The following is a 144,179-nucleotide window of genomic DNA, read 5'->3' on the forward strand; positions in this document are numbered from 1 at the left end:
ATCAAGGAGATGGAGGAGAGTTCAGTAAAGATGTGGCAGGAAATTCACAGGGCCAGGGGAACAGTTTTGGGGGAAGTGAAGCACAAAGAGGTTGGGTCTGGGCTGAGGAAACATGGAGTCATGTGGGAATAAGAGCATGGAAAATAATAAATGAAACATTTCAAACAATGATCAAGTGTGATAGGAATGAGATACACAGGGGGATTAGCAGGCCACAAGTTTTCTAGAAGAATTGGTTTTTGTACACCTTTGTAGTTGGGGAAGGAATCATGTCTTTCTAAAAGAAGACTTCAGACTCAATGCCAGCCCACCTAAGGAGGCAGACAACGGGGATTATTTTAGTTCTTAAACCTCTAACACATTGAATACTTTCCTTGTCCTGTGTCAATATTTTATAGTTAAAAAGATAAATTGTGAAATTTACTTGTAAATTTAATGTTTCTAAGTTTATATCTCTCTTCAGTAGTTCAAATGTGATGCTACAGTGGGAATAAAATTACATCCTAGATTTATTTGTCAACAAAACTAAACAAAAGAAGGACATTCAAAGAAGGCTAAGCAAACTTCTCCCACTAAATGTGTCCTGAGACAGCATTGAGGAATAGCAGGTGGTGTGCTCTTTGTGCCCATCAAGCACTCCATTAACTCTCCTCTCCCCTCCAGGTGCTGTGCTCCATCATCGCAAGGGTGTTGCACTAGCTCTACTTGGCCTCTTTTGCCTGGATGCTCCTTGAAGGACAGCAGCTCCTCCTCACCGTTAGGAACCTCAAAGTGGCCAACTACACCAGCACAAAAAGACTCAAGAAGAGGCTTCTGTATCCTTTTGGCTATGGGATCCCAGCTGTGATTGTGGCTGTGTCTGCAGGGCTCAACCCCCATGGATACGGCACACCTACACAGTGAGTGGGGTGCTGAACTCCTGCTGATGGGGAAATGTGTGTACACCTCTCTCCGCAGGAAACCAAGGGACAACAACAGGAAACTTTTTAAGACAATTATAATTATTAATATTGACATCCATAATATTAACAGCAGTGGTGCCAGCAGTTCTCACTTGCCGTTTCCTATGTCCAGGCTCCGTGGTAAACGCTTTGTATATAATATTCCATTTAATACTCAGTATCCGCATTTGAAGTAGGGCTTATTCCTGTGTCCCCACTTAACAGGGGAGGAAACAGAGACTCAGAGAGGTCGTGATTAGTTCTTGTTCTGTGAATTATGCCAGTATCAGATTTGCCTACTTCTGGAAGGTGTTCTCATTCAACTAAATTTTGCTGCATCCCTAAATCATTGTATTCACAACACGAAGCAAATTACTCATCTTCTTGGGCTTTTCCTCCTCTCATCAATATCAGAGAGTTAGGAGGAAATGGTTTATCATTTAAAGTGTAAGCAGGTGAGGTCCCTGAATTACCACTCAAGTGTAAACTATCATATAGATGGAATCATTAATTTCTGGGGTGTATAGAGTATTAGAGGTTATCTAAAATCTCAGTCAGCCCCACCTCCCACGTACATTTTATACACGAAAAAGCAGCCTGAGTAGTGGTTGAAAATGTAATCATATTGAAATTTGGAGAAAGAAAACTCCTGTCTCAATATAAACAGAAATTAAATAAATTTCTCTGGATTAGTTACAGTGTTAGGAGGCCAATTCACTGATATCAAGAAAGGTGCCTCTTCTTAAATCCTATCCACCCACGATAATGGCCTCAGCACTCTGAATACATGGTGCTTTCTAAATGTTTTAAAACTTAAAATTATTTTTTCTGATAAACGAGTATTTTTGTGTTGTTTTTAATCCCAAGTACGCTGTTAAATATATAGTGTTATGTGACAGTCTTTAGAAGCACTTGAAGTCCTCATCATTACTCTAAACATTCTTCGCACTCTGAGATTCTCCTCTGAATTAGCAAAAATCTGTGGATTCCTATTTCTATCTAACTATGTTGATAAACGTTCTATTCTATTCTATTCAGAGCCTTTAATTATATTTGGGATTTCTTGTCTCCATTCTTGTGCTCTCTAGGTAATCTCTACATTAGTTCTCGCTGCAATTCTAATATATTTTGCATTCAGAATTTTCTTAAAATTTCATTGTGCTGTTCAAATTCAAAAACCAGCAAATGGTCTAGACCAAATTTACATCAAGTCAAACTGCCTATTACAATCTTTCCAGGTCCTTCATAACCCAGCCTCACTCCACTTATTCCCAGAATTTTTCACTCTACCTTACTGAATCACCAGGCGACTACCTACCAGACATCATCCAACCACATTCCTGTCCCTCATGAACCTCGTGTGGCCGCTTTAGTTGAACACCTAATGCATCTCTAATTATGAATTATTTTGATGGGAAACATACTGCATACATTTTAGTATCCCTTAAGCATCTTACATTTATCCGAGGCAGTACTGAACAGTTCATATATATTTACTGATTCTTCTTTATTCAGTTGCTGGTTCAACCTAACAGGAGGGTTTATCTGGAGTTTCATAGGTCCAGTCTCTGTGATCATCTTGGTGAGTATATAGTATATTTCTTTTCTCCTTAGGGTAAGATCAAAATAGATACCATAGGAACATGGTAAACTAATACACTAGCATCCTTTAAAATTAAAGCATAGGGCCGGCCCGGTGGCTTGGCGGTTAAGTGCGTGTGCTACGCTACTGGTGGCCGGGGTTCGGATCCCGGGCACGCACCGAGGCACCGCTTCTCCGGCCACGCTGAGGCCGCGTCCCACATACAGCAACTAGAAGGATGTGCAACTACGACATACAACTATCTACTGGGGCTTTGGGGAAAAAAAAAAAGGAGGAGGATTGGCAATAGATGTTAGCTCAGAGCCGGTCTTCCTCAGCAAAAAGAGGAGGATTAGCACGGATGTTAGCTCAGGGCTGATCTCCCTCACAAAAAAAAAAAAATTAAAGCATATGTTTCAAGTGCCTGAATCTACAAGTCCACCTGAGCATTCAAATCTACTAAATATAAAACAGTGGATTAGGGGTTATTGAAAGATGTATATTAAAATTTCTTATTATGAATGTGAATGCACCAGTTTCTCCAGGAAATTCTGTTGATTTTGCTTTATATATTTTTGAAACTATGTTATTAGGTGCATTCAAGTTTAGAGTTTAACTTACAGATTGATGGTTGGTTTTATCAGTTTGGAACTTCTTGATCTCCAGTTTTCTCCCCAAAAGTATATTTTGTATGATATGAATACACCTGCTAATTTTGGTTTGGTATTGCCTCATAGAATTTTTGTCGATCCCTTAAACTTTTGTCCTGTGTGTTTGTTTTATGGGTATCTCTTTTGAACAGCAGAAGCTTGGACTCAATTTTCAGAAAAATTGTGAATCTCTATTAATTTAAATTTTAAGCTATTCTATTTCATCAAACTTTATTATTCTTTGACTTCGCTAAAGTTATTCCTTAAGTGATAATTCTTAATTTTTGAGCAAATACATTTGACTTTGAGAACCTTAATACTTTTGCTATCTCCAGAACAATAAAAGTTCTTAAAATGCTTCAATTTGAGTCTAGTGTCTTATATGATGTTACTGTTCAGTATTTTTTTTCTACCCTGGTTACTATTGTTGTTTGATTATACTTTCTACAGTCTATGCTATTTAGAAACTTACCCAAATCTATTTCATTGCTTACCATTGCTTCTTAAATCCATCTCCTTCCTACTTATATTGGTTCTGTTAGCAAAATTCAGTCAATGGTACTTTCTAATTAGCAATATGTCTTTATTTTACCCTCACTCTTCAAGAAAGTTCAGCTATACACAATTCGAGGTGGACCATTTGAAGATCGTCCTTTGTGTTTCTGGCTTCAGCTGTTTCTGTTGAGGAGTTGGTTATCAGTATTCTTGTTATTCCATTTTAGACAATCCAATTCTTTGTGGTTGCTTTTAAGATCTCTTTGTCTTTGGTATTCTTAAATATTATTATTGTGTTCTAGTAGTGGATTTATTTTTATTTTTCCTCCTTGGAATTCTGTACTACTTGCATCTGTGAATGCATTGATTATTAATTCTAGAAAATTCTATGACCATTATTTCCTTGAATATTGACTCTCGTCAATTATCTCTCTTCTCTCCCTTTGGAAATTCTATTATTTAATATATTAATGAGAATTGGCAATGCAGTGCTATTTTAACAGAAAAACCCAGAGGCACCTCACCAAAACAAAGATTATGACTTGTTCATGCAAAGTTGGATGCGCTTCGGTGTCTCTCCTTGATAGCTCTCCTCTAATGATGTCTCAAGTATCTGGGATGCTTCCATCTTGTAACTGTACCATTTGGGAGTTTTCTCTTCCAGAGGACTTTTAAAAAATATGCTTTGCTACAGCAAAATATCATCAAAGGACAGATCCATGTTTGGAACAAGGAAGTCACTGCCCGTGAATCCTGTTGGCCCCTCTCAAGAGTCAGGCTGTCCCCCAGGACACTAGCTGCTCATGGGAATCATCAAGGGGAGTTTACACATTTCCAGAAATGCACAGAGATAGCTTTGCTATCATTTGATAGAATCCACATCTTCGTGTGCCTCTATATAACTATTTTATTTTTTAGTAGGCATTAATCTTTGAATCAAGGCTTTGTATATATATTGCACCTTGGTAGGAGCCAGCCTCAAATTTACACACACACACCAATTTCTTTATAGGCACTACATAAGATTTTTATTAAGTCAGTGTAGCATACATTTAAAATTACATATTCACCAAAAGAAGTTAGAGAAAGCCAAATTAAAATTGCACTTAGGTATTTTTTCCTTGCAATGGTAGTTAAATTTGGGTCTCTTTTCTTTCAGAAACACAAAGAAAGACACCCAAGAGTCAACCCCACTGCAGTTAAGTGACAAATTGTTAGCTGTAGGAAACAGTTACCTCTGAAAGATAATGCACTTATATTTTCAATTGCAATTTTATTGTATGTCATGATTTCTTTTTTCTTATCATACATACACCAATTTTTAAAAGGAGAGAGAATTTATTTGAAAATGTCCCAAAGTCAAATCTATGGTTTATAGATCTATCTCAATATTTCTCACTATTTTTATCTAATTATAGAATCATAACCCATGATAACAATGTTGAGGCTTTAGGAAAAGATTTAAAATATGATTCATATGTGTTTATCGAGATAGGAAATATCCACCAATCCATCCAGAGAGACTTTGGCCCAACCACCCAAACAAAAACCTCCAAAGGCTGATCCCACTTCTCCTCTTACCACACCAGGATCAGGTCCTCAGATCCATTCAAACTACAGCTTGGTGGTGTCCAGGCCTCAAAGACCCCCTCCACCTCCTCCTTACATCCAGCCCACCACTCTAGTTTCCTGCCAACCACTGGCACCAGCACCTTCTCCCATTCAGACCGTGCTGCTCCCCCCACAACTCTCTCTGCTGGGAGCCACGTTCCACGTCCAGAGGCACAGTCCTGTGTCCAGCTTCTGGCGCTCATCTCAGTCCACTTCTGAGGCACCTCATTCACTTCTGCTGCAGCCCCATGTGCGCCATGGAGGTGCTGACTTTGAAGCCACAGGAAGTCCAGCATCTCATCCTTATTAAAGCTTCTGGGACAGCCTCTGCCTGAGAGAACATTCTGAGCTCCATCCTCCCATTTCCTCACCCCATTCCTCTGAATTATGGTGCCCCCCTTCCCACCAACATTTCCCCAGATTCAGCATGTTAAGTCAAGGGGCTTTGTGGAGCCTCTCCAGGTTGGGCAACAGCAGGTCCTGGGACTTGCTGGGTCACTGGAATGACCCAAAACTGTATCTCTTTTTGAGGTGAGGAGAGGTGAGAGTTTGGTGTCAGGGGAGCCCATCCATAATTGATGTCCCTGAACTAGTCTGGCCTAGTTCTGGGTACCCTGATTGAATAGATACTGAGTGTTTTTTCCTCAGCATGAGTAGAAGTGTTAGTTCTATATGTACTAGGTTGCTGGCTCCTTCCTCGTGGCAGCCATGTTAAGTTTTACCTAGACATTTATGTGTAAAGATACATTGCAACCATGTACCTTCTCTTTGTATTATTAAATATAAAATACCTCTATTCAGAATCTATTTTAGGGAGTGTGATGTACTTTGTAGATAAAATAAAAAGGCAAGGAATTGGAAATTAAACTAGTTGAAGTTAAACTGAGTGCTAAATTTTGGATTGAAAATAGATACCCAGATGTTACTTTTATATGATAAGCTAAATAAAAGAATAATCATTTTCTAACAGTTCCTTTAATTTAGATTAGACAAAAACAAAGTTTTATGCCCTTGAGTTTTGTCTTTACATAAAATAAGGTACTTGAGGACAATTCCCGGTCTGGTCAACCATCGTTTTTGCAATCAACACAGTGTTTACACATAAGGGCCCCTGAAGTTACTCTCCATTGCGGTCCATTAGACCCTATTTCAGGTTGACAATGTCAAGACTGCATTGCTCCTTCACAATTCAGTTCCTTTGGTAGTTAGGTAGTTAATGACTTCCCATAGATGTAGGTGAAGCTTATAGGTCTCTTTTCCCTCAACCTAGGTATGAGATGATATACATTACAATGTGAGAAATAAAGCAAGCCTCAGACTGAATTTTGAAACTCAGCAAGCATTTATTAGCATGCAAACACCAGCACAGTCATACCACCTGTCTGTATTCCCCGTAAAGTCCAGTTCCCTTTCTTTTTGGGTTCTCTGACAAGCAACTTGCATAGAAGGTTTACTCAAAGCAAAATGCAATAATATTATAGCAACAGAATTCAGGACCAGTGTGCCTGCAAAATATTTCTGGCCAATCCATGTACATTGTACAGCAGGCATTTCACCAATGCAAAATAATTAAAAAATAATAATTTCTAACATCCATTTTGTCAGTTAATAAATACTTTGGTGGCTGGAGATAGAGATCATTGAAACTAGAAGCAGCTACTTTTGAAGGGCTTTTGAATAGTCTTCCAGATGCTAACTCACTCTCCCTGGTGTATGTATTCTGCTTATAGTTTGCAGATTAAAGCTAATGTGTACATATGTATCACACTGCCTATGGTGATGTATTTTAAGTAAAATAAATATAACATTCCATCCTAATACTTCAATATGTTTCTTTAAAAATAAAAACATCTTACATAACCAAAATGACATTATCACACCTAACAATATTTAATAATTTATTAATATTATGTAATACTCAGGCCATATTTAAATTTCTTTTATTGTCCCTTTCCAAGTGGTCTATTTGATTCAAGATCCAATCCCAACATGCTGTGTTAAATCCCTTGAGTCTCTTTCAGAGTTGCAGTACCTTTTGTGATGACATTCTGACTTGCTGAAGTTCCCCTAGTGGTCCTTTAGAATGTCTTATGTTGCTTGGTCCCTTTCTTGTGGTGGTGTTTTCCTTGTTCCTTCACACCCAGTAATCTGTGTAATCTAGGAGTCAAATCTAAAAGCTTTGTAAAATTCAATTTAAACATTTTTGTCAAAGTTAAAATCACAGGTCATGTTTAATACTTTACATTGTCTCAGATTGGGGGTCACAAATGTCTGGTAGTCCCACCAGTGGTGATATTAAATTTGGCCATAGGATTAAGGGGTTTTAAAGTCTGATTCTTCCATTGTAAAGTTATGTTTCTCTGCTTGTGACCAAAATTATTTGGTTGGAACTATGTGAATTGCCAGGTTCCCAGCAGCCATTTGCCTAATGCTGTTAACATGAATTGATAAGACTTAGCAGAATCAATAATCTCCTTAGGGCTTGAAATGTAGTTATATTTATAATTCTATCCCTTATTTCACAGTTGTTAGCTGAATTTCTTCTGTCAAGTAGACTTTCTCTTTTCAACTAGGGCTATTTAATTACTCTAGGCCTCAGTTTCTTCTGGAAAGTGAAAAAAACGTTAGCTCTTTCCTTTGCCTCTAGAGTTTGGAGGTAATTTACTGAGCAGATATCTGTCTCCAGAATTCTAATTGATTCTGCACAATGTGGCTGCTTTCTAATGCATGTCCTATAATTTATTTTTTTTATAATTCCCATTGTGCTTGTGCCAAAATGGCTATCTGGGAACAATTATTACGGTGTATTGCATTTCCTATTTGTTTCTTGTTGTTATGTAAAGTTCCCTTAGTAATCACTGCTCTTACTCTATTCATTGTATTCCTTGTAAGGATGTACTTGATTCATTTATTGTAATCTTTTCCTGCCAGGGTATTCCCATGGTGTTCCACAAGTTCTGTTGTGTTCAGATTATTTCATTTATAATGTATATTTGGTGCTGAATTGATTCCCACAAATTGGTCATGTTCCAATGCTAATATCATGTTACTCACATTCTGCAATCACTAACACTCTCCTTGGGTATCTAAACAGAGAATGGAACTCTCTTGCATGTGATCTCGGAAACAATTCATATGGCCAAAATTTGTTTAAGGATAAATACCAAAGATGTAGTACATCAGGCAGGAAATCCTCTCTTGAAAATTTTAGTTGGTTGTAAGACTGGCTTAGATTTGACAATACCTGGATTTGTTATTATGGGATCCCACTAGTTCATCTTCTGGTGTTGTGCTGAACACTGAAATAATTTGATACAATAGTTAGGCCAGTGTAACACATGAAGTAGAGTGTGGTTTGAGAGATAAAGGCCCCTGTGAAAGAAAATTACTTAGCTCTCCATGTTGAAGAATTTTAAAATAAATTACAGACAATGGAACAAAACCTCAATGAGAGGAGGGACCAGTGCTGAATCCCCAGAGTGAAGCCTCACACGTAATGGAAACTGAACAAATGTTCCTCCACTTTATATGGGACACCGCCACAGCGTGGCCTGCCAAGCGGTGTGTTGGTGCGCGCCCGGGATCCGAACCGGCGAACCCAGGGCCGCCGCAGTGGAGCACGCGCACTTAACCGCTTGTGCCACTGGGCTCGCCCCACAAATGTTTTTTGAATGAATTAATTTCAACTCGCTCATTTCTGTGGAAATCAAAGATCCTCTAAAGCAGCACAGATGAGAGTTGGAAAAATCTTGTTGATCTCTCTCCATTGAGATTCTGTATTTTCTTCTATAGGAAAATGTGTCAAAGTTCTTTTGCCTTTCCTGTGGGTGTTTACAACACTAAAAGAAGATCTATTTCTTACCCTCCAATGTCAGTTTCTTACTGATATTATTACTAAATTTCAAGGTCACTTCAGAAATACTCGGCAGTAAAATAAAGGCACTACTTGAAGAAAACATCCTGATATCTGTCATTTCTCAGGTTCTGTTTCCCATATTTACATATCTAAAAACTCAGAAACTCAATTTTTCCTAATCACCTAGACATATTTAACCATGTATACTCACTAAAACTAGAGGAGACTGAAGTACCAATCACAATGTCAACAGAAATATATCTGCCAGTGGGACAGAGCATTATTGACTAGTCCACATGGTTCCTCTCCTCCCTTTCCCCTACCAAAATCTACAGAAGGAGCTTCATGAGCAGGAAATTAGATGATTTTAATGGCATGTGCCACCATACCTGGTACCTGATATATCCATTTCCATGATAGTGGTTTGACTGCCAAATTATCACAAAGCTTTATGCTTGTCAGACCCCTTTGTCCTCTACAGAGTGCTAGAAGCCCAGCACTAGTCAAATTAGGCTCTTCAAATTCCCCTTTCATACATAACAAGCAGACTATTCCATTCTTGTTTTGTTTTTGTTTTTTTTTTTTTTGTGAGGAAGATCAGCCCTGAGCTAACATCCATGCTAATACTTCTCTCTTTGCTGAGGAAGACTGGCTCTGAGCTAACATCTATTGCCAATCCTCCTCGTTTTTTTTTTCCCCAAAGCCCCAGTAGATAGTTGTATGTCGTAGTTGCACATCCTTCTAGTTGCTGTATGTGGGACACGGCCTCAGCATGGCCAGAGAAGCATTGCGTCGGTGTGCGCCCAGGATCCGAACCCAGGCCGCCAGTAGCGGAGCGCGCGCACTTAACCGCTAAGCCACGGGGCCGGCCCTCCATTCTTGTTTATATATTCCTTTTTTTAAAAATAGCTAATGTTGGGGCCAGCCCCGTGGCCTGGTGGTTGAGTTTGGTGTGCCGTGCTTTGGCAGCCTGGGTTTGGTTCCTGGGCACAGACCTACACCACTCATAGACGGACATGCTGTGGTTGTGACCCACATACAAAATAGAGGAAGACTGGCATGGATGTTAGCTCAGGGTGAATCTTCCTCAGCAAAAAAAAAAAAAAAAAAAGTTAATGTCCATAAAATTGATTGGTTTTAAGCTTCCCAGTTATGACCATAACTAATCACTTAATCCTATCACCTCTGAGCTCTTACCTAGGTCACTTTATTTGAATTTTAATTCTCTACCAAAAGATGTATAATCTTATCCTTTACTTTTTTCCCCCTGCTATATATATAGAGAGCAGGGAATGCTGTTTTCCTCAACATTTTATTTTGAAATATTTCAAAATTACAGTAAAGTTAAAAGAGTAGTACAATGAATTCTTGTGTATCTCTTACTTAGATTTGTAAGTTGTTAATAGTTTTCCAAACTAGCTTTATCTCCTTTCCCTCTCTCAATTTCTCTCTCTCCTCTTTAACACTACGAATTTTTTTCAATGCATAATAATTCAATAGCACTATTAATAGTTTGATGTCAAATTGCCCCAAATTTGAGCAGAGGGAGCCCCTTAAGACTATCTCCTTTATGCTTTTGACATGATCATATTCATCTGTTATATTTTAATTCCTCTTGATTTCATGTCTTAGAAGATTTCACCTTCAGGTTTGCTACTATTTTGCTTTCTCCCACATGCATCTCCTACACATATGAATGATTTAGTAATTTGAAATAATTACTTGGTTTGTTCAATGTCTTTAGGGCAAGATTTTAAAATACATATATATATAAAATTTGATATTCTTATATTCCATGGTAAATTATGTCTTTTTAAGAAAAATTCTTCCTGTTAAGTTCGAAGACTAATATTGGAGATGGGAATAACGGACCTTAAATTGATGTTTGCTTCTTGGTGTAACTTTACCTGCAACATTCTACTCAACACCTCTTTCTTAGTGTTGACTGTCTTATGATATTATTTCTTATGGATTTTTAAATTAGATGAGTTGGAATTTAACATACCTTCAGAATTCTGAATCTGGCTAGAGATTCAAAAAATCAAAATACCATAGGGACTTTCAGATGAACAATCCAGTATTGTTCAGAAATGTTAAATTACAGGACTTCCTTAAAGATTTTTTCTGGTGTAAGAATACTTTAAAGTGCATACAATGTTCAATGCTTGCCATTTTTAATAGAATGGCTGATATGTATCACTTCTTAAGGAAACTATCACTTATTTATAGTTCTTTCTAAATATTTTCTATATGGGTCATTAATGTTTCCACTTTGAAATGGACAAAAATATTTTCCAGAACTGGGTTATTCTCATGACATAGAGATTTTAAAATCATTCATCTCATAAAATATTGTTTATTTCATAAAGCAAGATGTAGCTAAAAGGTGCAATGTTACTCTGAAGCTTTAAGGATAATTTCCCAAGCAATCCAGGCAGTCGCTTGCTCCAAAATCACCCTAGGGGTAAAGAAGTTTTATTTCCATTACCAGCTCTTTTCTTAACCAACTTTATTGTGTTACCTTAGGCAAATTATTTGACCTCTTTGGGTTTACTTTCTGTATGTGAAAACCAAGAGAGTTTGGTTAGATGATTTCTAAAATCATCTTCAATTCTAAATTTCTGTGACTCTTTGGTAACAGATTTAAAATTTTATTATCTGAAGAGAGTAGTAAGAGAAGTACTTCCTTTTATTTGCAAATTCACCTGCAACAATCTTTTGCTAGATTGTATGGAGATAAGAGCCAGCAGCTGGGACCACAGAATGGCGGTAATTCACTTCTGCTAGCTCCTTCCTTATTTAGCCTTTTCTTACACATATTTTGCAAACACAAAGTGTTGCATATGCATAGCATTGCTGTGCTGAATAGTACAGACTCTGGTACAAATGTGGAGTAGAGGACAGATTGGAGATCAGGCGATAGTTCTTTTTTCCCTTCCAGAATTTTTAAATGCATTAAGGCTAGTTCACGCTACTGTCTCACATGGGAGCGACATTAGGACAAATGTGTTCCTTTGAGAGACATTGCTGGTTCTGTATTTCTGTGTTTCATCCTGCAATCCTATCTCTCTACCCCTCAAGTTTTACCATGTCCAATTATTTTCTAAGACATTGTAAAGGATTCAATACATTAATGACAATAGGCTTTCTCCTTGGAGCAGTGGCTCATCTGTTTTCAAATAAATTACTGGAGAAAATTTATTCAATTCAAAGGAGCAGTATTTCTTATGAACTTTCTGGAAAATATTCCTCAAAATGCTCCAACTTAGACATCCACTTACTGCTGGCTTAATGATCAAAAGGATTTGGAGAGCACAAAGCATTTTGAAGTTGAAGTGATTTAAATGCTTGTTCTGCCATAGCCCTTGTTCTTGAATGTGTTCACTCACTTGCTGAATTTATAGAACCAATTTGGGAAAAGAACAATCTTTGTGCCTCCCCTGAAAAATTCCTTAAATTCCTTACAGTGAGAGTCAAAAGAAAATCTGAGTTGCTCTTAGTGAGACATTTCTTACATACTCAGCAGCAGTAAAAGTTTTGATTGTTCAGGTTTCAGAAAGAAAAATCACAAAATTTCCTTATCTCTTCTACCTTTAAAAACATAGTTTAGAGTACTGCAGTAGATTAAAAAAAAAACAAAAAAATCCCACAATTAACTACAGGTTGAGTGCTGATTACATGAGCTCTATAATCAGACAGACCTGGATTCAAAGACTGGCTCAGATGTTTGCTAGCTCTAAGATTTTAGATATTACCTTTAAGGAATCTGAATCTCAGTTTTTCATCTGTAAAAAGGGACTCAATGTTTAGTATTATAAATTTTAAACAAGATAGTACACGTAATATATTTAGCACAGCCCTTGGAACATATAAATGCCCAGTAAAAATACCAACCATTATTAACTGGTTGGTAACCTTTTAATTTTATTTCTAAAAGTTGAGGGGTATTTTAAAAATGCAACTGGGGCCAGCCTGGTGGCTTAGTGGTTAATTTCTGCATGCTCTGCTTCAGCGTCCCAGGTTTGCTGGTTAGGATCCTGGGCATGGACCTACACCACTCATCAAGCCAAGCTGTGGCAGTGACCCACATACAAAATAGAGGAAGACTGGCACAGATGTTAGCTCAGGGCCAATGTTCCTCAACAACAACAAAAGCCACTAAAATACCGTTATAACTCCTCAAAGAAATGAAAGGTTCCTTGCTATCCTTAAATGCCCAGTCAGTGTTCGCATTTCCCCAATAGATTTATTCAAATTAGGATCAAAACAACACCCACACATTAAATTTGGTTGACATTTTTCTTTACAGTCTTCAATCTATTGGCTTCTCTCCTTGTTTTTTTTGTTTTTTCATTCTTTTCATTTGTTGAAGAAATCAGATCATTAGTTCTATAGTATTTCTCACATTCTTGTTTGTCTGGTTACAGCTGTCATAGTATTATTGAAAATGTAACTTAAAAAAATCTCAGGATTTAAAATTTAACACTAACTGAAATTAAATAGTTAATTAAGCTAGACTCAACCAGATTGTAAATTCCATGAGGTCATGCTTTATTACTCTTTTGCATCCTAATGGGGCCTGATGATACAGTGCTAGGCTAATAATAAATACTTGTTATTTGATCAATTACTGAGAGAGGTAATCCTGCATTTGACTCATATATGTTAACATTTATATTAGGGATGAAGCAAGAATTGGGAATTTAAGAATTAGGTCTTGCCATAATTTTGCTGTTTGTCGCAAAAAAAGATCATTAAATATTTCTGAGCCTCACCTTACCAGTCTATAAAAGAGGGATGTTCTGCCTCATAGATTTGCTATGGGAATGAGAAAATGCATGAGTGGTAATATAAATTCTGGTTAAATAATAAGTGTTTTTCTTCTTGAATAAAAAGCATCAACACTGATATTTAATTTTAACGTCAGCATTTGAATAAAAGGCTGAATGGACTTGCTGATTGAAAAACCACCTTTATATTTAGAAAATGGAAAATGATTTTTCATACTCAGTTTCCATTTCTCTCATGGCCATTATAGTGCAGTTTTATATGCCACACTATAATTGGAGAATAAACTTTCCCCTGATTCTCTCAGCAAGTGCAAATCCAGTTGAAATGATGATTGGCTTAGGTGACAAATGAGACAAAAGACTTTGGCTTATACACCCAGAGCTCCTGATTACACCAGGCTTGGAGCTCCTCCAAAAACAGTGAGGACTACTCTCCTGTCCAAATAAGGCAATCGAAGAATCATCAACTGATTCTTAATCAATGGCAAATTAAAATGAAACATCCATAGAAATAAATATGAATGCGTGTGAATACAAATGTCATTACAAAAAGTGTCATTCCAATGAATATTAGGTAAATTTGTAATGAGGGTCATTTGAAGTAAAAACAATGTCATAATTTCAGTTTTAACAAAGGCTCAACAAATGCCTGGTGTCTGGGCACCTAACATATTTAATGGTTTGAAAAACAGCTTTTAAATTCTACTTAGCATTTATTTTTGAAAATTTTGATTCACAATTAAGATATATATTGTGCTGGAAAAACCACAGTGAATGGCCAGGAGGCAACCTGGTTGCAGAATTGCAGGAATGTTGAACATACAAGGCCCCTCTGCTTGTGGATTTAACTAGAGCTTTACATCTAACTCCTCTCATTGGTTTGGAGGGAAGGCCTTTTTAGTAAAGGAATAATGAGCCACTCCTGCATGTACAAATAAGCCAGAGCAGTGGTTCTCATCCCAGGGAGACTATTTAAAAATACTAATATCTAGGGTTCACACAAGATCGATTACAAATCAGAATTTTTGGAGGGATGGTCCATGCATTTATTGCTGTTAGGTCAAAAAGCTAGAATTGGCTCCTTTTAATTTTGTCTTCAGTTAAAGATAGGAAGCTGGTGATAAAATTAATTTCGGGAAAACATATAACATTTGAAAATTACAATAGGTCAGGAAGGAAGCAAAATGAGGTGGCTGTTATATTTGTGCCCTCTGTGAGCACAATTACAGACCTCAGACTGAGCCACTGTGTAGGGTTTCAGCTCCTTGAAATTATTTCATGTGTTTATGCCTCTTTTTCTCATCTAGAGATTATTCTCTCCAAGATTAGTCAACTTTAAAGACTCTATAGACAATTTAGGTTTTCTAATGAGGTTTCTTTCTTGAGACAACTTTTATATGTGAAATATCTTAGGAAAATCATTTACTCAAAAAAATACTGATAAAAGATTTTTTTTTCCATGACTCACCATAATGAGTAGGCTTTCCGGTTAAAATAATCTGTTCCAAAATATCAATACGTTTTTGACAGATTTTTTCCCTCAATAACTACTGAAAGAGTTTTAATGTGTAATCTGCTAGAAAGGAAGTTTTGTTTGGAAAATCTGTTTAATTTTCAAGAATGATTTATATTTGGGGGAGTGGAAGAAAAGGAAACGTTCTTAGTCCAACTTATTTCAAACTTCTCTAAGTTGTAGTTTTCTGGAAGTTAGCATATTTTTCCATTTATCCTACAGCTTTCATTAGTTTGACTCTCTTAAGTCATTTATCTTACTGCCGGTATTAAAGTGAAAGGATGGGTCAATTGATAAGGAAACACAATTTTTGAAGTTGCGAATTTTTGAACTTGAGAATTTTTGAAAAGACATGCAAATAAATATTCTATTAGTTTATTCTTTTGTGTTATTAGGTAATGATTAAGCTTCAATTGCTCTTTAAAAAATTATATAGCAATTAGTCCTTTTTCTTTTCTATTTCATTTACATTGTGTGCCCAACCATTTTTCATTATTGGTTTGGACTTAAACACAGTCTGTTAAAGGGATAAGATAGATGACTTCCCAAGGTCCTTCTAGACTTATATTTTGATAAACCTATGACTAAAATTAATCTTGGCCCCATCTTGGTGAGTTTAATTATTAATCTGCATAGCAGAGCTATAAGCACAACTTTGTCAGATTCAAACTATTAACAATATTTATAAAAATGGAACATTTATTGACTGCATTGAACTCAGTGGCATCCGATCAGAAAATAGCTTCATCTATCACCAATGTCACACCTGATTTTTAGGCTTTCCCTTCTCTAGTATTTGATAGCATTTTTTTTTTTGGTGAGGAAGATGAGCCCTGAGCTAACATCTGTTGCCAATCCTTCTCTTTTTGCTGAGGAAGACTGGCCCTGGGCTAACATCCATGCCCATCTTCCTCTATTTTATATGTGGGACGCCTGCCACAGCATGGCTTGATAAGCGACGCATAGGTCTGTTCCCAGGATCCGAACCTGCGAACGCTGGGCCGCAAAGCAGAGTGCATGAATTTAACCACTATGCCACGAGGCTGGCCCCCAGTATTTGATAGCCTTTTATACAGATCTTGTAGCTTGTTAGTCATTAACAGATGTTAAAAAGTCCATTCTAAAGCAACAGTTTAATCTTGCTTCCAGTGTAAAGTTTTTTCCCTTTAGTTTCAGCCCTGACCCTGTTTTAAGATCAGTGATGTGGGCGGGGAGGGGAGGTGTTAACTGTTCTTTCAATATCCTTACTTCAAATCCCCTTCCACTTCTCCGCTCACTCTGCTGTGCCTGGCTCTTCCAGCTTTCAAGTGGGGGCTGTGATGAGCAGTAAAGGGGTAGAAAGGGAGGCAGTAAGCACAGTGGTTAAGAGCACGGACTCTGGAATTAGATACCTGAGGTTAGAGCCTCTGCCACTCACTGGCTTTGTGAGCTTGGTTATAATTCCGTAGTGTCTCAGGTTCCTCATCTATGAAGTGCCAATAATGATTTTTTAATGACTATTTCAATAATGAGTTACGGTTGTGAGGATTGTATGAGGTCATTTATGTAAAGCATTTACTCAACCATTGTTAGTTGTTCTGCATATTCCTACTGGGTTTGTTATTACTGGGTACTGGTCTTTCTCCTGGGGCTGTGTTTCGGATGCAATTGCTCTCTACCTTGGCAGGTGTCCGTAGTTAGTTTTCTTTTGTGGGATGATTTGGTGGGTTTTCTGCCCTCCTCTCCCTCCACAGGCATCTCTGCACTGTAGTTTCCTGATGCTTGCAATGCACTTGCTGGCTGACACTTGCCAATATCCCTGTTCCGGCTCCTGCCCTAGCGCTAGACTCAGGAGGTTTTCTTCCATGGGCAGGCAGCAAAGATTGAACATGGGAAACCTCATGCACCCAGGCCCAGCTGGTGCGGGCCATTCCTCTTGCTGGTCTCTCTCTTGGCCCTGCCTTGCGGGCTGCCCCAGCTGCCTCTCGCCTACAGATTCCTTGAGGGCCCTGAGTCTGGCCCCAGTCTGTATCTTCATGTATGCCTCCAAACACCTGGAGACAGATGTGAGAGCTTCGTAAAATACTCTCATAGAATGTGCCTACACATTTTTGCCATTCAGCAAACTTCCACCAGAGCAGTGAAATATCTCCTGCAGAAAACCATAATCTCTCTGGGTGATTCTCTTAGGGCTCCTGTTACTTGCGTCGCTTTTAGGGGCAGCACACCACTCCCCTTTCCCACAGGACACCATGGCACTCTCTTCCTTCAATTCATTTCAAAGTCTCCTCTTCAGTGAGTCTCTATCCTTCTCCCTAAGTGGGCCACTGGGTGTGATGGTGGCAAGATCTCTTTGGCTCTGCCCTGAGGACGTGTTCAGAATGTAGGACGTTCATCAGGTTTTATCAGCTGTAGCTAACAAAGAGCAACCTATTTCACATCCTGCTGTGATTCCGTCATACTTTCTGCTATTATTATTATTATTTTTTTTTTGTGAGGAAGATCAGCCCTGTGCTAACATCCATGCCAATCCTCCTCTTTTTGCTGAGGAAGACTGGCCCTGGGCTAACATCTGTGCTCATCTTCCTCCACTTTATATGGGACACCACCACAGCATGACTTGACAAGTGGTGCATCGGTTCGGGCCCGGGGTCCGAATCCAGGCCACCAGCAGCAGAGCGTGCGCACCTAACTGCTACGCCACAGGGCCAGCTCATCTTCTGTTATTATAAAGGCTGAATGATGTGGCAAATTAAATTCTAACATATCCGTGCTCCAACTGCCTGGAACCACATTTGTTTTTGCGTTGTTTATATTTACACAGATGTAAATAAGTGATTTCACTTGGCGAGATGTGATTCTTTTTATTATAGAACCTCTGCTATATGAGCAGAGGGAAATTATAAACTTTAAAAAGATCCCCTTAATCCCATGTACTTAAACATACATCATTCTTGTTAAATATAACTTAACAGTAGCTAATATAGTTAGGCTTGTCTTCGTTGTAAAAATCAAATATTTCATGCTGATAGCCATTATTTATAGTTTGAATCTAATGTTGTGATCATACCTCAGCCATGGTCAGAATAAACTAACCAGAGTGTGGTCATTTTTAATTTTAGTCATATGAGTTTCAAAATATAATTCTAGAGGAAAATTGAGAGGTCATCCGTCTAGGCTCAGTGCCGTCCAATAGAACTTTTTGTGAAAATGGAAATGTTCTGCACTGTCCAACACATGTGACTGTTGAGCACTTGAATTGTCACAATTGTGACCGAGGAACTGAATTTTTAATTATATTTAATTTTAATTCGTTAAAATTTAAATTTAAATAGACACATATGACTCATGGCTTCTGTATTGGACAACACGGTTCTATCTTTATACAGATTTGGTTAAGTCTAAACTAACAATTAAACAACTCATTTTTTTTTTTCTTTCGTAAGACTGATTTTTGCCCATGGAAAATAAAAATAGAATTATTGAGTAACATGGAAATACATGTAGATTCCTCTGCCTTACATTACCTACTTTATCAAGCAGAATAATTTAAAGGAGAAAATCTGCACTGTCTTTTCACTACTAAAATGTTCCTAGGGGATGACATTTTAGTGTAATAAGCATAGAGGCAGCATTCCTTTAGGGATCTCCCATGACTCGTATTTGTGTAGAGATGTACAGTTCACAGCACATTGTCTCCTTTTTTTCCCCAGAAAGAATCCCTCTTGTTATTATCATTCTTATGGTAGAGGTGGGAGGCTGGGTATCCAGGAGCTAGAGTGACCTGCCAGGTGTCACGGCATGAGTGTGGGGGGAGAGTAGGGGAGGCTGGGCTCAGTTCACACAAAACGTTTCCTAAGGACTCATTGTCTGTGGCAGGCACTGCTCTGTGTGAAGGATTCGGAGAGGAATAAAGTAAAGCTCTCCTGTCTTGGATGTTCTGGGTGCCCTCCTCTCTGTCTTCCGGTAGGAGGTTGGAGGGATGGGAGAGCGAGGCTGGCTCCTCTCTAGGGGGCTGTTAGCAGTGGTCTGCACCTGGGTGTCAGCAGCCCACCTCTCTTCCGAGCCTGTTGAGCCACTCTACCAGCACCAGCTCCTCTGACTTGCACTTTGTCTCAAGGCTTGTCTGCATCCCATCATATCTTGAAAACTCACCCCTTTTCAAATAAGTCCTCCTCCTTGAATTATCTGGTGAATGTAATCTGCTTTTGGTTGGGGCCCAGAGCGATATAGCCTCTCCTTCTCATTGAACTATTTCTCGTGGTGTATCTCCTCTCTCCTTGGCTTGGATGGAACATCACAAAAGGTATACTGAGACTAGCCTCACTGAGGCCTCTATTCCTGAATACCGGCTGATAAATGGAGTGCAACACTGTAGATTCCAGGGCTCCAAATGCCCAGGGTGCGGGGGGCCTCAACCCCACTGAAGATGATGCCTCTGTATCGAGCTGTGGTTTTAAATTGAGGCAGCATCCCTTGGTAAATCATTCCATTATGGTATACCTAACAGAAGAAATATTTAAATTCATCAGTGATCTGATAATGAATTCTGCTAACAGGTGTAACTTTGTGTATTGACTGGCCATAGAAGGATTTCATTTATAGAGTGGGTGCTCGGTAAATGACTTTGTGGATGACAAAGTTTAGATTTATTCTCAAGTTATGATGCATTACAAATACATATCAAGAAATGAACAGATATACTAATTAATTAAGAGGTCAATATATTAACATTATTTAATATATTATGTCCCAGATCGCATAATTATATTTTAACAGAGATTTATGAATCTTCACTTAGTATATCAAGAGGAGACAATTTTAGTCTCTCAAATAACGTCATTGAGGCGGCTGCCTATTTTATTCTAAATGATTCTTAGAGTATCTGCTATGTGCCAGACACTGTTGTGGGTACTAGGACTAAAGCAGTGACCAAGTAGATGCTGTCTGCATTTGGGGAGCTTATATTTTATTGGATAAGGTGTATACAAAAGGAATCATTTACAAATAATTGATGGATTGCAATTGTTGCATGGTAATATGGTTTTTGTTTCCTTTCCCTCTCCTCATCCCATACCCCCTCCTCCATGCTCCCTGGAGCCTGACTCATACTGAAACCAAGAAAACAGGGTTTTTGGAAATTTGAATCAAGAAGGAGACAAATATTCTTTGGCATAATAAAGTGCAGGAGACATACTAAAAGTGTGAATCTTGCTAGTGTGAAGAAGCTAATGGCTTTATATTGAGAATCTAAAAGACTGACCTCAGTGAAGATTTTTTTCCCTTCTCTTCTGCCTTCAGCAATGAAAATCTCTGGAACAATTTGGCAATGGAACATAAAGAAGCTGACAAAGAAGAGACCCAGTGAGAGACTATGAGGGTCTGGTTGAAGAGGGTGAGAGTGAGGAAAAAAGGCTATAAAGAGAATCATAGAGGCTGTGAGAGGAAGGAGGTAGAAAAGGGCCCTTGGCAGAAATATTGTTCTGCCTACATCTAGGTTGGCCATATGGGAATGCCATGAATATCTAGAACACTGGAGGAGCTGGGTATGGTAACCTGCTTTCAAGATAGTCCCCAGTGAGTCTAGCCCCCTGGTATTCATGTCCTTATGTGGTCTCCTCCCACACTGGAAAGGGCTGACCTGTGGAACTAAGAGAATATCGTGGAATGATTGAGTGTGTCTTGAGTCTGGGTCATGAGAGATGTGTGGCTTCTGCCTGGCTCTCTTGGCTCACTCTGTCGGGGAGAAGCCGGCTGCCATGTTGTGAAGACTCAAGCAGCTCTGTGGAGAGGCCCACAGGGGAGGAACTGAGGCCCCTCCAATAACCACGCAAATGAGCCATCTTGGAGGTGGAGCTTCCAGCCTCAGTCAAGCCTGCAAATGACTACAGCCTGGTCACGCTGATATCGTGACTGCTCAGGCTCTCATGAGACCCTGAGCAAGAAGCACCAGCTGGGCTTCTCTTGAATTCCTGACCCAATGACACTGTGAGTAATCAATCTATGTTGTTTTAAATCGCTGTGTATTAGGGTAATTAATTATGTGGCAAGAGATAACTAACATACTGAGAGATGAATGTGACAGAGTCCATTTCAAGTTTCCACTGCCCGATGGGTTCTGAGTGGAACTTGTTGCTCTAACCTGAGCTATTTGTTGGTTCTTTTGAATTCTGTGTGTCTGCTTGATTGGCTCAAAACAAGACGTGAGGACTATGAACTCTGCTACCCCACTCTTCCATAATAAAGGGTGTGGTGTTCAGGTTACTATTTTAAGTGCCGAAAGGAGAAACACAGGGTATGATGAAAGAATGTAACTCATTAACACAGTTTCTGTTTACGTGTAAGAGCACTACAGGTGTGAGAGGCTGAGTGATCTGAATAAAGCTGTGCTGTGTGCCTCTGTCAGAAGAGTCCTCAGCTTGACATTTTCCTGCTCTTAGTTCCTCAGGGCCATTGACCTTTTCTTTTCTCTGTTAAAAAACATTTATTTTTAAAATCTATTTCTATTGTAATTTGGATCATATTTTTGCCTTTCTCCCCCTTTTAAAAACAACTTGGCTGCTCTCTCTTTTGATACTTGACTATTCTAAAACCCTCTCTCTGTATCCTACATTACAGCTTCATTTCAAAACCCAAATCCTTAAAATTGGCCTTGCTTAGCAAATTAACAATGACTTATGCCACAGTAGATACCTCGTTATGCTTTCTATTGTTTTGTGTAACAATTTGGCCATTGCATAAAAGGATATGTACCAATGATTTTGATAATTGAAATACCACCCCAAGTTTTCTTTTACGTGGAGAAAAGCCTATTAAAATTAATTCATTAACAAAAACCCCATTGTATTCAGCAAGGCAATTTCAAGTAGAAAGATACCACTATCTCCCTTGCTCAGATATTGCTATTTACATATTTAACATCCTGAACCAACTATGGAGATTTCAGTACTATTTAATCATTAGCATAAAGCAAGCCTGTGAACCAGATACATCTGCCTATCGCTTTTATATATTTGACTCCTTTGCCCCTTTAACTTTGTCATCAGACTCTGAAATCTTCACTGGCTCTAGGCAGATTATATGAAGAATGTCAGCCTCTGGCGCCCTCTTGCTGAGAAATGCTCCTGGTGTTAGTCCTACTGGCAGCTCGGCTATAGTTTGTTTAGGGAAATCTGAAAGGATGAATCATTTTTCCGTTTATTTGTGCAACGTGATTTGAATTCCTGAAACAATGTGACTCACTTCTTGCTCAGTTATAGGACTGAGTAACTGAGATAAATTCCTATTAAAGCAAACGTAAAACATTAAAAAAAAAACCTCTCAATAAAGCAATTAAATTCCTATTAAACTTTCGATTTGTTGGATACCATCATATGTTGGTATGATCACTTGTGTTACATGTATACATGATCACTTGTATTGGTAATAATTAATTGCCAAAATACCATTGACTAAATTGACTAAAGGGGAGCCGTCCATTCCGCATTTGTTATAGGTCCAGGATCCGGATCCACCATTGCCAGGAAGTGTGTTCCTGTAGGATGGGTCATCAGACACCATCCAGTAATTCATCCTGGTGCCCATTCCTTCCCTGGCATCCCCCACACAGTGATCTCCCTTGCCTGTTCTCTGCTGACATGTTACATGTTATTTTCTTTCCTGAGGTCAGGAACAAATAATTGAGCGATCGTTGAACACTTACCATGAGCTGGAGTCTGAGAAATGGTAGCAGGACAGCACAGTGCATGTATAACCCGTGCCTACACTACACAAAGCTAGCAATAAAATTAGGCTAGCAACACATGGATTATTTCTCTGTGGAACCTCCAGCTGCCTCCAGGTATCCCCATCCCAACTATTTCTGGGAGTTCCCATAAATTCCCATAAGTGCTCCCATTCAGCTCACTCAGCCGCCGGGCAAACATTTTCCTTCCTTTATGCCAGACTCTGGGGGTATGTAGGCTGCCTGGTGCTGCTTGTCAGCGTGGGTGTAGGCTGCTGATGAACGTGTGGCTGTGAGGATGTTGCCCCTGCCACGTTGAGGCGAGCTGAGGTCACTGGGGCTTTGCTCTGTGGCTGGAAATGTCCCCAACACTGCTGGTGTGTTGGAGCTCAGGTTATGCCAAGGCTTCACTCTGTACTTTGATTTCTTAAGTCTGCACTGGCTTCTTCTCCAAGTGGGGAAAATTCCTACCTTTGTTTCATTGTCTCTCAAAGGTTCCAAAGCAGTGCTGATTTGGGCGCCCAATATTTCTCAGACCTCTGAGCTAGGCAGCTCTCCTCCATTTCTGTAAATGCTCCTCCCCTCAGGATCTGGCCCAGGTCCCTGGAGGGAGGGAAGGTGGGGCCCTAGGAGGAAGGGGAAGTCATAGAACAAGATGAGCCACACTGGCCTGATATTAGGCACTGATTGTGACGAGCCACACTCGCCTAATGTTACTCCTCTCACTCTTTACCCAGGACATTGTTAATAGAAGAAACAATGAGCTTCAGTTCTCTTTCTTTCTTTGCCTAAAGGCACCCGCCACCACCACCACCCCCGCCCCGCCCCTCGATTCCTTGTGGCTCTGATTTATCTGTTTGCCAGAAATGCTCAGACATGTCTGAGTCTAGGAAGAATGCAACTTAGGCTCAAGGGGGGTTCTCTCCATATTCATTAGTGGTGCCAAAGGTGATAATGGGTGGTGGTGCCAGGTTAAGGGAAAGGAACATCTTTAGGTGGAAAATGCTGGCAGTCCTCATGCTTCTAAACTATTCTAGCAGTTGGTCTTGAAGGGAGAATACATCTCATGGAAACTCTGAGTATAGTTTCAAACGTTCTTGAATGTACCACGAGAGCATAATACTAAAAATTAGGTGCTCTAACACTATTCTGTTTCATTAAGTATTTCTACTGTGTAATGTGCTCAGCAAACCTTATGCAGAATTATTATGGAAAGCTCATTGTTTACAAATATTAAGGTTGCAAAAGACTGAAGAGTCACATGCCTATAATAAGTAAATAGGTGTTATCTAAAGAGAGATTAGCTTGACTAGCCAGAAATCTGCATAAAGACTTTTTTGTTTCTTCTATGTCTCTTGGTAATTATATTAAAATGCTCCTAGCACCTCCTCACCTCTGCCTCTAGCATTTTATGGTGTGATAATACAAACCTACCTCCTTCTGATATTTACAGTTAGGTACCTTGAAGGCAGTATTGCTCAGTGGAGGCAGCCTGCCTGATTTTGAATTCAGGTGTCCACTCTTTCTAGCTGAATCACCTTGACAAGTGGCCTTAGTCCGCTAAGCCTCAATTTCCTTATATATGAAATGGGATAGATAATACTGGTAGTACCTACTCATAGGTTGCAAGATTTCACTTAGATTAATAAAAGCTAGGACAGTACAGGACAGGTAGTAAAAGCTTGATAAACTTTTGTTCTTACTAAAACGAAATAAATGTTTTCTCACTAAAGTAAGTTTTTGTATGCCAGTTATTCCTCAATAAGGCTGTTCATAAAAGTGAGAGAAGAAAAAGTTAAATGAAAATTGTGTTACTAAAAGAAAATGCTAGCTTGACGCCTGAGAATTTTGAGACTTTTTTCAAAGGAAGGTAAAGTTCTGGGACAGACAGACAGGAGGGCTGTGCTTCCCGCAGCTCTTTGTGGAGGAAGGAGCACCTGGGGACGCCATGAATTGGGGTCATAAAGTAATCCTTTGTGATGAATTGGAATCACCCCCTTACTCTGTTTTATCTGGGCCAGTACTGTCCAAAAGGTAGCCACTAGCCACATGTGGCCGTTTAGCACTTGAAATGTGGCTAATCTGAACTGAGATGTGGTGTCAGGATAAAATACACATGAGATACTATAGTCAATAACACTGTATTGCATATTTGAAGGTTGCTAAGAGAATAGATCTTAAAAGTCCTTATCACAAGGAAAAAAAATTATAACTGTGTGTAGTGACAGATGTTGACTTTTGTGGTGATCATTTTGCAATATATACAAATATCGAATCATTATGTTGTACACCTGAAACTAATATAATGTTATATGTCAATTATACCTCAATTAAAAAAATACATACCAGATTTTAGAGATTTAGTGTAAAAAAATGTAAAATAGTTTATTTGAAATTTTAAAATATTGATTACATGGTGAAATAATAATATTTTGGATATTTTTTAAAGGAAATATTTTATGAAAATTTATTTTTATCTGTTTCTTTTTACTTTTTAAACTGTGGCTGCTGGAAAATTTGAAATTATATATTTAGCTTGAATTATAGTTCTATAGGACAGTGCTACGATCCAGATACGTTTGTGCCTTTTCTTGGTGACCCAGGGATACACAGAAAGGACACAACTTCTGGAAGAAATGATACTGAGGCAGGTTACCTTTTTAATGTCACACCATTCCCATTATGTTTGTAAAATTTTTATATATCCAATACTCAAAAGACTGAACTCTGGATTCAGACATCATGGCTTCAAACCCAGACACCATCACTGAATATCTGTATGATCTTGGACAAATGTCTGAATCTCAGGGATTTTTTTCCCCGTGAACCGTAGGGTGATATTAATACCCAGGTCTACAAACTCAGATGTGCAAGAAATACACATTTATTTTTCCATAACTGAAATTAATATCTATTATGAATGCCCAATCCATCTATTGGTGGGAACAATCTCAGTCGTTTCAGGAGTCACTTTGATACTGAACCTCTCAATCTCCAATTCGTGTGCCCGATGCCCAGCAAGCCAAATACTGAGACATCAGTGCTTGGAGATGGAGAAAGATTTATTTGAATTGGCCGAAACGAGTAGGTGGGAGCCTGGGTTCACTCAAAGCCCCCTGCCCAAGAACAGAAAGCAGGGGGTTTATAGAGCTAAAGGGCTGGGCAGGAGGAGCTTCAGGGAAGAAGGGCTCACTCCCAATACGCCCGGGGCAATCTGACTTCTGGGCTCCACCAGCTGCTGAGGGCCAGCCATCTTGTGATCACAACCTCCCCAAAGACATTCTCTTTGTTCTGCAGAACAAGCTCATAAATCCTCTAGAAAACAAGCTCACAAATCCTCGAGACCCCTGAATCACCCCTCAAATTAAACAGGAAAAAATAGCAAATTGGTTTAACATGTACAGTATCCCTCAGGTACCTGGCTTCAACTTCCCCCCACATATAGAAATGTTCTTTTTCCTCTAAGTGGTGCTAAGGTAAGGCAGGAAGAGCACATGATCCTGGGTGTCGTCATCTATCCCTGCTGCATCAGCTGGGACATTCTCTCTCTGGGCTGGGGTTTAGTCACCAAGGCTGCTGTTTTTCCCTCATCCCAACTGCAAGGCCTTTTTGGCTACCCTATTTCTCTCTTCCACGTCACACCCATTTTAGGATTTATGGAAAATGGTTATCCAGTTACAAAATGCCTCTTAATGCAGGTAGGTGCATTAAGAGGAATTAACAAGATGATCCATGTAAAGTGCTTAGCATAATGCCTGAACAAATTAAGCACCTAATAAAGGTAATTATTATTGTTAATGTTGATGCTGCTGTTCTTGTTCTCAGCCAATGTATGTTGGGTTTCCGTAGATCTAGTTGCCAGAAAAGAGGTGGGTGAGGTTACCATTTTCTTTTGCTCCTTTTTCAGTCACTAAGAGTGAGGAGAGAAACTAGATACACGTGGGGGGGTGGGGTGGGGACCTGACAGGACGGGGGCGGGAAACAAGACAAAACAAAACATTGGTCTCCGGTTACTCTTTGATGCTGATCAAGAGATTCGCAGCTAGGATTGGTGTTGGGAAGATATGTGCGGGTAGTGGGTGAAGACTGGTAGATCTAACGTCGGAGGGTGCCATCTAATGGTAGAAATAACAATATCATAATTAAGCATCTCTGATATGCCAGTAACGTGATAGGTGGTGTGGAGCATTAGTCCATGCATTTGAAGTGAAATTTAGTCCATGCATTTGAAGAACTTACAACTGGATAAAAAAAAAATATGTGTTATGTTTCTAAAATGAGAGATGCTGGTGGGTTGGAAGGCTGACTGTTTCTGTGTGCTCTCATATGGTGGTGATACCTTGGTGGGGGTGTCCAAGCTCAGGGTTAATGCTACAACTTCAGATAAAGAAACTCAATTTGTCAGTGCACTTTGAGCTAACTGGGATATCAGCAACTTATTCTTTCAAAAGAAGCTAACAAGTAATCAGAATGTTGATGTATTAATGTATAGTGGGGATATTCCTTTCAAGCGAGGAGAATGTTCATGTAAAATTTAGCAACAGCTAATACCCAGTACAAGATAAAATGAATATTTTTTAAATTTTCATTAGTATTCATTTATTGATACATTCATTTTGTTGTCTGGTGGGTACTAGCTGACAATAAAATTTTACTTTAAAAGTATAAAAGAACTCTTTAGCATTGAAAATTTTATCTACTAATTACATTTTTTAATATGCAAATTGGGAAAAAACTTCCAATATTAAGATTTTAGTAGTTAAAATATCTCAGATCACCATGAGGGAAACCGTGGTTTTATAAGACGCTGGTTTGAAAACCACTGCTACAAATTTTGAATGCTTTATTATCTTGATGCTTCCCTTCTATGCACTTACATTTATTAAGGGGTTAAGACTTGGTCTGATCTTTGAATGAGGTATTAGATTTGGATTATAATAAAGAAGTAGAACATAAAAGCTGGAGAGTGAAGAAAGTATAGGAGAATGATGTCAGACAGACCTTTTACTAGAATGTAGAGGAGGATCAAATGAGAGACTAACAGGAGAAAATGTTTGGAGGCTACAACTGATAGGCTATATGGCCCTACTGTCTTGTATTAAATTGCACAGTGGCATGAGAGCATGATATTTGTTGGAAGAAACGTAAACTAAAAGGCTCATAAATCTCCTAATAAGAATATTGGCATTTGGAGTGAGAATTTCCACTTAACAATGGGATTTTGCTAAGATGTTAAATATGACATGTCATCTAATAAAATTTATTTAAAGATTTTTCCACCCCACAAATTCTATTTTCAAAATGTTAAAGTTATGGATGACAAAGGGGGCTTATTTTGTATTTAACTTCTGTCAGCACCTGTTACAAGTCACTTTACAAGCAGTTCTTCGAAACACTGTTTAGAGAATCAGCTATTCTGAACTATGATGTGAACTATAAATATGTTTGATTTTAAACCCCCTTTGCCTCTCAAAGCTGTCTTTTTTGATGATAATTTAAGATGATGATTTAATAGACTCTTTGAGGCAAAAGGTAGCATATGCCATTAACACATCTAGTGTAGAACTATTATCAAATCTTCTTGTTTCAATATTTTGTCCCCCATCTTCTATGAATCTCATTTTTTAACATCAAATTGAGTTACAGAATATTAGAACTGTAAGGGATCTTGGTTCACATAGTTGTGATCTCTTGGTTTTTCTGGAATTCTCTAAGGGATTGGAGGAATTATAATTCAAAGTAGTCTGTTTTTTCTAGCTGGTTTGTAGGGACTGGGCCAGTCTCATAACTTTGGCCAAAATCTCAACATTCTGCTATTTCTACAGTCAAGCCCTTTTGTGTTCTTCTAACATCTTGTTTGTTTCACATAGTGACGCAAAACGTGATTTCTTTATCTGGTCCTTTTTTATTAATTTGGATACTTAGTTTCGTAGAATCCATCATCCTACAAAAGAATAGAATATGGTATATATATTTTCATGTCATGACTTAAGTAAATGTAGCAATGCTGGTTCCTACCTTCGCTGTGTGTTCATCAGTGTGATGGTTAGTTGGATGTGTCGACTTGGCTAGGCCACAGTACCCAGATATTTGATCAAAAACTAGTCTAGATGTTGCTGTGAAGGCACTTTATGATGAGAGCAACATTTAAATCAGTAGACTTAGAGTAAAGCAGATTACCCTCTAAAAGGTGAGTGGCCTCACCCGTCACTATTGAAGGCCTTAAGGGAGAAAAGACCAACTTCCCAAGGAAGAGAGAATTCTGCGTGCAGTCTGCCTTCAGACTCCGGCTGCAACATCAACTCTTTCCTGGGCCTCCAGCCTGCAGGCCTAGACTGGCAGAAAAACAAATCTTGCAGATTTCATGCTTGCCAGCCTCTACAATTGGGTGAGCCAATTCCTTATAATAAATTTCTCTCTCTCACTCTCTCTATTCTGTTTCTCAGGAGAACCCTGGCCAATACATTCAGTCAATCAGGATTAATGATCTACTCTGGCCCAAATTCATCTATAATCCTACGTGTCAGAGTTTAAAGTGAAAGTAAGAGACTAGAGTCACATTTTATAGATGAATGAATCAGTCTTCATGAGTAAAGAGAAGAAAAATGGAAATCCAGAAACAAAAAGAATTTACTTAACATGGTTTTATTATTGTCCAATAGCTCAATCCCTCAAATAAAAGATTTTACTGTATTAGAGATTGGTTACCATTGGGAGCAGATCCAGGTTTTGCTTGCATAGTTTGGGGAGCATTCTTTAAGAAGAGAATACAAAAGTACTACTACCTAATCAAGTATGAAGGTGAATATTTATTTAGGTTGAGAAGAGGAATCCTAACAATTTACAAAAGTTTAAAAGCTGACCAATACCGTAAACAGAACAAATCCACAAAGAAAACATGTACTTGTTATTAATGAATTGCCCGATATACCTGTACATTACTTTTTTCCCCTTTATAGTTTTTTGGTGTGTATTTTTGGTTCCACTTCAGAATAAAAAGACAATTTAGTCCATAAATTTCAAACTGTGTTTCTCTTCTACTCCAACAAATTTCCATGCTAGACACTGTAAGATACATTCATGTGGCCTGCACCTTCACAATGTGTGAGTGTGCATAATCTTAATTGGAAAGAAGTATTTCTGAAGGTCTTTCCTATGCTGAGATCACGGGCAATAACAATTATACATCGATGTGACCATAAGCCATTTAAGTACGTCCCACAATACCCAAACTAAATGTATTCCTCACTTAACTTTTCCTTACCAGAGTCTAAAAATGTCACAGCCGTTCCAATGCTACCCTACATGAGAGGACGTGTGATGGAGGGGAATTCAAAGTGGAAAGAGACAAAGGTCCTAAGATAAGATAAAATATCCTCATTTTATAGATTTTACGCAAACATACGATTATGTGACCATGGCCTTGGAAAGGCCCTGGGTAAATAAGAGACCCCAAAGCTTAAGCCTCTGACTACCATAGTTATATGACATTCTTCTCTTTTCCCACTTCTAAATAATTTTTCAAAGAATCACTTATTAATGTAAATTTATTAATATATTTTCATGCTACTGGGATTAATGTGTGAAATTTTCTATAATTAACTGTAAATATTTATACTGTGAGTGTGGGAACTACACATGAATAGGAAATGAAATATCTTTAAATCATAAATTTGCAATGAATATTTTAGAGCAGTGTAATTGAATCTTGCTTATAATTACGGTAGACATATAATAATAGCTTTTTTCTTTGAAAAGAGCTATTATTTTTCACCCTCAGAAGAACAGAGGAAAGGAACAAGAAAAAAGTGAAACAGGCCAGCTTTTATCAGGGGAGGCTGACTTCAGAAACAAAATATGTATTGGAGCCATTCGTAGTCAGAATTGATTTCAAAATGAAATTACCATTGGCTTTCAAATGGAAATTTCAGGGAGAAAACGTTAATAAAAATGTAACGGGTATAATGACAACCCTAATGATGATGACGTTGTGTGTGTGTTGTTAGATGAATGATTAGCATAATCTGTGACACTTTTTTTAGTCCATAAAGAGGTAGATGGAAATTGGTACTTATAGGATCATAATTGATTCACTCTTCCCTAGCTCATTAAAATGACTTTGCCATTATTTCTCAGTTCTCATCGTGTGATAGGGCCATGCACATATGGCGCAGAGAATCAGACTGACAGGAACTTTGTCAGTTCCAATTCTGCTTTCATTATTCACAGGACTAAAGACTCTCTCTATAAAATCAGTTATTTGGCATCTTCTCATTGATTCTGAAAGAGGTTTGTACATGAATATGCATAGGAATCTGTGGCAGGCTGGTGCATTGGTGGCCCCCCAAAAACTATGCCTCTCAGTACTAATGCCCTTGTGTAGCTCCCTTCCACAAGGGCTCTGGGCCTGGCTGTGTAACTGGCTGTGGTCAACGGACATTAGCAAATGTGACACAGTAGGGTTTGTTGAGGGCTTGCTCATTCAAGTTGTCCTCTTAGAAAACTCCATTTTGGAACCTAGATATCATAGCGTAAGGAAGTCCAGACTATATTGCTAGAGAGAGACACCATGTGGAATGGCCCTGGAGGATGAGACACATGTGAAGAGAGAGGCCAGTTGGAAGAAGACCAGGGTTCCCCAGCCTAGTTTCCAGTTGAACATAGCCGTACGGAGACGTCAGCTGACACTACATGGAATAGAACCACCAGACAACCCACAGAAATGTGAAAAACAGTACATCATTGTGGTTTTAAACCAATGAGTTTTGGTTTGTAAAGCAGCAATAATTAATGGAAACAGGATTATAGAAAGATTTTTTAAACCATCTCACCTGTATAGGAAAATCTGAAAGTGATTTGAATGAGAATTATAGAGACTTATAAAGTTGAATGCCCATAAAAATGACATTTATTTTGCACTTTACATATATAGCATTGTAATTTTAATAGCTAACATTTATTAAGTACTGACTATGTGTTAGTCATTACGCTAAGCAGTTTATATTTATCAGTTTATATTTATTAATTTTTAAAATCTATACAACAACCCTATGGGATAAGCACTGTATTTGTCCCCATGTTACAGATGAGACCTCATTGATGATAAATATTTTACCTAAAGTTTCACAGCTACCATACAGTGTGTGGAAGATACACAAAAGTATTATAAAATGCAGCCTGTACAAGCAATGGAATGTGCAGTCTTTAAAAAGGTCTACACCTATGAAATTACTATGAGATGATACTATTATAATGTATTGAACACGGTGGTGTTAGTTAAAAGATCATAGTATTTTGAATCAGAATGACACAGATTTAAACGGTGGCTCTGCCACCAGCTTTGTGACCTTAAATAATTTATGTAAACTCTAAGCCTTCTTTTCCGGATCTATAAAATAGAGATTAAAAAATATCTCTTCCATGGCTGTTGAGAGTGTAACCTGGGCCGTGGAGCCAGCTTGTACCAACTTCTGCTGATCGTGCTCATGTTTTTCCAGATCATGTTCAGGGACATCATTTGGGCAGCTTAAAATCAGCGTTGGTGGGAGTATTAACACCATGAAAATGTTAAAATCTCATCAGCCAAAGACTTCCAGCCTGTAGTCTGGCAAAATCTGACTTATTGACTGACGCACAGCAAGGGAGTGCAGTCGGAGGAACTGTGCTGGGTCACCTGACCAAGGGGGAGGAGAGGACGGGTCTATAAATGTTGGGTTCCTGCTGGAGGATTCCAAGGAGGGCCTATGGGAGGGGAGATCCATTCTGGGTTGGTTGCTGTTTCTGAGACAGGATTAGAGAACTGGGGATTAACGAGGGGTTGTGTGCCTCCATGAGGGTAGGAAGGTTTAGCAATTGGGAATCCAATTGTGAATAGCAAAGGGCGTCTGGGAGCGTCATTGGTGAGAAACTAGTGATCACTCATAAAGGGGGCATTATGACATTTTACACCCACCGAACCTTGGGATAAGCCATTTGTCCTCTTAACTTTGCAGCTGACTTTGTATGTTTGTCCTTCCAGCCTGATTCACAGCAGGAATGACTTGTTTTTCAGTCCACGTTGATTTTTACTCTTACTGTCTCAGAAGGTCTTTCAAAAATCAGCAAACACTACAAATCAGGGCTTTTTATTTTTTCTGGAAACCCAGTTGTTAAACATTTACCAGCATATCACTACTTGCTTGTTCTCATATTTCTGTCCTTCATGGGAGATTCCTCTTTTTTTAAGATTCAGTGAACACAGTCAAGTCCCAAATGTATAACTAATGAAAGTCTAAAATCCTCCCTAGGTATTTCTTAGAATCTCCAAGGAATAATTATGTTGCACAAATCCAGCCTATGAATTACTTACCCATTTCAGGGTTTCTCTGAGAATGTGTGAAGATTCTTATCATAACTTCCTGACTAAAAAATGCTTAATAAAACATTTCTCCTCATAACATAGGAAGCCTTTCCTTCAAGAAAAAAATTCTATTTTTCACCTTAGTTTATAAGATTCTTAAAATCACTGAAAAATCCAGACTTTCTAGCTTCAACAAATTGGCACAGTGACTATATAGGTGAAAATGGGAATGGTTGAGTTATGCTCATTTGATTTTGTCCAGAACTTCTCTAACTGTACAAAGTGAATACAAGTTAGTCTACCTGTATAGGTGATATTGATGTGGAAATGACCATATCCAATGTATTTGTTCAAAGATGCAGATGCAATTGTTAGGCAAAATACAAACATCCACCAAAGAACTTTAGAGCACAATGTTTCAAAATGAAAAATTATTTCTCTTCTTTTCCCCTCCAACATTATACATTTTGGAAGGAAAACAAGTTGTCTCTATAATGGGTAGAAATTAAGGTAAAGAAGAACTATGACTCAGTGGAAGATGCACAGACTGTTGGAGTTGAAAGGGACCTTAAAGATCATCTTAAAATATTTGGATTACAAACTTGCTTCAGAATCTGAAGCCATGGATCTTCTTCCCAGAAAAAGGTATATGCCCTAGCATGTGCACACATATGTACCACCATCACAGAATTTCAGTGTTCTTTGATCCCTTCAAACCCATTAATATATTCCAATCTAAGGGAAAAATCTGGATCCGGTCTGTCCATTTTCCTTCATTTTATTCATCAAGTTATCCTGCCAAGGTGATGTATAGAAATAGTGGTAGATCTAGGATTACAAGTAATAACACTTGCCTTAATAGGCCGCCACCCATGTCTGCTCTCATCTTCTGCTTTCTCCCCTACCCCATCAGGAGACAGCTAACCTGCTTAGCTTCCAAGTCGAGTGACAGGAAATAGGGCTGAATAGGCCATACAGTAGGGTGGTTCAAAGCAGAGGTTTTGGAGTTGGGCAGTCTAGGCTCAAGGCCTGGCTTTGCTTCAGACTTTAGGTACAGTTCAACCTTTCTAACCTTCAATTTCATCATTGTAATGTGGAGAAAATAATTGAATCAAAGAATTATTGTCAAGATTGAGTGAGAATAATACATACAAACTACTTAGTGCTTGTGTCTTCAAAAACTGGAGAAACAGACAGGCAGACACAGAGAACCACAACGTACTGGAGCAGAAACCTCCTTGGGACTCAGTATGGGGTGAGAAAACCTAAATGGTAACTGACAAATTGCTGGAGGCTCAGACAAGTCTGAAATGTACCACCTCCCCGGGGCCAGTCTTAAGGGGCCACGCCCACCTTTTCATGAGATTTTCCTCCAGGAGCTCTACCAGGTTCTCACAGTGAAGATTGGAGAAAAATCCTATTTTGAAACATTTTGAAACACACCAGAGCATTCTGTTCTTCTTAACAATGCCTGCCCTGTGACCTCAATTCTCTGATGCGTCTAAGAAGAATTGCTGATGTTCAGTTTTTTCAGCTTCTTGCTTGTGATGCTGGAGTGATGACTTCCAAGCTCTTTACGTGCTGCACTGGAAAATGTAAGCCCTTTACAAGTGTTTTGATGGGCATGTTTTTAGTTCTCTTGGGTAAATACCTAGAAGTGGAATTGCTTAATGAAGATTTTTAGTGTTCCTTTTTTTGGCAATGCATAATTATGACTATACTTAAGTATTGTATTTCAACTTTTTCTTGAAATCCACCAAGTAAATATGAATGTATAATTGGGCAATGGTTCTTAAAAAAAACTACATATCATTGTTTTGTTGTCAGCTTTGAGATGTGCTGCTAGAAATTGAATATTGAAGAGAGAAGGTCTCACCAAGGAACTTTATTGATTGTTTTTCTTTTTTTATGCTTTATCAAGAAGCCTCTTGTCTGTCCTTGGGTGATAGGCTAGTCATCAGTGAAGGTTGGAATGTATTCCTTTTCCTACCTGCCCCTCCATGCCTATCCTTCTGACAAGGGCAGAGAAGTCTTAGCGTTCTAAGATCTGGGCATTGACTGTGGGAGTTTCAAGTGAGTTACCAGGAGCAGAGACTGGACCCACCTAGCAGCTCAGCCCAGGGCTGATGACCAGGTCAGGGTACCCCACCACGTGGGTATGAGTGTAGCATCTTCCCTAAACACCACATGGGGATATTCCTGGGACCCTGATAAAGCTCTAGGGAATAACTGAGAACTCAGGGGACTGGGGGAGGGCCTCAGTCACCCATGATTTAGGGATAGAATTGGAGCCTATCTTTTTTTTTTTTTGGTGAGGAAGATTGGCCCTGAGTGAACATCTGCCAATCCTCCTCTTTTTTTTTGCTGAGGAAGACTGGCCCCGGCCTAACATCCACACCCATCTTCCTCTACTTTATGTGGGATGCCGCCACAGCATGGCATGACAAGCGGTACGTCGGTGCACACCCAGGATCCAAACCGGTGAACCCTGGGCCACTGCAGCAGAGCGCACGCACCTAACCGCTTGCGCCACCAGGCCGGCCCCTGGAGCCTATCTTTGTATCCCAAGCTAGTGACAAAGGGCATTTATGCCTGTTACATAACTAGTACTGATAAATGAAACAAATGTAGCAAATTATTTATATTAGAAAAGTTAACATATTAATATTATTCAAGTTATCCTTTTATATCCTTTATATCACTTTTACTTGTTTTTGTTCTACTATTTTTATAACAAGAGTATAGATCTGAGTGTCTTTGGGAATAACTTTGAATGTTAATTAATGGGAACTTTTATATTTTGCAGTTATGTTTATAAAATAATTTAAAATTTTAATGTAAGCAAAAATAAGTATATTCTGGATCATCTGATTGAACATTTATATCTGGGAATGGCCCTGTGATTTCTGTGGAGTGTGCATTTATTTTTATGACTTATGTTTTACCCAGTAACGGCCAAATGACATCACGATGTGCTGTATGCATGAAATTTTCACAGTAGTTTAAATTGGGAAAAGTGACTGGAGAATTGTCTTCTTACGTGTGTGATCGTATCATATTAACATTGCAAAAAATCGTATTGTAAAAATCTCTAATTTATTTACCCACCACTTGGAGAATTCTCTTTGTACTAAGAGTAATAATAAATATACAAAAGACTTTTTAATTAAATAGAGATTTTTACTTTTTAGTGTTGAATGTCAGCACTAGGTAATTGATTGATTCATCAAAAAATGATTGATAGTTTGAAAGAAATACACTATTTAAAAATAATAGAGCACAGAGGATTTTTAGGGCAGTGAAAATAATCTGTATGATATCACAATGATGGATATATGTCATTATACATCTGTCTAAACCCATAGAATGTGCAACACCAAGAGTGAACCTTAAGGTAAACTATGGACTTTGGGTGATTATGATGTGTCATGTAGGTTCATCTTTTCAGTAAAAAATGTACCATTCTGGGGTGTAGTGGTTAAGTGTGCACGCTCCACTGTGGCGGCCTGGGGTTTGGATCCCGGGCGCACACCGATGCACTGCTTGTCAAGCCGTGCTGTGGCAGCGTCCCATATAAAGTAGAGGAAGATGGGCACAGATGTTAGCCCAGGGCCAGTCTCTCTCAGCAAAAAGAGGAGGATTGGCGACAGATGTTAGCTCAGGGCTAATCTTCCTCACACACACACAAAAAAACAAAGTACCATTCAGGTGAGAGAGGTTGATAATGGGGGAGGCTATGAATATGTGGGGGACGAGGTATATGAGAAATCTCTGTACCTCCCTCTCAGTTTTGTTGTAAACCTAAAACTGGTCTAAAAAAATAAAGTCTTTAAAAAAATTTAAAACTTCCCCCTGCAAAAAATGACAATAATAACACAAATGAGGGATCATCATGCTTAAAATCAAAAGAATCAAGTTGAGCATTAGTTATCTATTGCTGCATAACAAATTACCACAACCACAGCAGCTTTAAACAACCCACATTTATTATCTATCAGTTTCTGTGGGTCAGGAGTCTGAGCAGGTCTTTGATGTGTCCTCTGCTTAGGGTTTCACAAGGCTTTAGTCAATGCTTCTGCTTGACTACGTCTCATCTGGAGGCTTGACTGGGGAAGAGTTCATTTCCAGGCTCGCTCAGGTTGCTTACAGAGTTCATTTACTTGCAGTTGTAAGAGTCATGGCAACTTGTTTCTTTAAAGCCAGCAGTAGAGAGAGAGAGTCTCTGGCAAGATGGAATCCTATATGACATACTGTAACTGTGGTAGTGATGTCCCAGCACCTTTGCCGTATTCTTTTGGTTAGAAGAGAGTCACAGGTCCCACACTCAAGGGAAGGGGATTATACAAGGGTGTAATACCAGGAGGTGGGTGTCTGAGGCCACCTACAAGTCTGTCCGTCCCACAATAAATGAAGTGTAAAACTTGCAAATAATCTATTAACCCCAACAAGTGTCATTTATGTTCAGCAAAGCAATATCATCTATCATAAAACTAATATAATTAATAAAGTTTTTTTTTTTGTGATGAAGATCAGCCCTGTGCTAACATCTGCCAATCCTCCTCTTTTTTTGCTGAGGAAGACTGGCCCTGAGCTAACATCCGTGCCCATCTTCCTCCACTTTATATGGGACGCTGCCACAGCATGGCTTGCCAAGCGGTGCGTCCGTGTGTGCCCGGGATCCGAACTGGCGAACCCCGGGCCACTGCAGTGGAGTGCGCGCACTTAACCGCTTGCGCCACCGGGCGGGCCCCTAAGATAGTTTTATCACTGGTAATACGTGAGAATTTTTCTTCTTTAAAGAGAGATCTGTGTATTACTTAATCTAACCTGAAGAAACACTGTTTTCTTCAGAAGAAAAAGTTCTGTTACTGGGATGATCTATATAGTTATTCTTTAAATTAGCACCTATATAAAAATATTAGTTTTCTAGGGCTGCTGTAACAAAGTATGAACAAACTTGGTGGCTTAAAACAACAGATTTATTCTTTCAAAGTTCTGGAGGCTAGAAATCTGAAAGCGAGGGCCATGCTCCCTCTGAAGGCTCTAGGGTAGGATCTTTCCTAGATTTTGGTGGTTGCTGGAAATCCTTGGCATCCCTTGGCTTGTAGGGGCATCACTCCAATCTCTGCCTCTGTTGTCACCTGGCATTCTCCCTGTATGTTTCTGTGTGTCTTCTTTTCTTATAAGGACACTGGTCATATTGGATTATAGGGCTGATCTCTACTCCAGTATGACATAAGTTTCACTTAATTACACCTGCAACAACCTTGTTTCCAAATAAGGTCACATTCTGAGGTGCTGAGAAGGATATGAATATTAGGGGGACACTATTCTACTCAGACAACCCCTATAGTTTAGTAGTACTGGCACCACACGGTAGACCATTTCTGAAATAACTCTCAATGATCCCCACCTCCTGCTATTCACCCCTTGTAGGATCCCCTCATCTTTTGTGTGAACTGGATCTAGTGGCTTTCTTCTAACAAATAGAACAGACAAAAGAGGTGTCACTTTGAGATTAGGTTGTAAAAGTCTGTGATTTCCATCTTTCTTGCAGACTCTCCCTTTGGCTCTTCTTACTCGCTTGCTCTGATAAAGCAAGCTGTCATGTGGTGAGCTACCCTATGGAGATGCCTGCATGATAAAGAGCTGAAGACGGCATCTAGCCAACAGTCAGTGAGCAACTGAGGCCCTTAATCCGAGAGCTGGAGAGGACTAAATTCTGCCAACAGCCCCTCTCGAGCTTAGAAATAGTTCCACCACCAGTCATGTTTTAAGGTGACTGCAGACCCAGTTGACAGCTTGATTGCCTTCCAAGATGATCCTTGTGAGAGATCCAGAGCTGAAGGATCCAGCTAAGCTGTGCCTCGATTCCTGATTTGCAGAAATAGTGAGATAATACTGTTATATGGCACTCAATTTTGGGGTAATTTGTTACACTTCAATAGCTAACTAATATTCACCATTTCTTCTGTATCATTCTCAACAAATACAATAAAACTTGAGGCTACATTTTACATTTTCTTTTATTTAAAAAAGTCAAGCAAGTACGGTCTAGTGTAGCTTAATATAGCATATCACTAACAGTGTCACTGTAAGCTTTCTATGAGTGATTTAATAATAGATGAAATTCTTGCCTGTTTCATGAACTCTGAAGAAATTCCCAGGGATTTGATCATTAAGGTTTAATTAGAGTTGATGGGATTAATTATTATAGTCATATCAACAACATAATTGTGCTGTGTGTTTGCTTTTAACTGAAGTGCTGGTGTTTTTGTTCTGGACATCTGAAATAAATGGAAATTTATTTCAGTTTGGCCGTTTAGATTAGTTGAGTATTGGGCCAGCCCCATGGCTTAGTGGTTAAGTGCGCGTGCTCCGCTGCTGGCGGCCTGGGTTCGGATCCCGGGCGCGCACCGACGCACCGCTTCTCCGGCCATGCTGAGGCCGCGTCCCACATACAGCAACTAGAAGGATGTGCAGCTATGATATACAACTATCTACTGGGGCTTTGGGGGAAAAATAAATAAATAAATAAAAATTAGATTAGTTGAGTATGGTTTTATTATTGTCTTCTGGTGGTTGGGTTTCTAATGAAACAAACAATTAGCCATTCGACATACCACTCTTCTGTTTCTGTTTATTCTGAAAGAACCAGAAAAGCTAATTTTTTTAGCCAAGAAAAATTTTTTTTCTGTTTTCAATCCAAAGGCTACATAAACCTGCAATATAAAGCCTTGGGAAAAGGAGAATTGGATATAAATGAGTTCCATTTTGATTGTCTTCAATTATTCCATTGATATTAATACCTTTGAATGTAAAGACAATGGTAATGAATCTAGTGGTACACTAGGATGTTGAAAACAATTTTAAAGAAATTTCATTATAATTTTCCATTAATTGAATCATTAAAACTCTGTGCCATCAATTTTCCCTTTAAGTAATAAAGCATTGATTATTTAATTTTGAAAAATTTTAAGCATTTCTTTGGCCAATTAACCCAGATTTTTATAAATAGTTTATTCAGAACATCTCTTTAAATAAGTGTCTGTAGCATTATTAGTTGAATTACTTCCTTTAATATTGAACTTGAATAGATTCTCAACCCGTGGGTTGAGGTCCAAATATAAATGGACTTAGGAGAAGTCTTGTAGAATTGGGAGGAGAAAACTGAGAAGGATTCCTTGAATTTATATGGTGAGTTTTCTTTTAATTCAAAGCATTTTTTAACCTATCTAATCTTTTGTGAGACAGGTATTAATATGCAACTGGTTTATTATTACAACAAATTAATATAAGAACTAGAACTAAACAGCTGACATGACCCAACCCAAAATTGGTTGTGCCCATAATGGCAATTATCACATTTTTTCATCCTATTAGAGCCTTCCCAAGAGCTCCTATGACCTTCAATGTCATATTTCAATTTTATACCCATTGCAACAAAATAAATAAAATGTTGTTCCATTAATATTTATAATTTCTTTGAGACTGAATATTCTAGATATTTTAATTGCAATCAAATGGAAATTTCAGTGACACTACAGAAATAAGCTAATATTATATCCTATAGGTATATTATTTTTATATATAAAAAATAGGCCAATTTTTAATTTTCTATTAAGTGTAATGCCCAAATAATAGTTATTACCTGTATTGCTTCTGTAACCAAAGACAGACTAATCTCATTGGCCAAGTTGATTCATATGCCTATTCTCAGAGGTGAAGTGGTTGGGGGACTGGTAAGATGAGACCCACTCCTATCACAAGGACTGAAAGGGGTTAGGGGAGATCCTCCAAAGGAAGGTTGGGCTGCTGTGAGCAGGAGTGGAGAGGCAGGCAGGCAAGAACAATAGATCTCTACTGCAGGGCAGTAGAGGTTTACGTGCCTCTCGTATCAGGAAACAGGAAACGGGGCTGCAGATATAGAAACACAAAGACACTTGCTGAACATGCTGTTAAAGCCTCAGTGTGGGGAGTGGCAGGGAGCTGGCTGTGAGACTGACGACGGCAGAGCGGCTGCTGCGACGGGACAGTTCATCTTAATCAAAGACGAAAGCGAATTCGCCACATCAAGACCACGCGTGTCAGTAACACATCTATCAATGTACAGAAGATGTCACATCCGACTGAAAGCAACTGAAGTTACATTACACCTCTTAAGAAATAAAAGCGGAGGGCGGGCTATTCCATGTTGAAATCACACCCACAATTATTCATTATTTAGATAATAACGACACATTTAGAACTTGTTCAGAGAGCAATTAACAAGCTGACTGTTCAGCCACATCCCAATCTATTTTATATAATGTGAATAAAACTAGTCAAACAGAAAAATTGATTAAGTGGAAAGCTCCTTTCTTCTCAGTTCTATTATGGTATTTATATGAATAGTGGCTAAGAGGGTATAAAGCATCTGTATAGGAGTGTGTGTGTGTGTGTGTGTGTGTGTGTATCCATTATTGGTCTAGTTTTGTGATATATGTACTTCCATAATTAATAAAAATAAATAGAACTAAATATGAGCACAATTATAAATCTCATATATGTAATAGCACACTGAATAGTTGCTAAAGACTTTAAAATTTATAAGGAATGATTCATTTAAGAGATTCAAGAATAGTTTAATCAGCAGTTTGGATTGGTTGAGTGCCATCAAGAAGCAAAACATATTAAAATAGAGGCTGACCCGGTGGCACAGTGGTTAAGTGTGCACTCTCCGCTTCGGTGGCACGGGGTTTGCAGGTTCAGATCCGGGGCGTGCACTGAAGTGTTGCTTGTCAAGCCATGCTGTGGCGGCATCCCATATAAAGTAGAGGAAGATGGGCATGGATGTTAGCCCAAGGCCAATCTTCCTCAGCAAAAAGAGGAGGATTGGCATTGGATGCTAGCTCAGGGCCAGTCTTCCTCACACACACACACAAAAAAAATTAAAATAAGTTTTTTCCACTATCTTTTGCTTTAATTTTTTCAAAGCAAAAATATTGACTGCAAATATAGAAAACAGCGTCTACTAAAAGACTAGGGGAATTGTGAAATTTGGTACATGTTAATTTCCTGCCAATTTTCAGAATTATGTTCCTGAATTTTAATGGGCACGACAGAACTGGATTTGGTAAGATCAAGGTCTTATAGAAATTTGGAAATCAACAGAAATTTGATAAATGTTGCAGAATATAACAAAATATACATACAAATATAAAAATTATAATAAAAGGTTAAAAAGCATCTGCTTTCAAAGCAAACCATGGTGAAAAACCTGCACCAACAGATAATTCTTTTCCTGGATCATTTTCTTCAAGAAGCTTGCTGTGATGTTTTGATTTGTTGTGGCAGATTCTTTCCTAAGTTTTTAAATCAAGCTCACTGCACCTCTATTCAAAGTACGTTGATCTGTTACCTACCACGTCCTGGGCATGTTACATACATTTCCCAAAGAAGCGAGAAGAATTCAGACCTGCCTAACTCCAAACCCCGTTTATAGTTTCTCAATCTGCTGTGATGCCTCACCTGTCACACATGTTGTGGGGTGTCATGGTTGTACCGCCCTGTTCCTGATGATACTCTGTTCACTCCTCCCTATCATGCATAGGGCCCCCATGGATCACTTTCAGCCACCTGATCTCTGGCCCCCTACATGGTTCCCAAAACTACAACATGAATCATGCTTCCTAATACTGAATCACCTTGGCTCCTTTAGTCTCACAGGAATCAGAAAACCTGTGTTAGTATTTCAGTTCTCTCATACTCGCTATGTGATCTTGGACAAATGGCTTAAGCTGTTAGTGCCTCAATCTTCATTCTTTTAATTCTTTTTTTTTATTGTGGTAACATTGGTTTATAACATTGTATAAATTTAAGGTGTATATCATTATACTTCTATTTCTGCATAGATTACATTATGTTCACCACCCAAATACTAATTATAATCCATCACCACACATATGTGCTCGATCCTCATTCTTTATTTCTCTCATTCACCCATGAGATTCTCTGACCCCTTCTCCCAGCTTTGTGGAATTTCTGATGATACCAATGAATTTGAACTCATTTTAAATTATCATGTATTTTCTGTCATTTTGTAATTCTTGTGTATTAGGTATGACTTTGCTCTGCAATTCTTGGGGAACAATAGACAACATTCTTTTTTTTTTTTTTTTACAAATTGAATGTGGATTTGAGCCCCCTACTTTTAGTCTAATATTTTTTTTTGTAGGGGAGTGGTAGACTACTACCTCTCTTTAGGGTTGTGCAAATATTCGAGTGTGTGAAAAATGGAAGACGACCCTGGTCCTTAGTCCATTGTGTTGGTTTTCATTTAATATTCCTTCTATCAAGTGCTGCTGCTGGAAAGAGCTGCTTCTCTACCATTATTCAGGCACTGCTGCTCCAGAAGGACTCAGATGCCTTCACACAGGTTTTCTGTACTGACTTCAGGCTTCGTCACAGAGACTCTTTTCTCTGTGATGAAGAATCTCAGGACTTAGAGGCCAGGCTTCCACAGATGTCCAAAGGCTTTCAGTCCTCCCTAGTATCTGCCATTAGGACCGAGGGTTTGTGAATGTGCACCAGATATGAAAACCATAAAGTCCTCCTGTGCCTTCACTAGTCTCTCAGAAGCTATTCTTTCTTTTCTAGGATGAGCAATTTTCTAAAATTACTCCAAGCACAGCCTTCTTCCCCTCTCCCCACTGGGATTACTCAACCTAGTAACCACAGGTGCTTTGAGTCCCAAACAAAAGCCTAAAAAGGAGTTGTCTCCTGGATGCCAGACAATCTCCGTTTCTGCCTCTGAAACCCAAAGCTGTGAACAAGCCTGAACACTAAAGGAAATGGGAGTACAATGCTGGAAGTCCCTATTTCTAAGGGTCTGGGTAACTGTAATGAAATTAAAGTTGCATTTCCTGTGAGAGTCTCATAGAGGAGTGGGAATAAGACAGAAATTATTATCTCAATAAATTTTCCTGTAACATTGTTCTTCATGTATATTTTAGAAGGGTGTCAACTTAAAAATCTGGAGCAGGGATGGTGAATGCATGACTTTTGCAGCCACTGCTTTCTGTCTCATCTATGGCTGACATAGCTAATTAATCATTTCTACCAATGGTCTACACTTGCTTGTTAATTCTCAACATAATGGGTAAGACAGCCAGTACTAATGAATTTGAATCAGAAATTGAGATTCAAATACGCTTACCATCTGTTCCCTAAAGATTGTATAATGTGGAAAATTCTGGAATGTAACTATGATGCCAATGGGGTGGAGTGGAGTGGAAAGATGAAGGGTGGGGGAGAAGGAGAGAAGATTCAGAGAGGTCATATGGAGCAAGTACTCCATGGGAGCCCACCTTGAACCTGGAATTTGCTCTTTAGCCTTTGTTGTGAGCACCTGTGAATTGTGAGTCCATTCAAGAACAACCAGGTTTTGTGAGACAGATACATTCTAAAGAAACTGATTTATTAATCTCACAAATCACTTGGTTAAAAACGAAATTGCTAGATGAGAAGTCTGGAAAATACATGTTTAGTGGTCTACCTATTCTTTTACTGCAACAGAGACTTCATGTGAAATAAAATTAATATCAGAAAGTTAATAAAAATATTTAAAGAAAATAAAAAAGAGATGGATATTCCTAAAGCATAATGCCTTCAGGATAAGATAGTGTCATGGACCCATCTCTAAAATAGGAACATATGTGATGAACAGACCAGTGAACTAATGTTGTGGAAGGCTGGTATATTAGGGTTCTCCAGAGAAACAGAACCAATGGGTCATATATATAAAAAATAGATTAATGATGAGAAATTGGCTCACGTGATTACAGAGGCTGACAAGTCCCAAGATCTGCAGGGTGATCAGCAAGCTGGAGACCCGGGAGAGCTGATGCTGTAGTTCCAGTCTGAGGCTGAGGCCGGCAGGCGTTAGACCCAGGAAGAGCCGATGTTTCAGTTCGAGTCTGAAGGCGGGAAAAAGTTGAAGCCCAGCTTGAAGGCAGTCAGGTAGAGGAATTGTCTCTTCCCAGGGGAGGGTCATCATTTTTGTTCTCAGGCCTTCAACAGATTGGATGAGCCTGGCCCACTCACATTGGGGAGGGCAATGTGCTTTACTCAGACCAATTTAAATGTTAATCTCACCCCAGAACACTCACAGAAACTCCCAGAATAATGTTTGACCAAATATCTGGGCACCCAGTAGCCCAGTCAATTTGACACATAAAGTTAACCATCACACCTAGGAACTCTGTTTCCTGAAAGGGCTGAACTAGAGACAAAGGAATTTTTACCTTTTGGGTCTAGTTTTTAAAAATGTCATACAGACTGCAGGTTATTTTTTTTTTGTATTTATTTTTTTGTTTCCCTGAAAGGATTTTAATAGACTATTAAAATGCTAGATAAAATGCTATTAAAATGCTAGATTCACTAACATTACAATTACAAATGTTATTTCAGTGTGTTACTTATCCAGATAACTAATACTAATTTAATAAAAGCATATTCAATTCTAGTTCAGAAGATGACATTATCTAACCTAATTCCAAGAGGCAGCCTATTCAAAGCCTACAAACACCATTGCATTAATCATAGGTTTGCAACTTATTTACTTTATCCCATGTACATCTATCTAATTGATGTTATTTAATGTGTGTCAGAAATCCACACACAGACACTTGTATACACTCATTTAAATCTTGCAGTGAATTTTAAAGTAAAATTCCCCTGTAGAATTTTCCATGTATCTGTATTACTCCTTTATGACCATTTTTTCTTTTCTCCAATTTATTTGAATGTCAATTGAAAACTAACGTCAAGTACTTGGTAAGCATGACTAAGAGTTTTGGCTCTTTTTCCCCTTTATTTTCTAATGTGAAAGACAAGCAGCTGAGAGAAAACAGAACCAAATTTGGTTGGTGCTGATACCAAATTTCAACTATTTATACTCCACAGCTACCAACTAAACTTACTTTTAAGAAAATATTAACAACCTTAGCCACAATCTAAATTTGATTGTATCAGCAAACCTCATAAACTCTGAAATCACAACTAATTATAACAAGAGTTAAATCTAGTTTAGTGGGCATGTGAACATATAAAATAACAAAAATCACAAGATAACCGTTACTTTTTCCAATTCATTTCTGGAAAATGCATTATAAACACATTGCTTTTTCCCACAGGAACCTAAAATTGCAATTGCATTCCTGCTCAGTTACTCACCATCAAATAAGTCAAGATTGTAACTAGCAACATATTATAAAAGCAAAGATAAAATGATAAGCCTACAATAAACTTATTAATCAAATTATTTTATAAGTGCAATAAAATTAGAAAAATGTCTTCTCTGTATTTTTTGAGATTCTGCTCAAAAAATTCTACTCAACTTTAAAATGTTGGTAAGTCATTTAAAATTTAAAACACACACACACACCACACTAGAGTGGTCAAAGGAAACATATATACAACCCTATTGGGTGTCATTTTGTAACTTTCCTTGCAGTTCAACCTTCGACTTGAAAAAACAAACTGATACTGAACAAAGTTAAATAACTTGTCGAACATTACACAGCAAGTCAGAGTAAGAGTTGGGACTAAAATTCAGTCCTTCTAAGTTTAGCTAATGTTCCTTCTATGTCAGGAAGGGAACACTTAGAGATACACTTTAAAAAATGGGTAAGACTGTGAGAAGAGAGAGCGTTCTGGGCTGAAGGAACCCCCAGAGCAGGGCCTCACGTATCGTGCAATCAGTGAAACCAGGCGATTTCTGAAATGTGGCAGGAAAATGAACTTGAGCTTATGAATGAGCAGAACCAACCATTCATTTGCTTTCCACAGGCGGTGCTGCAGAAGAGGAGCAAGACAGGTTAAGGGCGATGAATTATGACCGCTGCTCACAACTCCTGCTGCGTGGTCTTTGTAATTCATTTATTCAAATGCATTTGTTTAATAGCTGCTATATTCTACATACTGTGGGGAATATCAATGTAAAGACATGTTTTCTGACATTCAGAAATGGAAAAAACATAAAAAGTAAAGTTAACACACATTTGATATAGATAGAATCAAGATGCTAACTACAACAGCAACAAAACAGTTTACCAGTAATGTTGATCGCCTTCTTAGAATGTAGCTGGGCTTTGGGGACTGATTGGAATGGGGCAGGCAGCTTAAAAACTGTCCCGTGAAGTTTTACTGCTGGCTTGTTTCTGATCAATTTCCTTGTAGCAAGTAGAGACATTTTAAATTATGCTGTTAACCTTACTGTATGCTTGATATTATGTTTGTCGATTTAAAATTTAGACAGTGCAGCATTTAAACACTTAAAGGCATCATTGAGCACTTCAGTCATGGTGGGTGGAAGAGAGTTCCCATCTTACTCTTCTTCTCTTTGTTCTATCATTAGGCCTCTTCTCTACACTCACTTCAACCATGATGGACAGCTTTGAAAGGGAAATATTCAAAGAGGATTTGTTCAAGGGGAGACAGGCAGCCCCCCTAAGTCATATACAAACCGTGGCACAACACAGGACTTTCTTTAGCATAGCTGAGAGGTCTTCCTGCTGCTTTTCTTTCCCTCCCGAGCCTGGAGAAGATTTGTTAGACCTACCTTCTCTGGAAACCATAGACTAGACTAATTAGGTAAAGGTTATGGGAAATGAAGTTCAGGTGTCAATTAGGCAGACTTGAATAAGCAAAGTCTTGATTGTATTGGACAAAAAAGAAAATTGTGTCTGGTACTGTTTCCCAGTTGACAATTAAAATTATTCACATTTTCCACTATATCTTCCAAACACCCTCTATTTTTAACAAGAGGAATTTTTCTTTTTCTATTTTTAACAGGCTTTTCTACTATAATAGACCCTACTTCATAATTACTGAGTTTGTGCTACTATCTATTCATGTATTGGTTTTAGATAAACATAGACATACAGTAATTATCTTTTTTTAGGTAAATGACTAATAGTTCCATTTATGTTTTCTGATATATGAGAAATGTTGATTTTCTCTGATGCAAATCCTAGGTTTGCATGTGAATTGACCACATGCCGTATCCTTTTGTACATACGTAATACTGAAGTGTCCTCATTAGATGATCTTTTCTCTGTCTGGGATTAATATAACATAGTGATTTGAATCCTGGCTCTGCCTCTTGTTAGCTGTGACCTTAGGCCAGTTACTTAACATCCACGTGCCTCAATTTCTCCAATTAAAAATGGGGATGATATGTGCAACTATGACATCCAACTATCTACTGGGGCTTTGGGGAAAAAAATGAGGAGGATTGGCAATAGATGTTAGCTGAGAGCTGGTCTTCCTCAGCAAAAAGAGGAGGATTAGCATGGATGTTAGCTCAGGGCTGATCTTCCTCACAAAAAAAAAAAAAAATAGGGATGATAGTAATAACAATTTCTCATAAATTTTTATAGGAATTAAGTGAGTTAACATTATAAAACATCTAAACAGTGCCAGACACATAAGTGCCATATGCATGTTTGTTAAATAAATAAAATACTTTTCCCTATTTTACATGTATATGCAAATACCTTTCTAACTCCAAATTTCTTTTCAACTAATAGACTATTTACCTTCTTTTCCTTCTCTTCTTCTTCCCACTATTCTCATATTAGGCTTTAGAGGAGAATAAAATAAGAAATTACCTGGAAAGATTGGCCTGTGTGTGCCACCTTTTCAAACCTGAAAATACAGATCGTATCAGCATACTTTGGAAGTATGTAACAGAAAATTCAGTTCAATCCCACTAGTTTAAATTGGCTCACAAAGTAACATAGAAAGGCAGGATGGGTTTCAGGGCTGGCTTAACACCATGAGTACAACTCCTTTTCTTTGCAGTTTCCTTGGTTTTGTTCCTTCTAGAGTGATGGGATTTCCTTAGGCTGATTTGCCTCTTGGTGGTAAAATGCCTTTTAGAGGTTCTAGGCTCCATATAATGGAGAAGATGCAAGTATTCTATTTTGCTTCTAAAAGCTAAGAAGCTTCTTATCAGAAACATCCAGAAAACCCTCCTTCATGACTCATTGGTCCTTATTAGGTTACAAGCTAATTCCTGAACCAATTTTTGAGGCTAGGGGACTACCACAAACTAATTGGATTAGCTGAACCAATCTCTAGCATGGGGAATGGGATTACTTTTAGATAAGTAAGGCCCAACTCTGGTGCCGGGGTCCATCAAATTTCTTTTAAAAACATTGGTAATTGGGGCCAGCCCTGTGGCTTGGTGGTTAGGTGCGCACACTCTGCTGCTGGCGGCCTGGATTCAGATCCCTGGCGAGCACGGACACACCGCTTGTCAGGCCATGCTGTGGCGGCATCCCATATAAAGAGGAGGAAGATGGGCACAGATGTTAGCTCAGGGCTGGTCTTCCTCAGCAAAAGAGGAGGATTGGCATGGATGTTAGCTCAGGGCTGTCCTTCCTCAGACACACACAAACACAATAAATAAATAAATAAATAAATTTAAAAACATTGGTGATGGTGCGAGGAGTAGATGCCTAAGCAAGAGTGGGATTGTGTTAGAAAAGAGGAAGGAGGAATAGATACCGTGTAGACAACCATGGTGTCTACTACACAGGTTATGTTCTCTAGAGGAGGAGATTAGAAATGCATCAGTGTCAGTAACAGATGTTGAAACGAGGAAACAGTTGTGGCTAGTGCATCTTCAAATTCCATCAAGTGGTCTTTTAACTTATACACATCTTTTTTGGGATTTGGTTATTAAGAACCAGGCATAATCAAGACAACATAATTAACCTTGTCTGTCCATGGTGCTGACTTTGGCATCAGAGCTACACAAATCTAACTGTAGTTTCTGGGTTTATTTTTTCAAAAAATTTAATCACAGTTTTGAGTGTTTTTATTTTAAAATAATTTTAAACTTGTAGAAAATTTGCAAGAATAGTACAATGAACTTTTTTTCTCTGAACCATTTGAAAGCAAGTTACTGACATAATGCCCATTACGCTCCAATACTTAATGTGTAATTGCAAAAGCAAGGACATGCTCCCACCTAAATACCATATAATCATCAAAATCAGGAAATTAACATTGCTACATTACTTCTAGATGGTTGCCTACCCCCTCATGTTTTGGCAGTTGTCCCAATAATATGCTTTATAGCAAAAAGATCCAGTCAAGGACCACATGTTGCATTTAATTGTCATTTCTTTTTAATCTCCTTCAATCTTGAATCTCAGTCATCCTTGACTTTCATGACCTTTACAGGCCAATTATTTGGTAGAATACTCCTCAATTTGGGTAGGTCTGATGTTTCCTTAGATTCAGATTATGTTATGTGGCAGGAATATCACAGAAACACAGAAGCGATGGTGTGTTCTTTTTATTGCATCCTATCAGGTGGTCTATGATTTTAATTTGTTCCATCATTGGTGATATTCAGTTTGAATCTTTGATTGAGGTGGTCTCTATAAGGTTTGTCCATTCAAAAGTTACTTGATTCTCTTTATAATTAATAAGTATTTGGGGAGAGTTTCTATGCAGAGGGTAGATTAGACTTCAGGGCTAGCTTAATGCCATAATTATCTTTTTCTTTTTGCAATTTCTTTGGTTCTTTTAATATGTAAATATCTTATTCTTTGTCAAACTTTCACCCATTAATTTTAGTATCCATTGATATATTTTGGCTGAATTAATGGTATTATTATGATAATGGTTGCTAAATATTTGATTTTTCTGATTTAAGCATTCCTTCTATATTTACTAGTTTCCATTATAGTATAAGATTCTCTTCTCCCTATTTATTTATTTATTTTTATTTATATGGATTCACAAACTCCTATTTTATAAAATGGGCTGTAATTTGTTATTATTTATTTTGATGCTCGCACTGTTCTTGATTTGGTCAGTGGAAGTTCCTTTATATTGGCTTCTGTGTCAGTTTGACGTGTCCTTTTCATTCACTGAGTACTTTATTACTTTCTGGCTCAAAAAGATGTTCCAGACTCATCTTGTACTTTCCCAACTCCAGCCCCAGAATCAGACATTTCTCTAATGGGTGCTGCTTCTTTTAATGGAGAATGGTTTTAGAAACCAAGATTTGATTGCTAGATGTGCTCATTGTTATTGGGGTATCACTGTTCCTGGGATCTTTCAGTAGTCAGAGTAGAGAAAATATTTAAGTACAAACCAATATTTTGTTTCTCAATTCAGCATACCGCAAATCTAATTTTAGCTTTGTTAGAAGGATAATTCTCTTAATCATGTAGAGGATATTGGAATAACACACAAAATGCTTCCATGAAATGTCCAACTATTATTTTCATTTTTTTTTTTTTGTGGTGAGGAAGATTAGTCCTGAGCTAACATCTGTTGCCAATACTCTTCTTTTTGCTGAGGAAGATTGGCCCTGGGCTAACATCTGTGCCCATCTTCCTCTACTTTATATGGGATGCCACCACAACATGGCTTGATAAGCTGTGCATAGGTCCGCCCCTGGGATTCGAACCTGTGAACCCTGGGCTGTTGAAGCGGAGCGTACAAACTTAACCACTACACCACTGGGCCAGCCCCAACTACTATTATTTTCTAATGGCTGCTATAACAAATTACCAGAAACTTGGTGGTTTAAATAATGCAAATGTATTCTCTTACAGTTATGGAATCCAGAAGTACAAATCACTGGGCTAAGTCAAGATGTCGGCAGGGCTGATTCCTTCTGGAGGCTGTGGGGGGAGAATCTGTTTCCCTTTTCTAGAGGCCACCTGTATTCTTTGGCTCGTGGCCCATTCCTCCGTCTTCAAAGCTCATGCCTCTAATCTCTGCTTCCCTCTTTCAGTCTCTGCGTCTGGCTTGCTCTCTTTCTGCTCTGACTCCTCCTGCTTCACTCTTATTAGGACCCTTGTTGGCCTACCCAGATAATCGCCTCATCTCAAAATTCTTAATTTAATCACACCCACAAAGTTCCTTTTACCACGTAGGGTGGCATATTCACAAGTTCCAGGAATTAGGACATGAACGTCTTTGGAACCACTACCACACCAACACTCAGCTAATCAGTTTCAACTTTCTAACTACTTGTGTATAATAAATTTCACTTTTGAATTGCATTAATCAGGACACTTTCATTTGCAAGTGTTATTAAAAAAAACTCAATTTGGCTTAGACAAAAAAAGGGGCTTTATTGGTTCCCCTAAATGAAAGTCGCAGGGCTATGTTCCATAGACCCTGTTGTATCCAAGGGGTCAAAGATGTTGACAGGAATTTTTCTCTCCATCTTGCAGCTCTGCTTTCTTTTGTGTTTATTCTCAGCCCGGCTCTCATCTTCTGTGGGCAGGATGGCCTCTAGTAGCTCCTGGATTTATTCTTCCATTTTGGAACCCCAGGACATAGACAGATTTTTCCCCCTATAGTGTCAATAAAATCTAGTTAGTGAGTTTCATTGATCCAATTTTAATGGGACTCTGTAAATCAAAATGTTACCTGCTCTTACTGAAACTGCAACCATTTTGTATATTTTTAGTTTATTTACCACTTGATATATTATTAGCTTATTTGTTTATTTAAGGTTTGTCTCAACTTCTCCTCTTTTGCTCTATCCCCCTCCTTCTTTTTTCCTTCCCTTCTTTTTCAATATTCTCCTAATTTCAAAAAGAATCAGATAGTATACCTGTATAATTTTTGTTGTTTTTTAAGTTTCTCTTTTAACATTTTTTACTTGTTTTTGGAGATAAAAATAATTTAGCAATAAAATATGATTGTAAGGTTTATTGCAGTTGATAATTTAATTATTTAATAATGACTTATTAATTAACTAATTTGTTAATTATTAAATTTAATAAATTAGTTTTTGTTAAAATTATTTTTATAAAAATGCATTTAAGTAAATTGTTTAAAAAGTCCATTTCTTATCGTGTGTTAGTGAACCCTGAGGTAAGAAAAAAATGCATGGTTGCTAAAGATATTTAGAAATAAAAATATATGAAAAATATGTTTATATTAAAGAGGTTAAAAGCATCATATGCTGTTAGCAGTTTCTGTGGTGTTGATTTCTTTGGTTTTTGTGTGGCTGTTTTCTTTTGTTTCTATAATTGAAATATTTATGATGTGTAAATAGATTTGGGCCACCTGCTGATTTGAATAAATTAGATATAGTATCTTTACTTCTAGCTCTTTTTCAGGATTTTCTAGTATCAAATATCCTATTTTTTAAAAAAATAATTTTATTTATTTATTCCCCCCCCAAAGCCCCAGTAGATAGTTGTATGTCACAGCTGCACATCCTTCTAGTTGCTGTATGTGGGACGCGGCCTCAGCATGGCCGGAGAAGCGGTGCGTCGGTGTGCGCCCAGGATCCGAACCCGGCCAGCAGCGGAGTGTGTGCACTTAACTGCTAAGCCACGGGGCTGGCCCCTCAAATATCCTATTTATTTTCAGGAATAAGCACATGTCAAATTCAAACAAACCCAAGCTTATGTGAGTAATAAAACACACATTTTTAAAACTCAACTTTTCATAAAGTAAGCTTTCTTAACCTCTTCTAATATTCTTTTTTTTTTTAATTTCAAAATCTGTATTGAACTTTTAATTTAATTTAACCACACCTTTTAAGTGTTTTAATGCTTCTTTAATCAGAATCTTTACTCCTTTGAGGGAGAGGGAAAGAGAAATGGACACATAGATGGAGCTTAATCAATACCTTTAGACTGATTGATATGCATATTATAAAGCTGAAGTCTGTTACTTAACAATGCCTCTTTAATTGAAGATCCATAACAAGAACTTGCCTTTTTCCTATTGTGGATATCCAATTGTTATTTGACAGACTGTGACTGTCATACTTGATGCATTGTAGTCTACAGATGCTATTATATTTTGCCTAATAAAAATAACACTTTTCTTTTGGTTTAGTGTAGAATCATTATATTGAAATAGTGGGACACAGAGGGAGTGTGCAATCACGAGGCAGCTTAATTTTCATCTCCCATTATTCTATACTACTTTTTCTGTGGGGCCAATTCTCCTCTTGCTCCATGGATAAACTTAAAGCTGGTTTCATAACTTTTCAGGTTACTTTTTGGTCCTGCGGACAATCTCAGGTCATTCAAATATTTATTTGCATGAAATAGAATTTTTAAGTTCATTGAAGTTAAAGATTCTCCCCTTCTTTAGATTGGCCACCAGCTGTGGAAAGAGGGGCCTAGTTAGCGTCTTTATTTCTCCACAGAGTGCTTCTCCTCCTTCCCCACTCTTGAGGTTGCCTCTCACTCTTTTTCTAGAGTTGAAAGAGGTGTGGGGAAGGCAGATATATTTATGGACACTACTTGTCTGGCACTGATTTGTGTTGGTTTCCTCTGGCCATGGCAGATGTGTAAAGTCAACTTTTACTGGCAAAAGTGTTCTGTGTGCCCTTTGGAGAGCACTGCACCTTCCCTCCTCCATCATTGGAGATACTGCACCTACCTTTCCCTGATGCTGAGGAATACATTTTCTGGCTGACTGTGTATAGCTCCTCCTTTAATTCTTACGAATTTAGAGGGTTTACTCCCTGCTGGATTATCTCATGTAGGAAAGCAATCTTCTTGAGCAGGACAACACCCAGGCCAATTGTCTCTTGTGTCAGGTACACATCGACTACAATGGAACAATCTCTCTTGATTCAGTCTTCAGAGAGATAGGCCAGCCATGGTCAGCCACCAGGCCAGGCAGATTTATCAGGCGTGAGTCTGATATCAGGCAGGTGTGATCTCCAAATTCCAGAGCAAATATCTCAAGCTTTCTGACTACGCCATCAATGCCCCTCTCCACAGGCTTCAGGGTGGTGTTAGTGCATGCATAGTGGGCCACAGCAACCTCCTTCCTCCTCCTAATCTCTTCTAATCTTTGCCTTCCCTTTTCTCTTCAATCTCATTTTTTTTTTTGGCTGGAGGTGACAGATTGGCTAAGGGGTCTGTGTGACCCCACATGATCCTGGGATGGGGGAGCAAAACAGTTTCTCAGATGCCTTATTTGCATATCCAAATCCTGCTTAGGATTTGATCCTGCTTTAACCTCCCTTTGGAATGTAGGACTGGTGCCATCTATTCTCCAAATCTGAGTTATCGAGTGCTATTTAAATCCTGTCACATTCAAAGAATCACTTACTAGTTACGAACATGATCCACTGCATTTTCCTGTTCAGGGGCCAGTTATTTGACAGCTGAAATGTGATGTGGGAAAATCTAAGTTATGATCGGGTTTTTTCTGCCTATTTGACTACTGAGTATTAAATTTTGTTTGTTTGTTTGTTTTGTTTTGTTTTGCTGAGGAAGATCAGCCCTGAGCTAACATCTGTTGCCAAGCCTCCTATTTTTGCTGAGGAAGATTGGCCCTGAGCTAACATCTGTGCCCATCTTCTTCCCTTTTATATGTGGGATGCCGCCACAGCCTGGCTTGGTAAGTGGTGAGTAGGTCCGCACTCGGGATCTGAACCCATGAACCCCGGGGCTGCTGAAGCGGAATGCGGGAACTTAACTCACCACCAGGCTGGCCCCCTGACTATTAAATTTTTGTTGCTCCAGTTCCTTCATTCATAATATTCCTACTTATCTCCTGGTGAGATTACAAGAATTATAGTAGTGTAAAGTGCCTGGAACTAATGTGGGGGAATCTAGTAGTTATCTGACATACATCCCATCATTTTTCTGCCAGGCAGCTATTATACAAGTGCTAACAAGTGATAATAATCTGTATCTTGTCAATGGAGAAATTGAGGCTAAAATGAATACTATTTTGGAATAACAGTGTATTAAACTTGGAATTTGGTTCCTAGAGCACTTACTTTCCAAAGTAGCTACAAAAGATCTGTAGGAGAAGAGAAAGAATAGCTTCATCCTCGAGTAAATATTTTTTACATCAAGTAGTCTGCTCGAATTTTAAGGCATTTGCAAAATAAGTGCTTGATCAAGTTCATTCTGCTCAACAATTAGCCTTATTGACACTGTGGTTTCATTCATCAACAGTTTGTAAATAACAACAAAAACAGCTTGTTTAAAAAATCTTAAAATGCACAATTGTTAGCAATATTTATTAATGGACTACTAGGAAGCTGCAAAGAAAAATTGTCATTTTAACCATTACTTGAGTGAAAGGGGCAAATAGAATTATCGATGTACACTTGACTCCAAGATCAAGATAATCGCTTTTAAAAAAAAATATCTAGGTTAATATGTTGTGAAATTTGTACATTATTATTTCTAGAATTTGTCATTTTGTATCAAACATTTACATCTGTATACCTTTTAAGTGAGCCATTGTAACTGTAGAAATTTTTCCTTAAAAAAATAGTCAGATAAGTATGATGTGTGTGTGTGAGTTATTGCATTATTTTTTTAGTATAAAAAACCAGAAGGCTAAATGTCCATGGCTAGAGATTGAATAATAACCAGAATTTATGATATGATAAATATATATAATACAATATTATACAACCACTAAAAAGTGATGTATATCTTTATTTATTCACACTTAAATTGCTTCTCAATATATTGTTAATTGGGGAAATGTCTACAATGGATGTGGATAATATTATTCCATTATTGTAAAAAATAATATGAATATTTTTATACATACCTAGAAAATTCTGGAAGCATATGCACTTAAATTTTTGTAGTGGTTGCTTCTGAGTGGTGGAGTTCATCTACATATATATTTCTTTAATTGGGACTGAGCATTATGCTAGGAACTGGGGATACAGTGTAGAAAAAGAGGAAATTGTTGCTCTCAGAGTTTATATTCTAGATACTAAACCGAATAAAAGTAAACTAATTAAAATTATTACAGACTGAGGCAGAGAGTATTTTATACAGGCAATAGCTGTATCTTATAAATTTTGATATGTTGTATTTTAATTATTTCACAATATTTTATTATTTCTCTTTTGATGTATTCAGAACTGTGAGATATTGAGAACTGTGCTATTTAGTTTCCAAGTATTTGGGGATTTCCACATATCTTTCTGTTATTGAATTCAAATTGAATTTCACTGTGGTCATAGAATATACTTTCTATAACTTGATTCACAGCTTTTTAAAATGATAAGTAGTAGATGGGAATTAATCCTATTGATTCAGCCTATTTTCTTCTTAAAACCTTCCCTAACTCTTCTGGCCTTCTTGCCAGCTTGCTTTCTTCTCTTAAATCATCAACAAATGTTTATTCTTTTCCCAGTGTTCATTCACCCAAGTAAATGGCTATATGTCCCTTTGGGGAAAGGCCTGGGAAAATCATCACCAGTATATAATGCAGGGTCTTCTTCCTAGGGGCCTGGCCATCTTTTCAGCCAATGGGTTCCAATTCTGATCCTGAAAATCAGCTCAGGTCTGGAAAATGAGCAAAAGATTGTAAATTTTTATTGGAGCAATCACCTTCAATGTGATGTGCTGTTCCTCCATTCTTGCTCCCCTCTCCCTAACATTAGAGACGTTAACAACACCTTGGTTGGCTGGCTGTCTATTTTGCTTTTTGGTTCACCATTCTCTATTTCCCCCCCACCCCAATGCCCCAGTAGATAGTTTGTATGTCATAGCTGCACATCCTTCTAGTTGCTGCATGTGGGACGTGGCCTCAGCATGGCCGGAGAAGAGGTGCGTCGGTGCGCGCTCGGATCCGAACCCGGGCCACCAGCAGCAGAGCGTGCGCACTTAACCGCTAAGCCACGGGGCTGGCCCTCAACCATTCTCTATTAACTGTCTCAACTCCTTGCAGGTCCAGTGGCCTTGGCTACCCCTCTGACCTTGCTGGTCCTCGTAGTAATTGTAGCCTTGTGGGTCCAGCAGTTGAGCATCACACCACCTGATCTCAATTACTTCAGGATCCCATCATCTCCTCAGATAAAACTAGCCCAGTTCCGTGAAGGTCTTTCCTGCCACCATACCTGGTCTGCGAGGAGAGCTGCCACTGAACTTTTCAGTGGTGCGGGCGCCCCTCTCACCAGCACATTCCTGATGGCCTTGGTGAACAGTGTGGACTCTGGGCCCTCCCATGGAACATAATCCTCTGGTAGTTCTTCTGCCCTCACATATTATTCCACTTCTCCCAGTGTCTCTATTCCTTTCTCTATTTTCTGCTAGGACAAATCAGGCATTTCCGCTTTGTTGACAGTGGCTGTCATTTTTTCCAGCCCTCTAAGAGTCATCCCAGCAGTGAATTGGCCTGGAGCCATTGCTAAGGTGCTAAATCCTGTGTCCCAAGAAAATGCCCCCATATCACTGAATTATTGCTTTTCCAGTCTTATAGTCTTCCTTCACTTGATCAAATACCTTCAAAACCCTGTGCTAGGAGTTCTCCCTTAGCTCCTGCTGGCAAATGCTGACTAATTCTTGCAACTCTTTAGGTATATCATCTCTTTCCTCTCTTATCTGATCCATTATGTATCCCATCCGGTTCTGCTGGGTTTTACCTCTGGTAGTTATCAGCCTGGTAGATCAAATAGGAAGTTCCTGAGAGGAGCACATAATGCTTTGTGAGGGAGAGGCCTCTGCAGCATGTTCTAGCAAGGCAGAAGTGATAGCTCTTATTAGGGAAGTGTGGACCACTTGTGTAAATCTGTAGGTCTCAGGGGTTGCAGAGTCAACATCCTCAGGGGCATCCATTCGGGATGTTTAAGGGCCTTAGGTTTTCCTACCAGGAAGCTGACTTTTACATAACACACCTGCCTTGGCTGAGCATTCCTACATCTCTGGGACTCTAAGACTAACAATTAAGTCTTTAGCTTACCGCTCAGCTATGTCTGTCTGCCCTTCTTCTATTTGAGATAAGGACATCCTGTGGGTTATTAGAGAGGACATAGTGCTTTCACATTTAACCCTTAACGGCTTGTTAACATCCCTTAGTCTCTCATTATCCTTCTGCAGTGTGTCAAAACAACTTGGCAATGACTAGGATCATTTTTCAAATGCCTATCATTGCACATGGCATAGCATTCTCCTCCACCGGGACATTTCCCCAGGTTTCTACAGTTGAAATTTTAACATTTGTGCTGCCACCTTGTGTCAAGGACAATCCGTGCCCACTCTACTAACCAGATGACATCCTATTCAACTGCCAGGTAGCAGGGTAACCAACCCAAATTTTGATCTTACTGCCTTTATCTTGGTTTACTCTTGGTACAGCTGAGCTTAGTTTGAGTCATCCAGGAAACAGACACCGAGATAGGGTTAAATGTAGAAGAAATTCATTAATTAGGGAAATGCCTGGCCTCCAGCATGGCCTCAATAAAACTGTGATGGTTTCAGAGCGCTGCTGGGGCCCTGAGTGAACTGACGCAGTTACACTGCCTGCAGGCAGAGATCTGAGAGGCCCATTCTCATGGCCATCGCGTATGCCAAATGCTAGAAGAAATAAGTTCTGGACATATTTTTATTTTGAAAGCTATACAAGTGATACTAATATATATGTCTAACTTAGATACAATGGTGAATAATGAAATGAAGAAGGTTCAAAGGTAGAAAAAAGTTAATCTTGGGTGACATCGATATTTTAGGGATGGTAAATTAGGAGTCACATGGAAAAAAAGAAGTGGCCAGAAAAGTCAGATCAAAACCAGAATAAAGTGGCCTCCAGCTATTTCTCTTCATCTCCATCACCCCCGGCCTATTCTCAACCATCATCGTCTTTACTTGAACTATTACAGTAGCCTCCTACGTGGCCTGTCCACACTATCCAACCTACCAATGTTTTCTCCTGACTGTAGCCAGGGTGGTCTTTAGTGAACTATTTATATCACGTCCTTCCTCAGTTTTCATCCTTTCTGCTTGGGGTAAAATCTAAAGTCTTAAAAATGGTCTGCATTACCTAGTTTCTACCTACCTTTCCAGCTCACCTTCTGCTATGCTCACCCCTGCTATCTATATTCCAATCACAATAGCTATCCTTTAATTCTTTGATTCACTTCCCTTGTGCCCTGGAGTCTTTATATATGTTGTTGTTTTTGTCTTGAAAGCTTTCTTTTCCTTTTCCATTCCATCCTCCTCCAACACAAAAGCCAAGGAAGGAAAGAGTATCAATAAGACGACAGCAATCAATTTTTTGTCAAAACCAGCTCAAAAGTCCAGTCATTCAAAACTGAGAAATTCCCATTGGGATTATTGATAAAAATGTCACTGGTTAAGTGGGCAATAATTATTTCAATGGCATAGAAGAAGTAGAAGGCACAGGGGAGTGGGCTGAAGGATAAATAAGAGGTCAGAAAGTGGAGACAATTATTATAGACTGTCTTTGAGAAGGTTAACTGAGAAGAGATAGAATGGTGTCTATCTAAGTAGGACATAGGGTCAAGAAAAGTTTGGTTTATTCGTTTGGTATTTGAGAGACTTGGGATAGTCACATATATATATCAGAGGAAAAAATCCAGTAGAAATGGAGATATGAAGAGAAATAAGAATAGGGTATCATTGATTAAGTACAATTCCTGGGAAGTAGGATTGGATAGGATCTAAAATAAAGATGAAGGATTTGCCTTGGGAGAAAGGCACCTACCCTTTCTGTTACCAAATTTGCGAAGAATCAGCCCAGACTTGGATTTTTTTCATGTCTTCTCCCTCTTCTCCCTCTTAACAGGAATCCTGGCATCTGTCTAAGAGCAAAAGGTTTGGTTCAACATACAGGTGGCACAACTTTGGGAAAGTCACTTAATACTCTGAGGCATGATTTTCTCATTTCTCATTACTCTACACATGTTTTAGGGTAATTTTGATGACCACGTGAGTGGTCTTTTGATGTAAAAACTCTTTTGAGAGCTATATAAATAAAGGGCAATATTATGACCATTGTCACTTCAGATGAGGGGGAAACTCTTATTTGCATTTCCTAGATAATTGATTTCCTAGATAATTGATTACTTTTGCCACCTCTCTTGATGAAGGTCTTTCTTCATTCTTAATGGGAGAAACATAGTTAAGAGAGAATAGTTTATAGGTCTCTAGAAAAAAACTACAAGTTTGTAATCTGTGTGTGGTACAGAGCAGTTGGGCAAAATTGGCCTTTATATATCCAATTTTCTCACTAATAACAATTGATAGTGGGAAAAGACAAGTTTACAGATTTTTTAAATAGACTGTATTTTTTGGAGCAAGAGTTCACAGTAAAAGTCATGAGAAGGTGTAGAGATTTTCCATGTATTCCTTGTCCTGACATATGCATAGCCTCTTCCATTATCAACATCCTCTACCAGAGTGGTGCATTTGTTACAATTGATGAACCTATATCAACACATCATTATCACGCAAAGTCCATAGTTTACATTAGGGTTCACTCTTGGTGTTGTACATGCTGTGGGTTTTGGCAAATGTATAATGACATGCATCCACCATTGTAGTATCACACTGAATAGTTTCACTCCTGTAAAAATCCTCTGTGCTCAGGTTTATGCATTTTATATATAACTTGCTGGCACAGTTGTATCCTTCCTAGCTTCATAAGATCTCTGCCAAAGATGTTCTTGAAAACATTCAAGATTTACACTGAACATAGCTTCTTTTGGAGGGCTGCACACCAGTTTTTGCAGGGCCAGCCCCAGCATACAACAAACCCTGAGTCTTGCAGATGGGAGAGGAAAGCCCTTCACCGCCTCATCTCATTGGAATTGTCTCCTCATTTTAAATTTTTGTTTCTGAGTTCCATACTTGCCTAGCACTCCCTCTATTGACAGAATTCATGAATTTCACATTTTCCCTGGGTTTGATTTTTTTCAATGGCCTTGTCCTGTGATTCCTTCTACTTGTCCTAGGGATGTAATGTTTACCCAGCATCTTCATACCAAAAGCGAACTTATAATATGAATTAATACAGTGGTTTTCAGAGTTTTAAAAACAATGTAACTCTTTATTCAAACAAAATGTCAACACATAAAACTGACAAAATCATGAGATAGCTCTGTAAAAGAAGACGTACGGGAGAGGTAGAGACTCACCCACGCACCTCGTCTTCCAGGAAGTTTATAAGATCCTGTTCCAGAGGCTGCAGGATTCCATGGACGATGAAAATTTCTGCACTAGCTTATACTAACATGGTTATTTCATCACATGAATTAATGTATAGTGCTCCTAATTGAGAAATTAACATTTGTCTTATAAAGGGTCTCTTGGAAAGAATACAATGAAACTAATTAGAGAACATTTTAGACAGTGGTAAAAATATTTTAAGGCTGGTGGGCTATACCATTTAGCTTTTTTCAGTGTTTGTAAGATTGCTCTATCCCTTCAAAGAATTTGAGGACCTCCTTTTCTTGTTTAATTTTAAAATCAGATGGAGAAAGGAGATACTATTTCTTACTTCGATATCATAAGCCCTTCGTCTCCCAATAGTTTTTCTCTGATTGTGATTCTCTGGTTTGGTGTAGTAGACAGAGAATTAGATTTAGAGCTGGGAGACATGAGTTTAAGTCTTGGTTCTTCTATATGGTCCACAACTTCTGTCTAAGCTTCAGGGTTTTTTCTAAGTTGGGGAAGATTATGACTACATCCCCTGCTCCCCCAAAATGGGAAAGTCATATCTACAAATGCATGACTTTAGTGAGAGTGACTTAGAACAATGTACAAATAGGACAAGAAGTCTGATTTTCACTGTTAATCACAGAACAACGTTCATGCAAACATACACATACTCACACACATGCACAAATGCACGCACACATATGCATACGCCATCTTTCCAACACATTTTTACCACTGCCTATTCAGAGTGACCAGAGAGGGGTAACTTCAGATTTGATGCATCTCAAGAAGCACAATTTTTAAGGCTCTTTTATATGTGGAAAGAAAACTAGATTAGACATATCTACTTGGCTCATATCACGTTGACCAATTGATATCCAGGGAAGTTAATACCTGGATAGGTGGGTATTAGGATGGGATTCCTTTAATTAATATACACCCACCAGTCCATTCAGTAAAACCTACTTAGTGCAGCTGGTAGACAGAAAGGCCAGCAAGTGAGGCAGTTTCTCATATTTGACTCCTGTTTGTTTTGAAGTGACAACTTGAATGGCCAGCTGATATTCTACAGGGCCACTTTCATCCTGTAGCTTGTTGTGTATCCATTTTAATCAGTAGAGTCTTCAGGAAACGTGTGGAAATCATCTCAGTGGCACCTGCACTTTGCCTCATTCTCCTTCCGCACTGAAACTTCAGCCTGTTTTTACTGGCAGTGGAATACACTTGTTAATCTCTGCAAATGAAACAATTACATGTTTCAGGTTTGTTCTTCAACATCTTTACACTTTTCTTTTTTACATCTTTTTAAACAATAGCTATTACTAAAGTTACAATTATATTTTGATACATAATGCTTTGCACATCTCACATGATTATTGAGAAGATGGGGTGAAATATGGTCTGAGGAAGTGCTGTTGACCTAAGTAATCAGAGGGTGTGGAATTGGCAGCACGAGTGGGCAAAATATAGAATGATGGGTCAGAACTGAAAAGAAAATGACAGGGGGTTCATAGATGAGAAATGAGGTCTAGAAAAATTGAGATTCAGGAAGGCAAAGCACATCATGGAAATATAATAACATGTTGAAAAGAATGTGAATCTTTACAGACAGATAGGCCTTGTTTTGACTTTCTCTTCTGCCACTTATTATCTGTATGACCTTGGGCAATTAACATCCCTTGGTCTTAGGCTCTTTGACCAATATGGTGAAATGGGGATATCTATCTCAGAGTACTACTGTAAAAAATAAATGAGATAATACTTTATAAATATGTGCTTGTAAGTGAGTAGACACTCAATAAACACTAGTGTGGTAGCCAGCCTCTGAGATGGCACCCAATGACCCCACCTCCTGGTATTCACACGCTGGTGCAGTTCCTTCCTACACTGTGCCTGTGTTGGTCTGTGTGACAATCAAATACAGCAGAAGCGTCACTTCTGAGATTAAGTGATAAAAAGATTGCAGTTTCCATTTGAGGTTCTCTGTCTCTCTTGGTATTACTTGCCATGGCGGAAGCCACGTTGTGTGCAGTCCCAGAGAGGCCTAGGTGGCGAGGAACTGAAGCTTCCTGCCGATAGCTCTCTGCTTGAGCTTGGAAGCAGATCCTCCTGACCCAGTCAAGCCTCGGATAACTGCAGCCCCACCTGACACTCCGACTGCAGCCTGATGGAGAGACGATGAGCCAGAACCACTGAGCTAAGCTGCTGCCCACCCAAACTGTGAGATAATAAATACTTCTCTTTTAAGTCACTAAGTTTGGGTTAATTTGTTAAGCAGCAATCAATAACTAATACGTCTAGCTATATTTTGTTAGGATTTTTTTTTTTTGGTGAGGAAGACTAGCTCTGAGCTAACATCTGTTGCCAATCCTCCTCTTTTTTTTTTTTTTTTTTTGCTGAGGAAGATTGGCCTTGGGCCAACATCTGTGCCCATCTTCCTCTACTTTACATGTGGGACGCCTGCCACAGCATGGCTTGATAAGCGGTGCACAGGTACACACCTGGGATCCGAATCTGTGAACCCCAGGCTGCTGAAGCAGTGTGCACGAACTTGACTACTACGCCCCTGGGCTGGCCCCATCTAGCTATTATTTTGAAGATCTGGGAAGTGAGGTTTAAAATGTAAACTAAGTTGGGGCTAGTGTGGGAGTGAGAATTTTAAGTGGATTCGGGAGTGAGAAGGAAATTTAAGCCCTGGTGTCCTAAGCCAGTTTGCAGTTTGTCATCTAGTGGAGGACTCTGAGGCAGGCCTTCCCAGCAGCTATGCTGTGACTGGGTGTGGCTATTTGGAGATATTGATTCTTCTCAGTCCTTGGGTGGTTTGGTGAGGTCTGGGGATGCTGGGTTCTTGGGGCCGGTCACCTCTGGTCTTGAGAAGGTTTCTTTCTTTATGCCTGGGTGCCATGCAGTATTATCATTTTCTATATGTGCCATCACGTGAAAACAGTCACACAGCACTGTCATTTACAAAGCTAGCCTCTTTGCTTTGAGTACAGAGATATGAGACAGACAATTTTATATAAAATGTGAATTGTGAAGGTTGGTCTAAGTCAGAAATTTTAAATCTGGGGTCCTCTGGTCCCCTAAGATCTATAAATGGGATTCAGAGATTCCATAAGCAACACAAAATTTTATGCATAATTGTGTGTGTCTGTTGCTGTGCCATCATGTGTGTTGATGCATTTTTCAGAGGACAAGTTTTATTCCTTTTAGCAGATTTTCAAAGAAGTCTGTAAACCAAAAGAGATTAAAGAGCACCAGATTACATGTTCGCCAAGGCCCTTTCCAGCTCTTAAATTTCTAGAATTCTAGATCTAATAGAATTGGGCTGTAGGAGATCTCTATCTGATTCAAGGTTATGCAGGGCACCTATAATTCTAGGATGGACCCTTTGGGACCAATTTTTGGGCTTGTTATGTTTTCTCATAATGTGAGATTAAGAGCATGAGCTGTGGATCCATACCACATGGGTTTGAACCTTCACTGAGTGACCTTGGGGAAGTGGCTCAATCTCTCTGTGCATCAGTTTCCTTAATGATACTAGCAGTTTTATCCTATGCAGGATAGCTGTGATGATTACGTGAGTTATCCCATGTCAAGTGCTTAGGACTGTGCCTGCCTAGCACATACTTGGTGCTCAATAACGTTTGTCATGATTATTATTATTGCTCCTGCCCCTGAATCCAAACTTCCTCCTAGCAGCTTGAATGCTTGGAACCAAGCTCAGATTAGGTCTTCCTGTATCCACAGCAGAACTGGGTTCTTGTGGCCCAGAGCTGCAACTCTGCTGTCCATGTCCCTTCTCTTGCTTGAGGAGATATGTCCCTAGAAGATGAGTGTCTCTGGGAGTTATCTGTTCATCTCGCCCTGACTTGGCAAGGACAGGTAGAGGCTGTTGTTCATCTCTATGGGTCTCAGATGTCTTCCATGTAAAATGAAAGGGCTGAACTATACGACTTCTAAGGTCTCTTTCAGTCATAATAATACATGAATTTATGAATAATAGAAAGAATGCACAAGTAAGTGACATTAGGGTGAAGTGGAGTGAAGGGTTACCAGTCCAATTGCATTTTCAAGCTTTAAAAAATTGCTCTGAACATTTAGATAAAAACTTGTCTTCCAAGGGTGTCTAGATATATATTACGTATGAAACAAATCTAGTTTCTGGAAAAATGAGAAATTTCTTAATAATTATGTTATTAAAATTTTATTCTAATTTGATACTAAATTCCATGTTCTGTGTCATGAGGATGTATCTATATCTATATATACACACTTCATCTAAATATATCTGTATGCAGCCACTATGTCAAATAAAAATGAAGTCATTATTCATGAACAAATTTAATTTGCTTTAAAACATTAATAATATTAAAATTAATATTTTCATCCAATAGTCTTACTTTTAATGTTTTTCTTTTTAAAAAGTAAAGCAACTGTTGTGGAAATGAAAGACTCAAATTGCTGAAAGTGCGGTAGAACCAATAATTAAAGTTTTAGGAAGGCAATTAAAGGATTCTAAGTAAAAAGGAATACTTCAGATTAAAGAGAGAGTTTCACCTTTCCTCTTGTCCGTATTATGGTTTAAAAAAAATAATGCCTCAAAACTGCCAGCAGAGGTCCTCAGTCCCATAGTTTATCAATTGTATTTACTGAACAATCTCTCTCCTCGTTGTATATAACAAACTGATTTCAAGGACTCATTTGTTTACTTCAAATAACTAATCATAATGAATGGCCTACAGGTTTAAACTATTAATGCAAAAGAATACATTTATATTAAAAATGCAATTAATATGTACAACAGTGCATAATGTGTTGGAAAACATACAGACATAAAAGAACTAGAGAATAAAAGTGCAAGTTACATGTTTTTAAATTGATGGTTTTTAGAAAAATTCAGCAGATAAAGGTGCAGAATGGTGAGGAAAAGAGTCAACTATTATGTGTGGGTATAATTTTTTTTTAATCTTTTCAGTTTTGTTCTTTTCTTGGTTTGAATTATTCTACTTCTGGGAGAAAAATAAAAGGATTCATATAGGATCTCCTCTAGGTAAAAATTCTGAATATTCTATATTTTTTTCATTAAAGATGAATTTTAAAGAGGAAATAAAACAATCAGATATAGAAATAAGTAGTGGGAGGTTATTCTATCTGAAATAATTAGATAAGGCTTTTTGAGTTGCCAGGCTTCCTCATCTCTGTTTCTTTTTTGGCTTTACACTGAGATATCCCTGTAAATTCTTTCAAAAAGAAGCAGTTAATAAGGTGACTGCCAGAGAAACTTGGGTATGCGTCTTGATAGAGCTTATTAGCTCCCTGGTGTTGCATTAGGGGTTAGTTGACAATATATGTGCAAAATATCAAAACTTTACATTTGATCATAAGAAGACAATTAAATTTCAAGGCAATGGCCAAGGCTCAGTCTCTCTGGGCCTCAGTTTCCTAATCTAATCTTCCTAATCAACTTCCTAATGCCTGGGGTGTGGTTGTGGTTATGGAGGGCCTGATTCAGGGAGTGGAGGCAGAAGGGTGTAACTAAATGATCTGACATAGACATAAATGCTAGGCAGATTAAGTAGGTATTATCTCATGGCCAAGAAGTAATATAATGGAAGTTAGATAAAGAAAAAGGAAAGATTCTAAAGAATGAAATTATGATAATCTCAAAGTAAAAGAAAAGAGAAAGACATTTCTGAGTCTTTTCATTCTTTTTAATTCTTCTTGAGTTTGCTTACGTTTTCTTTTTTTCTGATATTCTCTGCTCCCTACCTTTTTTTGTGGCCCCTGGCTGCCTTGAGAATTAGAGTCTTTTGAAATCAAACTAGAGACAAGCTAATGGAATATGGGAGACATTCTTAGCTTTTCTCAAGAGTTGATCTAGAAGACTCTATCTATGAAAACTAAACAGCCTTTTAATATTTTTTTTAAGGCTTCTGCAGAGAAGGGGTGGGTGGCACTTAATTAAATTCATGGTAGCTTCTAGAGCAAGTAAACATCTTTGGAGAAGGACTTGTTTATCTTCCTTCCTTCTATACCTTAACCAGCAAGAATGAACTGAGTGAGAAAGAATAACCAAAAGGAATGCTATTGTCATTTTTAATTTGTTTGTTGAGTGTGACTGTCCACTTTCTTTCTAAAAAGCAGGCTCTCAGATATTCTCAGTGCTACACAGAATGATTTGAGTAACTAATTTTCACGTGCATGATAATAAAATAGGCATAGACATGCATAGAGGTTTTCAGAGCTAGTTATCAAAGGCTTTGGTATACATAAAGATGTTTGGGGTATATGTAGTGTTTTATTAATTCAAATGTTGCATGTACATAGCACAGCATCTTTCCAGTGCATTAAAAATGCTGTTCAAGTGTATACATTTTATTAATCTGTCTTTTCCTTTCTCATAAAATTCTTTAAGTGCTACTCTTTGTTTGAGGCATTCCATTATACCCAATATTTCTACGAACCACCTCTGAATAGTAATAACTATCTCTAAAATATTTGTTGACAAAGTAAAATTATTATATAACATATTGCGAAGAGTTATAAGGAAACTCATAAACATATCTGTTTTATATACAAATTAGATCTTAAGAGCATATCCAACCATATTATAGAACCCTTAAAATAACATTTTGTTAGACTCAAGCTTTTATGTATTGTTTTGCAATTATACTCATATGCATTCTTAAATTCTCTCCATATAGAAAATGAATCTGTAAATTTCATGATTCACATTGGTAAATTATACTTCAATTCTTGGCTGTTATCCTAGTTTGGTGTTTTTCTGTGCCTTGATGAAGTTGTGGATTCCAGGGCAGATGGCATATTGCTGATATTAGCAAATTAATCATGTGCTCCAAGTTAGCATAGTCTCTTCCATTTTCTCCTCCTCCTTCACCATTTTCCAAACTATAAATGCATTGCTTAAAAATGTCTCTCTCTTTTTTTCCCCATGTTCCTTAGCCTTCAAGTTTTCCTCAACACGTATGGTATTCCGACTCAAACTCCTCAGCAGGTAGAACCTATTCAAATATGGGCTCAGCAGGAGCTCGTGAAGGTAAGTGATTCTGCCTCTTTCTGTCTACTTGTGGGAGTCCTGGAGCGTGATGACTAGACTTAGCTTACAGTCGGAAGGCATAGTTCATCTGATGCTGAGACAGGGTCACTAATCCAAAAGTCTTTCTACTTATCTTGAGAAACCTACTTTATCAGACATTTTTACTGAATAAACAGCTGCATTGTGGTGTATACATTATATTCATAGGTCTCATTGATTTTAACTCCTTGCTAAAATCTATTACTAACCTAGACTGAGCACTTAAATAACAAATTAGCCTTAATTTTAGTAGTTGTGTGTAAAATGAAGCTTTCCATTTGATTTGATTATTTTCCCTTTTATTAACTGTTAAAGAAACCTTCTTATCTAAATATTTATGTATTGGTAATAACTGCTTCCCTTTTTCCCTTGCCTTACTATTTGGAGTCTGAAGTAATTGCTACCCCTTCGGTTTGCTGAGTCTCAGAGTACTTATAAAGTAACATCTGCGTTTGTCTTTGATGCAGTTACATACCTATTTGGAGTGGATTAAAAGGTGACTTTTGAGGCCTTTGCATGCACTGCTCTGCAGGTGGATGCAGAAGTGCCTGTGTTAGGAATATTCCTGCTCATTAGGGATGGAAAATTGTTGACTTGCACTGGTTATTTATAAAGTACCACTTTTATTTGGTAATTATTCAATACAGGAACAAACTCCGCAGTGTTTGGTGGAGTTGTTTATAGTCGTCTCTCTCAACTGATCAAGATTAAGTCGATTAGATTGACATAAATGTGTGTGGTCAAAGCCCTGATGCTATGACAAAGAATGAAAGCTTAGAAAAGTGAGGTGCACATTGCATGGGAAAGTGCAAGGCCTTAGAGTTGCTGCCAGTCAGACTGGACCTTACCCATTGGCAACAAAACCAGAACCTGGGTGTCAGGTCACCCAGAGCACCAGCTCTTCAAGAGCCCTTAAACCTCCTCTAACAAATTTAGAGCTCTTTTTTTTTCCCAATTAGAGAGATAAGGCTAAAAATGCAAGAATCCCTGGCGTGTGTAACACTTTAAAATCACACCAAGATATAAATGATGGAAAGCTGGTTTTTATGGTAGAAAAGGGTAAATGAGACCAAGAAGGAACTGATGAGCCACAAGATAAGAAAAGGAGGCAGCATGGGAGGGGCACAAATCTAAGGCTCTAACACTAAGCACTTATCCTTCAGGTGCAGGCTGTATTTGCTGATATACTTTTAGGGTCTCTCACTGAAAGCTGCAGAAAATGAAAACAAAGGTTATTATTCTTTATTCTTATTATTGATAAACATGCTCTCATGAAAAAACAGAAAAAATCTGTTTTTTCAGGCCTAATTTATAGTAGCAACTTTTTTTTATTATTATTATTGAGGTCTTACTGGCTTATAACATTGTGTAAATTTCAGGTGTACATCATTATATTTCATTTTCTGTATAGACTGCGTCATGCTCACCACCAATAGTCTAGTTTTTATCCGTCATCATACATGTGTGCTCCTTTATCCCTTTCGCCCTCCCCCACCCCCTCCTCTTTAGCAACCTTTTTTGTTGGTGAGTTTGTATTCTACCAGACAACATGCAGTCAAGATTTAAAAGACCAACATGGGGCCAGCCTGGTGGCGCAAGCAGTTAAGTGTGTGCGCTCTGCTGCAGCGGCCCGGGGTTTGCCGGTTCAGACCCCGGGCGCACACCGACGCACCGCTTGTCAGGCCATGCTGTGGCGGCGTCCCATATAAAGTGGAGGAAGATGGGCATGGATGTTAGCCCAGAGCCAGTCTTCCTCAGCAAAAAGAGGAGGATTGGCAGATGTTAGCACACGGCTGATCTCCTCACAATCAATCAATCAATCAATAAAAAAAAACAAAAACCCAATATGGCTCCAAATGACTTGAATGTGACATTTTATTCATTCATTTATCAGTGAACACCTCCTATGTGCAGAGCACTATGTGCGGCACTCAGATAAAATGACTCTGTCCCTGTTCTCGGTGTCTAGTTGTATGATAGAAAAAATAGTTTATTACAGTCCACTTTGATATATGCTATAACGTACATTTGTACAAGGTTCTGTGGAATCACAGAGGCGGTAGGAAGCATTTCTTTACAGAGTAAGGTGAAGACTTATAACATGTTCCTGATTTATTTTATATTTTGTTGTTTTAAAGATGGTGTTAACCAATGATTTACAGTTTGGGTGTGTGGCATGGCTAAAAACACAGATTTGTGACCAAGAGCTCAGCTTCCCGGTACACGTGTCGGGGCGGAAGAGTCTCTGTGGCTACAGTCTCTGTGTTCCAAGCTAGCTGCTCTTTGGGAGTCATCCCCTAAGATATACTGCCTAGTATACTGCTTCTCATAAGTCTACCTTTTAAAAGTGTTCCCTCAAATCTTAGTTAATCACATATTCTTACGCCAGTGGCTCATTCTGTTCTGAGAAGCTGCACCCGTCTCCATCCCACTGAAGAGAATGTGAGGGCCGACAGCGAAGAGCAGGGCTTTTACTGTGTGTGGTTAATGTTTCATGATGTGGTAACTGTGGTGTGATCTGCCTCATGCGAGATCTGAATAAATGCAGATCTGGAATGAAGTATTTCTGTACTTCTGGGTGGTTTGGTCCCTACTGTATGTTTCAGTGCATTAAATGGTGTGAATGTGTTCAATGTGGGGACAGTATTATCTGCACCCTGAAATGCAGGGGGCATTCCATATCTGATTACTTAATTGTCATAGACTTGCTGTACCATGGTTCAGAAATTTAAGGAAAATCCTTTTACTAATAGAGTAGTATTTAATAGAGTAGTATTTAAAGGAATACTACTAATAGAGTAGTATTATATACTACTACTACTATATTATATTATAATACTACTAATAGAGTAGTATTTAATAGAGTAGTATTTAAAGGAAAACTACCTAGATGAGTACGTTTTAACTTGTGCATGGTTGATTAATACAATCACTTGTCTGAAAGAAGTCTAAAGACATACATGTATTTCTGAAAAATTGAAAATATTTGAGGGAAAGGGGGTTCCATCTAGTGTTATGTACTGTAGATTCAGGGAAGCTATACAAATGATGCTTATAGAGTACTCTTTCTGGGCAGTTGACTTTGTCTGAAACTACTGCTGTTCCAGAATCAATATTCACACGGCACGTGTGGCTCAGGAGGACATTCAGTTCATTCATTCCTCCATCAAGCTATATGGTAGGCACAGTGCCGACTCAGGGGATGCTGTTCTCTAGGAACATATAGTGCAGAAGGATAAGGAAACACAGAGCTAACTCTGACATAGACGTGTGCGCCTTCACAGAATGAACAGAGAGCTTTGGTGATGACAGTAATTTTGTATATGATCAGGTTGATATTTGAAACCAGTTCAAATCATAATCAGTAGATTGTGTAGAGACAGTTGATTTGATTTTCCATTTAGGAAAATTTAGGTTAGATTTCTACCTCTCATCAAATACAAAAATAAATTCTAGATAGATTAAAAATTTAAAAATTTTTTAAAAAAATGATTTAAATATAAAATCACTAGAAGAAAAAATAGGAGAACAGTTTATAACTGTTGGGAGGGGAAGTCCATTCTTAGAATAATACCAGTGTCAAAAAATCATTAAGGAAATGATTGACAAATTTAACTAAACATAGCTGAAGATAGCATAAGCAACCTAGCACATCAAAGATGCTTTAGAAATTTCCTAGTAGAAAAATGTTTAGATTGAAATACCATGTGCTGAAATGATGTTTGACGTACTATGCAGTTCTTCTCACATTTCATAACAGCGTTGAAGATGAGCAAACTGGGAAAAATATTTGATACAAAGGATAATATTCTTAATATACCAAGGTCTCTTACAAATCAAAAAAAATAACAAATACCCAGTAGAGAAGGAAACAAATGAAAGAAGTTATAGAACATACAAATAGCCATTAAATATATGGGAAAATAGTCAACCACAAAATATTTGAATACAGTAGTTTAAAACTAAAATGAAGTATCATTTTGACCCAAGAGAGTGACAAAAAGGACTTATGCACTGTTAATGTCAGTATAAATTGGTCCATTACTTCTAGAGGGTGACCAACTTGGCATTACGTTTCAAAGAGAATGTATATCAAAGAGAAAAAATAATATTGTACTGTTCAAAGGTGTTTACTGAATTAGTTTTGAGATAAAATATTGGGAGCTGCCTTCACCGGGGAATAGGTGTTAAACAGGATAAAGAGGCTTCTTGACTGGATTAAGTGCTCAGCTCTGGCACTGAATAACTTGTAGTTCATTCCAAGTCTTTCTGCTTTTACCTTACAGAAATTCTAAGTTTCTGCTCCACAGTGGCACCTTTCCCTTTTTCTGATACTTCTACAGATATTTTTCCAGTCTTTATATTTCTTCAATCATTTCAACATTGAAATGTAGAGTAAATGCATGGGCTCAATTTACCATCTTGAAACTGAAACACCACAGTATTAAGTTTAAAAAAATGGAACACCAAATAGATTATGCAGTATATGAACCCATTCATGTAAATATTTAACTATGTACTTTTAAAAATCTGTAACCCTGGGGCCGGCCCGGTGGCGCAAGCGGCTAAGTGCGCGCACTCTGCTGCGGCGGCCCGGGGTTCGCCGGTTCGGATCCCGGGCGCGCACCGACGCACCACTTGGCAAGCCATGCTGTGGCGGCGTCCCATATAAAGTAGAGAAGGATGGGCACGGATGTTAGCCCAGGGCCAGTCTTCCTCAGCAAAAAGAGGAGGATTGGCAGATGTTAGCTCAGGGCCGATCTTCCTCAAAAAAAAAAAAAAAATCTGTAACCCTATCTTATACTTTGGTGTTTCTTAGGGATCACACAATAAATTACGTTCCTTTCAACATACACGAAGTGAAATAGTAGTTGCCTAAGGGGTTGTGAGAGTAAATAGGACCATTCACCTGTAGCATACGGCTTAAATTTTTCATAAAATTCCTCTGATCAGAAAAATCAATAAAGACAATTTCCATTTGGTGGGAAATACTTGAGGGTGGGAATCTATTAGGAGATGTGTGGCCCTGTTTTTTTAAAACTTGAAATAGCCAGATTTTTTATCACACAGAAAGCGTTTGTCTCTGTATTCTTTTGTGAATCAGACAGAGCTGTGCAAGTTGTACATTTATGATAGCATAAGAACAATATCAAATTTTAGGATGTTGCTAAGTGGATCTGCAGAAGCTTTGCTCTTAAATCTCTCAGGGCCCCAGAATCTAAGTGGACATCATTGGCTAGCTTGTTTTCCTACAAGTTCACTGAATAAGATTTCCCTGGCCTCTTTTTCTCTAGAAAGATCAGAAATTAGCAGGGCAATAGTCAGGGGGGAAAAGGGGCAACAAAAGAACAGCATGGATTCTTGCCTGACTCTGATTCACAAATTTATATCTTACAGGCTTATTTCCATCTGGGTATCAGTGAAAAGTTAGGACTCTCCGGAAGGCCAGATAGGCCCATTGGCTGCCTCGGGACATCAAAGGTGCTCATGCATTTTCCTTGTAGAGCAGTGTTCAGGTTATAATACCACGGACTGAAATGATGTTTGACCTGCTATGCATCCATGCTCACATTTCATTCTATACTTGGGCTAATTACCTGAATTATTATTTTCTACAAGTAAATCTTATTATTTGTCTTGTATGATATTACAGAAGTCTTCTAGGAATGAATAAGCATCTCACTGCTATGTTATTTTTAAGCGTTGTAAGATATTTGACTATAACAGTATTTACTCAAACAGAGGCTTTTTCCATCATAGTAGAGGTGGACTACTTTAAGTTTATTAGCATACTGATCCAATCAAGAAACTTTAAACTTTCTTAATATTATGTGAATTTCACAACATATTATTTGCTTATTCAAGATTAAACATCAGTTTTAATTTTTATTAGGACTTAAGCTTTACCTTTGCCTTTGGTCTGTTTTGTATTTATTTATTTTTTTAATTATCTCTTACAGATTTATCGCATTTTAGGAAAGACTGTGGTTTGTTATCCTATCATCTTCAACCTAAGTGATTTCTACATGTCTCAAGATGTTTTACTGCTGATAGATGATATAAAGGTCAGAGCACCTTTTTGCTGAAATGGGATGACTTTGTTTCTACTGATTTTATCCTATGTTGTTAACTTGAGTGCTCCTGGGCATCTGTGACACTGGGTTAACACAGTGTACAATGTGAAAGTAAAACATCTGCTTTGGGAGAAAGAGTTAAATTACTTGTAGCATTATAATAACAGACAGAGTCTGTTTTATATAAAGTTGTATGACTTTGCTTGATATACCTTTCTACAAATGGAAGGAAAGGATCTAGTTTGTAAAAGCAGAGCGGGAACAGTTTTGGAAACCATGTTCATACGACAGCAATAGTATATCTCTTTTTGAACAAAAATTGAGTTAGCAAAATGATTTTATTTGTGAAGAATGCCAAGTAAAACCTCAGCTAACTCATAACGCTCAGTCAGTTAAAATCTCCTCTACCCCCTTTTCCGTTTGCAGAGTAGAGAAGCTTAGAGTCATGGTTCAGAGCATGAAGTCTGGAGCCAGATTGCATTTGCTTAATCTTGGCTGCACTATTTACCAGCTGTGTGATCTTGGGCAAGTTACTTGACTTCTCTGTGTCCCTGTTTTCTTATCTGTATAACTGAATAATAATAGGGCTGTTCTGAGGATTAAATGACTTAAGATATGCACTCAGAGTAGTGCCTGGCACATGGTGAAGTGTTATGTGAGTCTTTGGTATGATGATGATGATGACAGCAATAGAAATTGAGTCAAATCGAGAACTCTCTGCACATTTCTGATGGTCTGTATAGATTCAGTCCAATCTCTTCTACCCACTGTAATATAAATCCGCAGTAATGTGGAGTGAGAATTAATCTTCTGAATAATAACCCTGGGTTGATTTTTCCTCCCTGGGACCATTTATTAGGCCACCAACAAAAAAGCAGCCTTAAAATATGTATGATCTGATTAATTTTAAGAACAAAGTGTAAGATCAGAAGGGTTTCTATCTTAACTTGTATGTATTCGTTCCTTTATACTTGTATGTATCAGAACATTTCTGCCCCTAGGTAGTTTATATTATCCAGGGTTTGATTGTGAATTGTCTTGATATATGAGTTTTGTTGGCTCTTTGCCACTAAAGGTTAAGTATCCTGATCAGCTCATGTACTGTGCTATTACATCCTACTTCATTCTTATGTTTTCATAGAATGCACTACAGTTCATTAAGCAATATTGGAAAATGCATGGACGTCCCATTTTCCTTGTTCTCATCCGGGAAGACAATATAAGGTAGGTTGATGAAAGAAATGAGGTCTCACCGCCATTAACACTGTGAACCTTTTGGAAGCAGGGCCTCCTAGTATTTTTTGTCTCCCTCTCAGTGTGTGGCAGAGTGCTTTGCATATGTACAGTGGCACTTAGTATTAGCTTATTTACTTCTCATTGTTATTAATGTGCACGTTTTGTTTATCTGTTTATATTTTTAGAGGTAGCCGATTCAACCCCATATTAGATATGCTGGCAGCCTTCAAAAAAGGAATGGTTGGAGGAGTCAAAGTTCCTGTTGATCGTCTACAGGTAATCTTCTGAATTTCAGGGTTTCTGTTTTCAGGACAATTAATCTACAGATACAGCTGTTTTTAAATATATGTTCTATTTAAGATTTTTGTCGTAAGGTTTTATTCTGTACCTACCTTCCTATTCCTGTTGTCACCACCCTGTTTATCTGACTCCTCCAGTCAGATTCTTGAACAATTGCAGTCGTTTCCTAACCAGAATCTTAGACTTTAATAGCTCATCTCTAACCTCAGTTTTGCATTTGAGGAAGTTGGAGTCCAGAGTGGTGAAGTGACTGGCTGTATAATCTTGGGCTGGTAGGTAGAGATCAGGTAGCCTGACTCTGGTCCAGTGCTCTTGTCCCTGCTCCGTAGTAACATCCAACCTGGAGATAATCCTTCTTCCATCTAGAACCTCACAGCGTTATCTTCACAGCTGCTGATAACAGAAGCCCTTTGTGGTTCCCTGTTAGCCATAACAGCTTCTCTGCCCACAGTTATCTCCTACTAAACACTCTTTGTCCTTCTGCCAATACAAATTAATTAACTGTATTCTGAACTTTGTGAGGTTCTGCCCCTCTGCTCATGCTGTTTCCTTCTTTCAAGATCTCTGGGCTTTGAAGTCTTACCAAAGTTTAAGGGCCAGTTCTACAATATCACCCAGACCAGGCACGACACTTCTCTTCTTTAACATCTTTTTATGACCTTTAACATAAACTACTCAGATTGTAGACCATCATGGACTTAAATGCCTTATTTCCTATAAAAAATTGTGATCATCCCATACAATCTTTCATGTAGTAGGTGTTTGATATTGAGTAAGACAGAGGAAAATTTATATAGAGAGACTTACGTAGTGATGTTATAAATGGCATGTTTGTATACTCATTTACTAGTGCTTGTATTTTGCATATTTGATTGATTTTTATCTAAGCTTTTTATCTTTTCCCCCTTATTTTCTATTGCTTTGCCTTTTTGTAATGCTTCCTGGGGCAATTTCTTTGATATTTATCATGCAGCTCCTCTATTAAGTTTTGTATTTTGGCTATCATGTTTTCAATTTTCCCTTTTCATAGTATCGTGTTCTTATTTTCTGGATGTTATATTTTATCTTATATTTCTGAGAATATTAACTAGACAGTTTTTGAAATTTTCTTCTCCACATTATCTCCTTCAGGTTTATTTTCTCTATTTTTGGGGGGTTAGTCTTTCATGTTGGAGGCATATGTCAGATGTGTGGTAATCTTTAGCTATCCATTCATTTTTAAGAGTGAAAGAGTAAAAAGTTTATTGGAAGTTGTGTGTTTGGGAATAAGGATTCTTGTCATGAATTCATTTATAATTATAAGGTGGTCTGGTGGCAAGGGCCCTTTTTGTTGGGGGAAACCCCAGTGCCAATATCTGGAGATTTTTTTCTCCTGGACTCTTTAGTTTCCCCAGAAAATGAACATCTAACCTCCAACCTGAAGGGCATACATTTTGCTTCCATGTCCTGAGAACAAGATGGAGGAAGGGAGCCAGGGGGTCCCACTGTGCTGTATTACAGTCTTTCACTTAATCCATTGTTTAATCTTTATATCTCCTGCTCTCTGCTGTGCCCTATACTCATGAGTACAGAATCTTTAATCAGAGAATAATCCTCTTTTCATCTTGCAAAACTGAAACTCTACACCCACCAAACAACAACCCCTCCTCCCCCCACCCCAGCCTCTATCTTCTCTTGAATATAGCAATGAAAATGGCACCTATATGTTTCTTTTGGATTTTCTTTCAAGCCCTTTCAAATTTCTTTGGCCCATGATCCACAGTCTCACTCGTCACTGGGCCTCAGCCTCACTTCCCAGCTTCATCAGCCAGGACGTCTTTCCACGCAGGTCATTCTCAGCCCTGCCCTCCCCTCCCCAAGTATACTGCATACTTGAAAATATCGGAATGTAATTGGAATTTTTTTCCTGCTGATGCTGTTACTCTATTCTAGAGTTGCCTTTTTCTTTTTTTTTCCTTCTAGAGTTGACTTCTTCTTTTTTTTTTCCCTTCTCTCTAAGTCATACTTTAATTTTATAACTTAGGTCAATGTCACCTCTTTAGTGAAGTCTGCAAGACTGAAATTAATTTCTCCTTCCACTGTCCTTCTATGGCATTTTACTTGAACCTTTGCTGTAGCTCTTATTTTATTTTATTTATGTATTTTTTTGTGAGGAAGATCAGCCCTTAGCTAACATCCGTGCTAATCCTCCTCTTTTTGCTGAGGAAAACCGGCTCTGAGCTAACATCTATTGCCAATCCTCCTTCTTTTTTTTTTTTCCCCAAAGCCCCAGTGGATAGTTGTATGTCATAGTTGCACATCCTTCTAGTTGCTGTATGTGGGACGCGGCCTCAGCATGGCCGGAGAAGCAGTGCGTTGGTGCACGCCCGAGATCCGAACCCGGGCCGCCAGTAGCGGAGCGCACACTTAACCGCTAAGCCACGGGGCTGGCCCTGTAGCTCTTATTTTAGGCGTAGCTAGTTTCTTATGTCTGCTTCTCTCTGTGGATTGAAAACTCTTTCAGGCCAAGCTTTATTCATCTCTGTATTCCCAGAGTAATCTGCTCACTATTATTCTCTCTGTAGACAATGTGTAAATATTGGTTCATTGACTCAACAAACATTTATTGAGCTCCCTCTAGGCACTGGGGATATAGTGGTAAAAAAAATATGCAAGGTACTTGATCTCATGGGACTTATTCTAGTGGGGGAGCCAAACTGAAAACAAAGCCAGGTAGGGATGCAGAATGATGGGATAGAGTGCAGTCGGAGGTGGGATGTTCAGTTGGAAAGGACCTGATGGGATATAATTGAGTATCACAGAGCAGGATAACTTTTTGAATATTATATTGCATTTGCCACATATATTACAATATTAAGTTATTTAACTACCATCAGGACTAAGGTATTAATGCCTAGCAAATTTTTTTATGAAACTAATTTAGGAGCCTCTGCAACCAATTGAATTTTTTTTTTATCGAAAGCTCTAGAGACTATTAATGGAATTTAGCATTTGTCTATTAACTCAGATTAAACATTTACTTTATGGACTGAATTAGGATATAAGTGGGTAGGCTAATAAAAATAGAAAATATTAAATCAAAAATTTTTTATGTTTTCGATATTAGCTATTGGCTTTGAGAATTAAATAATTCTTGATTCTTCTCTTTCTTTCATGCCCGACATTACAATTCTATTATCAAATCCGGTTTTCTCTATCCTCAGATTATATCCAGAGTCTAACCATTTCCCATCACTTCTAGCACTAACATCATGATCCAAGCTACCGTCATCTCTTACCTAGATTTTTATACTAGTTGCCTAAATTCCTACTGGCCATAAGCCAGTGGTCTTTGTACTGTCCATGGCATGGACCTTCTTCTCTGACCTCATCTTTCTACCACTCTCCCTCTGTCTACCCTGCTTCAACCACACTGTCCTCCTTACTGCTCCTAAAACATACCAAGCATGGTACTGCCTCAGAGCCTTTGCACTTGCTGTTCCTCAGCCCTGCGTACTCTTCCCTCAGATCCATATCATTGACTACAGTCCTTCCTTCAGTCTCTACTTACATTTCTCCCTATTAGAGAAGTCTTTTCTGATCACCTATATAAAATGGCAAATCTGCCTCCTCCTACTCCCCTGCCCCAGCACTCCCCATCCCCTACCTTTCCTATTTCTACTTGCACTTATCATCATTTTATATAACATATTTAGGTTTCTGTTTGTTTGTTTATTGTCTGCTTCCTACACACACCTAAGGTCGATTTCAAGAGGGCAAGAATTTTGTGTATTTTGTACACGCTGTATCCTCAATACCCAGTATAGTGCCTGGCATATGGTAGGTGTTCAATAAATATTTGTCTAAATATTCATCTAAATTAGTTAACTAGAAAGCAGGATGTGTAGATGTGAGCCTCCATCTTAGGAAGTATCACTCAACAGACTTTTATCGTGCTCAGCACTGCTCTCCACCCAGGCACAGACTGCACTCAGACCCTGGCTGTGGCTGGGCCACATAAGAATGTGCGCGTCAGTTGCATGTTTGGCCTTTCTCCCTCAGACTCTGCAAGGAGGCTTTAGCATGATGGCTAGTAACACTTCCATCCTGTGATTTGGAGTGGGTATTTGTTGATGATCCATTTGGTTTACGGGTTTCCACTCGAGGAGCAGGCAGCACAGCTCTGGTGGTTAGCCGACAAGAGCAGCATTCCCTGTGTCCTGTTGCTTCACATTTGAAACGAACAGTGAGAAAACAGAGAAAGTAATATATGTAAGGCAATTTTGATTGAAGAATTGCCTTATTTTTAAAATAATAATTTATGGCCTGTTTTTTATGTAGTACATTTCTCAATTTTATCTGACAATTCATCAGATAATTAGAAGTGACACATATTGCTAAAAATCATTGTGGGTTATCATTCATTTAGACTTTTCACCATGAACCACTAACAAACAAAAAGTGTGTTTGAATTTGGTCTCATTTGGTACGATCAACCTATAATCAGGAAGTAATGCAAAATAAAATGACCAAATATTGGTTGCCAGGATGTAGAGAAGCCCTGGCCTAGATAGTCAACATCTTCATGATCCTGAAAGATGGAGACTTGGCAGTATCCCATCATTGAATGACCCTGAAATATATTATAGTAGCAGAATAGAAAGTGCAATTTCACATTGTCTTTTCCCAAAACAATTTTAGTATTTCATATTTTTTGAATTTCAAACTATTTTTCAACATTTTGATGGGTACTGAATTTTAATTCCAGCTTAAAAATAAATACCCACAATTCTAAGAACAGAGAGAAAATACAGTTCATCTCACATTCACTTTCCTATTTATTATGACTCATGAACTTATAGCTTGATGTGTATGTTCTACTTCAGGGAGTTTTTTTGTATGTGAAAACCTGTCTGATTTTAGAATGCTCGTTTAAGAACTTACTTAAGAATTATGTATATTTTATAAGTAGACTCTTCTTTTTGAAGCATTATGTACTTACAGACAAGTTGATGCACAGATCCTAAGGGTATGGCTTGATGAATTTAAGAGTTGTGAATCTTTTCTCAATCACATTTCAGACGCTGATATCTGGAGCTGTGGTGGAACAGCTTGACTTCCTACGAATCAGTGACACAGAACAGTAAGTCCCTTTGAGTTATTACTATGTTTCTTGAGATTACATTAGAAATGCAGGAAATCTGAAACTTCTTCTTTTAAATACTAGGCTTCTGGAATGTAAGAGTTTTGAGGAATTAGAACTTCCCAGACATTCAAAAGTCATACGACAAAGCAGCGCGGCCAGTGCTCCTGAACTGGAACAGCAGTCGGATGTCGTGGTTACTGAATGGAAAAACAAACCCACCCATGAGATTCTTCAAAAGCTGAATGTGAGGAAGATGCAGTTCCCACATGGCCCTGAGTGAGGCTGGCAGAGCAGGAACTCACAGGGGCAAGCCGTGTTTCTTTTTGTCCTCTCAGAGAAGGTAGCAATCAGCCTGGAGGTGGATGGCCTATCTATACCCAGGGCAATAAAGAGAGGTTGTTCTCTCTAACATTAGCGAGGGTGTTTTACAGATGCTGAAGGAGTGGGGATGAGTCGGGTTGTCTTGGGTATGAAAGTATTGTATGGACCATTAAAGAAGTTAAATCAGTGATAGTTGCCTTTGGGATTTCCATATTTCTCGCTCAGTGCCTTTTTCCCAGCCTGGATCCTCTCTCCTGACCCGTATTTAGGACTAATACTTGCTTTAAGTCTCGGCAGTCACTGAGGAAAGCAAGTCTATGACCACGTCCATGTGAACATTATGTTAGCAACCTAATAGTGTACCTTCCCTAAGGTTATTTGCATTTTAGAAGAGGAGGGGTGGGGGTAGTAGTACTTATCCAAGGAAATGAAATTCTAAGCACGGTGATGTCTTGTTGGGCCATACAAATTTGAGTATATAGGCTAAATATATATCCTGCCAGACATCCTCAGTCTTTGTTATTGATCGATATTATCTATAGATCTGCATAAGCATAAAGATGATATAGAGGCATAAAGCACATAGCACAGTGCCCTAACATATAATAAGCACTCTACACATGTCCCCTCCTTTCATCCATCTCTTCACAATGGGTGGATAGCAACATGGTCTCCCGTTTATGATTAAGTAAAGTCAAGAAGGGAGTGGTTAAATGAAGTGGCCAAATCTCTCAGAGAGTGGCAGAATCAATATTAAGGCTTGTAGACACCATATTTTCTATCTATTGCTTATCTTGTTTCCTGGAAAATTTGATATACCTCAGGAAGCCAGCTTGTCTACCCTCTGTCTTCAAGATATCTAGGATAAATATTTGTATAATGTCATCTTATGCTTGTTGAGTATATCAGTGACATTTTATCTTTCCTCAGTTCCAAAGCAGAATATTTCCTCTCTGCATCATGTGGTTTCATGAATAGTTACCCCTGTGATTAGTAACTTTTGTACCCATTCCATTCCAGTTATTCACAGTGATTTATTTTTTCAGGACTGCAATTGTTTGGCTAGCCAAGCCATCCTGCTGGGTATACTAGTCAAAAGAGAAGGCCCCAACTTCATCACAAAAAAAGGTAAGAGTTCATGTCTAAGAGAACCTTCTTAAATAATAAGACCTCTCTATTCTTGAACATATATCAAATATGCATAATGAACATCCACTAAAATGTTACAAGTTATTTTCTCCTTCATTAAGCCCTTTTTTTTTTTTTTTTGCTTTTAAATGGAAAATGTTCATTCATACCCCTAGAGTGGAATAGACTGATGTCTGAACTCCTAATTGCCTTTGTGCAGTGATGCTTGATTGTTTTTCTGATTGTCTGAATGGAGTTGGAGCCTGGATTCTGCTTGTGACTGTTAACCTCTGATAACTCCATAGTTGTTTATCCCCAGTTTCTGTCTCTAGTTTTATTTTCTGTGTGTTTTCAAAAACAGTATTGAATCATTATAGCTATGAAGATTAGCTCCCTCATGGTCTGCAGCAGTCGTTTGGAATGGAACATGGTGTTTAATAGAACAGTGCTTTAAAGATTGTTAACAAAAATAAATTGTTGCTAATCGTATCCATGTCCACTCTGCATTAAGGATGAAACCCAATTATTCCTGAAATCCACACTTGTATATTGAGTCACTACTCTAAGGAAGTCTTGAATTCTACATCATGGTCTGCTTCTGGCATGTTATAATACAGAATAATGTAGAATACATTTCAAGTACTTAACATCTAGCTACTTGAAGTTTTTGGCTCATCTGAAAGTCTTCTGTCCAGAGAGGCATGTTGATTTGGTTAGAATTGGAAATTGAGCCAGCATTCTAAACAGCAATGTAATTAATAAGATTTATAGTTTTGATAGTAAACTAAACAATATTATTTATTCAAATAAGGTCTACTTAGTTTTTGCATTATTATAGCTAAGAGATAACCTTCTTGTGTATTACACATGTGAATTGAATAGTTTTAATTCTGTTAACTGATTAAAGGCAGAAGAACTCTAAGCAAATTTCCAATAGAATCTCTCATGTTTGTAATTAGTCTTGAAACTATAAGTATAAGCAGAATCCCAATTATATTGAGGACATTCATTGAAATTTATACTTTAACTAAAACAATAGGATTTTTAAAAAGCAAACATTTCATTAGGAACCTAGAATTCAGAATGGTTATTTTAGTAGTGCTTTAAGATAAAACAAAATTTATATAAAATACTTTACAATGAAAATGCTGAGAGATATTTTTAAACCATTTTTCTAAACTTGGGGATAATACTCATCTTTTACTTAGATATTTGAAAGACTTTAAATGTTTTAAATCTGTAAAACTTTATGATACATTGAAAATCGTAAACATCTAACAGAATCTGAATATAATTTTATCCAATTTGTTATAAAGCTATAAAAATAAGTTCAGGGGAAAATGATAAAGATCTTGTTCTTTACCCTTGTTTCTTTTTTGGTGCTTTGTCCTGTCACATTGTTAATTTATTAACAAACCAGTCATGAGGCCAGGTCGCATGTAAATCGCTGCCAAAGAATGAAGCCCAGTGATGTCTTTTGAGCACTGGGGTATGTTAGCGTGATCATGCATGTAACAGTCTCCATAAAATTTTGTTGAACAAACAAATCAAGAATCATATATATTCAGAGTCTACAGTATTTGTTCAATTTTTTATTTTCTGCAGTAAATTAAAATAACATTTTTATTTGTTAAAAACTTAGCTTGCATATTAATTAAGAAAAGAATAAATTTCCACAAGTAGAGTACTCACCAAAATCATATACTCAAACTAAATAGTAACTAGGGCTGGGGACATTCACATTATATATACAGGTTACATAATATGTCAGGTAGTTCAGAATGTTAATGGATGGATGTATCAGCTCTAGTGGAACAAAATGAAAATTCAAGGGTGATTTTTTTTAAAGGAGAATAAATGTTATGCATTTAATTAAAAGCTTTTTTCAACAAAGACTCTATTATCCAATGTCTAGGTACCATTTCTGATCACATTGAGAGAGTCTATAGAAGAGCTGGCAGCAAAAAGCTTTGGTTCGTATTAGTGTCCTTGTCATTATGTTTTATTTTTTGTGTTGTCATATTTAATAGCCTAAAGATGATGGACCAATCTTAAAGATAATTATTCATCCTAATTTTTACTTTTAAACTCCGAGGTAATGGCACAGTGACTCTGTCTACTTTCTAAGGATCTTATCATGGCTCTCTCAAGATATTTAAAAAATGTCTGGGAATAAAGACTTCTATTGGAATAGAACCTGGAGAGTATTCACTGGAACCATATGTTAATGACTCTTTCCTACCCTGCACCCGCTCTGTCCCAGCAAGGTGCTTTAGGTTCTAATTTGTATTCAGGAAACCTGTTCTGTTATAGAAGGCCATGAAAAGAGACCAATGGTTCATTTAATCATAAGCAAAAAATAATATACTTAGAAGGTAGTTCTCTTACCATTTAAGTTGACTGAATCCCAGTGACTGTAGTTGCTTCATAAATAACTGATATGTTCCGCAAAGGTAGTCTCTTCCTAGAGATTGAAAAAAAATTATGTAGGTTGCGATAAAATTGTTGAAATTCACAATTGGATAGTTATGCCTAAATGCATGGTCTTCTGCACTTGAAAGCAGTTCTAACAGTTTTACTAGCAGAATCTAATATTTTGAAAGTAAGAGTATATATATTTTTTAAATGACCCATTATTATCTAATTTTGAAAAAAAAGTCTGAAACAGTGTAATAAGAAACTCCCTTAACCTCAGTGAGCCTCAGGTTTCTAATCTCTGAAGTAAGAGGATTAGACAAAATAATCTCTTATTTTTGTTTCAACTCTAAGATTTATAGTAATACCATTCCAACCTAGAAGAAATAATGTAATCATCCTGTGGTTAAATCTCAAATTTTCACTGTAAATTCTTAGCACAGTAAGGCACGGAAGCTGATAGATGTTTTTCAGCCAGTAAATTTCAAATGTCGTCTATAATCATATTTTTGTCTAAGCAAACCTATTTTTGCTTTATGTATTATATTTGCATTTTAGATAAATCATTAACGAGCAGACATTTAGAGTGATGTTATGTTTAAAAGAACAGACTCCTGGAAGTTTTATTCACTGTATTTTCCCTTTTATGGCTTTCCACTGACACACCCAGGTTGGCGGTGCGCTATGGGGCTGCATTCACCCAGAAATTTTCTTCCTCTATAGCCCCACACATTACTACTTTTCTGGTACATGGGAAACAGGTAACATGCACAGAATGTGGAAACTCAAGCTGCTTGAAACATGTGGGCTTATTTGCATTGTGAGGGTTAAACGTGTTTTTTGGTCTCACAGTGTGTGGGTGAAACCTTGTCTAAAAGAAGGAAGTGTTTGTTCCACTAACTTTACCAGATATTGACTGAATTTTCTACTAGTCCTTCTATGTTGAGATTACGGAATATAAATGTTTTTTATAGGTCAGCTTCCGTGGATATCCTGAAATATAAGGAAACAGTTTTAAACCTACATTTTTATTGTATTTTCTCCATCTAAAAGTTCCACACGAATTTTTACTTTTGAGGGGAAAAAATGTCTTATGTGTTGCATGTGCTGCGCTTCAAAAAAATCTGTTCTCCCTACAGTCTGAGACTTTCAGAAATGTAAAAATAGCAGTGTGAATTCTTTCTTCCAACATTTTGGGTTTATCAAGAAAAAAAATATTGGTATTTCATTGTATCACTTCTTAAAATTGAATATGAGTGAGTTCCCTAATCCAGGGATTTGGTTATCTAGACACCAAAAGAAACATGATTTAAAGTGGTTATAGAAAAAGATGTCATGTACCAGTGACAGACTTAATGAATTTTTTAACGCAAAATCAGAATATTCAGTTCCTCCTCCGGTCCCACTCCCCATGAAAGGGATAGTTAGGCTCTATTTTCTTTCCTTATAAATTGATAATGGCATGAATAATGCTGGTGGCAGAGGTGAGGATGAGGGACCCCTCCCTAATTCTGGAGTTTTCTGCTGCAGGGTCCACTGTCTTCAGCTCAGTGTTTCCTCCACATTATTACATGAGGACCTAATTGAGTATGTTCTTAAGTCTCCCCATTCAGGGCCCCTATTCATTCATCGTCTTTTAGATTTGTCACCCTCTGGCCTGCTTTCTTCTTGACCCCAGGTCGGTTGTGCGCCGTGCAGCAAGTCTTTTAAGTCAAGTAGTGGACAGTCTGGCCCCACCCGTTACTAATGTTTTAGTGCAGGGCAAACAGGCAAGTATCGGATTTTCAGACTCTTACTCGGTCACAGTCACAAAGGTTTCTGGGTGAGACCCTGGCTTTAAATCTGGCAGCGTCAGTGTATTGGCCTCTCACAGGCACGTTAGCAGCGGCTCAGGCGTTTCTACAAAAGGCTCCTTTTCCAAGCAAAATTTAGTCTTAAAGATGCGCAGATACTAAATAGACCATCCCTTTTTCCTGCTGCACCTTAGAGCTTTAATTTTCAACTCCTCTATTAACTTGAGATCAGTGAAGATGCTAATTAAGCAAATGGACTAATACTTACTGAAGTACTCCAGACATGTATAGGAGCAAAGACGGGTCACTAGTGAAGGGCACATTTCCCTCCTGCTCCACATGAGATTCCTCACCCCCTTAGAAATGCACTGACTCCCCAGATCCCTAACCCCCTGGGCCGCCTCTCCCTCGCGCTCCTCCCCTCACACCAAGGCCAGCTCTTGTCTGCTCCTCCTTGCAGAGCCATCTCCACCTGGCAGTTCTTCTCTCCTCTGGGTTCTCCCAACAGGCCTGTGACACGTCTCACGATCTGCCCTGGGTCCCAGTTCATTTGGATGTGTGTCTCTCACCCCAGGGTACGCTGTGGACCCCTGGCAGTCAGGGCCCAGGTCTTGTCCAGCACCGGTCCCAGTATGCCCAGCATGAGGCCTTGGAATAGGCACTTGGTGAATGTGTGTTGGATTGAGCCTGTGCATGTGTGTATGCAGAGTGGGGTGTGGCTGTCATTTTTTGTTTTGTTTTCTATAAGCTCTAATTACCTGGCTGAGTCATCATTTGGTTGGAATGAAAACCTGTTTGCTTTCTTTCTCTTCTTCAGGAATATGTGTGCTTTACTGTGTCTTCCTAACAGATAAGCTAGGGATCTAATAAGCTTTAATAACATGAAATACTTTAACCCTCTTTAATGGAATCAACCCATTGCTCATATTTCAGGGCTCTTAATTCATTAAAAGGGAAAGTATTTCATCCTGATATCCAGCTTTTGAAATGTTAGAATAAGCTATTTATTTTATCCTGTAATATTTAATTATAATGAAAAAATGATTATACTAATAAAAAACTCCTGAGAAAAAGTTAAATCATTTTCACATGTTATTTTCTGTTTTCTGCAAATTATTAAAAGGTAGAATTTTCATCCTCATTCATCAGCTAAATAGACCAGAGCACAGGAGGTCACTTACCCAGTACCTTTTCTCGCTACAGTCCTTACCTCCAGCTGCAGAGTGTTGTATTGGTGCCCTGGATGAGCCACCTCTGAAAGAAAGTAAATAGGCTCTAGGAAGCTGTTGTTTCTTGGATTTTAGGCCCCTGTAGTATGTTTGAAAATATAGTGAATTCTACCACGTATGATCATATGAGAAGGCTTTGGAGATCTTTGGGGTCTCTGGCACCTGACACTTGGGGAGGGAGTAGGTTAGAGTTGTCATGTCCATTGTGTACACTATCTAGAGGGGCTTGCAGCCTGTGATCTCGAGACTCTGCTCCCCACATCCTGGAAGCCTTGGAGCCTGTCCTGAGGCTGTGGCTGGACAATTGCCCATCAGACTAGCACATCTCCCAAGAAGACAGTCACTTAGGGAGCTGGGTAGGCCTGGGAGGCTGACAGCGCTGCTTCAGGTGCATGAAGTCCATTCACTGACTGCGTCTTACCCCTTTACAAAAAAGAAACGAGAATGGAGCATTCAAAGTTTGCATTTGCTCATTAATGAAATGCCACCCTGAGAATTGAAGTAATATTGTTCCTGCAAAGCACTTTCAGATCACCTCAAGCTCTCTGGAATGAAAGAGTGGTTTAGAAATGCCACCCTGAGAATTGAAGTAATAGTGTTCCTGCAAAGCACTTTCAGATCACCTCAAGCTCTCTGGAATGAAAGAGTGGTTTAGAAATGCCACCCTGAGAATTGAAGTAATATTGTTCCTGCAAAGCACTTTCAGATCACCTCAAGCTCTCTGGAATGAAAGAGTGGTTTAGTCATCATTGCTTTCAGAGTCAATGATGTGTCTTCTGTTTGTTTTCTTCTTTACACACTGACATGTTAATAAAAGTAATTGCACTTGGACTAACAGGTTGGTACCACTTGATATAATAAACCAGTAGTTCTCAATTTTCACTCCTTCACAAAACGAGGGCAAAAGACCCCATGTTCTGCTCTCTCCCCTCATCTCCGAAAACACAAGGGCCCTTTGATCTGCTCTTCTTTTTCCTGCTTCTTATAAACATGTACTGTACATGGAAGAGAGAGGGAGAGAGAGAAGAGAGATTATGAGGAGGAAGGAAGGGCCAGAGACTCTTCTGGGAGGCAAAATCTAAGGACAGAGGAGAGGGAGAGACCGGGGTATTCCTCTTGCCAGCTTCAGCTGCCCTTGCTGCTTCGAATGTTCGTTGCCATTTCCCTCTGTGCTTCCTTGTTTCCCAGGCTCATAGGAGCGCGTTTCTTCTCCTCCACAGGTGAGAGATACATCAACAAGCATTTTAGCACCCCCTAGCTGCCTAGCACTATGCCAGGAAAAGTGGGGCTACACTACAACTATGTGACCTCACGCTTGCCTTTGAAAACCTCACAGTGTTGTTAAAGAACAGAAAGTTTCACATGAGAAACTATAAAAGAAGCAAAAAATATACTCTCAAATACTAAATTGTGTAGACTGTGCAGTAAAGTATTTAATGTATTCTGGTTTCTCTGGGGAGTTTCTACTACTAAAGTTATTCAGAATAATTTTACCTTAATAGTTATTTATATTCCTTTCCTGCTTTTATCTACTCACCTCCACTCCCCTAACTGGGACCCTCACCTGCCCTTATATTTTAGACCAGACTCTGAACCATCATGAACTCCAGTGGGAGTCGTGCTTTGAAAGCCATTTTAATAAATAGCAGGAGCAGTTATTCTACCTAATTCCCTAGCTTGCACAGAGTCATTTCAGCCTGCCAGTCATCCTGAGCCTTGAATTTCTTTCTTTTATCTTTTAGCAGCTAGGAAGTTTTTCCAATAAAATTCTGCCACTTGTAGGTGACTCTGCGTGCCTTTGGGCATGAAGAAGAGGTGATCTCTAATCCTTTGTCTCCAAGAGTGATTAAGAACATCATCTATTACGAGTGTAATACCCACGATGAGAGGGAAGCGGTCCTTCAGCAAGAGCTGGTCATCCATATTGGTTGGGTCATCTCCGATAACCCTGAGTTATTCAGTGGCATGCTGAAAAGACGAATTGGGTGAGTAAAGTGCTCTGTGTTTGCATAAAGAGGACGGTTCAAGCTGTCCCCTAACAGGTCTCAGCCTCTCCGGGTGACGTGCTGCCCCAGGTCTGGTAGGTATTAAGGAAAGTGTGTCTTTTCCCTAAGTCACAGGTGGTGTCTGGAGAAATGAAGAAATGAATACCAGTGCCCGGAAAGAATCCTCCTGTCTGGTTAACACCCATGTTGGATGTGGTGAAGTAACTCGGTCTCTGGTAAAATCAAACTCCAGGGATTTTAAACAGCCGTGTCATGTTAAAAACAAACAAACAAACAAACAAACAAAAAAACCACTAAGCATAATACTTGTAAAAATTCCTGTAAATAAAGTGGATAAGCCTTAAGAATGATTTTTCAGTAAAAAGAGTGTCAGGAGGACACACAGATAAAAATTTGATCCTTTTAAGAATATTCTGCTGTGTCCATATTCTACCAGAGTCTATTTTTAATCATAAAAATCATAAGTGTTCTGTTTGGAGAAGAAATTCAAAGTAAGGCTCTTGTGATCTTGAATTTTCTTAATCAAGAGTTTTGTGAGACCATGTGGTCAGGCGAGTTGACCCAACTTGGGCATTCAGGAGAGCTTCTCATCTCAGTGACCTAGGACAGATGACTGACCCTCTGCCCTCACTTTCATCCCAGCCCATTGTTTTCTGTGACATGAAATGAGATAGTCTGTCTAAAAAGCCTGTCACAACCAAATAAAGTGTACATGTTTCTTTTCTTTTTTAAATATATTTTTGATTGTACAAGTGTCACGTGAATATGTTCTAATTGTAAAAGAGTGAAACGATACCTGAGCATATAGAGTAAACTAACATGTGGTCATTGGGGTGTTCCTCAAGTGTTTGGAAAGAAGATATAGTCTCTGTTGGGCACAAATACGGGTGAATGTGTGTGAATGTGAGTAAGTATCACTTGCTAATTGTACAATGGGATCATCAGTATCTTTACTATTTCTGTTCTGCCTGATCCTCGATTGCCGATCAAGTCTTAAAATTTTCTCATTATATTTATAGATGTTAGTTTCTCTTTGCATTTTTGTCAGTTTTGCTTTATATATTTTAAAGCTTCCCTTTTGTCCATGTTATTTTATAGTTTTTATCACTATATCTGTGTGTCATTTATTGCTTTGCAACTTGAATTCTTAAAAAATTTTTTTTAATTTCAAACATCTGCAAAATAGAGATATAGAGATATATCTGCATATAGAGAATAGTGTAGTAAAGCCCTGTGTGCCCATACTGTCACCCAGCTCCACCACTGTCATCATATGACAATCTTATTTCACTCCTCCCCCCACACACATACCCTCTAGATTTAAAGCAAACCCATCGTGTCATTTAATCTGTAAATACTTCAGTGTGTATGTCTAAAAGTTAAGGCCTTTTTATATAACCATGAGACCATTACAATGCATAAAATATAACAACTGAATTATTTTCTGTCTGATATTACTGCCGTGCCTGCTTTCTTTTTCCGTCATTATTAGCTTGGTATACTGTCTTCCATCCCTTTACCTTCAATGTTCTTTTTTCATTTTGTATAGGTATATATTATATACTCAGCATTTATGCTGTATTTATTTTCAATCCACTCTGAGGTTATCTTTTTTTTTTTGAGGAAGACCAGCCCTGAGCTAACATCTGTCGCCAATCCTCCTGTTTTTGTTAAGGAAGATTGGCCCTGGGCTAACATCCGTGCCCAGCTTCCTCTACTTTATATGGGACGCCGCCACAGCATGGCTTGACAAGCAGTTCCTCGGTGCATGGCTGGGATCCGAAGCTGCAAACCCCAGGCTGCCACAGCGGAGCGCGCGCACCTAATCGCTGCACCACTGGGCCGGCCTCCTCAGATTATCTTTTAATAGAAATATATATTTTACATTTGTGCCATTTCTTATTATTTTGACTTATTCCTGCCATTTTATTTTATGTTTTCTATTTACCATGCTTTCTTGTTACTTTTTTCCTTTCTTCTTTATTGTTGGATTGATTTTCTTTTCATTTCTTAGTTTTAATTTTGCATGTGAGTATGAAGCACTTTATGAAAAATGATTACCCGTTTTTTTCCTTCAAAAAATTACATATAAAAAACTAGTTGCTTATTTGGCAGTATCTGCATACCTCTTGTTTCTACAACTCTCATTTTAGGAATTTGGACGTGTTTTACAGCAATCTTCATTTCAGCATTGTCTGAAATAGTGAAACACTGGGAACAACCCAGATATCCATCAGTAGGAAACAGTTTAAATAAATTGTTATAGCCATACAGTAAAATGCTGTGCAACCATTACAAGAAACAAGATGAAGTCTATATACTGACAGTTATAAATGTCCAAGATAAATTAAGTGAAAAAAGTGAGTTGCAAATGTATTGTTCCATTTTTTATAAAAGAACAATAATAATACTGTACATCTATATGTGCAATACATGTGTGGAAAAATATCTGAAAAATATACATAAATGGAATCAGTTATTTTCCCTAGGAGATTTCTACTTTATAAGTTATATTTTTCAGTTTTAGTTGAGATTATTTTTTAAACTATTTGCCTGATTTCAGTGGCAGTCATGCATCACTTAACGACAGAGATACGTTCTGAGAAACGTATCATTAGGCAGTTTGGTCATTGTGCAAACATAGAGTGTACTCACACAAACCTGGATGGTATAGCCTACTACACATCTAGGCTGTATGGTACTAATCTTATGGGACCACTGTCCTAAATGAGATCTGTCATTGACCAAAATGTCATTATGCGGCACATGACTGTATCGTATATTTCAGGTGAATTTCCTATTCTTTATCTTCTCTTTCTTTTGATCGAGAAGTGAATTCACTCTGCCTAGAACTTTACCTTCATTTTTATCCCTTAAAATTGCTCTTTTCAAAGATTTAGAAGTATTCGAATCAATTATAAGAACTTTGAATTGTACCGTGATTTGTTTGATCTCTGATCTAATATTTTCAACTCCAGCCTCTTGACTACATATGAGGATACAGAAATGGGTCTTCCATGTGAGTTGTCTCTAAATGAAAAGGAATATGATTCTCCATATCCATCCAGGGTATTAAAAGTACTCTGTTGTCACAGACTCAGGCATTTCTCTGAGGCTAACTGAGAAGTGTAGGTTATAACTCTTCCAAAGTACATTCTTTGTAGTAAACGTTCTATTCAGGAGAGCCTCTTTGTGATAGTCATCCTTGCAGAGGTTTAAACAAAGCCTTAGATTAAAAGTTAACAGTTTCTCAGTATTTTACAATGCTGTGTTTTTCAGCCCCTTGTAGTTTTTCCTTTACTACTTATTCAGCATTTTAGGCTGATTTATGTTCCCTCAAAAATCCAGTGTAATTTTCTTTCTTGAATTCAAATCTGACCTGAAGCTTCCTTCTCTTCGAATGAAGTATGTTTAGTTTCTTCTAAAAATAGTTTTCTTCCCTTTTTTGTATCTGCTACTCTATATGTTCAGTGCCTTCCATGAGAAATAATAAACTCTTTTCCTTAAACTGTGTTCACCCAAAATAAAAATGCCAGGACAGCAACATGTGACTTTATTTAACGAAAGCAAAAACCTCCTGATGAAGAAATTTGCCATGAAACTTTAATTATTCACTGTCCTGAAACTTATCCTGGAAGTAATTGTGGCATTATGTTCCCATTGTGAGTATTAACAGTGTCCCTGCCCAACTCATTATGTGTATTTCCTCTTATGCAGGAAGGTCAGCTCTAAACACTGGAACCTTTTTGGTTGGGGAAGAGTCTAATTTTTTTTAATAAGGAGTAATGTATTTAAGACATTTACTTCTGGTAAGGCTAGGGACTAGATCTTATCTTCCTGTCTGTATCAGGGTCTGGCTCACAGCAGTTGCTCAATAAAATTTGCCAGATTGTTTAATACATAGGTTGTAAGCAGGTTCAGGTAGCTTGCCTTGAGCTAGTGATAGGGAATTTAGGAAAAACAAAAGACAGCATGTCTTGTACTCATTAGAGAAAGAAATAAAGGACTTTTAATTTTGATGAATGCACTTGATTTGTACAAGTCATGACCTTCAGGAAATGATCGAGTTAAACAGGGCCTTCTTTATATGAAAATCCAGTCATACATGAAGAAGATAAAAGGATGTGGCACTTTTTTCCATTCGTTTATTAATGGAATAGTGCAGATAATCATATCAGAGTATGCAAGTTGTCTTATAAATGGAACCTCTCTGAGCAGCATTCCCAGTAAGGATCTCAGGGGGTACACATATGAACAACCACGAACACATGGTTATTACACTCAGAAGTTTACTCTGGGAGACTATTTCCTCCTCCTTTTCCTCCATCAGCATAACCACAATTATTATTTATTGAACACCTATTATATGCTAGGCAATGTGCTGAAAATGCTTCACATATATTATCTCATTTACTCTGTACAACAGCTTTGAGGTAGGCACTAGGACTCTCATTTTAAAGTAAACAAACTGAGATTCAGAGAGCTCAGATGGCCTGTCTTAGTCAAACCAGTAAATGAAAGAACTGGGGTTTATACCAGGTCTGCCTGACTTTGGAGTACTTTGTATGTACTTTGTACGTGTCCGTTCACTTGTGTATACTGCTGCTGTTTTCTCAGGTAAACAGGCCTTACTGTTTATTTCTAAAACTTTATGACCTTTGTGGTGCCTTCTACATGATGTCAACTTATAACCTGTTTTGTATTCAAGTATTCGTGTAGCACCTATGATGTGCATTGGCTCCCGGTGTTTTTTTGTCTTGTGTTTGTCAGTCCTCCAGTCTAGGATCAGCATTGTACGGTGCAAGGCACACTGGGGAGCCTGAGTAGTTACAAGTTAACAAACAAAGGGAAATGAGATTTTGCCCCTTTTATTCATCATGAGACCACGGAAATGGGGATAATTTGGACCTGATTCTAAGTTGGCCCCTTGCACACTGCAAGATATATATTAAGATACTATGAAAATTCAGTGAAGTTAAGTAACTTGCCCAAGGTCACAAGACTGAGAACCAGGATTTAGACCCAGGGTGAATGACTCCAGAGTTCATGCTGCCCCACCCCCTCTTTCAGCTCCCTTCTGTCAAATAGGGAGGCTTTCCCTGCTCTGGCCTCCTCGTTGGGTCATGGGGATTCTGGGTAAGGAATGTGAAGATGTTTTCCAAAGGATAATGCTTCAGCAGTATTGCTGTGACATTCGATAGTTTGAGCTCCTGTCTTGTGGCTTTTGGAGAACGAGTACCTCTGGGGATTTCTTTTCCACACCACAAATCCCAAGAAGGAGGAACCTCCCCCCGTTCCAGCAAACACACACGCAGTCACTCTTGTCTTCCAGTCCTAGGCTTGCAAAGACCCTCTGCTCCCACAAGAGACGTTCATCCTGGAGGCATCTCTTTCCGCTGTGGTTGTGTCTCATTTAGGGCCCAGTGGAATGATCCCCAAGCATTTCATACAGAAACCTTAATTCAAAACCCTTTTGGATTCTCTGACGTGGTCTTTCCCCTCCATCGCCTGGTGGGACCTCATAAGATGCATGTCCTTACACCTGTGCCCACAGCGCTCCTCCACCACGCTAACAAAGAGGTGTTGGAACCCTGTTTCTACTCTACAGATGTTGGACAGTTTCAGAGAAATGCCGTTATCCTGCCCGTGGGGCTTATGATAGTGTCCCTCTGAAAAGGAGAAAGATATTTTTGTATCTTTTTAATGTATTTTTATTGCATTTCATCCTTAATAAATTTTACTCAGACCTCAGCTCCTTAAGTGAATGGCTTCCTTGCATGTTAGTCTACTGCCAGCAGCAAACACATACTCAGTATGTTTCTTTATAAAATTTACCTTGAATTAGTCCCTGGAAGGTTTTAGTTTGCTTAAAATTGATGAGCAGATTATTCATTTATAGAGTCCTTGAATGTCAAATTTCTTATACATTGTTAAACTTGTTGCTCTAGAAAGTTACCCCTTTGTGTATTGTAGTGATTGTAGCATGATTTTAAAAGAAAGGAGGGAGGAGATTTATAGAAAACATTCTTTTTTTACTTCCTTATAGGTTAAAGCATTTTAGACTTATTTATATCTGACTTTTTACTGTTGTTTCCCTCTTTTAAATGTTGATTATGAGTAAAGAGATTGATACCTCAGTCAGCTTTTAACACTATGTTCCTCCTGAAATGCCAACATTCACTAGGCTGAATGGACATAAGAAGTAAGAACTTTTGTCTTAGTTGTGGTACATCTTGCCCAGAATTCCCTTGCACTATGTATACTTTTATCTCTGTTTTAACCTCTCTCTCTGAGGTTTTTGGATTTTTAAAATTTATTTATTTACATCACCCACTGCCTCAGTTGCTTTAAACCAATACGACCACGTGTCTTTTCGATTTTTCAAAGGTTAATCCTGCCAATGCAATTTCTTCAACATTCCTGTTATCAGGCACTCCAGCGAGTGAAATTGACCTGCTCACAGGAATGGAATTCTAGTCTGATAATGATGTGATTTTCCGTCTCATTATTGATTTGTGCTCCAGCTCGCATGTTGAAATAGATCAAGTTCCTGACAGGCCCATTGCTGTAAAGACCGCCAATCAACTGTTTTCTGCACTGGGTCTGTCAGTCAGGCCTTAGTGGGAGATAACCCCTGAGGGTATATGTTATCAAGCCTTTTTCATCTCTGCTTTCCATACTTCCAGGACATCCTCTGTTAGGAATTATGATCCAGCCGTGTCTTGTCTTCTAATACCCACAACTTCATCTGTGGATCACACATCCAATGCTTAGAGAAGGCCTGTGTTACAGGTACTATGACTATAACATTGCTTGTGCAGTAAAGGAAAGAGGAGATCACTGCAGCCCTGAGTTCATGAGCGTGGTTTGATACTCATTCAAAGGTCTTTGCTTTTGACATTTGATGTGAGGTAAGGAAGTGAGGTGATGGGGCTCTCATACCTCTATTCTGTTGTGATTAGATCAGGGGTAGAGTGGGGGACTCGTTCTCTGGTTACCAAACAGGAAGCTCAGTTTGCCTTATCAAATTGTCTCCCTCTCTGTATTAATATGAATCAAGCAAGAAAGTCCCTTCTTGCAGCTTTCACATCCCCTATTATATGGCTTAGTAAAATGCTTCCACAGAGAGTTATTCATTCACTTGTTTAACAGCAAACTTGGCAAATACTTCTTGGTACCTTGAAATAGCCTCAAAATGATTATTAAAAAAATTGTGTCTTGCTTGGATCAGTTATTCTTTATGGCATTTTTTCAGAAAATGACAGCCGTTCTGGTTTATGAATGATGTCAGATTTCGGTCTACTTTATTTTATATTTGACTGCTTGATTAGGGCATGTTGGAAAGAAAAATGCCAGTACCTACACAATATGCTTCCTAACCTCATAAGGATAAGCTTATTCCCAGGACTGCGTAGGAATGCTAGTACCCCTCTTCAGACTCTTTGAGCAGCGCTGAGGACTTCATCGTCCTCAAGTCAAACCATGATACATACAATGGTTGATCTGGTCATTCCTGTGTATCTGCCACTTTCTCATTTGCTTATTGGCAAGTCGAGCACATCCCTGGTTCTTTAGACAGACTGAATTTATAAGGCTCTGGTCCAAGGATAACCTTCATTCTTTTGACCTTCCACATTTGCTTGCTTTCTGTCTTTCCCCATTTTGCACTAAGGGCTTTTCCATTGGAATTGTCAAACCAGGTTTGGTGACTTTGTCGTTGGGAATGAGAGTAAGAAGTCAGATTTTCCCATGCAAAGGAATTAATGCCCTTTTGTATTAGTAGTTCTAAAAACGGATAAAATGTCTTTGACTTTCTTAACTGTGGTAATACTCTTCGTAACTTACTTTCTCTAAGTCTCTACGACTGCTGTATAGTATAGTATAGTTTATGTCTAAGGCTATTTTGCTGTTTTTATTTCAGTTTTTTGAAGAATTCCAAGCTAAAAAGATTAGTTTGGCAATACTTTTGAATGAATAAATGTATTTTAATAATCTGATAAGTTATATTCATTTGTGCTTGAATGAATGAAAAACAGTTATATTTCTTGGGTTGCTGTTGAGTACAGTGTTTTCTATAATTTGCTCAAAGAATTGCTGAGATTTTATAGACAGAAGGAAGAAGCCTGAGGGGAAATTTTTAAATCTCCCACTATCTTTCTTTATGATACTAAAGATTTTAAAAGCTAAATGTAATACACGATGCTTAGTTTTAATAACTCAGGTTTGGGAGGACTTTAAAAAGTAAGCATTTTAAAAATGAGAAAGTGACTTATTTTAGAAGAAGATGCCTCCTGAAGTCAAACAGATGTGGCACTTGATTAATTAACTCCAAGACTTGAGTTAAAAAATTGTATTACCTTCCTCCACCCTGAGTCTGAGAAGTCAAATAAAGGGAGTTTGCTAACATTTTAATGACTCTATGATTTCAAAAGCCTTTTAACATAGTCTTATTTGTTCCTCAAAATAATTCCATAAAATGAGCTGAACAAGTAATAGTAACATTCCCATTTGAAAAATAACTTGCCAATGGGGCATAGTTGGTAAGTGACTGAATTGGTATTCAAGTCTTTTATTGTTTTTGCTTTTCATTATGAAAATTTTTAAATGTGTAATAATATAATAATTTGGTAAATTCTCATATGCCCATTATGTAAATGGGTATAAGCAGTGGTTAGTAATTTACATTTGCCATATTTGCTTCATTGTTTTTTGCTGTAGATTATAAAGCAAATTCCAGACATTATGACTTTTACCCCTCAATATTTTAGTAAGTATATATCTCTAAAAAGGGACTTTTTCTTAATAATCACAATACCATTATTACACCCAAGAAAATTAGCAATAATTCCTTAATAACACCTGATACTCAATTCTTATTCAGATTTCTCTGGTTGTCCCAAAATGATTTTTTTAAAAAAATCAGGATCCCAAACAAGGCCCACACATGGTGTTAGTTGTTATGTCTCTTAAGTCACTTTTAATCTAGAACATTACTCCCTACCCCCTCTTTTCTTTTCATGCCATTGGCTTATTGAGGAGACCGAAAGGCAATTCTTTAGATTTTAATTTGATATTCCTTCTATTATACTAAGCTGCCTTGAATATTAATTTTAAATGTTAAAGAAAGAAAATAATAAATAGACGACAACTCTGTCTAACCTGTAAAATTAAAAATAGAATTTTTTTATTTAAAGAGAGATCCGTGGAGCAGTTTATTATAATTGAAATGTTTCTTTAACAGCTAATTTCATAAGCAACTTTAACATCAAAGCATCCAAGGTAACTGTATCCTGGTGATTTTTATGCTTGTGTATAACATCCTGACTAAATATAGTTAATAATAATGTGGATGAACAATTAAGAAATTCTAGTCTTTGGCAATAACATAGGTTTAGTCTAGTTTTTCTTTTTCAACTGATTAGAGAAACGCAAATTGTAAATCTTAATTTTGTCATGTGTTCTGTTGTTACACGTCATCAGGAAGCTCACAAACGTTTATTTTGGTGTTTGCAAGTACTTTGTCATCTTAATGTTCTTGCCAATGAGCAACTATTAAATATTTAGTATGTACTATCAATGGTAATAGTAACGATAATACATTTTAAAGATTATGTTCCATTCTTGTGTCTCTCTCATGCCTCTGTAATCTATCTCAGTGTTCTTCAACACATAATCGGCAGGCAGGGGTGTCTGGTTGATATCACCTCTGGCTCAACTGGGAAGGCTTAACATTTTTCTTACCTTCTTTTCCACTGAGAGACATTCAAGTCATCCCATGAGATGCATCACTGTTGTTCTGCAAACTAGCCTTGGCAGAAAGAAGGACTTTAATCTTTTGATTATATCCACCTACCTTTTTAATCTCTGTACCTGCAGTAGCCTTGTGCGTTGTCATTCAAATAAGTGTATCAAGAGGAAGATAGTGATATATTTGAGTGCAGTAAGTTAGCCACTTTAAATCTTAGTTGCTGTTAACTAGACTTTTCTACCAGTGGGCTGGCTACACAGCCCCTGTTTGAGAGACAAAGCAGCATGGATGAATGAAGGCACATTCTTTCCAGATGCTGAGCTACACTGTCTCTGTTTGTTGTTCAGTGTTCACCCAAGGCTTTAAGGATAACGCATTGGAATCGGCTGTGTACAACTAATTCCCTAGCTTTCCCTAATGGTGTGCAGAGTTCTGGTTCCCTAAGGCACAGTATTATTTTCAGGGTTTTCTTTGGTTTCATAACTAGTTTATCTAAGTCTTTCTTCAGAATAGAGTAAATGAAAGAAATGAGATGAAACTGTAAAAATACTTATTGAAAGCTTCTCAAATTAAAAAATAAAATTACTTGCACATAAAGTAATTAATATTTTAGAAATTTCTAGGCATATAACTATACCACCTTGGAAAATACCAGGCACACAAATAGTGTTCCATAAATGCTTGCCTAAATAATTATATTAAAGCTTTTTCTGTAATAAAAAATTATTTTATGAACAGCAATTAAATATCTATTAAAGAATAGATTCTTTAAGAATAGGTACGTGAACGGCATTTAAATATCCGTAAAGAAGATTCTTCTGAAATCTGTTGGTTGAAGTGTGTTCCCTAGCATACTAGTATAATTCAGTTATAGCTAACTGTGCCCCTGTATTTCCAAGGCAGATACTTCTCCTCTAGCCCCTCCAATCGCAAGGGAACGACTGCAAAGTAAAAGAAAGACGTGAAAATGTCTTATCCTTCCTGGGAAAGGAACATTGATATAATAGCATATCTCAGCCTATTTCTTAAAATGATTTGTTTTTATCCTGTTTGCTTTTCACATATTCTAGTATTAAGAAAATAATGGTGTGGCGGCTATTTGTGTGCAGTATACTATCATATCGAATTGGTAGAATCTCATTTGATAAGAACTTGATTATTAACCTATTTTCATGTTTACTACCTAACCACATATGCAAGAGCAGGCCTCATTTTTAAGAGTCTAATCGTGTCACATAACCTTGATGGAAATAATTATATCAATGGTTCAGGAAATTCAAATGGCCTTTTCTTCATTCCCCTTTGGATGGGTCAGTGCTGTTAAGGGCGTTGCTGGGAGAAGCACAAGGTGATTTTATTTCAAGAGTTGTTGATTCATGCTTCCCCTGTTTTGTTTCAGGTGGATCATCCATGCTATGGAATATGAACTACAGATCCGTGGCAGAAACAAGCCAGCCACAGACTTATATCAGCTGTCACCTAGTGAAGTTAAACAGCTTCTGTTGGATATTCTCCAGCCTCAACAGAATGGAAGGTAATGAGGGCCTTTGTTACCTGTAGGACGCTCTGGATTTATTGTAACATCATAACTCATATATATATATATATGAAATTAATAAGATATTAATAAGAAATAAAATACAGCAGAGTATCAGAGTTCACTCTACTAGATGGACAGTGTGCACAGAGATACTAATTAAAATACCTGTCTTCAGTTGTGATTTTGTGTTGATTTGAATTTTATACTTTTTTCAGTTATAGTTTACAAACATTTCTTGATGTAGCACTTCATACCACTTTGTTTAGTTCTCTTTCTGAACCTTTGTAGCACTCACCATCTCCTCCTAACATTTTGGCATAAAAGTTTGGGTTTAGTAACATTATTTAAATATGTTGCCTGTTACTCTGTCTCCCTAAATAGACTGTCAGCTTTTTCAGGGCGAAACCCTTTTGTAGACTTAACTATCGCTAACCTTAGAATGAGAACAAGGCAAATACTTGTGGATTGTCTTGAACTGAAGAATATTTTTTATTACAGAAAAAGCTTTAATATAATTATGTAGGCAAGCATTTATTGAGCACTATTTGTGTGCCTAATATTTTCCAAGGTAGTATAGTTATGTGCTTAGAAATGCCTAGAAAAGAAGTCTTCTACAAAAGTAGATTTGAGCAAATGGAAATTCATCCTTGTTTTTACATAGGAGAACTCAATTTTTTATTATAAAGATGTCAGTTATAAATGTAATGCAATTCGATTAAAATTCCAACAAGCTGTTTTATGGAGTTAGACAAGTTAATACTAGACTTGGTATGCAAAAACAAACATGCAGGAATAACCAGAAAAACATAAAAAAAGGACTTGCCCCAACAGACAGTACAACATACTATAAAGCCTCTATAGTTAAAACATTGTGGAACTGGTACATGAACAGATGGATAGACCAGTTGAATGGAGTAGAAAGTCCAGAAACAGATCCCAAGCACATATAGAAATCTAATGTATGATAAAGATGACATCTCAAATCACTGGAATTTTTAAATGACTAGTGATGGGACAGCTGGATAGCCATTTGGAAAAAGGTAAGATCAAATCCATACTTTATACCATATACAAAAATAAACTCCAAAGAGATTAGCAATCTAAATGTAAAAAATGAAACTGTAATAGCTCTAAAAGAAAACATGGGTAAATTCCTCTTCAACCTTGCTTTGGGAAAGGCTTTCTGACTATGACTCAAACCCAGGGGCAATAAAAGATTAATAAGACTACATAAAAATTAAAAACATTTTGCATTGCAAAAAGTAGACAATATCAAAAGGCAACTGGGAAACTGGAACGAAATGCTACAAAGAGCTAATATCCAAGAATTCTTAAAAACTGAGAGACAAAGAACCAAAAACCCAAGAGATAAATGGGGAAAAAAGATGAGTAATCAATTCATTTAAAACAAAAAAAAGGACCTTAAATATTTGAAAAAATGTTCAAACTAACTCATAATTAGAGAAATGTAAATTGAAACATGTTGAGATACCTTTCTTATCTGTCAGACTGGCAAAAGTTAAACAGTATGACAAACGTTTGCTGAGCTGTGAGGAAACTGACGTTCTTACATAAGCTGATGGGTATAACCCGTCTGGATGGGAATTTGGCAGCATCTAAAAAAAATCTACTTGTGCATTTACACTTTGACTCAGCAATCCTACTTTTAGGAATATGCCCTGGAGATGTGCCTCCAACAATATGAAAATATATACACACAAGGTTATTCATTGCATCATTGTTTATAATTGCACATTTTGGAATGCCCATAACCTAAATCTCCATACATAGGAGATTATTTGATTAAACTGTGGTACATCCACATGATGGAGTACTGTGCAGCTGTTAAAAAAGAATGAGCGTGGTCTCTATGAACTGATATAGAGTAATTTCTAGGCTGTTTTGTTAAATGAAGACAGCAAAGTACAAAAAAACATCTATAGTGTACTACTCTTCATGTAAGAAAGAAAGGGATATCTGCTCATTTGTGCCAAAGAACTGTAGGAAGGATAAATCAGAAACTAATAAGATTGGTTACCTTCAGGGGGTGGGTGAGAACAGGGTGAAAAGAATGGAGAAATAGGTACAGGGCAATAAGATTGAGCAGGAGAGCATACAGTATACTATCGCTGAGTATAGCTTTTAGTATAGCTCTGACTGCTAAACTATGGTAATGTTTTATATACCAAAAAACATAAATAATTAATTAAAATTAATCCAGATGTGGAAGGAAACCAAAGTAGAATACAAACAGTAACAAATGGACCTAACCGTATTGCAAATGAGTAGTATTCTCACACTGAAGGGGATGGGGAAGAAAAGAATTAACCAGAATACCTTTGGAAGACATCAACTGGATACTGTAATGCTAAAGAAAAAAAGAAGTACACACAAATACTCTACTCTAGTTAACAATTTTTTTCACAGAGGTAGGTATTAGCAATTCTGAAATTGCTTTATATATATATATATATTTACACTAAGATTGAATAAATAAGTAAATACATTGTGGGTAATGAGAGACAGATTTCTCCTTGTCGGAGAATGTATTTATAAATAAGGAAAAGGGAAAGGCTAGACTATTGTGTGGTGTTGGATTGGAATTGGAAATATCCGTGTGGATTCATGGTTTTTACATGGAAAGATACATAAATAAATGTGGATGTCTATGTATATATGAGTGTACATCCATATCTTGCCTAGCTCTATCCACTGAGAGGACCTAGAAGCAATGAAACCTCAACAGCAATGAGCAAACCTAGTGCCCAGATATTGATTTCTAAATAGCATTCTCTAATAAAAGGAACCAGCATTCCTTGGAAAAATGGTTGATTCCAGAGCTGGGGCAGGAAAAATACAAGATGAGCCTGGAGTATCTTATGGTACCAGAAAGTAAGAAAGTGCTGCAAAAAACTACAGAGTTGTGTTAGAAAGATACTGGAGACAACTTGAAGGAGGCTCAATGGTCAAAGCTGGGACAATTTGAGCAGAAAACTAAATAATGATAATATTGGATTATAACCCATAGAATGAATATCCATGAGTCCATGCTGATATAAATGGATAAATGGGAGAGAAGGGACTCTCCTTACAGTAGAATTTTAATTAAGTGTAAATGCAATGGTGATAATAAAAAATCTCCATTAGACAAATACAACAGTAATAATCGTTGCAGGCAAAAAGCGTCAATGGATGCTAAATTTAGTGGGTGGAAGTATGATGAGAAATGAAAAATTTGCACAATTTCCAAGTATTTCCACTCAAGATACTTTCTGGTTGCAAAAGGAAAAATAGCAAAAAAAAAAAAAAAAAAGATTGAGGAACTGTCACAGATTAGAGGAGCCTAAGGAGACATGGAAACTAACTTCAGTGCAGGGTACTAGCTTGGATTCGGGACCAAAACTAGGACATTAGTGGTAAAATTGGAAAAATCTGACTAAGGTCCATAGATTAATATTGTGTCAACGTTCATTTCCTGGTTTCAGTAGTTACTATTGGTTCTGTAAGATGACAAAAGCAGAGGAAGCTGAGTAAAGAGTATGCAGGAACTTTATGAGGTATTTTTTTGACATTTCTGTAAGTCTAAAATTTTTCAAAATAAAAAGCCAAAAAATAAAAATAAAAGAGAGGTCTTCTAAAATAATTCTCTACCTCCATTATGAGTATTCACACATTTCTATTTTTTATGTTGTTCTAAGCAAACATCTCCCTTTTATAGGATTAACCATGACTTCATAGAACTCTGAAAACATCTTTTGAAGGGAATAGGAAAAAAGATCAAATGCAGAGTGTAGGGTATTTGGTTTGCACACCCATTATTCAAAGTAAAACATCACCAAGGAACCCGTACACCTTTGGACTTCTTCTCTTTAGCATAGCACTGAACCCAGCCACGAGAGTCTGGGTCTACCAAAGAAACTGTACATCCAGAAAAGATGCTGCTCTCTCTTATGTAGTGTTAAAACGTCATTGGTCCTCTTTCACAAGAACAAAAATGTCTTTTTCTGAGGTATGTGCCTATTCTATACCCATTTTTTTTAGAGTTTTTATCATAAATGGATGTTGGATCTTGTCAGATACTTTCTCTGCATCTGTTGAGATGATCATATGATTTTTATTCTTCATTTTGTTAATGTGGTGTATCATGTTGATTGATTTGCAGATGTCGAACCATCCCTCCATCGCTGGAATAAATCCCACTTGATCATTGTGTATGATCCTTTTAATGTATTGTTGTATTCAGTTTGCTAATATTTTGTTGAGGATTTTTGCGTCTATGTTCATCAGCGATATTGGCCTGTAATTTTCTTTTTTTGTATTGTCCTTGTCTGATTTTGGAATCAAGGTAATGTAGGCCTCATAAAATGAGTTACGTAGTGTCCCCTCCTCTTCAATTTTTGGAAGAGTTTGAAAAATAGGTATTTAATCTTCTTTGAATGTTTGCTAGAATTCACCAGAGAAGCCATCTCGTCCTGGACTTTTGTTTTTGGGGTAGGTTTTTGATTACTGTTTCAATCTCTTTACTAGTGATCAGTCTATTCAGATTCTCTATTTCTTCTTGATTCAGTTTTGGAAGGTTGTATGATTCTAAGAATTTATCCATTTCTTCTAGGTTTTCCAATTTGTTGGCTTATAGCTTTTCAGAGTAATCTCTTATAATCCTTTGTATTTCTGTCTTATTCGTTGTAATTTCTTCTCTTTCATTTCTAATTTTATTTATTTGAGCATTCTCTCTTTTTGTCTTAGTGTGTCTAGCTAAAGAGTTGTTAATTTTTTTTCAAAGGGTTGTTTTTTTCAAAAGGTGGTTGGTTTTTTCAAAGGGTTTTTTCAAGGGTTGTTAATTTTTTACAAAGAGATAGCTCTTAGTTTCATTGATTTTTTTTCTGTTGTTTTTTAGTGTCTATTTCATTTATTTCCAATCTGATTTTTATTATTTCCTTTCTCCTACTGACTTTGAGCTTCATTTGTTCTTCTTTTTCTAGTTCCTTTAGGTATGATGTTAGGCTGTTGGAGATTTTTCTTGTTTCTTGAGATGGGCCTGTCTTACTGTAAACTTCTTTCTTTGTACCACTTTTGCTGCATCCCATAGATTTTGATATGTCTTATTCCACTTCTGAGTATTTATCTAAAGAATATGAAGACACTAATTTGAAAAGATATATGCAACCCTATGTTCATTGCAGCGCTATTTACAATAGCCGGGTGGAAACAACCTAAGTAGGAAATAGGAATTATTAATATATTAATTATAGGAAGTAACCTAAGGGACAATCAAATGGATAAAGAAAATGTGGTGTATATATGTATACAATGGAATACTATTCAGCCATAGAAAAAAGATGAAGTCTTGCCATTTGCAACAATATGGATAGACTTTGACACTATTATGCTGAGTGATATAAGTCAGAAGGAGAAAAATACTGTATGATCTCACTCATATGTGGAGTATAAAAAAAACAAACAAATGAACAAACAAAACAAAAACAAACACATAGATACAGAGGACAGGTTGTTGGTAGTTACCAGAAGGGAAGAGGAGTGGGAGGAGGGTAAAATAGCTAAAGGGGGTCAATTGTATGGTGATGGATGGAATCTAGACTTTTGGTAGTGGGCACACTGTAGTATATACAGAGGTTGAATTACAATGTTGTACACCCGAAACATATAATGTTACCTGGTTAAAAAAACAATGTTACCTCAATTTAAAAAAAGGAAAAAAATTTTCTTTTTTTGTTTACTGTATCCTGCATAGCTATTTTCATACCTAGAAATATTGTTGGTCACGACATGTCTACTTTGTGGTTGATGACACATTTCACTCTGCTGCCTGTTTTAATACCAAGTATAAAAAAAATGTGTATTTGTTCCTACCTTCAGCTTTTGGAAGAATATACTACTATGTCATTTGTGTGTTCTTTTCAAATTATGCAAATTCTACATCTTTAGCAGTTTGTGAATGAAGTAAGTACTATATCTTTAAGATTTAATACTTAATTGATAAAATAAGAGATCTAGAATTTTGGCTTATCACGTTCTGATTATTATGACTTGAAAGATTTTGTAGCTGATTTTTTAGCGTTGGTACTTTGACCATATTTAAATAGAAAACTAAATATAAGGTTTAAAATTAAAATATAAAGTTTAAAATGCAGTAGTCCCCCCTTATCCATAGTTTTGCTTTTTATGTTTTCAGTTACCATGTTCAACCGAGGTCCAAAAACATTAAATGGAAAATTCCAGAAATAAACAGTTCATAAATATCACAGGGCTCATATTCGAGTAATTCCTGTTTACCTTAATAATGGCCCCAAAGCTCAAGAGTAGTGATGCTGACAGTTTATTACAGTATGTTGTTGTAATTGTTCTATTTCATTATTAGTTATTGTTGTTAATCTCTTACTGTGCCTAATTTATAAATTAAACTTTACCATAAGTGTGTATGTCTAGGAAAAAACATAGTATGTACAGGGTTCAGTGCTATCTGGTTTCAGGCCTCCACTGGGGGGTCTTGGAACGTATCCTCCACAGATCAAAGGGGACTGCTGTAAGGTAATTTCATTAGATACGTAATGCTTTTTTGAGCATTCATTCACTTATCAAATGTTTATTAAGCACCTTTCTGGGAGAGGTGTAGAGGAGGATCAACCTATGTGATGATGTCCATGCCTTCACAGAGCTTACGTTTTATTGTATGGAAGAACCCCGTCAACTTACTTTGAAGTTGGCTGCTCCTGTGATTTTAGATGGAGCTGCTTTGTGTGTTAGAAAGGCATTTCATCACATAGTGAGCAGTCTTACAGGTTACTAGAGAAGAACGTTTTGCCTATTACAGTTTTTAAAACCTCGAGGATTTTTCCTTTCCTGCAAGCTCTGTTTTCGTTATGAAATATTTAGTAATTTCTGTAACACATGGTAGATATGCATCATTGATGAATTTTGGCTTTTATTGCTCACCCTGTTGGAACAATTAATCCATATTGAAAGCCCTGCTTTCTACCAGAACAAGCTTCTTTTTCAACTATGAGCCATGTTCTTTTGGTCTACAGATGTTGGATGAACAGGCATCAGATCGATGGGTCTTTGAATAGAACTCCCCCTGGGTTCTATGACCGAGTGTGGCAGATCCTGGAGCGCACACCCGATGGCATCATCGTAGCTGGGAAGCATTTGCCACAGGTACAGCCTTACCGTGTTTCCTTCAGTGAAAGGACTTCTAAAGGGACCTAAGGGAGGAGAGAATTCTTCCCCCTCCGCGTTGCAAATAACCTTTCTGCTTATTCCATTTTCTAAGAGTGTTTAAAGAAGGAGTGTCCAGATACCTGAAGGAGGAAATACTAGAAAATAAGAACGCTAATCAATTGGCTTGGAAATATTTTTTCCCAATCTCAGTTACTTTTATTTTCTAATTTTAATGTCCCTCTATACAAAGGCTTGCTTTACCAAATGGGTATTTTACTTAAAAGTTGTATTTGATCAAAAATTTTTTGGATTATTCCATTCAGATATTTCAAGGAAGCTCTCTGTTTAAAGGAACCACATGGCCAAACCTTTTTCCAAGCAAGCTGTCCTTCTTTTGTTTACTTATTAGTAAATTTGGGGTTTCTTATATTGGCGTTACCATGAATGGTAGTATTCCTTCACCGCCAAGTGCTAGTGGGCCAGTGCTGGGGACCTCACAGACAGTAAAATAGATATTCAAACGACGGAAATAAATCAGGCCTAAGAAGCAAGGTGACTTAGTGATGCTGTGGATAAGGATTCATACTACTTATGAATTGCACTGAATGTGAAAAATGCAGTAACTTTTTAGGTCATTAGACAATCACTTATTTTACTTGAAATGTAACTTCCCTTTCGTCCAACTGAATTAGTGCTCCCTCCTTCAGATGGTTTCCCAAGTTATATAAACTAACCTGCTTCTTTGATTTGATTATTTTATTTAATCCTGACATCTAAATCATTCTGCTTATACACAAACATGAATAATTAGGCCTTTTGGAAATGGAGTATTATATTTGTCTCTAGTGTTGAAACATCAACAAAATTATTTTTGCTGAAGGTCTTTATACAAACAAAGTATTCTTAAATACACACACCCATACTCATTTTGTTTATATGTACATGGAGTGTTTCTGGAAGGACCCACAAGAAATTGGGACAAGGAAGTGTGGTCTGGGGGGCAGGGTGAGCTTTTCATTGAAAACTCTTTTAACTTTTCAAATTTTGAACTTTGTGAATCTATTGTTTATTCAAAAAAAGGAATAAGAACTTTTTGAAAGTCTTCTTTATACTGCTCACAAACTGTGAGTGGGTTTCTTTGGTTTCCCGTGTAGGTGCTCCAGCCCTGTCCCAGAGGCTCTGTGACCATTGTCGGGGCAGCACTGTCTCCTGCCAGCGGAGAACGGGCCTCCGTGGTTCAAGTCCTGCTGCTTCTGCGTACAGTAGACTAGGGCAACCTTTTGTTAGCTTCTTTCCCAGCCCCCTGTAGGCCCTACCAGATTTTCATTTAATTGTCTGATTGCCTGGGCCGCTTCCATTTGGTATCCTCTCTTTGCTAACAACAACAATATGTGTTAAGTATTTTTATGGGCCAGGCGCTTTTCCAGGTGCTCCTTTAATCCTCACAACAATTTTGAGGTAGGGACTTTATTATTCCTGTTTGACAGATGAGGAAACTGAAGCACAGCTAGGTGATTTTCCCAAGGTCACACACCTAGGAGTAGCTGACCCCGAGCGTGCCCCCCCCGCCCCCGCCAGCCATTTGACTTCTGAGCCTTTTCTCTGAACTTCTGTGCTGCACTGTCCACCCTGAGTCTTTTCTGAGGGTGGGAACTAAGGCAAGCTTGATGTCTCTTCTCTAGGTTTAACTATCATAGTTGCATAGTAACTAGGTTGACTTTTCAAATGAGATATGTTAAAAGGAAATTGATGTGAAAGCATGAAAGAGTCCTTATTTCCTTCTGTAACCCCATTAATCCCGTTGCTGGACATCTAAATAATTATAATTACTGTGTTCAGCAACTGGGCTTCATTTTCCCCATATTAGTATATGTCAGATTGTATTGAATATAGAATACAGTAGATGGACCATATTGAATATAGGGCTGAGGCATTATTATACCAGGCAGATTAACTTTGCTGTCATTTGATTGAAAAGGGATGTTCCTACTGGGTCCCATTTTGAATAGTAAGTAGATACACAGTGTTCTGAGGCTATGATTAAGTTCACTGTAAATCATCATTGTGGTAAAAACAAATAGGCATGACTCATCTCCTCTGCATCTCTGGTAATAATCCCGGTGACTCCATCTGCTTTCCACCACACAAGCCTCACATTTCAAGCCTTCTCTTCCATTCTTTGAGGGTTATCCACCCTTCGTTTTGCTTTTTTCTGTGTTTACTTGCCATTTCTTCACATGATGTTGTTTTTGCTTATTTGTATGCATTTTAATGCTGCCAGTTCAGAAAGGACCTGCCACAGAAATGATGTAAATTCAATAGCAAATGACTTACATGCTAAAGTGACAGCAAGCATAACTTCTTGTGTTAATTCTGAAAGCAACATGTACTCTCTTTGTTGTCTCCAGTTTTGGCTCTTCCCTTTGTGTATTGAAGTGGCTTTCTAATATAACCCCTTTCTCTGAAAAACATTAGTATAGTGAAGATAACTACTAAAAACAGAAGGTTGAATTTATCACAATAGTCAGCTGGTTGGCTTCAGTAGTTTGACATATATAAAATCCACGCATATAGCTGCAAATGCTCTCTAAGGTTTTATAGAAACTGAAAAAGTTTATTCATTAGAAAATGAAATTCCTTTAAGTGGGAAGCAGAGTATAACCGTGCAGCATGTTAATGTTGAGTTATTTTTTTCAGCAACCAACCATGTCGGATATGACCATGTATGAGATGAATTTCTCCCTCCTGGTGGAAGACATGTTGGGAAATATTGACCAGCTGAAGTACAGACAGATCGTTGTGGAGGTTTGTATTTAGAAATTCAGATGCTGAAGAAGTGCTTTCTGTCTGCTCCCTGAAAGCTAGTATAAAGGAGAGACCAGAAATTCCCCTCCTCACCTAACCCGACTCTCCTCCAGTTGAGTCCTGGAGAAGACGCCTGTCCTTGACCCACATCAAGGACACGAGCAGTTCCGGCATCTCACATCCTCCAGGGTGGAACGGCCGGCTGTCCAGCTGCTCCAGCTCCACACTCGCCCCTCAGCAGCAAGTGCATCAACAACACCGTAACAGAGAGGAAGTGACCTTTTTTTATGTTTTATTCTAATCTTTTTTCTGTTTACATAAATAATGCATGACTATTGTAGAAGGTTTTAGTAGTTCAGAAAATTGTAGAAGAGAAAGCAAAAAAATCTCTCCACACCCACTAGCAGTAAATCTGCACTGTTGATCTTTTGAGGGACATCTGTCCAAACATCTCTCTGTGAACAGAGAAGACACATAATTTTGTGCTGTATCGTCATTGCTCTGTATAAAGTTACATGATAAGATACACACACGTGCTTGCACGTGCTCTTTTGCCATTTTAAAACATTATACCAAATGCACAGAGAATCCCCCAAATGAATGGACTTAACATACAGCTCATCTTCACTTTGTCTTTCTCTGAGAATGTCTCCATCAGACTTTGTTTTTCTTGAGGGTGGGTAATGTGCCATAGATGCAGAAGCTCTCAGTGCCTGCTGAACTAGATGTGGCACCATCTGAAACCCAGCATGTCTGGATTTCAGTCAGAGCTGAATGAGTGTCAGCTTTATCTCTGAGATGCCAGGATTTGGAAACAGTATCAGCCAATCCGTTTCATAACATGTGGGAGTGAGGCAGAGACTGGGGTCAGGAAGAGAGAGGGTTAGTAGAAAGGTGAATGCCTTCCTTGTGCTTTTGCCTTTTGGTGTCTAGTGCCCAGCATCTGGGACCTAGAGTGGACATAGAAGTTCTTCTTGTTGACCAAAATGAGGTCATTCCCTTTGTGGAAGAAATTTTCCTTTAGAACTAGAGCAAAACTTTGTATTCTCCTGGCTAAAGCCCTGCTCCAAGGTATCCCACATTGTGACTCTTGGATTTTTCTGAAACTGTTACCTTTAGTTCTTTCAGGTTCTGTTGGAAGCATTTTGATAAAGTACAGTCAAGGCGATTCCCAAATTGGGAATTATGAGGTCTTGTTCCTGTTCCATGTACAAAGTAGGAGCCATAATCATCATCAGAAAGTCTTTACCAAGCATTGTATACTCAGACACAATGTTTGCATATAACAGTTTGTCACCTAAAATGAATGTTGTTGCAACTTAGGGTAAATGTATGGGATAGCCAGACACTAGGATGATGCATTAAACTAAGATAGTTTATACAGACCAATTAGTACTCATGTCGTAAAGAGATCAGAGTTAAGTGTATTTTTTAAAGCATAACCATCTCCTGAGAAACTACTATGATGTCACAGATTATACCCATTTTGGGGTGCTGGGCTCCACGTCATTTGATCGTGAGCCTGAATCCAGAGTCTCCACTGTACTGACCTTCCTTCCCTGGCTTGTTGCTTGCCACCTCTTCTGGGGCAGCCTCTGCTCTACTGGACACTGGTTTTTGGTGTCTTGCCAACAAGGATTAATGCCCAAAGGCCAGGAAGAGTTCAGACACTGGGTGAATAGGGCAACTATGTACTATAGATAGGAGTAGGAAAGTCATTTTTCTAAGTTATTAGTTTTATTTAAGTGACTAAAAGCACTTCTGTACAGCTGCTGGGATACACACAATGAAAAAGTGCAGTTTCCAAGCAGAACTTATGCTACTAATTTGCAAGATGAGGAAGATTCCATCCATAGCTGATCCTGAAGTCTACTGTCGTAGAGAACACACTATGGAATACGAGGATCGTCTCTCAGTCTGAATGAAGAATGGAAACGTGTCCTGGCTCATATGGTTCATATAATTTGCTTTCAACGTTTGTCTCTTCTGGTTACTGATGGTTGTATCCACTGTGCTGGAAAGGAACCCTGAGCGAGAGTTTCAAGACAAAGTAGATCTGGACAAACTGGTGAAAGAAGCGTTTCATGAATTTCAGAAAGATGAGAGTCGACTAAAGGAAATTGAACAACAAGTGAGTAGAGAAAATAGCTTTTTGTAGAATTTTTTCTTTGTCTCAATTCTTCAAAATATCCCTAGTCTCTTACCATTTAACTATAAAATAGATTTACAGAGTGCAAAATAGAGTTCTTGAGGGGCAGGGCAAAGTCTGACTTATTTGAAGAATTATTCTTTTTAGTTAATTACTAGCCAATTCAGCTATAAAGTTTTGAATAAAAAGAAATCTAGGAAGAGATAAGTTTCCTTTCTATAGTTAGCAGTTAAAATGTGTTTTACCAGAGAGAAGCCATAGATTCCAGAAGGCTATAAAATTAAATTCTAGGGAGGAAAGGAATACGTAACAGGCTACATTGGTGCTGTGTACTACCTAATGTAGTCGCTTCCAGGCTCTCTGTTTAATATTTTATGCTCATCTGTAAAGGGTCCCTAAGTAAATAAAAATTATCAGCAAAGACAGGCCGGTCCCGTGGCTTAGTGGTTATAGTGCGTTCACTCCACTGCTGGCGGCCCGGGTTTGGATCCCTGGCACGCACCAACGCACCGCTTCTCAGGCCATGCTGAGGCTGCGTCCCACATACAGCAACTAGAGGGATGTGCAACTATGACATACAACTATGTGCTGGGGCTTTGGCGGCGGGGGGCGGGGGGAAGGAGGAGGATTGGCAATAGATGTTAGCTCAGGGCTGATCTTCCTCACGAAAAAAAAAAATTATCAGCAAAGAGGAGAATACTAAAAATGCCTGTCTTTGTTTTATATGCTGAGAAGATGCCTCAGGAAAATGAAAGAAAAGCTCAAGAAGCTCATATTTTCTATGAGGAAATCTTGTTGTGAATTTATTTTTCCCACTAGGCTGACACTGATTTTACTTATCAACTCTTTACAAACAAAAAAATCAAACAACTTGCTTACTGTTTTCCTTTGTAGGATGACATGACTTCCTTTTACAACACTCCCCCACTGGGAAAAAGAGGAACATGCAGCTACTTGACAAAGGTTGTGATGACTTTGCTGCTGGAAGGAGAAGTGAAGCCGAGCAGTGACGACCTATGTCTGGTTAGCTAGTGAGGAGGTGTCAGAGGCTCTGTTGAGACAGTCTTTAGAAGTGTGTTAAGTGTTGTGTTGCAGCTTAATCAGGGTAGCCATTAATGTATGGACTGCTCATGCTGGTGAGGTGGTTGCCACGCCCTTGGCAGAGTTATTGGACCTCTTGCATGCCATAGCCAATTTAATGGTAAGAAATTCTTTTAATCAAGTGAAAAAAGTTCTCAGGATTATGCCAATAATCTTTACTGAATGAGAGAAATAGTTTATTAATTGAAAATTCAATATTGCATGTTTTATGATCAAATAGCTCATCAAAATGATTCTTTGCTCTTTGCACTAAATTCCCACCTGCCATTAAAATGAAATTTGCCAATTACTACTACTAGTAGTAATGCAGACTGGGAATGAAAAGATATTGAAAGAATGGTGAACTTTTTCTAGTGGCATTGTCATGCTAGAAGAAATATTAATATACATCATAACGGCAAAATCAGCCAGCTGATATTTTTATTCTCAGAAACTGCATTATTGATAATATTTTAGTATACAGGGCTATTGTACAATTTTTACTTTGTAAACATGACTGTGGTTTATTTGTGCTTACTGTAGAGGTTGGACTAAAGTACAGTGTAATAAATCTATACCTGATCAAACATTTTCTTTGAGCTTTTATAAAAATAGGATATCTGTAGGATTGTTCAGAAGTATGGACGGGTAACCTAGTTTATACTAGTAAAAACAAAATTAAAAGTCATTAAATTTTATTCTGAATTAATAAATATATCTGGACACATTTCTTTGTTCTCTGGTTCACAATATTGAGTTTATTATTCCTGAATATTTTCATTTAATTGATCTGGAGATGGAATAGAAGAGAATCTATGATATCTACCATTATACGTGTTTTGCTATCAAATTTACTTAAGCAACCTTTAATAAAAATAGAAAGTAGATTACGGCCAGCCCCGTGGCTTAGCGGTTAGGTGCGCATGCTCCACTGCTGGCAGCCCAGGTTCGGATCCCGGGCGCGCACCGACGCACCGCTTCTCCGGCCATGCTGAGGCCGCGTCCCACATACAGCAACTAGAAGGATGTGCAGCTGTGACACACAACTATCCACTGGGCTTTGGGGGAAAAATAAATAAATAAATAAAATGATAAAAATAGAAAGGAGATTAAACATTTAAATTTTATTAATTTATTTCATTACTGAATGTTCCAGTGCAGCCCGTTAGTTTGAGCCCTGGCCCCAAAGAGAGTCATTTTTCTGGCCAATCTTATTATGGAGTTTCACCTGAGAAGTTAGACTTGTCACATAAAAAATGCAGCCCATTGCAGAGTCTTGAAAGGGTTTGAGAAAGAAAGGACAGTGGCTTCAGTAACAAGTCAGAGTGACATCAAATAAATGGATACATCAGCACAGGGAAGAGTCTGAAGACTCGGGCATATTTCTCACAACTGTGAGGCACACTGCTTAAATCCTGCGTAAGAAATCGTGTTTACACTGGTTGGCAAAATTGGGAAGAATCTGACCTAAGGAGAGGAGTATGACAGAGAAGATAATTACTTGACTTGGAATATTTAGAGAGTTTATGGAAAGATGATAATGAAGCCAGTTTATAAAACAAGCATGAAAAAACCTTGAACATGAAGCCCACGGAGAGAGAATTGAGGATAACACATCGTAGCTGGGGAAACTGGAAAGAAAGAAAGAAAATCCTTGAAATAGTTAATATTTGCTGAAATCTGGAGGAAAGTAAACTGTGTTGTACTTTTAAGAATTAAAAAAAAATGTCTGATTAGCTAGGCAAAGTTGCCAGAAATCTGCCACTGTCTTTTGAAATCAGACTTCATTTGCAAATGTATATTTCCTGAATGAGTGTTAGCTTCCTGCTTCAGTGTTACATGTACAGAATTCTGAAGTTTTCCCATGCTACTAAAGGCATTCAGAGTCTGTGACATACTTATCGACTTTGTGTTTTGATGAAATTCAAAATTTATTTTTCTGAAAGATATTTTAGGATCAGTAAATCTTGATGTTCACCTCTACAAAAGGTGTAGATGTCTGTTTTCTAATTAGAAAAGCAAAAATAATAAGAATTAGAACACAGAACTCGTATGAATTTTAGAAGTCCCGTTTGGCCTGCAGAGCCAAAATGTTTTAACAGCTGTACAGGAGACTGACTGAAAATATTAGCACATTTATCCAGCCATGACAAGATTTAAATCTGATTTAAAGCTTACTCTATCACGATGGCAGATTCACTGTGTAAGTTTATTGTACAAGCAACATCTGTTGGAAACTCCTGACTGAATATCAAATTCAACTACATTTCCAGAGCATCATTTTAAGAAACATGGTGTTTTCCAGATTTCTTTTCATTTTATTTGTCTGAAAAAAGTCATATTTCAATTTTTAAAAATCAGAGTGTGGGATCTTCTTGATGTCATCTTCAATACGTGATAAGCCTGCAATGCCTTATGGACACCAAATAACGCTTATAGACTATCTGAATAAATGTAACTTTTCCCCAGAACTCTGAGTAAATTGAGACATGCTTTTAGCTCTTCATGATCATGCATATGAAATAGATGTCCTATAAAAGTGGACGAGTCAACACAATGTGAAAACATAGTTGTAACAGCACAGAGAGACCACATTTAAATCAAGGAGAGGCTGGAAGTAGCAGGGTATTGTGCAGCCGGATCATAAGACTACTCTGTCTCGGAAACTGGAAACATAAATGAAAAATGAGCGAGGAAGGATCAGCAAACAACTCCAGCAGCATTCCCACAAAGGAAGCGGCACAGCCTCGTAGCATAAACTGAAGAGCAGCAGGAAGACAAAAGACTCGTTGGACTTTGTCTTTGGCTCCTGTGCTCTAACCTCCCAGAAGCTGTGCCGGGCGAGGACAAGGTCAGGAGGTAAATTATGAAAAACCTAATGCGTCTCGGGGGATCAGATAAGCGTTGGGTCAACATCGAGGGGAAAAAGAGAGAAAATGTCCTTCCACAGTGGGTGTTCTTCCCCCTCCACACATACCACCATTCCACGCTATTCTCCAACAGGGCTATGCCAGCCCACATGACGTTGGTGTAAAGTAGAAAAAGGCCCCCTTTCTGGGCACACTCAGCCCACTGGGCACAAGGTTTAGCACCTTTGTGCAAAGAAAAAGTCCTTTCTCTGAGCAGATACAACGCATACCAGGACACATGGCTCAGAGAGCTAGGCATAAACTGGATTTCAGCCCTCTGTTGCCCGCTCAACTGGGCACTTTTGTGCAGCGCAGAAACCGCCGACTGCCAAAGGGGTGCTCCCCAAGGAAGGGAACGGCTATTGGGAATGGGCATTTTGATCTTTCATCTGGAGGGAGGCAGATAAAGAGGAAGGGTAACCACTGTCCCCCGGAACCGGTTATCTCCAACAATAGATGGTCTAGGAGCTGGTACCCCAGACCTTTGTCTCCTTGCCTGAGAGGCGCCTTATGGGCAGTGATGAGTGGATTAGATGCCTGCCCTTTTTTATCCTGTACGTAGTTTTCTTTTAATACTATGAGACCCGAATTCACTCTGCCTAGTCAAGGACATGTCCTGTTTCCAAGGACAGTGCCTTACAGTATGATATTGTTCTTCCAAACAGGGTAATCTTTGGCACTTACTTACTTATTGCCTGAGAGGGAGGGACTCAGCTGGAAACAGATAAGAGAGAACAAAAGAGTTCATATTGGGAAGAGGTTCAGAAGACCACCCACACTGTATCAGGGCACCCACAAAGTGGCTGTGCCAGTCATGAGAAAGATGGAAAGAAACTGCCTGTAAACTATGTAAAAATACCACAGGAAAAAAAATAGATACTGAACTTGGTCTGAAAATAAATTTACTTTAGGAAATAGAACATCCTCCACAACAAATGCCCTGTACTCTGAAAGAAATTAAAGAGAAAAGGAATCAATAAAGAAAAAATCAAAGACAAGATAAGACAATACAGTAAGATAGAAAAATAGAGCTAAGGAAACAAGTTTCATAAATTAGAAACAGCAAAGAACAAAATATACACAGCTAAAAACTGAACTGCTGACACACAGGGAAAGCTTGAGATCATTCAGTCAAACACTGAGTGTCCACTCTAAGCCAGACACTGTTCTGGCACAGCAATGGGAAAAAAGGACAAATTCCCTCTCCTCCTGGAGCTTATGTTCTAGTTGGGTTGGGGGCGTGGGGTGACACGTAGTAATAAATGCTGTGAAGAAAAATAAGACAGGATGGGGGGCAAGGAGTGACAAAGGTCATTGGGTTTCCTGTGGTTGTGGAAAGGCCTCTGATATGGTGATATTTCATCAGAGAATCACAGTGAATGTAGATGGAAAGGAACAGAGAAAACATAAAGAAAATTGGTATCCATAGGTAGAGAAGGCTACGATTAGCATAGAAAAAACAATTCAAAGATATGATAAAAGTTCTCCCTAAATAAGAAAGAACTAAATCTGCAGATAAAGAGAACATATTATATTCCAGAAAAATTTGATACAGAATGAGCAACATTGAAACACTTTGGAGAAATTACTTAGAGAAGTTTGGACCAAAGATACCCATCATCTCCTAGGGCTCAACGCTCCTCACCAGTTCAAGGTCACACAATAAATGTGACATAAGATTTTTTCCCAATCAGTTACAAAGGTAAATGAAGAATTCTTAAATATGCAGCAACTCAGGAATCATAACAACTGTGAACCTTTCTTGAAAATAATATTTGACTAAATCCAATCAACCAAGAGAATCAATGTGAAGAATGTAGTAATGGAGAAAACATAATACATAAGAACTATTTATGAACGATTAGTCCATTAAAATATAAAGTTAATAGTAACAACAATGCAATTTACAGTTACAGAAAAGAATGTGAAGATGACTTGAAAGAAAAACTTTACAATTTAAAATACTGTAACTAAGGGACTGGGACAAAAATCCTAGAGCTTGATGACAAGGCTCGGTGGGCGCTGGGAAGGAAGTGTAAGTGAGCTAATTCCCTTGTCTTTCACTGCAAGAAGTCAATATTTACTTCACTTTTTAAAGTTAGTAAATCAAGAAATAAAGTTTTTTAAAGTTTACCATTTGAAATACAAAAGTAATTTTAAATTACGGGAAGGTCCGGGGGTGGGAGGGTGTGGGGAGGATGTTCGGAAAACTGACCGTATAGCACAAGATAGAAGACAAAAGAAAAATGACAGCCTCCACATCCATTATAACTATGACTTTCCACTTTAATATCAGACAACACTGAATTAAAAGTGAAAAGGCATCAAATCCGTAACTAAAATACAAGTGGCCTAAATCTGTATGCCAAACAAAACAGCATCGTGACAGAAATTGCTAGCTGTCCATCAAAATCTGTTCTCCACCTCCATGGTAACGATTATAGCTGGGCGTGTGGCTGCTCAGATATACCGTACATTCTGTTCTCTCTTAGAGTGTGGCCTTGTGATTTCAATGGAATGTGCTCCAATGGGATGTGAGCAGAAGTAGTGGGTGCCACTTCTGGGCCTGGCGCATAAACCCCTCTGCTTGCCCCTCTGCGCTCTTGCCCCTTCCCGTGGGCCGGGATGACAGTGGGCAGGTGAAGGTGGTGGCAATGTGTTGAAGATGGCTGAACTGCTTCAGTCTCGGTTCCTGAGTGACTGTGGGGTGGTCTCTATCCCCTCCACGCCCCCTCTGCCTACTAAAACTCCCCTCATTGACTACTGAGCCAGCGCTCTATCAGGAGACAGCACTGTCCCAGTTATTTGGACAGAAAGAATGTAATACAAAGAATTGTTTAACCAAATATAAAGTAGGAAACAGAGAGTGTGCGTATGCGAGCCGTTATGTTTATTCTATCCATTTACTCTAACCCGTGTAAGTATTGAGATACGTAAAGCAAGTATCTGAAAATGCAAGGAAAAACAAAAACATGATCAGAGTAACTTACTATGACAAATGAAATCTACAAACACAAATAATGACACTGCAGGGAATAATATAATCACTAATATATAAATATTTAATTCCATATCCAAACAACCGAAATGACACCTTCTAGTTCACCTGAAACATTTTGAAGCTGACCGTATTTTGGGTGCCAAAGAAAGCCTCTGTGCATTTCAAAATTAGAAATAGTAAAGACTGCATTCTCTTATGTCAAGCAAAAGAAAAAAAAAAAAACTACAGTTGAATAACCAAAATAGAAAAGAAAAAAAGCCAACCTCTTGGAAATTTGGAAATTTCTTTCTAAATTGAAACTACGACTGAAATTTCAGAATATCTAGACTATAATCAAATTACTACAGATAAGATGGCTAAAGCCAAATTGATACAAAAATTCATACTTTCAAACATAGTGCTAAACAAGATAGAATTAAATACTCATTGCAAGAAATTTTAAAATTACAACAAAATAAGCATAAGGAAAGCACAAGAAAGAAAATGATAAAGTGAAACAATTAATTCAAAAACAGAAAGTCAGAATAAATCCAAGAGCTGGTTTTTTGAAGAAAACATCAGATGGCTATACCACCAGTCAGCCTAATCAAGTAATTATGGCGACTAAGAGTAGCTTACATTGAATGAGCACTTCATATACCAGGCATGGGGCTTCATGCTTCACGTCTGTTAGCTCTGCCCTGTGAGGTCGGAACTGTCAGCATCCTCATTTTACGTAGGAGGAAACTGAGGAAGAGTTTAAGCGTCTTATCCAAGATCCCACAAATAGTAAGATTCTGAACAGTCAGATTCCAGGTCACAAATTAGAGCTCAGAAAGATGAAATAGTTATTTCACAGATGTAGAGGAAATTTAAAATTTAAATGATAACGTATTACCATTAGAAAATTCTCAAACTTGTAACGTGACGGGTTCAAAGACGCTTCATGAAGAAACAAGCTCATCTATTTTTGAAGATCTGAGAAATCGGGGGTAGAGTTCAGGGACTCCCGCACCGGTGCCCACTTGACCACAGCATTGGTTCCTCCGCGATGTGTAAGGCGTCTTACGAACAGCACAATGGGGACACGAGAGCAGTTTTCCTAAATGAGGAGCTGGAAACCCTGCCGCTCTGAGGGAAGTACAGTGACCGGAACCTGGCTTAATCCTCCTCCCTCCTTGCCAAGAGATGACCTGAGGCATATGCATGGGACAGGAAAGGCAGGTGCCAGTGCCATCTTGCTGAAAGCCCTGAAGATACCAAATAAGCACGCAAGTTCACAGTGTGAGTGCGTTTCACTCTCTTTGAGCCCACGGTAAGACGAAAATGAAGAAACTCAAGAACATCAGCTGCTCACCAGCCAGTGCCCACCCTGCCACGCTCCTCTGTTTGGTAGAGAAATACAATGTGTGGTGGATAATTAACTCTCCCTTCTTGTGCTCTCAGTGCAGTGAACTACAGGGGCAGGTTTAAGCGGCAATTTTGGTTCAAATACCGGCTGAGCCACCAGTAAAGATGAGAGGTTCACAAGGGGTTCGGATCATTTAGAGCAGTGTTTGTTTTCTGAGCCCGAGAGTGGGTGCTGTAATCAGAAATCTTTCGTGCAACATGTGTTTCTAGCTCTGCAGATTCAATTGTTTTTTGATGGAGATATTGCAAATTACGTAGCACAGCTCATGACCCAGAAGTTTGGCAGCGCAATCAAGCTTTCTTTCTGGTCAACTTCAGGATGAATCCAAGCAGAAATAAAGTGTTTTGAATCCAATTTTTTCTGCCTTCCTTATCCTGAACAAAATAGGGGAATGAATCTCCAGCCTTTGAAATAATTAATCTGCCCTCTATAAAAGAGATTCTGTTTCATTTTAAGATAGCTTTCTGGTTTTGCTTTTGTTGTTGTTGTTTTTTATTGATCTATTAAGAGACAAAGGATATTCACTTTTTTGGTATTAATAATTCCTTGACTTGTAAGTTTATTTTACCCCAATTTAGAAGCTCCCGATGGCCAGTTTCACCTTGGTGGTCAACATTAATTAATATTCACCTTGCACACAGCCATTTCCTGGTCTTTACCTTAGAACCGTGGGAAAGGACAAAAACTGGGAATCTGCGAACTTGGTCTCAGGCCCCAGATCTCTCTGGATGTTATGAATCGCTTGACAAATCACTGATACTCTCTGAACCCCAGTTTCTTTATCCCTAAAGTGACAGAGTTGGGTGAGATTTTTGCAAAGGTCCCTTCAACTCCACCATTTTGTCAATTCATCTTCCATCATGTGAGTGTGCGCATCCCCTTCCTTTAAACTTCCACTCCTCTGTGTTGCTAGGTGCTGTTTTTCAAAGAACACCTCCATTCCCTTGCCTTAAATATCACCTCTCTCCTCATAACTCATATATATATATATCTACAATATATATACACAATATATTGTATCTCTATTGTATCTTGATATATATATATCTTGTATCTCTATTTGCCCACTGGAAATTTCCACTTATCTGTCCTACCATCTTTCATCAAACCCCTTTCTTATCCAAATTTTGTAGAATTTGTTTTTCCCTCCCAACGTAGAGAGTTCCCAGTTCTGCTTTCAAGTTCTCTTCTCTGTGGCATCCCCATTTTCCCCAGACCTGCAGTCATATTTGACAGCCCTCTTCCTCAGTTTCCAGCTCCCATTGTCTTCTTACTTCTGTCTTCAGAATCTGAATGTCCTCTCTGTTCCCACTGCCGGGCCCAGATCGCCTTGCTTCTGTGTAACGGCCCACTTGATATCCGGCTTGATCTAGGAGAAACTTCCTCAGCAGGGAGTGGGGACTGCTCCCCTGCCTGTCTCACTGTCTGTAATCACGAAATCACAAATGGGGCAAAGAGAGAATGTGGTGTAGGACTCAGGCTTCAGCCCAGAAGAAAGGGTGCCTGCTGCCCTAGGAGATGACTGAAACACCAGGGAGCAGTGGGCTGGAGAGCCTTCCCATGGGGTGCTGCCCCAAGCCTGAGACTCCCTACAATGTCCATCCAGAGTGTGGGCTCCACATGTTGAGCTCTCTGCATGATGTATCTTGTTTAACCCTAACCCCAGCTCTATAAGGAAGGCACCATTATTGCTCCCATTTTACAGATGAGGAAGCTGAACAGCTAACTTAAAACAGCCTGTGCCAAGTCAGTGGCAGAGCTAGGGTTAGAATGAAAGTCTGCATGATCTCAGATCTGGGCTCTTACCTCATGACACTAATGTGCCTCTCCTTCCTAAACAGCTGGTTTTGGTTTATTTTGCTTTTTAGCCATCTATCTATCTATCTATCATCATCTATATATCAATCAATCTATTATCTATCTATCTTCTATCTATCATCTATTGATCTATCTATAATCTATCTATCATCTATCAATCTATCATCTATCATCTATCTATTGATCTATCTTCTATCTATCATCTATTGATCTATCACCTATCTATCTATCTATCATCTATCTATCTTTCTATCTATCTATCTTTTATTTAATGACAATAATGGCTGAGAAAAAGCAAGTCTGAGATAGTGCCCTTAGTGGAGAGTGAGTCCTCCCTGTGGTAGGCGTGGAAGAATGGAAACTCTCTTCTGTTTCTGTTGCTTTGCTTCTGCTCTGTTGCATCCCTCCCCCTACACCTTTAATGGAATCCCCAGCTCGATTAAGGATAGCTCTCTTTAGACCCCAGAAGACTTGGGGGGTTGTCTCCTGGGCAAATTCTTCCCAGGCTGCAATTCCCATGGGCATGGTACATTTGATTGACAGGAACAGCAGGGCTTGTAAACATCTCTCCCATCTGAGACTTAACATATTTTAATATCCATGGTTTCAAAACAAAACCCTCGATTTGGTTTAAACCATGGTGTTTGTATGCCATGAGCAGGAAGTGATGAGACAGAAGCTTTCCTACCTGTGCCCCTGCCCTGGTCCTGGTGAGGCCCCACGTGGAGCTGTAACTCCTGATGGACACTGTGGAGGGGTCAGTGGAGGGGGGAAGCAGAGACTGTAGCCAGGCCCTGGAAGGATCCCGGGGGGAACCTCTCCGAGTCTCTAGCCCACCTCCCAAGAGGTGGCTAAAGATTAGAGGAGAAGCTGGCTGGAGTGGTGTTTTTTGAAACAGGGTGGGTTGTACTCATGCAGAATGGTTCTAACAGCTCAGGACTGCCTGGAAGTGCACCTCTTCCGTGAGGGAGGGCACATTTTACATTCACATTACAGTCCATGGTACACCTCCCACCAGCCGTGGGCCCCCATTAAAAAGAATATGACCTCGATGGGGTTATCAAGATATTTCTTGCCGCCTTAGGAGAGAAACGATGCTATCCTGGGGAGTCAAGAATCCTTGAAGGACATCGTAATCATACTGTGGGACTGCTTCCACAGTGATACTGCTCTGAATCAGTATGTTTCTTCCCCCTCCCTTTCACACTCCAGACATCCTTTTGGGTCCTCTTGTTCTCCCTGAGTTCCCCCACTGGCAGGGGATGAGAGAGTCACTTTCTGTCCCTAGATCTATCCCACTGCCAAATACTTTGACTATACCCTCCTCCCATCCAGTTCAGGACTCAAGTCTAATTCTCTGTTCCCTTCTAGCCTTGCAAAACAATGTCTGTAAACACCTTGTTCATCTTGCAGATGAAACTTCAATGGCTCCCTATCATCTGCCTTTTTGAATCAGTCCAGGCTACTCATGGTCTTCAAAACAGCCACAGATGTGGCCCCCTTGCCTGAAGTGTACGTCCCATCCTTCTCTCTTATTCAGCACTTCCATCCTCGTGTCCCCTCCTCCTCCTGTTAGTCTCTGTCTCGGGATGCCCACGGACGCCACATAATTCCATGCAGTTACAGAATATAGGCTATCCACTGATATATTCATTATTTCTTGAGGCCAATGCTTTCTTTAGATGAAGTATAAGCCTGCTGAGGCCCAGCACTCAAGAAAGGCTACATAAATCAGGTGTCTCCACCTACTACCCACCGCAGGCTGAGCATGTAGCAGAAGCCGAACAAATGATTGTTGATTGACAGAAAAGAAGTGGACAACAAACATTTGATATGAATGGGGATTTTCCCAAAGGGAAATGTAATCGTCTGGTTGTCTGAAAATAGGAAAGGAACTAAGGGCTGTTTTGGTAGTTTTATATATGACTCTGTAGTGAGAGAGAAATTCAGTAAACCTGTATGTGTTTATCTCATCTAGAAAATGAAAGGTAAAAAGATTGTAAGCTCAGTGTTTATGAGAACCGCTCAGGAATGACTGGTCATTTGAAAGCAAAACCTGAGAATTCCAGCTTTGCTTTGTAAAAATGGCTTTTGAGTCATTTTCTGAAGCTGGAAGGTTTTAGGCAAATTAATAACACAAGTGATTTTTCAACTTCTATTGAACAGGGAAGTAAATAACTAGAACTAGCAGAGTCAGCAGTTAGTTAAGTGGTTCTCGCAATGTGTCAAGGGCAGAGCCGTGAATCTTCTCTGTTGTGGAGGTGGAGGATGAGCCCAACACAGTTCCTTCTACTTTTGGCCCAGTGCCCCAAATCCTTGACAGGAGCTTAGTTGGCAACTGTTTGGTTAAAATACATTATGCCAGTGAAATTTTCCTTAGATCCTTTAACTAAGGAGAGGCCCAAGGCAGCAGTGTGCAGTGTTGGCTGGAGCGAACAGTTGCCTTTAGTCACCCTGCGTTACTAGTAACTGGAGGAAACACGTGCTCATCCAGAGGTCTCCCGGCTCCCCTCTCCTCATCAGATGCATGAGGGGAACCCATAGTTACCCACCACATCTCAGAGGGTCATTGTGGAGAAAAACTGGGGCAATAAGTGAGAAAGGTCACTGAAAAGTGTAACAGTTCACTATATAGTATATCATTATTGAGGGTGGCCTGGTGTAAAACGACAGGCCTGCGTGGTAGTTATTCCGTCACGTGATGTATAAAAATGAAGTTTTAACTATATACAGGCCTTGTATCGTTGTACATATGGGAGCCTGACTTTAATATGTCCATGCTGGTGTGACAACAGTGACTGCATGGGCCTTTGGTCCAAAGCTCCCTTACAGGCCAGAGGTCTACGTGAATCTTCACCAGATCCTCCAACATTAGTGACTCATGACGATATTAGTCACCTGTTCAAGCACCTTTCCCAGCATCATCCCGTTTTATCCTGACCACCTGTGAGGCCCTGCTCTGGGGCGGTCCCCTCCTCCTAGAGCGGTGGCCCAATGCTGGCCCAGTCCTTACCCCTGCTGACCACTCTGGAGCTGCGTCCAAGGCCCCTCCATCTGAACTCTGTGACGAGAGATGGGGACAGCCACCTCCCTCACAGGTCAGGCCTGAGGCTCCATGAATTCTCTAGGTCAGAAGGGGCAGGGCGTCAGGCAGCTGCTGCTCTGTTCTGTCGCCACCGTTCCTCTTCGTGCCTGTCTTGTTGCCTCTGGGAAAAGAATGTCTTGCGGTGACTCCATCCCTGGAGTGATGTTATACTTCTGACCTCCCTTTTGCTGTTAATTATGTCTCAATTAGCTTGGCCATTTATTATCGTCCTGAGGAGGTGAAGGATGAATGCTGAGAGCAGGAGGGATGGAGAAAGGGTGTTCTGATGTGTGAAGTATAAACAGAGGTCTCAGCTGTGCAAGGAGAAGGGCTTCAGAGAGGAAGGAGAGGTAGGGTTCCTTCTATGAGGCTCCTGTTTCCAGAACATGTTTAATGAGTGCGTGTGCATGTGTGTGTGTGCATGTGTTTGTCTTTGGCGGGGGCAGCAGGCCAGAACAAGAACGCTCATCCCACACCCAGTGCACAGTGAAGAGCACACGACGCCCAGTGAGGCTTTTGGAGAACACGCCCCGGCTCCCAGTGTGGCTCGGGTTCATTCCTGGCTATAACTGAGACCAGGGTTTGCTTCAGGCTCCTCAGGGCAGAAGCAGGTTTCCCTTCCTGCTGAGGCCCACGCTGCAGCTAGGCTGGGATCCCACCCCCTCCCGTCTTCTCAGGTGCCTTACCCATCAGTCATTCCTCTCTTTTCTACTCCTCACTGAACCCTTCCTGTTAGCATTAACATTTGCTTACATCTCCCCCATGTTAAAACAGACTTTCCTCCCTCACCCCCCTGGCCCTTCGTCACACTGTCTTTCTCCTCCCATTCCCAGCCAAATTTCTCAAAACGATTCACACACGTTCAATTTTTTGACCTCCCTGTCTGTCACTGAAATGACTCTTGCTAAGGTCACCAATAATTTTCAAGTCACCAAGTCCAAAGGACGTTATTTTAGGCCTCGTGTCTCAGCAGTGTTTAAACAAATAGCCTCTCCCACCTTAAAGCGCCATCTTCCCTTGGTTTCCAGGTCACCACACTGCTGGTTTACCTCCTCGCTGGCAGCTCTTCTCAGCCTCTTTCACCAGCTCCTCCTCTTCTACCCACCGTTACAATGTTGGACCTCCCCTTGGCTTCGCCTGAGGCCCCTTCTGTACTTCGTCGTCTCTCCCTGGGTGTCACCTGCTTGCGGGACACCAGTGGTCAACAGCCTGCTGTGCAACAATGACCCCAGCGTTTGTGTCTCCACCCCAGATCTCACCTCTGACGCCAGACTCACACCTACTCACACCTACAGCCCAGTCTGTAGACGCTTCACTGTCGTTATCCAGTGTTGAACCTGTAATGATCTCTCAACTCCTAACACCCTAATTTTCTTCCAGTTTTCCTTCCATAGCCCGTACACCCAGCTGCAGGGGCATCCTATTTGGGATTTATCCCTCCCACGGTCAATCAATCACGAAGGTCTTTCAGTTCAGGTCCTAACAAATCTGGAATCAACTCTCTGCTCTCACTTCTACTGCCAACTCCCCGACTTAGGCCACCGTCACCTCTTAGCTGGACTCCTGTGATGGGCTCCTGTCTTCCTGCTTTCACTCCTGCCTCCCTCCGAGCCATTCTCCAGCCATCAGCAGGAGATACACTTTCAAAATGAAAATCTGAGCATGACTGTGAGGAGTGGATGAAGAGAGAGCAGGGAGACTTAAATGTCTTGAAAAATAGAAAACCAATTGTTCTAAGACAAAATTCAAAATTCTTCCTTCAGTTCCTCAGATTCACCACAGAGCCTTTGCTCTCGCTTTGCCTGCCTCCTCCTCGCTCCACTCCTTCTGCCTGACTCTCTCCTCCTCATCCATCAGCTCACAATTCAAATGTCACTTTGCACGGAGCCTTCTTGGAGCCGCAAGACCAGAGACGTCCTCTTGTTATGTGCTTCATTCTTTCAGAGAGGTAGAAGCAATGCTCACAATTGTAACTCAATAATCGACTGAGTGATTTGCTCCTTAAGGCTTTACACTACTTGTTAGGGTAATGAAAATGTTCTAAAATCGATTGTGGTGATGGTTGAACAATTCCATGAATATATGAAAAGCCATTGAATTGTACACCCGAAATGGGTGAATTGTATGGTATGTGGATTATGTCTCAATAAAGTTGTCTTTAAAAAACGACAGGCTTACACTGGAATGAGAGCTGTAGATGAGACAGAAACTTGTCAGTCGTGTCTATCGTTGAGCACCTAGCACACAACAGGGTGCCTTGCACATGACGTGTGCTTAAGTGCTGGTTGACTGGTGGTGAAGAGGGCAAGTAAAGGGCAGGGCTGCCCTTCTGAGTGGGTCTGGCCTTCTAAATGTTTTGTTTTTTCTTAGATTTGGGGAAGAAATGTTGACTTTGATCCATTCCACCCCGATAATTCTAATGCTTTCTATATAAATGCCCCTTGACCTCTGTCACACTGCGAGGGGAAGCAGTGACCCTGAATTTAGAGGTTCCACGACCATCAGACCCTGGAGTTTTCTAGTTTCCCCTCTGAAAGCCTGCCTCTTGCAGCACCAGGCCGCTCTGTGCCTGCAGATATAGCCGAATGATGTCAAGGGTCTCAGTGCTCATGGTGAGGTCTGTGCACAGCTGTCTCCTGGAGTTCTTACCAACAGTTCCTAGGGAAAACAGCTGAGTTATTATTACTGTCATTATCGTTATCATTTTACATCTCCTGAATAGTTTCTTTGTTGTTTGGTACGGCTCCACAGAGGTACCACATACATCTGTATCACCACTGAGGAAATTCTGTCACCAACAGAAATCAGTTAGTCTTGGAGGGAGCCACAGGAACAGACAGACCACGTGCCCTTCTTTCTACAAAGCATCCACTTTTATTTGTTTTAGAATTACTCTAAAGGGAGCCACACCCAATCCATGAGTTTGGCCCCATTTGGTTCCATCTCTTCCCACTTTTCTTTCTGGATCACTGACTCAGGATGGAGCAGAATACGCTCCAGGGAGCGTGCTCACAATCTGCGTCATAACTAGAAAACCCACCTCATTTGTGTTTGCTGGGGTGTGTGGCAGCCTAGGACAACGTCTAAAGGGATGTGTAAGAATGATAGTGAGGTAAGGGGACTTCTGAATGAGAGCCCAGTTCCAACCTCTCCTTTTTCTCATGGACTCCTCTCTCCCCAGCAGTGGCCTCACTCTGACTTTGAGATTACTGCTGTGCACAGACTACTTGAGATGTTTTTTTAAAGACTTTCCAAAGGATGCCCCTTGTGGCTTGTTTATGTAGGATATTAATGGGGCTGACTGCAGGATGCATCTCTGGGTAAAAATGCCCGCGAATGAATGTCAGGGGCTCTGGGGAGTGGAAACTAGAACCTCTGGTTTTGCTGTAAAGCAACATCCTACAAGTTATCTCTGTCTTCTGTCCGGTGCCAGCCGGGAGCACAGCGGGGCTAGAGGTGCAGTGACGGCTCTGATGGAGATGTGTGCAGAATTCTCTGTAGAGCATTGCCAGGTTGGCGTATGTACACATGTACTCGCCTGACTGCTGAGGTTTTTAAAGATTTATTTTTAGATTTTTAATAATTGTGAATCTCCTAACAAATTCATTTATTCATTCAAAAGTATTGATTAAGCACTGTTGTAGGGGATAGGGATTGAGTGGTAAACCAGAGAGGTGAGGTCTCTGTTCTCAAGGAGCTGATGTTCTACTGTGGAGAGACAGAAAAATAAACAAGTAAAGAAATGTAGCAATGTCAGATATTGATGAGAAAAAGAAACAAAAACAAGATAGTGATTAGAGAGTTGTGGAGGGAGGAAGGGATATTTTATATAGGAAATGTCAGAAAGGCTTCTACGAGCAGCTAATGTTTGAACTGAATGGTGGGAAGGAACCAGCAATATGAAGATTTGAGAGAAGAGCAATCCAGGAGGAGGAAACTGCAAGTGCAAAGGCCCTGAGGCAGGAGCAAGTTTGCTGTGTTCATAGAACAGAAAGTCCAGAGTTGCTGGAATGGAAGGAACACAGGGGAATGGGTAGGTGCGAGTTTGGAGGGTGGGGACTCTGCAGGCCTTGGCAACGGGGGTGGGTTGGCTGCTGGTCTAAGTGCAGCAGGAAGCCATTGGAGGGTTTTGAGCAAGGGCTGATATGAAAGCTTGGAGTGAGGAAGAAGAATTTGGGGGACTCATTGCGGGGTTGGTAACAAAGAGGGACAGCCCCTGGTAAGGCTAAGGCCAATGGGGTTTGTGCACCAGTCACTGGCTCTCGCTAAACTGCCTCCCTTGGCATCAGCCACTTGGCCTGACTCTGAGACTACCTTTAGGAAAAGGCAACTAAAAATCACATGTGCCTTTAGCAGCATATCTAGCCAGTGCCCTCCATTCTTTCCAGTTCGTTGTGGCAACTTCTATTGGATTTCCAAACTCCGGTGCTGTTTCTTTTCAATGAAGAGGCTCAGGCCTTAATTAAGATGACTTGGCCACATTTGCAGACTTAGCTTTCTACTTTTAAAACTGCTGTCTCCGAATTTCTGTGTGCCGGAAGCCAGCCAGCCACCTCCAGGAGCTGCTTCCCTCCACGCCTCCCTGTCAGGGGACGGGTAGGCACCTACCAGCTTCCGGGGAACCTCTTGTTGAAGTCCTGGCCAAAGCTCTTCTGCAACATTTGCCACGGTTCTTAGAGGCAGAGAATTGCCACTTATCCATGTCGCCTGCTTTTGGAATCCAGTCCAAACATCATTTCTTCAAAGTGAGCTATAAGAGATCAAAGCATTTCTGATAAGAGATGCTGATAAGAGATCAGAGCGTTTCGAAAATATACTGCTCTTTTTCAGGGGAGGAGTGACAATCTTGACACTCAAAAAAGTAGCAGCGGGCCAGCCCGGTGGCGCAAGTGGTTAAGTGCGCGCGCTCCGCTGCCGTGGCCCAGGGTTCGCCGGTTCGGATCCCAGGCACACACCGATGCACCGCTTGTTAAGCCACACTGTGGCGGCATCCCATATAAAGTGGAGGAAGACGGGCATGGATGTTAGCCCAGGGCCAGTCTTCCTCAGCAAAAAAGAGGAGGATTGGCATTGGATGTTAGCTCAGGGCTAGTCCACCTCACACACATACACAAAAAATAGCAGCAACCAACCATCACAATGTTTTTCCTATGATGTGCAGGAGCAAATCTTTATGTTCTTCACAAATAGAGGTTATTGTCTGGGTCATAGTGGAATGTGGGAGGTGAAAATGACTTCATGATGAATTTTGGTTCTACTTTATTCTCTGCCTACTTGTGATTTCAACTCCCACTAGTGTTTTCCAGTAAGCTAATACTGAATTATAGCCTTCTTTTCTGTAGCAAGATCTCTTGACAGCTAGAACTATGGCGATAATTATGGGGGCGGGAGGAGCGAGTGGATCTTTGACCAGCTTTTATGTCTGTGATAGATGGAGAAAGGAGGGCACAGGGTTAGCTTTGAGTGAAGCCCAGGGATGGGGCTGGGTGATAGGACTGCCAATTTTAAAATCTATTCTGCACATTAAAAAACTTAATCATCAAAGTGCTTTTATAATAGTCCCTCAGAAGCAGGACATGATTCTGCCTGTTTTTCAGAGACCCAGCAAGGAAGGCTTTGCTGGCTAAACACCGCCGCTGGATCGGAAGGCAGGCACCAGGGGAAAGGACTAGGACTCAGACGCTGGAATAGCAGGAACGTCCCTCTCTCCATTTCCCAGGAGACTTTGGTTGACGTGGGTGGAAAAGGTGCTCTCTGGTGATGGGCCTCACCCAGCTAAGGAAAGCCAGAGACACTTTACCAGGGCTGGGGAGCCTCCTGCGCCTCCTTTCCCAGAGAGATTTCCTCACCCAGCTGCCCCTGGGGGACATAGTCCACCTCGAGTAGCCTTTTGGCTGGAAGCCATTATCTCTAGGAGAATCCTGCTAAATGCATGCTCCGACTAACGGGACCATATCATGCAAGCACATCTACACGGGTTAATCACGTGGGCTGTCTAAAGGCTGGGCTGTAAGGAAATTTCTATCCATTGTCCCTTTCCGCTTTCATCACCTGTTCATCACCTCTCGCCTTGACTGCTCCAGGTACCTCTTCCCACCAGCTTTTCAAACCTGAGTTTTGTCCTTCCTGCCTAGCTCCCCTACACGCAGGGAATCCAATCCAGTTCCTCTTCTGCTCGGAAGGTTTTTTTTTGACTCCCCACTGCTTACAGAATAGAGTCCAGACTTCTTAAACTGTGTTTCGGGAAAAGTCCCAAATCTGTACTCTGCAACTGACCAGCTCTCTGCTAGTGGCAGAGTCATGCAACCCCTTTGGTCCAGAAGCAGAGCAAAGGAGCTGTCAAGACAACATCCACCCCTGGGCTATGGCGATGTGTGCAGACACCAGAGTATGTTTATTTCCTTTTTCCATGTTACAGTCTTTAGATTTGTTGAAACGTCAGCTTCAAGAAACGCCTGAGTTTCTCTGCGTATTGACCCATTTCCAGCTAAATTCAGGAGAGGTGTAGGAAGAGAATGAGAAACACATTACACCGACTCCTTCTCCACCACTGTTTGAGGCTCCTCTGTAAGACAAGGAAAGCCGTACTGAGCTCAGTGGCTTGCTGTGAGGTAATGTACACGAAAGTGACACTCCGTCAGATCTGGTCCCAACACAGCAGCATTATTCCCCTCCTTGCCCCTTCTGACATCTTAGCAGTACCTAGAGGGGCACCTTGCATATTGGAAACTCTTATTTCTATGCTTGAGGCCAAATGGTGGTGAAATTTGAACCCCAGCTCGTGTTCTCTGAGACCTTGCCCAGCTACCTTACAGGCCCCACTGTGGGGGAGAGCTGAGGGGGCCCTTGCCGCCTTTGGACTGCTTTCTCTGTGCCTCCTGTGGTCTTGCCTTCACACTGACGCCCTCTCATGTCTCTTCATCTACATCAACACAGAATATGGAAGAAACTGCTGAAAATCCCCACCTTTGTAGAGCATGCTCCATCTCTACCCCTGCCCCCTTCTGGTTCTGGGCAGGACTAGAACTAAGATTCCTTTGCTCCTGGTCCAGCTATGCCTTCTGTCCCAGGCAGGCTGTTGGGTCCAGCTGACCATTGCATCTCGATGCTGTGGGTGAATTCTGCTGCTGTTGCATTTTGGTGTTGGTCTCAGCATAAGCCCTTTTCCTTATTTCCAGCTGCTCTTCTCCTAACTCTTTTCAGAGTTTTCCATGCTCCTCTGTCTGGGAAACTTTGAACTGACAGAGACGTCATCAAATGAACATGATTCTGATTTCTTTTACTCCCTTTGTTATGGGATGTTGTCTTTCCTTGAGGTCCCTCCACGAAGAAACAGAAAATGCATCTCCCAGTTTCGCCGTCCGGCTTGTTTCTGCTGCGTTAGCGCAGAATGGTCTGCCCGGAAACGGCCACAGCCAGCAGCCTCACCCTTCACTGGGTTTCTTGGGCAGTGGGGAAGTGATGCCACAGCTATTTAATTTCAACTCTGCTCCCCAATCAGATGTGGCAGACGGCTGGCCCAGGGAGCCAGCTGATGAAAGTGGGGTCTCTTGCCGCATGCACTTGTGTGCAAGGTTCGTCTTGTTCAAGGGTGCAGGGCAAAGAACCGAGTCTTAAGCAAAGTGAAAGCCACGGTGAGGAGGGCCCCCCTTCCTCTCAGCTCTACATTCCTCTGCCTCCTGCTCCAGCATCACCAGGAGCACAGCTCTTCCTCCGATAAGGAGAAAACAATAGACCAGATTTCCTACCCGATCCCTCCTGCCTGGTTGAGTTTGGGTGGTAATTCTGATTTAACTACTGCTGTATCGCCATCGTCGCAAATGATCTCCGGTTGCTTCTTACATCCATCTGTTGGAAGTTGCTTTAGCTAAAGCTCTCAAGCTACCCCAGTAAGGATTGAAAGAAGGTTAAACCAAGAAAAATAGTGTAATAAATAATAATAGCCAGCACCGACTGAATACTTTGAGTGCCAGATAATGTGCTAAGTACTTTGCATGAATTATTACTTCATCTAATCCTCATTGCAACTTTATAAGGCAGAGGGGAGTATCTCCATTTTAGTGATGAAGAAACCAAGGCTCGGGGGGTCAATAGATTTGTCAAGGTCATAGAGCTATAAAGTGGTAAAATCAGAATTCAAACCCACATTGGTCTGCTTCCAAGGCGCTACTCCCAACCGTGTCTCACCAGCCTCTGGGAAGAACTGGATCCTGAACTTGTTTTCTCAAATTGTCCAACAGCATTTTCTGATTCTGCACCTTACCTCCTGCCTGTCTGTAAGCAAATTACTGACCCAATCTGAACTTCCAGGTCCCCACGTAGAGCGGTTAAGATGAGATGTGGTCACGTGCACTGAGTGCTTTGTGTTGTGTCAGCCACGGTGCAGGGATTCAGAAAGCCCTAGTTACGTTTCTCCAGGAGTCTCGCCGTGGACACCTGGTTCTCATTGGTAAAGAGACATTTGGACGTACATCTTCTGCAGAAGATCTCTTTTGCAGGTCCCTTTATCAAATGTAAAGGATGGTCTAGCTAGTGAATGACGTAGTCAGCGAAGTGAGCTGTTTCCTCTCAAAGATTTGTGTTTTAGTAGCCGGGGTGAGGGCACCCAGCTTGGTCAGCCCAGAGGGAGAGAGACAATGAGAGGCCAGGTGTGACCGCACAATGAGGCATGGGTGAGCAGCTTCACACTAACCTTCTTTGGCTGAGCCGAGTCCCCTGCCTGATGAAGACCATGCAGGAGGTAAAGAATCTTGTTTCCTTTCTACCCCTTATACACCCAGGAGCAAATTGAAGCCCTTGTGGTTAGAGCCTGTTGAGATCCTGGGGCTTCCTTCTTCAATTTGATTTTTCCTCCTGGTTTTCTAGGGGCTTGCTGCAAGAGAGGTTTGAGAAATCATGCGGTGTAATTGGATGATTGGTGTACTTTAATTAAGGCCGCGAGATGCAGCATGCAGCACGTTTCAGGTTGATTGTAATAAGGCGAGGCAGTTGTCTGCTGGATGAAGCTCGAAGGAAAGGCTCATGTTAATAACCTGAGAGGTGAAATTGCTGTCTGCAGGCTGGTCTGTGCTGTTACGACTATGGGGTTGGATTTGGATGTAAAAACTAGTGAGGCCTCTGAATGATCACCCCTTAATCTAGCTCCACGTGGGTTGTGTCTGAATGATGATCGGTTCCCTGGTAGTGCAGGAAATGCTCATTGCATGGAATTAAATGATCTCTTGATAAATTTTAAATCAGTCTGGTTTCCTTCCAGACTTCACAGCTATCCTCTCTAATCATGCAGTTTGTGCCTAGTTGAATATTTAACTAATTTTACTGCTAGATTAGTCAGAGCACAATTTGGGAAGTAAGAAGGAAAATATCCTAAAAATCCAACGTATTCCTAGCTCAGATGTAAATTACTTTTAGATTACTTGGCATTTTGGAATATGCGCTACAACTGTATTGAAAACCAAATGTGCAAAGATGAAGTTTCCCTTAATTTTTAAAAATAAAGGCTCAGAAAACTTGGGAGTATAGATAATTATAAGATATGTGCATGGCTAGGGTGGAAGCAAGTGCGATTTTATCATGGTGATAGTTGGGCATCCAGATGGCATCCCATAGAAGCTTTCTAAGAATTACTATTCACAGGAACTTATCAAAAGGTGCTTTTGTGTGTGTTCCTGGTTCATGTGTCTGGGCTGCTCTTGTCTCATTGATAACACTGGCAACCATTTCTTTGGGAGCTCACCTGTCCTGGGTGGTGTCTAGCTCAAGATAATGTGAAGATACGACAACAGTGACCTACTACACAGCTATCTCTCCTGAGACTCTCAGGAGACAGGGATAATTTGATGAGACAAATACAGTATGTGAGTGTGTGTGTGTGTGTGTGTGTGTGTGAGAGAGAGAGAGAGAGAGACAGATATCCAGGACATACTTCTAAAGGAGTATTTAATAAACAGGATCTTCCACACAAATGGCCAACAGATACATGAAAAGATGCTCAACATTACTAATCATCAGGGAAATGCAAATCAAAACCACAATGAGATATCACCTCACACCTGTTAAGAAGCCTATTATCCAAAAGGCAAGAGATAACAAGTGTTGGTGAGGATGTGGAGAAAAGGGAACTCTTGTACATTATTGGTGGGAATGTAAATTGGTACAGCCATCACGGAAAACAGTATGAGGTTCTGCAAATGAATTAAAACATGTGATCCAGCAATCTCACTTCTGGGTATATATGCAAAGGAAATGAAATCAGTATCTCAAAGAGATATCTGCCCTCCCATGTTCATTGCAGCATTATTCACAATAGCCAAGATATGGAAACAACCTAAATGTCTGTCAATAGATAAATGGATAAAGAAAATGTGATATATATATATGTATACAACCCCCCTACACACACACAGCAATATTATTCAGCTTTAAAAAAGAAGGAAATCCTGCCATCTTCGACAACATGGATGAACCTGGAGGACATTATGCTAAGTGAAATAAACCAGACACAAAAAGACACAATCTGCATGATTCCACCTATATGTGGAATCTAAAATAGTCCAACTCGTAGAAGCTGAGAGTAGAATGGTGGTTGGGGGAGGAGGAAATGGTGGAGCTGTTGTTCAAGGGGTACAGAGTTTCAGTTATGCAAGGTGAATAACTTCTGGGGATCTGATGTACAGCATGGTGACTATAGTTAACAATACTGTATTGTACACTTTAAAGTTGCTAAGAGGATAGATCTTAAGAGTTCTCAGCACAAAAAAAGGGAAAAAAATGGTAACTATGCACGGTGATGGATATGTTAGATTGAGTGTGGCAATCATTTCACAATGTTCACAGTATATCAAAACATCAAATTGTACATCTTAAATATATACAATTTTTATTTGTCAATTATGTCTCAATAATGCTGTCAAAAATAAATAAACAGTCCTTTATCTCTCCAGAGGGCTGCTGGATTTCTCCCACAGCCTTCCCCTACTGGCCAGCTCATGGTGACCCTTTTGCTTCTAATCTGGTGACTCTGGCACCATTCTCTATCTGAACCACACCTCCTGGCAGCGTCGATTGGCGCACCATTGTTCTCAGGTATGTCCATCTTGTCTCCGTAGTCAGACTGGTAGCTCCTTGACAGCAGGACTATGTCGGAAATGGTTTCTCTATCCTTCATACTGTCTATGACAAAGATCCATATGTATGTCACATACTTAGTTTGCTGGCCTCACTATTAGGAGTAAAAAACAATTTCCTTAGTCTTCTATTTACCTGGAGGTGAGACTGCTATAGATCTGGCTTCTCAACGTGGATCTTGTTAATCTTTGGGCCGCTGCTTACCATATGCAGCCACTAACCTTCCTCAAAAGCCGTGGATAGCCTATTGTTCCCTTGGCAAACTCAAGTCAGCTACGAAGGCTGGGAGGAATTTGCCGAAATCTCTGTGACAGGGAGCTACGCAAATAATTTTCTTTTTCACAAAGCTACCTACTGTAAAGTGACTGAACACCACTCCTAATTTGTTAGAGGAGGGAGAGGACCGAGTTTGCGGTACATGTGGTATTTTTAAATGCTGACTTTCTTTTTGTATTTTCTTCTGCCATTTGAGCTAAATTTTAAACTGATTTTCAGAACTAGCAAGAATATTGAAAGCAGTTTTTCTGAAACAGTTCAGTTTTCTTAGCAAGGTTGCAGAAAACTTTAGGACATGTAATGCTACTATCTTTTGGAAATCATACTAACTTTACAAGATGGACATACCTGAGAACAATGGTGTGTAGATCAATACCACCAACAGGTGTGGTTCAGATGGTAATTCTTACTAAGTCATAAGAATTATCTAAGTCTGAATCCATATACTTGGTGTTATTCAGAACATGATCCATTGTTCACATTTAAATTTCGTCTTCAGATTAAGATGCTCAATAACATTGAGAGGGAAATATAAAAGGAGCAATAGTGGTGGCAGAATTAGGAAGTAGATGGGAAATCACTGTCAGATGCTGGTCATTTGGGACATCCTCTGAATATGCACCACCTCCAGCCCGCTGGCTTCATTTCTGCTCAGCTCCTTGGCCTAGCAAAGTAACACAGCATTCCCAAGACGGCCCGATGGCAGGAGCAAAGTGGAGAAGAGGGCCTTGTCATTCTTTCCTTAGTCTTTTCTAGTTCAGCTTAACTGTTTTCTAGTTATTTTTTTTTTAGACTCTATTTCTTTAGAACTTCAATGTCTAAGGTGAAATTCTCTATGCTGGGTATGTCAGTTAGTTATTGCTGTGTAACAAATCACTCCAAAACAAATCAAGCATTTATGTATCTCATGATTCTGTGGGCTGGTTGGGTGATTCCTTGGTCTTGACTGGGCTTGCTCATGCATCTTTGGTCAGCTGTGGGCCAGGTAGGTGACTCTACTGATGCCGGCTGGGTTTTCTCAAATGTTGGGGGTCAGCTGGCTGGCAGCTGGTCTAGCAAGGCCTTGGGTCTTCTCTAAGTTCAGCTAATCCAGCTTGCTCACATTGCAGTAGCAGAGGTCCAAAAGAGAGAGAAGCAGTGAGCAAGGTCTCTTGACGCTTAGGCTCAGAACTGGCACATCACTTCTGCCCATTCTAGAACTGCCCTGGACCTCACTCAGCCAGACCAGATTCAAAGGGTGGGTAATAGACTCTACCTCTTGAGGGGAGGAACCACAAAGTCACATTGCAAAGAGCACAGATATGGGGAGGGTAAAGAATTGTGGGTTTGTTTTTTGTTTGCAGTTTGTCGCACTGGAAGAATTTTATACATACACACAGACACAAACAGAAAAGATTGTTTTAGCTGCTGGAATATGGGAATAATGATCAGAGTGCAAGATTAGATGTTGACATTTAAAAGAAGATGGTTTCCTGTACTCTGACTTTGGGGGTCCATTGTCTCAGGGTTCAACTGTGGTGGTTTTGCTATTGTCGCCCTCTCTCCTCCTTTGGCTACATTTTCAAAGGACAGGAATTTTCAGATGTCTGAGATCATTTAGGATGCAGGCTTTGGCTAGTGCTGTGTGTTTGGGGTCTTTGTACTGTCTAATTGAGTATTTGGGACTCTAATAGTTTATTTTTCTAAGATGTTCATACTTAATGTTTCTTTGCAGCATTTAAGAAAGTCCTATCTTCTAATTTAGGACAATAAAATTAAAAATTTTTTTGAAACACTGTTCTGTGCCAAAATAATAAATCTTCTGAAAATATCTGTGGACCTTTGATTTACAACTTCTGTGAGGGTCTTGAGACTCCAGATGGGGGGTCACCAGCTCACAGGCCAAGGTGGATATTGACATTTGCTGCACGTTAAAATCACTTACGGAGCTTTAGGCTGCATTCACTAATTAACACAGAATCTCTGGGAGTGGGACCCAGACATCGGTACTTTTTTAAGCTGCTCAGGTAATTTCACTGTGCTGCCCAGTTTGTGAACAAGTGAATGAAGCCAGGACTTCTCAGTCTTTAACGTACAGACAGATGGCCTGGAGACCTTGTTAACAGGCAGATTCTGATACACCAGGTCTGGGGTGGGCCTGAGATTCTGCACTTTTAGTAAGTTCCTGAGTGATGCCAACGCTTCTGGTTTTCAGACCATACTATGAATAGCAAGGATCTACCATAGAGATCTCCAGCAGCCCACAGACTGTTTTGTGGGGTTTTTTTTCTTTTTTTTGGTTGGTCTATTACATTTTTAAATGCAAATTGAGTCAATATTTCAAAATCAAGAGATTTCTCATAAAAATTCAGATTTCTGATTTCTTTTGGAAAAAAATGAAACATCCTGCGACACCAGCCTTGCATTTCCACATGGACCAGTGCTGAAGAGCGACTGCCCTGAGAAGGGGGTGCAGGTGACTCACCAAGGGAGGTTCTGAAGTGCTATTCCCCGCACTAGTCTATGAAGAGGATAAATGGATCTTTTTCCCATATGGACTAACCTATCTACATACAGCACACAAGTGCACGTGAGCATGCTCAGCAAAAACCATGAAGGCAAAAGCCAAGCAATTAAGTGGGAAAAGGCGAAAGGAGAGGAGAATAATAACAATCCTTTAAAACTTAGATATGTTTATTAATAAAGACCCTATTGTTTGCATCAGAAGCCTACTAGAGCTGTTTAAGGGAAAAATAAGTGAGGAGGGTTCATTATAAGGGTAAGAGTAGCTCATGGATTCGTCATGCAGCTGGGTTTCAGAAAAGAATGGAACCAAAGACATGGATGTCATCAAAGAGGATCCCCTCTTTGCCTTCATTTCAACTCCTCTCTGCACGTCTTCCTCACTCCATGTCCTTGCTTCCTCTGTTCTCCAGTTCACCTGGTAGAAGTCACGGCCACCAGCAATACCTGGGTTTACATGCTGGGGATCTTGCTATGCAGTCCCAATCCATATTCCTGAGGAAGGATGATGATTGGCTCAGCCTGGGGGCTGGCGGAGGACCCAAGAGTTTCTGCTACACTAAGAAAGCTTCCTCTTGAAGCATGAGGCTGAGCATGAAGTTGAACTCTCTCATGCAGGGAGGGAAAACTAACACTCTGGAACTCTAGAACCAATCCCATCTCTCCCAGAGGCAGGGGGATGGACAAGAAAATCTATGGACTCCTTCACTCATGCGGCATCTTTGCCCTCCAAAGCAGGAGAGTCTGTCCAACTGCAGACTCAAATCTTTCTCAATAATAATAATAATAATACCTGAAGGGGAGGCAAGGGCAGCAGTGACTAGCTTCATTGATTTCTTCCCTCTCCAAAACACAGTGCAAAGCATGAAAATTATAAAGACCTTAACTGCTGACAGCCCACCCCAGGCAAACTCTGTGTTATGAGTGTGACTGTGTGGGTGGCGTTAAGTAAATAGCAGAGAAATCATCTCTGGAAGCGAAGTCAGGGGAACACAGCCAAGGGTACACAAGACAGAGATGCTCCAGCTGCATTTCTAAAGGTGAGGAAACTAGGTGAAATGTGAAAATGGGAAAAGAGAAGAGGAAAATGTTAATAAGCTAAGTTATTGAGGAATCTGAAAAGTGGTTCATTAGAGTATGCATTTACTCCTCTGTAATGAGATCTGAGATTATCTGTAAAAACATTTAGCTCTGATTGTTTTAAAGAGAAAAGATAAAATGTTAATATGTGGCACCCTGGAGTGTGCCTTTTTCCCCACATTTTAAATGATAATCCTAATGAGACACCTATAATGTGTGAGAGATCAAGTCACACGGCTTCCTGTCAGAGCGTGCAAGTGAGAACAATGGCGCAGATGTGTGTTCAATGGACACGGTGAGGGCAGATTTGAGGATAAGAGGAGCTGAAGTGCTTACTATAAGAACATATGAATACTGCCTCCTGGTCCTGGGACTCACCTGTTTGACTTTGGCCGAGATGTTTCATAATACATAGGGCCAAATGCTGAGTCTACCTTATAATCAAAAATATACCCTAGGCTCTTCCTTGAAATCGGAAAAAATGTGATTGTACTCATAATTACAGTGAGTCCTTGGGGCCCAGTCCAGTGGTCCCCGAATGTTGCATTAAAGGGCTGGGACAATGCACATCAGTATGTAGGAAGGAAATATTGAAGTAACTCACCCCCTTGTCCGGGGGTAAAATCTTCAGTTAAGCTTGTCAGGGGTCCTAAAGTTTATCTGTGTGTCTTTCTCCGGCTCTATTAAATCTGTAGGTTCTGGACATTCTTTCTGGAAAACTGCAAGTGGTGCGTTCTCCCACGTAACCTCAGGTCAGGTGGTTCCTACAAGGCCTAGTGAACTCACACGGAGACAGACACGGAAACTTCTCCCTGCCTCCTTTTCTTTGCTCCTCTCCTTTCCCCTTCCTTTATTGTGGAATCAGACCCTTGGAACAACGCATTAAAATAAATCTGAGTGCGAGTGGAAGAAGAATTCATTTTTATTGAGGCATAACTTCTTTCTACGAGGAAGGCTATTTGAAAAACCAAATCTTGCTTGGCGAGGTCTCTGAAATGAGAGCACCTGGGCCAGCCGGCTGGCTCCTTCCCTCAGCCAGTGTGTGGGACTCGGCTTTACTTGTCTTAAGTATTCCCTTTCCAACAGGCCAGGCTGCCCTTTCAGTCATGCTGACTGCACTCACATTTGCACCAAATACTTTCTAGCTGCTTGGCAGGTAAATTCCAGCAACCTCCTATTTCTGCCTTCACCCCTGATGATTTCTAAGAGTCTTTCACGGAAGAGAAAACCTCTACCTCTCTCAGACGGGAAATAGGTCTTCCTATCCTTCTGAAGAAATCAAGGATAGAGAGACAGTTTGAATCATTCTCACTTCCTTGATGATTCTTATATTGTTGATGAACCTCAG

General features: G+C 39.2%; 1 protein-coding gene across 1 annotated transcript; it reads left to right on the forward strand.

The window, feature by feature from the left end:
• Nucleotides 1-21,344: 21,344 nt before the first annotated feature.
• Nucleotides 21,345-112,688, forward strand: LOC131402483 (phosphorylase b kinase regulatory subunit beta-like). Its single transcript, XM_058537213.1, has 16 exons — nt 21,345-21,405; nt 69,383-69,476; nt 74,913-74,996; nt 75,476-75,580; nt 76,731-76,813; nt 77,011-77,101; nt 82,186-82,247; nt 82,332-82,494; nt 83,618-83,699; nt 85,615-85,672; nt 86,785-86,875; nt 90,919-91,121; nt 102,290-102,424; nt 109,477-109,606; nt 112,307-112,414; nt 112,528-112,688. Exons 1-16 carry the CDS (start codon nt 21,398-21,400, stop codon nt 112,555-112,557), a joined length of 1,527 nt encoding a protein of 508 aa, XP_058393196.1. The 5' UTR covers nt 21,345-21,397; the 3' UTR covers nt 112,558-112,688.
• The last annotated feature ends 31,491 nt before the right edge of the window (nt 112,689-144,179 follow it).

Source organism: Diceros bicornis, unplaced genomic scaffold (genome assembly GCF_020826845.1).
Source record: "Diceros bicornis minor isolate mBicDic1 unplaced genomic scaffold, mDicBic1.mat.cur scaffold_111_ctg1, whole genome shotgun sequence".
Taxonomy (NCBI): Eukaryota; Metazoa; Chordata; class Mammalia; order Perissodactyla; family Rhinocerotidae; genus Diceros; species Diceros bicornis.

Bases quoted from the DNA above. Each gene is read 5' to 3' on its own strand.
- LOC131402483 (XM_058537213.1), top strand. The intron at 86,876-90,918 runs GTAACATGCACA...TGCCACTTGTAG, and splicing joins TTCTGGTACATGGGAAACAG to GTGACTCTGCGTGCCTTTGG. The intron at 102,425-109,476 runs GTAATGAGGGCC...TTTGGTCTACAG, and splicing joins CAGCCTCAACAGAATGGAAG to ATGTTGGATGAACAGGCATC.